This window comes from Plectropomus leopardus, chromosome 5, assembly GCF_026936395.1.
Source record: "Plectropomus leopardus strain MGB_pleo_1.0 chromosome 5, ASM2693639v1, whole genome shotgun sequence".
Taxonomy (NCBI): domain Eukaryota; kingdom Metazoa; phylum Chordata; class Actinopteri; order Perciformes; family Serranidae; genus Plectropomus; species Plectropomus leopardus.
In genome coordinates this window covers 10,827,290-10,971,468 of record NC_142180.1, presented here as the reverse complement: position 1 = coordinate 10,971,468, position 144,179 = coordinate 10,827,290, and the positions used below count along the sequence as shown (strand labels likewise).

General features: G+C 38.6%; 7 protein-coding genes across 13 annotated transcripts in view; 3 read left to right on the top strand and 4 right to left on the bottom strand.

The window, feature by feature from the left end:
• Positions 1 to 856, top strand: part of LOC121940180 (leucine-rich repeat-containing protein 24-like) — a 14,134-nt gene extending 13,278 nt beyond the window's left edge. For both annotated transcript variants that reach the window (XM_042483014.2, XM_042483011.2), the window contains one exon: positions 1 to 856. This exon is cut by the window's left edge and continues 2,023 nt beyond it. The gene's annotated coding sequence lies outside the window, so the exon portion shown is untranslated.
• Positions 857 to 28,140: 27,284 nt separating this feature from the next.
• ahsgb (alpha-2-HS-glycoprotein b) lies at positions 28,141 to 31,942 on the top strand. The gene is made up of 7 exons (XM_088077499.1): positions 28,141 to 28,386; positions 29,190 to 29,300; positions 29,467 to 29,551; positions 29,824 to 29,993; positions 30,223 to 30,339; positions 31,200 to 31,280; positions 31,482 to 31,942. The coding sequence occupies exons 1-7, from the start codon at positions 28,189 to 28,191 to the stop codon at positions 31,797 to 31,799; spliced, it is 1,080 nt and encodes a 359-aa protein (XP_087933625.1). The 5' UTR covers positions 28,141 to 28,188; the 3' UTR covers positions 31,800 to 31,942.
• Positions 31,943 to 32,180: 238 nt separating this feature from the next.
• sass6 (SAS-6 centriolar assembly protein) lies at positions 32,181 to 45,271 on the bottom strand. 2 transcript variants are annotated; one of them, XM_042480923.2, is made up of 16 exons: positions 45,020 to 45,271; positions 42,830 to 42,890; positions 42,557 to 42,636; positions 42,335 to 42,439; positions 41,955 to 42,123; positions 41,502 to 41,579; positions 41,082 to 41,201; positions 40,664 to 40,855; positions 38,876 to 39,070; positions 38,004 to 38,093; positions 37,425 to 37,604; positions 36,008 to 36,089; positions 34,584 to 34,687; positions 34,366 to 34,448; positions 34,015 to 34,106; positions 32,181 to 33,081 (listed from the first exon to the last, which is right to left on the bottom strand). In XM_042480923.2, the coding sequence occupies exons 1-16, from the start codon at positions 45,079 to 45,081 to the stop codon at positions 33,029 to 33,031; spliced, it is 1,746 nt and encodes a 581-aa protein (XP_042336857.2). In that variant the 5' UTR covers positions 45,082 to 45,271; the 3' UTR covers positions 32,181 to 33,028. The 2 variants fall into 2 exon arrangements, with proteins under 2 accessions (XP_042336857.2, XP_042336865.2); XM_042480931.2 differs by having other exon boundaries at positions 34,015 to 34,103.
• A 1,584-nt stretch (positions 45,272 to 46,855) lies between these two features.
• Positions 46,856 to 92,848, bottom strand: nfic (nuclear factor I/C). Of its 5 annotated transcripts, none has more exons than XM_042514345.2 (13): positions 92,379 to 92,840; positions 82,981 to 83,151; positions 82,626 to 82,802; positions 81,029 to 81,212; positions 69,616 to 69,690; positions 69,171 to 69,245; positions 68,072 to 68,204; positions 66,620 to 66,741; positions 65,717 to 65,830; positions 65,449 to 65,606; positions 64,100 to 64,283; positions 62,060 to 62,148; positions 46,856 to 58,381 (listed from the first exon to the last, which is right to left on the bottom strand). In XM_042514345.2, the coding sequence occupies exons 1-13, from the start codon at positions 92,457 to 92,459 to the stop codon at positions 58,361 to 58,363; spliced, it is 1,584 nt and encodes a 527-aa protein (XP_042370279.1). In that variant the 5' UTR covers positions 92,460 to 92,840; the 3' UTR covers positions 46,856 to 58,360. The 5 variants fall into 5 exon arrangements, with proteins under 5 accessions (XP_042370279.1, XP_042370284.1, XP_087933621.1 ...); XM_042514350.2 differs by lacking the exon at positions 92,379 to 92,840 and adding an exon at positions 88,064 to 88,766; XM_088077495.1 differs by lacking the exon at positions 62,060 to 62,148 and having other exon boundaries at positions 92,379 to 92,848.
• A 22,110-nt stretch (positions 92,849 to 114,958) lies between these two features.
• Positions 114,959 to 117,299, bottom strand: smim24 (small integral membrane protein 24). Its single transcript, XM_088077494.1, has 3 exons — positions 117,156 to 117,299; positions 116,439 to 116,580; positions 114,959 to 115,707 (listed from the first exon to the last, which is right to left on the bottom strand). Exons 1-3 carry the CDS (start codon positions 117,214 to 117,216, stop codon positions 115,629 to 115,631), a joined length of 282 nt encoding a protein of 93 aa, XP_087933620.1. The 5' UTR covers positions 117,217 to 117,299; the 3' UTR covers positions 114,959 to 115,628.
• A 1,920-nt stretch (positions 117,300 to 119,219) lies between these two features.
• On the top strand, positions 119,220 to 128,335 carry lrrc40 (leucine rich repeat containing 40). Its single transcript, XM_042515926.2, has 15 exons — positions 119,220 to 119,447; positions 120,272 to 120,453; positions 121,491 to 121,564; positions 121,725 to 121,854; positions 121,953 to 122,076; positions 123,088 to 123,227; positions 123,419 to 123,591; positions 123,722 to 123,812; positions 124,307 to 124,352; positions 124,577 to 124,679; positions 125,161 to 125,268; positions 125,413 to 125,520; positions 126,365 to 126,442; positions 126,988 to 127,173; positions 127,918 to 128,335. Exons 1-15 carry the CDS (start codon positions 119,303 to 119,305, stop codon positions 128,021 to 128,023), a joined length of 1,794 nt encoding a protein of 597 aa, XP_042371860.2. The 5' UTR covers positions 119,220 to 119,302; the 3' UTR covers positions 128,024 to 128,335.
• Positions 128,336 to 130,722: 2,387 nt separating this feature from the next.
• On the bottom strand, positions 130,723 to 138,794 carry ptmaa (prothymosin alpha a). The gene is made up of 5 exons (XM_042483656.2): positions 138,616 to 138,794; positions 135,672 to 135,740; positions 135,492 to 135,576; positions 133,878 to 133,957; positions 130,723 to 131,671 (listed from the first exon to the last, which is right to left on the bottom strand). Exons 1-5 carry the CDS (start codon positions 138,658 to 138,660, stop codon positions 131,633 to 131,635), a joined length of 318 nt encoding a protein of 105 aa, XP_042339590.1. The 5' UTR covers positions 138,661 to 138,794; the 3' UTR covers positions 130,723 to 131,632.
• Positions 138,795 to 144,179: the final 5,385 nt, after the last annotated feature.

Sequence of the window (144,179 nt, the reverse complement as noted above, 5' to 3'; positions counted from 1 at the left end):
TAATATATCCCATTTTTGATATACTGCACTGACTTTTTTTTATAGTATAGAAAACACAACCTAACACAGAAACAAACGTACAGTGTGTTTTTATTCTGATTGTTCCTGTTTATTGGTGTTTTTTCTTTTTGCAGTGTGTTGAGCTCTCAGGGCCACCGTAAGAGGCCTTATTGGATCAGTCAGCAACATGATCTGTATACAAGTGTGTCGGCACACACAAACAATAACGAATTAGAAATTCACTTAAAAACAGACTGAAAAACTGTGTGAATAAAAGCTTGAAGAATAGAGGAAAAATGAATGCCTGAAGTCTACCTGACTAAAACCGTTGCACTTACAAATCACTGTGAGTGTGTGGATGATTTTCTCCAATAACATGGCTACCGCGGGCCTACGTTTTATTCAAAATCTTAAACACATCAGTGATCGCAGAAATATTTAATGTTTATATCCTAAATGTTGCCCTTCCGTTAATTTTGCCTGTCGCTTAATTAAGGTGCTTTAGTTCCTGTCCCAGTCCTGTGGGAATGATGACTCAATTTTACTGGTAATCACATTGGTCACAAGACAGGCTGTAGTTTTTGATCTGGTTGTATGGACTTTTTTTATTGCCCAGTGTCTGCTGGGATATGCTGCATCCTCCCAAAACCTTAAATAGGAAAAGCAGTTACTGATAATAATCTTTTAATTAATTAAACTGTGAGCATATACCATATTTAACAAAAATAAATTTAATTTCCTTCGTATTTTTATGTCATATTCAGACACCCCATGAAAAAAATGTCCATAGTTGGGATTGGAGTGCATTTCTGTTTATGTATGTGAAATGTTACCATTATTAAAACCAACTGTAAAAAGAAAAGAAAATCTTTGCTCATTTCATTGTTTTCGGGATGTCTTTTTTTTTTCCTTTAGAAGGATCCTTTGCGCAGTCTTGCTTCTTACATAATGTCTATTGTCCTTCCAGGATATTTTTGTGTAACTACAATCCATGTCTTTTTCTTTACTTTTTATGGCATACTGTATTCTGACTTTTTTAACAGTTTATTCATAGCGTACTGTATTCTGATTTTTTTTTTTTCATACTTGACTGATTTTCTTAAAAAATGAATATATGACTTTTTAACAGTTCTTTTGACATACTATATAATAACTTGTGTCAAGTATGACTGAAAATGTTTTTCAGATTGCTATTCTATGCGTTTATATATACTATCATGACTTTTTTGACATAACTTTTTCCACGTAAAATGACTTTTTCTTAGTTTTTACACTGACTTTTGTTAAATTCTCTTTTGAAATACTATGCTAAGACTTTTTTAAAACACGTTTTCAACATGCTGTCAAACCGTTTATCTGACATCCTGTAATATGACACTTATGCTATATAGTATTTCTTTTTTGTGACATTTTCTCAAAATGCTATATTATGATATTTTAACAATTCTTTCAGCTGGCTATAGTGGGAAATTTTTCGACATGTTATGGCATGACTGTTTCAAAACTTTTTTGAGATTCAACTCCATTGACCTTTTAACCTTTTTTCGACATGCCATAGTATGAATTTTTTTAACAGGCTAATTTTATTTATTTATTTTTTTACATTTTTAACATGCAATACAGTGACTTTTATTTTTTACATCCTTTACTATGACATTTGTAACACTTTTTTTTTTTTTTACTTTTTTTCAAAACACATTCAGCATTGTATACAATTATTTTTTTTAACATGCTATAGAATGACTTTTTTTCATTATTTAAAAAATGTGTGTTTTTTTTAACCACTTATTTCAACATACTATACTATTTTGATAGCACTGATTATTTTTTTTAACATACAATGGCTTTTGTCGACATACTATGACTTGTGATGGACCCTGAAGTAGGGCTACTGGATTGATTTTGGTTCATCAGTGACTATTTTTTCTTTGTCCGTTGGAGGCATCACAGGATTGACGTGCCTGATTCTGAGCACCTGGCCTGAGGATTTAGGGCTGAGGGCTCAGCTCCAGCGATGCTCTGGCTCTATCACCGGCCTTTGTTTGGATTTGTGCTCTTCTTGCATCACAAAACCTTTCACTTACTTAAGTTCTCTCACTCCTATTTACATTAGTTATTTTACTGATTGGGCGCAATGCTTTTAATTAACTAATTAATTAGTTCGTTACAGTATTTGTCATGGCCTGGGAGCCTGACTTTTGACAATGTTTTTGACATTCCATACTTGAATTTTTTTCGACACACTGCTATCACTTTTTCGACATGCTAGAGTGTTACGCTTTTTGCAAGATGCTGAAATGGGTTGTTTTTTTTATGGATGGATTTTTTTTTTTAAATCTGGATTTTTGATGGAATACAATGCCAAAGTTTTTTTCATTATTTTTTATGACAAACTATTACATGGCAATTTTTTTCAAGATTTTGAAGGACATACTACATTACATGACAATTTTCCAGCATTTTTCATGACATTACACTGAATTTCCCATGCATTTGATAACATACTATACTAAGTATTTTCATGATTTTTGATGACATACTATGATTATACTAAGTTTTTGTTGTCATATTACACTGCATAAATTTTGATATGATATACTATTTGAAGACCTAGGATACGAGGACTCTCCATGACTTAAAGACATACTATACTATGTATTTTATGATGTCATGCATTTCTTCTGATTTTAATCGATATCCTTTGCTGAAATACTATACTATGATATTTTTTCATGATTTTTCATGTTATTCTATTACTTTTTTTCAGGACTTTTGATGTCATTCTACAGAATGCAATTTCTGTCAATTTTTGAACGAAATATGACGTTTGTGTAAGATTTTGAACAGCATACTATACTTTTTATACTACATTTTTACCTATTTTTGAACAACATACTATATTATGACATTTTTGTCAGATTTTGAACAACATACTAAACTATGACGTTTTTGTCAGATGTTGAACGAAAAATTATACTATGAAGATTTTGTCACAATTTGAACAACATACTATACTGTGAGTTTTTCAATTCTTGAACATTTTTCGCCATACTAATCTATGGCATTTTCAGTCGTTTTTTCAATATGCTATGTTATGGTGTTTTGGGCTGTTTTTGCAACATTCTAAAATAGGGCGTGTCTCCGCACGCTATTTTATGCTAATTTCAGCTGTTTTCATTTGGTTTTTGGCCATGTCATATTTTGACTTTTTCCCTTACTATAGCATGGCTTTTTCTATAGTTTTTTTCGACATGCTGAATTATGGTGTTCTGGGCCATTTATGCAACATTCTATGCTATGGCGAGTCTCAGCATGCTATTTTAAATGGTTTAATGTGGTTTTCAGCTGTTTTTGGGATATGTCATGTTTTGACATTTTTGCTATACAATAGCCTTTCCATTTTGGTCATTTTTTTGACATGCATTGTTTTGGTGTTTTTGACCGTTTTCGCAACAAATTATGCTATGGTGTCTCGACATGCTATTTTATGCTGTTTTGAGGTGGTTTCAGCTGTTTTTGGGACATGTCATTTTTTGACATTTTTGCCTTACAAAAGCCTTGCCTTTTCGGTCATTTTTTCAGTATGCCATGTCAAGGTGCTTTTAAGCAGTTTTTGCAACAAACTATGCTATGACGTGTCTTGGCACGCTATTTTATGCTGTTCTGAGTTGTTTTCAGCTGTTTTTGGGACATGTCATATTTTGACATTTTTGCCATACTATAGCCTTGCCTTTTTGGTCATTTTTCAGTATGCATTTTTATGGTGTTTTTTGCAATTTTTGCAAAATTCTATGCCATGGCGTTTCTTGGCATGCTATTTTATGCTGTGCTGAGGTGTTTTCAGCTGTTTTTGGGACATGTCATATTTTGACATTGTTGCCATACTATAGCCTTGCCTTTTTGGTCAGTTTTTCAACATGCATTTTTATGGTGTTTTTCGTTGTTTTTCCAAAATTCTATGCCATGGCGTTTCTTGGCACGCTATTTTAAGCTGTTTTGAGTTCTTTTGAGGCGTTTTTTCGGACATGTCATATTTTGACATTTTTGCCATACTATTGCCTTGTCTTTATGGTCATTTTTCAGTATGCATTTTTATGGTGTTTTTGACCGTTTTTGAGAAAATCTATGCCATGGCATGTCTTGGCAGACTATTTTATGCTGTTCTGAGGTGTTTTCAGCTGTTTTTGGGACATGTCATATTTTGACATTTTTGCCATACTATAGCCTTGCCTTTTTGGTCATTTTTTCAACATGCATTTTTAAGGTGTTTTTGGCCGTTTTTGCAAAATTCTATGCCATGGCGTTTCTTGGCACACTATTTTATGCTGTTCTGAGGTGTTTTCAGCTGTTTTTGGGACATGTCATATTTTGACATTTTTGCCATACTATAGCCTTGCCTTTTTTGGTCATTTTTTCAACATGCATTTTTATGGTGTTTTTGGCCGTTTTTGCAAAATTCTATGCCATGGCGTTTCTTGGCACACTATTTTATGCTGTTCTGAGGTGTTTTCAGCTGTTTTTGGGACATGTCATATTTTGACATTTTTGCCATACTATAGCCTTGCCTTTTTGTTCATTTTTTCAGTATGCATTTTTAAGGTGTTTTTGGCCGTTTTTGAAAAATTCTATGCCATGGCATGTCTTTGCACACTATTTTATGCTGTTTTGAGTTGTTTTCAGCTGTTTTTGGGACATGTCATATTTTGACATTTTTGCCATACTATAGCCTTGCCTTTTTGGTCATTTTTTCAACATGCATTTTTATGGTGTTTTTAGCCGTTTTTGCAATATACTATGCCATGGCGTTTCTTGGCACACTGTTTTATGCTGTTTTGAGTTCTTTTCAGCTGTTTTTGGGACATGTCATATTTTGACATTTTTGCCATACTATAGCCTTGCCTTTTTGGTCATTTTTTCAACATGCATTTTTATGGTGTTTTTGGCCATTTTTGCAAAATTCTATGCCATGGCATGTCTTGGCACACTATTTTATGCTATTTTCAGTTGTTTTCAGCTGTTTTTGGGACATGTCATATTTTGACATTTTTGCCATACTATAGCCTTGCCTTTTTGGTCATTTTTTCAACATGCATTTTTATGGTGTTTTTTGCTTTTTTTTAAAGAATTCTGTGCCATGGCGTTTCTTGGCATGCTATTTTATGCTGTTTTGAGTTCTTTTCAGCTGTTTTTGGGACATGTCATATTTTGACACTTTTGCCATACTATAGCCTTGCCTTTTTGGTCATTTTTTCAACATGCATTTTTAAGGTGTTTTTGGCCGTTTTTGCAAAATTCTATGCCATGGCATGTCTTGGCACACTATTTTATGCTGTTCTGAGGTGTTTTCAGCTGTTTTTGGGACATGTCATATTTTGACATTTTTGCCATACTATAGCCTTGCCTTTTTGGTCATTTTTTCAACACGCATTTTTAAGGTGTTTTTGGCCGTTTTTGCTCAGTTCTATGCCATGGCGTTTCTTGGCACACTATTTTATGCTGTTTTGAGTTCTTTTCAACTGTTTTTGGGACATGTCATATTTTGACATTTTTGCCATACTATAGCCTTGCCTTTTTGGTCATTTTTTCAACATGCATTTTTATGGTGTTTTTGGCCGTTTTTGCAAAATTCTATGCCATGGCGTTTCTTGGCACGCTATTTTATGCTGTGCTGAGGTGTTTTCAGCTGTTTTTGGGACATGTCATATTTTGACATTTTTGCCATACTATAGCCTTGCCTTTTTGGTCATTTTTTCAACATGCATTTTTAAGGTGTTTTTGGCCGTTTTTGCAATATTCTATGCGCTGGCATGTCTTGGCACACTATTTTATGCTGTTCTGAGGTGTTTTCAGCTGTTCTTGGGACATGTCATATTTTGACATTTTTGCCATACTATAGCCTTGACTTTTTGTTCATTTTATCAACATGCATTTTTATGGTGTTTTTGGCTGTTTTTGCAAAATTCTATGCCATGGCGTTTCTTGGCACGCTATTTTATGCTGTGCTGGGGTGTTTTCAGCTGTTTTTGGGACATGTCATATTTTGACATTTTTGCCATACTATAGCCTTGCCTTTTTGGTCATTTTTTCAACATGCATTTTTAAGGTGTTTTTTGCCCTTTTTACAGAATTCTATGCCATGGCGTTTCTTGGCATGCTATTTTATGCTGTTTTGAGTTCTTTTCAGCTGTTTTTGGGACATGTCATATTTTGACATTTTTGCCATACTATAGCCTTGCCTTTTTGGTCATTTTTTCAACATGCATTTTTAAGGTGTTTTTTGCCCTTTTTACAGAATTCTATGCCATGGCGTTTTTTGGCACGCTATTTTATGCTGTTCTGAGGTGTTTTCAGCTGTTTTTGGGACATATCATATTTTGACATTTTGCCTCTGCGTTTCTGTCATTTTTTGACACACATTATTATGGTGTTTTTGACAGTTTTTGCAACAAACTATGCTATGGCGTGTCTCTGCGTGCTATTTCATGCTGTTTTGAGGTGTTTTCAGTTATTTTTTGGACATGTCATTGTTTGACATTGTTGCCATACTATAGCCTTGCCTTTTTGGTCTATTTTTCAACATGCATTATTATGGTGATTTTGGTCTTTTTTTTCAACGTAATATTCTATGGCGTATCTTGAAATGCTATTTTATGCTATGGTGTTTTCAGCTGTTTTTGGTGTTACTTACTCAGCTCGCAATGGGGAAAAGGGAAGTAACACACACACAATCGTTGGAGGGGACTGTGAATTAAAGTGTATTTATTTTTTTTAAAAAAGGACATTTGGATATTAAAAGGAAAATAGTCAAGGGCCACCAGATTCTGTAAAAACAATGAAATAAATATATCAAATTGAGGACGCCTAAAAACACAAATGGAGCCGACTATCTAAAACTAAAGAAGTAACTCAAATATCTCTAAAACAAAACCTAACTAACTACTTTAGTGACTAAGTGAAAAACAGAAAGACTAACGACCAGCACCCCTGAACCTAGTGAAACTAAACAGACACAAAACCTATGGTGAGTGCAGTACAAAATCAGTATGTTAGTCTTACACCGGCCCAAATCTGGGACGTGCACAGGAATAGAGTTCTCCTACAATTTTCACAAAACACAAGCAACAACTTAGCAATGAGGAGGTACGAGTAGTGTCTGCCTCCATCAGTAGAGCACGCAGGACTTTTATAACAGCGGTCCCTCCTGGAGTAGTGGAGCTCCGCACGGGCCAGCCACCAGCCACCAGGAAGAACAGCCCTCTGGGGACAGCTGTAACGCAATTTGCTAATTAGACACACGTACATACATCCACATACGGCGAAAGACGCAGCTTAGTGCTCACAGCTCAGGGCCATAACATTTGCGATGTGTCATATTTTGACATTTTTGCCATACTATAGCCTTGCCTTTTTGGTCATTTTTTCAATATTCATTTTTATGGTGTTTTTGGCCATTTTTGCAAAATTCTATGCCATGGCATGTCTTGGCACACTATTTTATGCTATTTTCAGTTGTTTTCAGCTGTTTTTGGGACATGTCATATTTTGACATTTTTGCCATACTATAGCCTTGCCTTTTTGGTCATTTTTTCAACATGCATTTTTATGGTGTTTTTAGCCGTTTTTGCAATATTCTATGCCATGGCGTTTCTTGGCATGCTATTTTATGCTGCTTTGATTTCTTTTCAGCTGTTTTTGGGACATGTCATATTTTGACATTTTTGCCATACTATAGCCTTGCCTTTTAGGTCATTTTTTCAACATGCATTTTTAAGGTGTTTTTGGCCCTTTTTACAGAATTCTATGCCATGGCATGTCTTGGCATGCTATTTTATGCTGTTTTGAGTTCTTTTCAGCTGTTTTTGGGACATGTCATATTTTGACATTTTTGCCATACTATAGCCTTGCTTTTTTGTTAATTTTTTCAGTATGCATTTTTATGGTGTTTTTGGCCGTTTTTGCAGAATTCTATGCCATGGCGTTTCTTGGCGTGCTATTTTATGCTGTTTTGAGTTCTTTTCAGCTGTTTTTGGGACATATCATATTTTGACATTTTTGCCATACTATAGCCTTGCTTTTTTGGTCATTTTTTCAACATGCATTTTTATGGTGTTTTTGGCTGTTTTTGCTCAGTTCTATGCCATGGCGTTTCTTGGCGTGCTATTTTATGCTGTTTTGAGTTGTTTTCAGCTGTTTTTGGGACATGTCATATTTTGACATTTTTGCCATACTATAGCCTTGCCTTTTTGGTCATTTTTTCAACATGCATTTTTAAGGTGTTTTTGGCCGTTTTTGCAATATTCTATGCTATGGCGTTTTTTGGCATGCTATTTTATGCTGTGCTGGGGTGTTTTCAGCTGTTTTTGGGACATGTCATATTTTGACATTTTTGCCATACTATAGCCTTGCCTTTTTGGTCATTTTTTCAACATGCATTTTTATGGTGTTTTTGGCCATTTTTGAAAAATTCTATGCCATGGCATGTCTTGGCACACTATTTTATGCTGTTTTGAGTTGTTTTCAGCTGTTTTTGGGACATGTCATATTTTGACATTTTTGCCATACTATAGCCTTGCCTTTTTGGTCATTTTTTCAACATGCATTTTTATGGTGTTTTTGGCTGTTTTTGCAAAATTCTATGCCATGGCGTTTCTTGGCACGCTATTTTATGCTGTGCTGAGGTGTTTTCAGCTTTTTTTGGGACATGTCATATTTTGACATTTTTGCCATACTATAGCCTTGCTTTTTTGTTAATTTTTTCAGTATGCATTTTTATGGTGGTTTTGGCCGTTTTTGCAGAATTCTATGCCATGGCGTTTCTTGGCATGCTATTTTATGCTGTTTTGAGTTCTTTTCAACTGTTTTTGGGACATGTCATATTTTGACCTTTTTGCCATACTATAGCCTTGCCTTTTTGGTCATTTTTTCAACATGCATTTTTAAGGTGTTTTTGGCTGTTTTTGCTCAGTTCTATGCCATGGCGTTTCTTGGCACACTATTTTATGCTGTTCTGAGGTGTTTTCAGCTGTTTTTGGGACATGTCATATTTTGACATTTTTGCCATACTATAGCCTTGCCTTTTTGGTCATTTTTTCAACATGCATTTTTATGGTGTTTTTGGCCGTTTTTGCAATATTCTATGCTATGGCGTTTTTTGGCATGCTATTTTATGCTGTTCTGAGGTGTTTTCAGCTGTTTTTGGGACATGTCATATTTTGACATTTTTGCCATACTATAGCCTTGCCTTTTCGGTCATTTTTTCAACATGCATTATTATGGTGTTTTTGGCCGTTTTTGCTCCATTCTATCACATGGCGTGTCTTGGCACATTATTTCATGCTGTTTTGTGATGTTTTCAGCTCTTTTTGGGATATGTCATATTTTGACATTTTTGCCATACTATAGCCTTGCCTTTTTGTTCATTTTTTCAGTATGCATTTTTAAGGTGTTTTTGGCCGTTTTTGAAAAATTCTATGCCATGGCATGTCTTTGCACACTATTTTATGCTGTTTTGAGTTCTTTTCAGCTGTTTTTGGGACATGTCATATTTTGACATTTTTGCCATACTATAGCCTTGCCTTTTTGGTCATTTTTTCAACATGCATTTTTATGGTGTTTTTAGCCGTTTTTGCAATATTCTATGCCATGGCGTTTTTTGGCATGCTATTTTATGCTGTTCTGAGGTGTTTTCAGCTGTTTTTGGGACATATCATATTTCGACATTTTTGCCATACTATAGCCTTGCCTTTTTGGTCATTTTTTCAACATGCATTTTTATGGTGTTTTTGGCCATTTTTGCAAAATTCTATGCCATGGCGTTTCTTGGCACGCTATTTTATGCTGTGCTGAGGTGTTTTCAGCTTTTTTTGGGACATGTCATATTTTGACATTTTTGCCATACTATAGCCTTGCCTTTTTGGTCATTTTTTCAACATGCATTTTTAAGGTGTTTTTTGGCCGTTTTTGCAATATTCTATGCCATGGCGTTTTTTGGCACGCTATTTTATGCTGTTCTGAGGTGTTTTCAGCTGTTTTTGGGACATGTCATATTTTGACATTTTTGCCATACTATAGCTTTGCCTTTTTGGTCATTTTTTCAACATGCATTTTTATGGTGTTTTTGGCCGTTTTTGCTCAGTTCTATGCCATGGCGTTTCTTGGCATGCTATTTTATGCTGTTTTGAGTTCTTTTCAGCTGTTTTTGGGACATGTCATATTTTGACATTTTTGCCATACTATAGCCTTGCCTTTTTGGTCATTTTTTCAACATGCATTTTTAAGGTGTTTTTGGCCGTTTTTGCAATATTCTATGCTATGGCGTTTTTTGGCATGCTATTTTATGCTGTTCTGAGGTGTTTTCAGCTGTTTTTGGGACATGTCATATTTTGACATTTTTGCCATACTATAGCCTTGCCTTTTTGGTCATTTTTTCAACATGCATTTTTATGGTGTTTTTGGCCGTTTTTGCAAAATTCTATGCCATGGCGTTTCTTGGCACGCTATTTTATGCTGTTCTGAGGTGTTTTCAGCTGTTTTTGGGACATGTCATATTTTGACATTTTTGCCATACTATAGCCTTGCCTTTTTGGTCATTTTTTCAACATGCATTTTTAAGGTGTTTTTGGCCATTTTTGAAAAATTCTATGCCATGGCATGTCTTGGTACACTATTTTATGCTGTTTTGAGTTGTTTTCAGCTGTTTTTGGGACATGTCATATTTTGACATTTTTGCCATACTATAGCCTTGCCTTTTTGGTCATTTTTTCAACATGCAGTTTTGTGGTGTTTTTGGCCATTTTTGCAAAATTCTATGCCATGGCGTTTCTTGGCACGCTATTTTATGCTGTGCTGAGGTGTTTTCAGCTGTTTTTGGGACATGTCATATTTTGACATTTTTGCCGTACTATAGCCTTGCCTTTTTGGTCATTTTTTCAACATGCATTTTTATGGTGTTTCTGGTCGTTTTTGTAATATTCTATGCCATGGCGTTTTTTGGCATGCTATTTTATGCTGTTCTGAGGTGTTTTCAGCTGTTTTTGGGACATATCATATTTCGACATTTTTGCCATACTATAGCCTTGCCTTTTTGGTCATTTTTTCAACATGCATTTTTATGGTGTTTTTGGTCGTTTTTGCAAAATTCTATGCCATGGCGTTTCTTGGCATGCTATTTTATGCTGTTCTGAGTTGTTTTCAGCTGTTTTTGGGACATGTCATATTTTGACATTTTTGCCATACTATAGCCTTGCCTTTTTGGTCATTTTTCAACATGCATTTTTATTGTGTTTTTTGCCCTTTTTGCAAAATTCTATGCCATGGCGTTTCTTGGCATGCTATTTTATGCTGTTTTGATTTCTTTTCAGCTGTTTTTGGGACATGTCATATTTTGACATTTTTGCCATACTATAGCCTTTCCTTTTTGGTTATTTTTTCAACATGCATTTTTATGGTGTTTTTGGCCGTTTTTGCTCAGTTCTATGCCATGGCGTTTCTTGGCACGCTATTTTATGCTGTTGTGAGGTGTTTTCAACTGTTTTTGGGACATGTCATATTTTGACATTTTTGCCATACTATAGCCTTACCTTTTTGGTCATTTTTTCAACATGCATTTTTATGGTGTTTTTGGCCGTTTTTGCAAAATTCTATGCCATGGCATGTCTTGGCACACTATTTTATGCTGTTTTGAGTTGTTTTCAGCTGTTTTTGGGACATGTCATATTTTGACATTTTTGCCATACTATAGCCTTGCCTTTTTGGTCATTTTTTCAACATGCATTTTTAAGGTGTTTTTGGCCGTTTTTGCAATATTCTATGCCATGGCGTTTTTTGGCACGCTATTTTATGCTGTTCTGAGGTGTTTTCAGCTGTTTTTGGGACATGTCATATTTTGACATTTTTGCCATACTATAGCCTTGCCTTTTGGTCATTTTTCAACATGCATTTTTATGGTGTTTTTGGCCATTTTTGAAAAATTCTATGCCATGGCATGTCTTGGTACACTATTTTATGCTGTTTTGAGTTGTTTTCAGCTGTTTTTGGGACATGTCATATTTTGACATTTTTGCCATACTATAGCCTTGCTTTTTTGGTCATTTTTTCAACATGCATTTTTATGGTGTTTTTGGCCATTTTTGCAAAATTCTATGCCATGGCATGTCTTGGCACACTATTTTATGCTGTTTTGAGTTGTTTTCAGCTGTTTTTGGGACATGTCATATTTTGACATTTTTGCCATACTATAGCCTTGCCTTTTTGGTCATTTTTTCAACATGCATTTTTATGGTGTTTTTGGCCATTTTTGCAAAATTCTATGCCATGGCGTTTCTTGGCACGCTATTTTATGCTGTGCTGGGGTGTTTTCAGCTGTTTTTGGGACATGTCATATTTTGACATTTTTGCCGTACTATAGCCTTGCCTTTTTGGTCATTTTTCAACATGCATTTTTATGGTGTTTCTGGTCCATTTTGTAATATTCTATGCCATGGCGTTTTTGGCATGCTATTTTATGCTGTTCTGAGGTGTTTTCAGCTGTTTTTGGGACATATCATATTTTGACATTTTGCCATACTATAGCCTTGCCTTTTTGGTCATTTTTTCAACATGCATTTTATGGTGTTTTTGGCTGTTTTGCAAAATTCTATGCCATGGCGTTTCTTGGCACGCTATTTTATGCTGTTCTGAGTTGTTTTCAGCTGTTTTTGGGACATGTCATATTTTGACATTTTTGCCATACTATAGCCTTGCCTTTTTGGTCATTTTTCAACATGCATTTTTATTGTGTTTTTTGCCCTTTTTGCAAAATTCTATGCCATGGCGTTTCTTGGCATGCTATTTTATGCTGTTTTGAGTTCTTTTCAGCTGTTTTTGGGACATGTCATATTTTGACATTTTTGCCATACTATAGCCTTTCCTTTTTGGTTATTTTTTCAACATGCATTTTTATGGTGTTTTTGGCCGTTTTTGCTCAGTTCTATGCCATGGCGTTTCTTGGCACGCTATTTTATGCTGTTGTGAGGTGTTTTCAACTGTTTTTGGGACATGTCATATTTTGACATTTTTGCCATACTATAGCCTTACCTTTTTGGTAATTTTTCTCAATGCATTTTATGGTGTTTTTGGCCATTTTGCAAAATTCTATGCCATGGCATGTCTTGGCACACTATTTTATGCTGTTTTGAGTTGTTTTCAGCTGTTTTTGGGACATGTCATATTTTGACATTTTTGCCATACTATAGCCTTGCCTTTTTGGTCATTTTTTCAACATGCATTTTTAAGGTGTTTTTGGCCGTTTTTGCAATATTCTATGCCATGGCGTTTTTTGGCACGCTATTTTATGCTGTTCTGAGGTGTTTTCAGCTGTTTTTGGGACATGTCATATTTTGACATTTTTGCCATACTATAGCCTTGCCTTTTTGGTCATTTTTTCAACATGCAGTTTTGTGGTGTTTTTGGCCATTTTTGCAAAATTCTATGCCATGGTGTTTCTTGGCACGCTATTTTATGCTGTGCTGGGGTGTTTTCAGCTGTTTTTGGGACATGTCATATTTTGACATTTTTGCCGTACTATAGCCTTGCCTTTTTGGTCATTTTTTCAACATGCATTTTTATGGTGTTTCTGGTCGTTTTTGTAATATTCTATGCCATGGCGTTTTTTGGCACGCTATTTTATGCTGTTCTGAGGTGTTTTCAGCTGTTTTTGGGACATATCATATTTGACATTTTGCCATACTATAGCCTTGCCTTTTGGTCATTTTTCAACATGCATTTTATTGTGTTTTTGCCCTTTTGCAGAATTCTATGCCATGGCGTTTCTTGGCATGCTATTTTATGCTGTTTTGAGTTCTTTTCAGCTGTTTTTGGGACATGTCATATTTTGACATTTTTGCCATACTATAGCCTTGCCTTTTTGGTCATTTTTCAACATGCATTTTTATTGTGTTTTTTGCCCTTTTTGCAAAATTCTATGCCATGGCGTTTCTTGGCATGCTATTTTATGCTGTTTTGAGTTCTTTTCAGCTGTTTTTGGGACATGTCATATTTTGACATTTTTGCCATACTATAGCCTTTCCTTTTTGGTTATTTTTTCAACATGCATTTTTATGGTGTTTTTGGCCGTTTTTGCTCAGTTCTATGCCATGGCGTTTCTTGGCACGCTATTTTATGCTGTTGTGAGGTGTTTTCAGCTGTTTTTGGGACATGTCATATTTTGACATTTTGCCATACTATAGCCTTTTTGGTCATTTTTTCAACATGCATTTTTATGGTGTTTTTGGCCATTTTTGAAAAATTCTATGCCATGGCATGTCTTGGCACACTATTTTATGCTGTTTTGAGTTGTTTTCAGCTGTTTTTGGGACATGTCATATTTTGACATTTTTGCCATACTATAGCCTTGCCTTTTTGGTCATTTTTTCAACATGCATTTTTAAGGTGTTTTTGGCCGTTTTTGCAATATTCTATGCCATGGCGTTTTTTGGCACGCTATTTTATGCTGTTCTGAGGTGTTTTCAGCTGTTTTTGGGACATGTCATATTTTGACATTTTTGCCATACTATAGCCTTGCCTTTTTGGTCATTTTTTCAACATGCATTTTTAAGGTGTTTTTGGCCATTTTTGAAAAATTCTATGCCATGGCATGTCTTGGTACACTATTTTATGCTGTTTTGAGTTGTTTTCAGCTGTTTTTGGGACATGTCATATTTTGACATTTTTGCCATACTATAGCCTTGCTTTTTTGGTCATTTTTTCAACATGCATTTTTATGGTGTTTTTGGCCATTTTTGCAAAATTCTATGCCATGGCATGTCTTGGCACACTATTTTATGCTGTTTTGAGTTCTTTTCAGCTGTTTTTGGGACATGTCATATTTTGACATTTTGCCATACTATAGCCTTGCCTTTTTGGTCATTTTTCAACATGCAGTTTGTGGTGTTTTTGGCCATTTTGCAAAATTCTATGCCATGGTGTTTCTTGGCACGCTATTTTATGCTGTGCTGGGGTGTTTTCAGCTGTTTTTGGGACATGTCATATTTTGACATTTTTGCCATACTATAGCCTTGCCTTTTTGGTCATTTTTTCAACATGCATTTTTATCGTGTTTTTCGTCGTTTTTGTAATATTCTATGCCATGGCGTTTTTTGGCATGCTATTTTATGCTGTTCTGAGGTGTTTTCAGCTGTTTTTGGGACATATCATATTTCGACATTTTTGCCATACTATAGCCTTGCCTTTTTGGTCATTTTTTCAACATGCATTTTTATGGTGTTTTTGGTCGTTTTTGCAAAATTCTATGCCATGGCGTTTCTTGGCGTGCTATTTTATGCTGTTCTGAGTTGTTTTCAGCTGTTTTTGGGACATGTCATATTTTGACATTTTTGCCATACTATAGCCTTGCCTTTTTGGTCATTTTTCAACATGCATTTTTATTGTGTTTTTTGCCCTTTTTGCAAAATTCTATGCCATGGCGTTTCTTGGCATGCTATTTTATGCTGTTTTGAGTTCTTTTCAGCTGTTTTTGGGACATGTCATATTTTGACATTTTTGCCATACTATAGCCTTTCCTTTTTGGTTATTTTTTCAACATGCATTTTTATGGTGTTTTTGGCCGTTTTTGCTCAGTTCTATGCCATGGCGTTTCTTGGCACGCTATTTTATGCTGTTGTGAGGTGTTTTCAACTGTTTTTGGGACATGTCATATTTTGACATTTTTGCCATACTATAGCCTTACCTTTTTGGTCATTTTTTCAACATGCATTTTTATGGTGTTTTTGGCCGTTTTGCAAAATTCTATGCCATGGCATGTCTTGGCACACTATTTTATGCTGTTTTGAGTTGTTTCAGCTGTTTTTGGGCCTTGTCATATTTTTACATTTTTGCCATACTATAGCCTTGCCTTTTTGGTCATTTTTTCAACATGCATTTTTATGGTGTTTCTGGTCGTTTTTGCAATATTCTATGCCATGGCGTTTTTTGGCATGCTATTTTATGCTGTTCTGAGGTGCTTTCAGCTGTTTTTGGGACATATCATATTTCGACATTTTTGCCATACTATAGCCTTGCCTTTTTGGTCATTTTTTCAACATGCATTTTTATGGTGTTTTTGGTCGTTTTTGCAAAATTCTATGCCATGGCGTTTCTTGGCATGCTATTTTATGCTGTTCTGAGTTGTTTTCAGCTGTTTTTGGGACATGTCATATTTTGACATTTTTGCCATACTATAGCCTTGCCTTTTTGGTCATTTTTCAACATGCATTTTTATTGTGTTTTTTGCCCTTTTTGCAAAATTCTATGCCATGGCGTTTCTTGGCATGCTATTTTATGCTGTTTTGATTTCTTTTCAGCTGTTTTTGGGACATGTCATATTTTGACATTTTTGCCATACTATAGCCCTTGTTTTGGTTATTTTTTCAACATGCATTTTATGGTGTTTTTGGCCGTTTTGCTCAGTTCTATGCCATGGCGTTTTTTTGGCACGCTTATTTTATGCTGTTGTGAGGTGTTTTCAACTGTTTTTGGGACATGTCATATTTTGACATTTTTGCCATACTATAGCCTTACCTTTTTGGTCATTTTTTCAACATGCATTTTTATGGTGTTTTTGGCCGTTTTTGCAAAATTCTATGCCATGGCATGTCTTGGCACACTATTTTATGCTGTTCTGAGGTGTTTTCAGCTGTTTTTGGGACATGTCATATTTTGACATTTTTGCCATACTATAGCCTTGCCTTTTTGGTCATTTTTTCAACATACATTTTTAAGGTGTTTTTGGCTGTTTTTGCAATATTCTATGCCATGGCGTTTCTTGGCACGCTATTTTATGCTGTTCTGAGGTGTTTTCAGCTGTTTTTGGGACATGTCATATTTTGCCATTTTTGCCATACTATAGCCTTGCCTTTTTGGTCATTTTTTCAACATGCAGTTTTATGGTGTTTTTGGCCATTTTTGCAAAATTCTATGCCATGGTGTTTCTTTGCACGCTATTTTATGCTGTGCTGGGGTGTTTTCAGCTGTTTTGGGACATGTCATATTTTGACATTTTTGCCATACTATAGCCTTGCCTTTTTGGTTATTTTTTCAACATGCATTTTTATGGTGTTTTTGGCCGTTTTTGCAATATTCTATGCGCTGGCATGTCTTGGCACATTATTTTATGCTGTTCTGAGGTGTTTTCAGCTGTTTTTGGGACATGTCATATTTTGACATTTTTGCCATACTATAGCCTTGCCTTTTTGGTCATTTTTTCAACATGCATTTTTATAGTTTTTTTTGGCCGTTTTTGCAAAATTCTATGCCATGGCGTTTCTTGGCACATTATTTTATGCTGTTCTGAGGTGTTTTCAGCTGTTTTTGGGACATGTCATATTTTGACATTTTTGCCATACTATAGCCTTGCCTTTTTGGTCATTTTTTCAACATGCATTTTTAAGGTGTTTTTGGCCGTTTTTGCAATATTCTATGCCGTGGCGTTTCTTGGCACGCTATTTTATGCTGTGCTGGGGTGTTTTCAGCTGTTTTTGGGACATGTCATATTTTGACATTTTTGCCATACTATAGCCTTGCCTTTTTGGTCATTTTTTCAACATGCATTTTTATGGTGTTTTTGGCCGTTTTTGCAAAATTCTATGCCATGGCGTTTCTCGGCACACTATTTTATGATGTGCTGGGATGTTTTCAGCTGTTTTTGGGACATGTCATATTTTGACATTTTTGCCATACTATAGCCTTGCCTTTTTGGTCATTTTTTCAACATGCATTTTTATGGTGTTTTTGGCCATTTTTGAAAAATTCTATGCCATGGCGTTTCTTGGCACGCTATTTTATGCTGTGCTGGGGTGTTTTCAGCTGTTTTTGGGACATGTCATATTTTGACATTTTTGCCATACTATAGCCTTGCCTTTTTGGTCATTTTTTCAACATGCATTTTTATGGTGTTTTTGGCAGTTTTTGCAAAATTGTATGCCATGGCATGTCTTGGCACACTATTTTATGCTGTTTTGAGTTCTTTTCAGCTGTTTTTGGGACATGTTGTATTTTGACATTTTTGCCATACTATAGCCTTGCCTTTTTGGTTATTTTTTCAACATGCATTTTAATGGTGTTTTTGGCCGTTTTTGCAATATTCTATGCGCTGGCATGTCTTGGCACACTATTTTATGCTGTTCTGAGGTGTTTTCAGCTGTTTTTGGGACATGTCATATTTTGACATTTTGCCTCTGCGTTTCTGTCATTTTTTGACACACATTATTATGGTGTTTTTGACAGTTTTTGCAACAAACTATGCTATGGCGTGTCTCTGCGCGCTATTTCATGCTGTTTTGAGGTGTTTTCAGTTATTTTTTGGACATCTCATTGTTTGACATTGTTGCCATACTATAGCCTTGCCTTTTTGGTCTATTTTTCAACATGCATTATTATGGTGATTTTGGTCTTTTTTTTCAACGTAGTATTCTATGGCATATCTTGAAATGCTATTTTATGCTATGGTGTTTTCAGCTGTTTTTGGTGTTACTTACTCAGCTCGCAATGGGGAAAAGGGAAGTAACACACACACAATCGTTGGAGGGGACTGTGAATTAAAGTGTATTTATTTTTTTAAAAAAGGACATTTGGATATTAAATGGAAAATAGTCAAGGGCCACCAGATTCTGTAAAAACAATGAAATAAATATATCAAATTGAGGACGCCTAAAAACACAAATGGAGCCGACTATCTAAAACTAAAGAAGTAACTCAAATATCTCTAAAACAAAACCTAACTAACTACTTTAGTGACTAAGTGAAAAACAGAAAGACTAATGACCAGCACCCCTGAACCTAGTGAAACTAAACAGACACAAAACCTATGGTGAGTGCAGTACAAAATCAGTATGTTAGTCTTACACCGGCCCAAATCTGGGACGTGCACAGGAATAGAGTTCTCCTACAATTTTCACAAAACACAAGCAACAACTTAGCAATGAGGAGGTACGAGTAGTGTCTGCCTCCATCAGTAGAGCACGCAGGACTTTTATAACAGCGGTCCCTCCTGGAGTAGTGGAGCTCCGCACGGACCAGCCACCAGCCACCAGGAAGAACAGCCCTCTGGGGACAGCTGTAACGCAATTTGCTAATTAGACACACGTACATACATCCACATCTGGCGAAGCGCAGCTTAGTGCTCACAGCTCAGGGCCATAACATTTGCGATGTGTCATATTTTGACATTTTTGCCATACTATAGCCTTGCCTTTTTGGTCATTTTTTCAACATGCATTTTTATGGTGTTTTTTGCTTTTTTAAAGAATTCTGTGCCATGGCGTTTCTTGGCATGCTATTTTATGCTGTTTTGAGTTCTTTTCAGCTGTTTTTGGGACATGTCATATTTTGACATTTTTGCCATACTATAGCCTTGCCTTTTTGGTCATTTTTTCAACATTCATTTTTATGGTGTTTTTGGCCATTTTTGCAAAATTCTATGCCATGGCATGTCTTGGCACACTATTTTATGCTATTTTCAGTTGTTTTCAGCTGTTTTTGGGACATGTCATATTTTGACATTTTTGCCATACTATAGCCTTGCCTTTTTGGTCATTTTTTCAACATGCATTTTTATGGTGTTTTTAGCCGTTTTTGCAATATTCTATGCCATGGTGTTTCTTGGCACGCTATTTTATGCTGTTTTGAGTTGTTTTCAGCTGTTTTTGGGACATGTCATATTTTGACATTTTTGCCATACTATAGCCTTGCCTTTTTGGTCATTTTTTCAACATGCATTTTTATGGTGTTTTTAGCCGTTTTTGCAATATTCTATGCCATGGTGTTTCTTGGCACGCTATTTTATGCTGTTTTGAGTTCTTTTCAGCTGTTTTTGGGACATGTCATATTTTGACACTTTTGCCATACTATAGCCTTGCCTTTTTGGTCATTTTTTCAACATGCATTTTTATGGTGTTTTTGGCCATTTTTGCAAAATTCTATGCCATGGCATGTCTTGGCACACTATTTTATGCTATTTTCAGTTGTTTTCAGCTGTTTTTGGGACATGTCATATTTTGACATTTTTGCCATACTATAGCCTTGCCTTTTTGGTCATTTTTTCAACATGCATTTTTATGGTGTTTTTAGCCGTTTTTGCAATATTCTATGCCATGGTGTTTCTTGGCACGCTATTTTATGCTGTTTTGAGTTGTTTTCAGCTGTTTTTGGGACATGTCATATTTTGACATTTTTGCCATACTATAGCCTTGCCTTTTTGGTCATTTTTTCAACATGCATTTTTATGGTGTTTTTTGCTTTTTTAAAGAATTCTGTGCCATGGCGTTTCTTGGCATGCTATTTTATGCTGTTTTGATTTCTTTTCAGCTGTTTTTGGGACATGTCATATTTTGACATTTTTGCCTTGCCTTTTTGGTCATTTTTTCAACATGCATTTTTATGGTGTTTTTTTGCTTTTTTAAAGAATTCTGTGCCATGGCGTTTCTTGGCACACTATTTTATGCTGTTTTGAGTTCTTTTCAGCTGTTTTTGGGACATGTCATATTTTGACATTTTTGCCTTGCCTTTTTGGTCATTTTTTCAACATGCATTTTTATGGTATTTTTGGCCGTTTTTGCTCAGTTCTATGCCATGGCGTTTCTTGGCACGCTATTTTATGCTGTTTTGAGTTCTTTTCAACTGTTTTTGGGACATGTCATATTTTGACATTTTTTGCCATACTATAGCCTTGCCTTTTTGGTCATTTTTTCAGTATGCATTTTCATGGTGTTTTTGGCCGTTTTTGCAAAATTCTATGCCATGGCATGTCTTGGCACACTATTTTATGCTGTTTTGAGTTCTTTTCAGCTGTTTTTGGGACATGTCATATTTTGACATTTTTGCCATACTATAGCCTTGCCTTTTTGGTCATTTTTTCAACATGCATTTTTAAGGTGTTTTTGGCCGTTTTTGCAATATTCTATGCCATGGCGTTTCTTGGCACCCTATTTTATGCTGTTCTGAGGTGTTTTCAGCTGTTTTTGGGACATGTCATATTTTGACATTTTTGCCATACTATAGCCCCTTGCCTTTTTGGTCATTTTTTCTGCATGCATTTTTATGGCGTTTTTGGCCGTTTTTGCAAAATTCTATGCCATGGCGTTTCTTGGCACACTATTTTATGCTATTTTCAGTTGTTTTCAGCTGTTTTTGGGACATGTCATATTTTGACATTTTTGCCATACTATAGCCTTGCCTTTTTGGTCATTTTTTCAACATGCATTTTTATGGTGTTTTTTGGCTGTTTTGCAAAATTCTATGCCATGTTCTTGTACGCTATTTTATGCTGTGCTGGGGTGTTTTCAGCTGTTTTTGGGACATGTCATATTTTGCCATTTTTGCCATACTATAGCCTTGCCTTTTTGGTCATTTTTTCAACATGCATTTTTCAGGTGTTTTTTTTCCTTTTTTACAGAATTCTATGCCATGGCGTTTCTTGGCACGCTATTTTATGCTGTGCTGGGGTGTTTTCAGCTGTTTTTGGGACATGTCATATTTTGACATTTTTGCTATACTATAGCCTTGCCTTTTTGGTCATTTTTTTTTAACATACATCATTGTGGTGTTTTTGGCCGTTTTTGCAAAATTCTATTCAATGGCATTTCTTTGCACACTATTTCATGCTGTTTTGAGGTGTTTTCAGCTGTTTTTGGGACATGTCATATTTTGACATTTTTGCCATACTATAGCCTTGCCTTTTTGGTTATTTTTTCAGCATGCAATTTTATGGTGTTTTTGTCCGTTCCTGCAAAATTATTTGCTATGGCTTGTCTTGGCACACTATATTATGCTGTTCTGAGGTGTTTTCAGCTGTTTTTGGGACATGTCATATTTTGACATTTTTGCCATACTATAGCCTTGCCTTTTTGGTCATTTTTTCAACATGCATTTTTATGGTGTTTTTGGCCGTTTTTGCAAAATTCTATGCCATGGCATGTCTTGGCACACTATTTTATGCTGTGCTGGGGTGTTTTCAGCTGTTTTTGGGACATGTCATATTTTGACATTTTTGCCATACTGTAGCCTTGCCTTTTTGGTCATTTTTTCAACATGCATTTTTCAGGTGTTTTTTTTCCTTTTTTACAGAATTCTATGCCATGGCGTTTCTTGGCACGCTATTTTATGCTGTTTTGAGGTGTTTTCAGCTGTTTTTGGGACATGTCATATTTTGACATTTTTGCTATACTATAGCCTTGCCTTTTTGGTCATTTTTTTTTAACATACATCATTGTGGTGTTTTTGGCCGTTTTTGCAAAATTCTATTCAATGGCATTTCTTTGCACACTATTTCATGCTGTTTTGAGGTGTTTTCAGCTGTTTTTGGGACATGTCATATTTTGACATTTTTGCCATACTATAGCCTTGCCTTTTTGGTCATTTTTTCAACATGCATTCATATGGTGTATTTTGCCTATTTTGCAAAGTTCTATGCCATGGCCTTTCTTGGCACACTATTTTATGCTGTTTTGAGTTCTTTTCAGCTGTTTTTGGGACATGTCATATTTTGACATTTTTGCCATACTATAGCCTTGCCTTTTTGGTTATTTTTTCAGCATGCAATTTTATGGTGTTTTTGTCCGTTCCTGCAAAATTATTTGCCATGGCTTGTCTTGGCACACTATATTATGCTGTTCTGAGGTGTTTTCAGCTGTTTTTGGGACATGTCGTATTTTGACATTTTTGCCATACTATAGCCTTGCCTTTTTGGTCATTTTTTCAACGTGCATTCATATGGTGTATTTTGCCTTTTTTACAAAGTTCTATGCCATGGCGTTTCTTGGCACGCTATTTTATGCTGTTCTGAGGTGTTTTCAACTGTTTTTTGGACATGTCATATTTTGACATTTTTGCCATACTATAGCCTTGCCTTTTTTTTCATTTTTTCAGCATGTCAATGTCAATGTCAGCTTTATTTAAATAGCACATTTAAAAACAGCCAGTGGCCAACCAAAGTGCTTTACAGTAAAATAGTAAAAACAATAAAAAGAATAACAAGTAAAATAACAGCAAACAACAGCAACAATAAAAACATGTTGCATATAAATATAGATAAAATGAATATAAACCCAATAAAACTAATCATGCTCCACTAAAGGCTAAAGTGAACAGGTGCGTCTTCAGTTGGGCTTTAAAAGTGGAGAGACTATTTGCGGTGCGCACACTGAGGGGGAGTGCATTCCACAAAGTGGGAGCTGCGACTGCAAACGCTCTATCCCCTCTAGATTTTAAAAAAGAACGAGGCACATCTAAAATGGCTAGGTTAGCAGACCTAAGGGCTCTGGAGGGTTGGTGTAAATTAACAAGGTCAGCCAGGTACCTCGGGGCCAGTCCATTCAGAGATTTAAAAACAAATAAAAGAATCTTAAAATTGATCCTGTACCTAACCGGAAGCCAGTGTAGGGAAGAGAGCACAGGAGTTATGTGCTCGTGCTTCTTCGTGCCAGTAAGGTGGCGAGCTGCCGCGCTCTGCACGAGCTGCAAGCGGTTAAGCTCGGACTGGTCAATACCATAGTAGAGGGAATTGCAGTAATCCAAGCGAGAAGTAATAAAAGAATGGATTACTATTTCAAGGTCTCTCCGGGGGAGATCAGTTTAACCTTGGTTAAAAGCCTTAGCTGAAAGAAGCTGGACTTGACCACTGCACTAACCTGCTTGTCCAGTTTAAAGGCACCATCAATAATAAGCCAAGATTTCTGGCATGGGTTTGTATGCGCGGAACTACGGGGTCAAGGGAGCTGGCAAGGACCTGAACCAGGTCGGGACGGCCAAACAGGACAACCTCCGTCTTGTTTTCATTTAATTTTAACAGGTTCAGGTCCATCCATGTTTTAACGTCCTTTAAGCAGTCAAACACAGCCTGCAGAGAGTCTTTAGTAGATGCCTTCTCTGGCAAATACACCTGTACGTCATCTGCAAAACAATGAAAGGGGATACCATGCTTCCTAAAAATGGACCCCAGGGGTAGCATATAGAGGGAGAACAGTAGGGGGCCCAAGACTGACCCCTGGGGGACACCGCACGTCAGAGGGGCCACAGAGGAGGAAAACTGTCCCATGCGTACCGAGAAGGATCTCCCAGAGACTTACGAACTGAACCAGCTCAAAGCAGTACCTTAACATGCATTTTTAAGGTGTTTTTGGCCGTTTTTGCTTGATTCTATGCCATGGCGTTTCTTGGCACGCTATTTTATGCTGTTCTGAGGTGTTTTCAGCTGTTTTTGGGACATGTCGTATTTTGACATTTTTGCCATACTATAGCCTTGCCTTTTTGGTCATTTTTTCAACATGCATTTTTATGGTGTTTCTGTCCGTTCCTGCAAAATTATATGCCATGGCATGTCTTGGCATGCTATTTTATGCTGTTTTGAGTTCTTTTCAGCTGTTTTTGGGACATGTCATATTTTGACATTTTTGCCATACTATAGCCTTGCCTTTTTGTTCATTTTTTCAGTATGCATTTTTATGGTGTTTTTGGCCGTTTTTACAAAATTCTATGCCATGGCATGTCTTGGCACACTATTTTATGCTGTTTTGAGTTCTTTTCAGCTGTTTTTGGGACATGTTGTATTTTGACATTTTTGCCATACTATAGCCTTGCCTTTTTGGTCATTTTTTTCAACATGCATTCATATGGTGTTTTTGGCCGTTTTTATTTACTGCTGTTTTGAGTTGTTTTCAGTTGTTTTTGGGACATGTCATATTTTGACGTTTTTGCCATACTATAGCCTTGCCTTTTTGGTCATTTTTTCAATGTGCATTTTTATGGTGTTTTTGTCCGTTCCTGCAAAATTGTATGCCATGGCATGTCTTGGCACACTATTTTATGCTGTGCTGGGGTGTTTTCAGCTGTTTTTGGGACATGTCATATTTTGACATTTTTGCCATACTATAGCCTTGCCTTTTTGCTCATCTTTCAATATGCATTTTTATGGTGTTTTTGCAAAATTCTATGCCATGGCGTGTCTTGGCACTCTTTTTTATGCTGTTCTGACGTGTTTTCGTGGCTTGAAATACCATCCTATGTTGTTTTCTGTTTTTTTTTTAAATGTTAAATCTTGACATTTTTTCGCTCTATTATACTGAGAGCGAGTAGAAATGAACAATGAATAGGCTATAATTCATTTTCAAACTTGGCAAACTTAACAGAGAGTTCTTCAAATGTGGGGGAGGATGGTACAAAGTGTGCCAAGTCAATGTAATCAATATAACAAAACTAGGCCCAAAGAAGCCCTACCTCTTTAAGTACTTTCTTAACACAGTGCGGTGGCAGTTTGGGCAGGCTATAGGAGCAGAGGAGGAGAGAGAGGCAAATTTGCAGTCATGCTCATTTTACTGGAGACCCCAAATGATGATCGGTCAGCTGGAAGCCTGAGGGAACCAATCAGCGGAGTGACTGAACCTGGAGAGGAAAAAGGGGAGAGAGAAACACAACACAACAGACACTTTTCTCATGCCTGGCACGTAACAACATACTATCAATTTTTATGACATACCATGACTTTTTTATGATATACTATTACTTATTTTTAAAAAGACATACTATACTATGACTTTTTTTTTTCTTTTTTTTTATTTATATGACTCATTATGACGTACATTACCGCAGTGTTGTCACAATACTGGAATATCTAACTGTATAACTAAATGCCTTAAAAAATAGTAATTTTCTACATAATTTTGATACCACAGTAAAAAAAAAAAAAAGTAAATGTCATTATACATTTTCCAAATATCGTTTCTTCATGAGTTGTGTGGGGTCTCTGCTCCTGTGAGAGAAATGCTGCTATCTGCTGGTGACCGCCGGATCTTAATTTCTCCTATATGATTTAGGGTACACAGACCCAAAGTGTTATTGATAAGAGTAAGAGAAAACTTGTATCATTCTCCAAAGTTTGATGCTCTGAAGGCCAACATTTTACTTTGAGCTACTTTACTCACACTGACCGATCACAGGACAGATTTAAACAATGGATAACTATTTAGTAGTTAAAAACCTTTTAGGTAGTATAAAGTGTTTTTATGTTTTAATGCTGTGTTTTATCTGCTGTCTGTATATCTTATCTTGTTTTTCTCATGATTTGTTATTTCTTTTAATTGTGAATCTCTTTCTGACTGGTGTCTGTGAAAGGTATACTATTTAAACAAATTTAGTCTTAACAATGGCTGCCAAGAGGTTGACAAAACATATTCTCATCAAGGTATGATGATGACTTTTTTGTCAATGAATGCATTTCTACTAGTTGTAGTTGCCTAAACCAAACCATAGAGGTGGCACATCAGAGGACATATAGGTAACTTTAAAAGAAACCACAAAATGAACCTGTTTTGTCGTTTAAGTGTGAGGGCTTTTTGTTTCGACTTGCTATTTTACAACCAAAGGTACTGACGCAGAATCAAATGTTTAACAACATGGACATTGATAACGCAGCTGCCAAAACCAACACCAGCATCAAAGTCCTCAAAGGGTGCCATGGGTTTATGTCCCAGAAGAACCTCAGGGTCACTAGCAACTGTCCTGATGTACTCTGGAGATATATGTGTATTTTGAGGAAATTAGTGTGAGAGGGCTTAAAATTTCCAGGTGTGGATGTGTCTTAAGTTATTTCACTCTCATTTTGAACAAAATTGCTAAATTTCTTAACCAATTAAGTTGTAATTGCTTGCTCTTCCTCCTCCAGCAGGAGTCAATCAGAGCATTATAGATCTCCTCAGATTGGACTTTAAGAGTAAAGCTGTCTCAGAAGCACTGCTTAGAGACTGTATCTGCAGTTTGGGTAAGTGATAAAGTCGTGTTCACTTCATTTGTGAGAAAAGGTAATAAAAAAAACCTACAAAAAAAACATCAACCTTGAACCCATCTCCCAGCAGGAGTTGCTTGAGTTTTGGACTCAAATGCATGACTGGTAGAGTAAAAGCAAAGGTTCCTGGGTCGATGATGCAAGGTTGGTAAATGGACAGGCAGTTAGAAAAAGGAAAACAACTCCAAAGGGACAAAATCAGGGGAACAAAACTTAATAGAAAAAAAAGGGGGAGGGTATCTGAGGCAATTGGAATAATAAGATGGTAGAGGGAGCTTGAGGTCAGGTCAATGGGCTATGAAAAATGCAGTTATTGGCTATTTATTTGTCTCTCTTTGGTTATTTGTATGTTAAAATAACATACAAACTTGAACACACAAAATAAGAGGAAACGGAGCATGTCAACTTTTTCACTTCGCTCTATTTTCTCAATAAAAGAACATGATTGGCTTTTTTTTTTTTTTTAAAAAAAGGGCAAATGGTTGAGATTTTAGCATTTTTCTCACTCACTTGCTAGCCTTTAACTTATTTTGAAAAAAATGTTTTAGAGCTCTGCTTTAAAGATATTCAAACAAATTATCCTTTACTGAATATTACACTATACTGCACTAATGAATAAGGTCCCGAAATACTTGGTCTCCTTTATTTTTTGGAAGTAACTGTCAAAGCCTGAGTGAGCAGTCCACTGTTTAGTATCATGGCTTCAGATTTAGTGATACTGTCTCTCCATTAAAGTCACTAACAGAATCAGTCACCAGGTCTCACACGGTCAAAAACTCTCATCTAGTCCACAAAGACATGTGCACTCAACATGAACAAATTAAAGTGCTGATCCTCCCTATCACAAACAGGACAGAATCTATTTCTACCCTCATGGATCTGAGGTCTGAATATTGGCAAAAGTCTCCCTCCAGCATGAAAACATAGCATGCTACAATTCAAGGCAACAAATTCAAGAAAAAATGTTTTTTGTGGATTTTTCAGATTTTACAGTCTTGTCCCATAATGTCTTAGCCAAGATGACTCTATTGTCATGATGGTTGTTTGTAGTTCAACATGAAATATGAAGCTGTGATGCAGCTGACTATTCTTCCAGTTACAATTGCTTCAATAGAAATATTTGTTTAGTGCTGGAAAACGGGTGACAGCATAAAAACTGTGTTTCTGTGGACATTTCAAAATAAGATGCACTTCTCTGGTTAAAGTCTCTGTTTGTTCTTTGATTTTGGCAGCTCTGCTAATCTGTCCTCATGTTACACCGCACCTACAATGCATCACATTCATCCTTTATCTCTCCCTCTCTCTCTATTCTGTTAACCAGTCTGTGTCTATATAACATCCCTGGCTGCACAGCAGTCTGCTGTATCTCTCTCTTCTGCACCATGAAGAGATTATCCACCTTGGTGCTGCTGGCCTCAGCTGTGCAGCTTCTTGGCGCTGCTCCAGCTTTGGAGGCAGTAACATGCAACCTGGATGGTGGTGCTGCAGCGGCACGTAAGGCCATGCATTTCATCGATGAGCACCATGATCACGGCTACAAGTTCCGACTCTTGGAGGTGCAAGACCACAAGGTGGAAAAGGTATGGAAACCAGAAATGACCAGTAACTGCTCACATTTGCTCTACTACATAAATGTGTAAAGTAAAGTAAAGTTGAGTTTATTATTTCATTTGTGTTTCCTAAAACTGCAGCTCAGGGGAAAATATTTGTGTGTGTGATTTACTATATATATGTAAATTATTTTAAGTATAAATATTATACAGTACGAAAGCTTCTCAAGATATCGAGATCACAAAACTGTGTTGTCCCACTATAACAACATAATTAATTTGAGATTTGAGATGCTGTACCAATACCATAATAGAAGGCTATCCACAGAAAGAATTCATTCACATGGGTGGTGGCTATTTGTGTCCAGTTTTGACAAATTGACTGACAGTAGCAGACTGATGCACATTGTGAGGCCACGAGCCATCAAATTAGCTCGCTAGACAGCTGCTGTAATATTGACATTCATGTTGTAACATTCATTTATTCATTCCTTAAAAAGTATTATGAATGATCTACATTAGTGTCCAGGGCATCCAGCAGTCAGCATGGCATGACAGGTCACGTGTGAAGGAAATCTCAGGCCTATCACATTTATTTTGTTATCTTGAGATCTCAAATCAATCATGTCGTTACCTCAGGAAAACACAATCACAATCACTCTTGCTGCAATACAGCAATCTTGGGAGGGGGGGGGGGGGCACTTGCTACTTGATACACACACACACATGCCTGTTTTGCAAAAACAATATTCTGTTGAGGGTAGCTTTAAAATTGAAAATGTCCTTTAGTTAATTAATTAATTGTCTAAACTCTTTCTCTGTGTTGCTTAAAGGTTGACGGAGGCTGTAACATGGAGTTGAAGTTGAACCTTGGCGAGACGGTCTGCCACACTGTCAACCCCAAACACTTTGAGGACTGCGAGTACCGTGGAACTGATTCAATAGTAAGCACCAAACAAATGTTTGCTCAATCCAGTTCCTTCTAGATCAAGACTGCGGTACATTTATCTACAGCCAGATGGTTGACACACTGCACTATAGATAACTCACACCTAAATTACAAAAACAATGGCATCAAAATCAAAGTTCTTTGTCTCCGTTTCTCTGTAGGCGGTGTCGGCTGACTGCACCGTAATGATGACTGTAAGGAACGGTGACGCCGCAGTCACAAAGTATAACTGCACCACGGAACAAGGTGGGCTTCTCTGTCATGTATCCAAACCTGTTGCTTAAATTAGGTAGGATAGAAATTTGGCGCCAATTATATATTACATTTTTTGTTCGATGTTTTAATATTTGCAGCACATATCTCGTCGTAGTTTGAAAAGCTCTGGTGTACGGCGAGTAATGACTGTCTCCTGAGAATGCTAAACTAAGTGCTAAAATGCTAAACTCTCCTGATTTGGAGAACAATTCACTGTAATCGTCACAAAGCAACTCTCCAATGACAACTCTCTGTGTGTGTAGCATTATCTCCTGAAGAGATGGTGATGACTTGCCCTGACTGTCCCACGCTGATCCCACTCACCAGCCCTGAGGGTCTCATGTCTGTTAATCAAGCCGTAAAAGAATTCAACAAGAACGCCACCCTACAGAGAGAATACATCCTGCAGGAAGTGGGGCGGCTACGTTCTGGGGTATAGAGAACCTCTCTCCATGATGAATGCATGCACCACTAGGGCCTTAGAAAGGGGAAGACTATTTTAGCAGCTAAAACATAGCCATATCAATTTTTGTCTTTATTATCTTTTTTTTTTTTTTTTGGCTTAGTAATTTCACAAAGCTGTTGAAAGTAGCATCCTGCAGTAGCACATGGGTATGCCATCCCTTAATACCCTGCACATTCCTTCTCTCCTCCTCCCTCAGTACGTCATGATGGCGGGGATGTACTTCTATGCTGAATTTGTTTTAGTGGAGAGTCATTGCCCGAAGAACTCCAGAATCCTTACTGCCGCATGCAATCCCCTCTGCCCTGACAGAGCTGTAAGTACAACATGTACCAACCAGTTCTCACTCCCAAGTTGTCAAATACGGAAGCTTTGTCACATTCCTCACAGCCTGAAACTGTTGCACAGGGCAACCTTTAGCATCATAGTTGAAACACGTGTAACATGGTTAATGTCCTGAAATGATCACAGGTTTGGGCAACAAAAGCACTTGGTCAGGTTTAGAAAAAAGATCACGTTTTGGTTCAAATTAAGAGGTTCATTGTGTAACATTATGTGATGTATTTCAGTGCGCAAGGACACTAAATCACATAACATCACCTTGTACTGTTGGATCCATCCACCTCCCCCTCCCTCCTGCCCTACGCAGACTTTTTTGCTCAGTTGCTCTCAGTGTCAAGTATTGGCACAGATGGGTTCACGTTAGAGTTAGTGCATCCCACACAGACACTAATGGGTGCCTATGCTGTCCATATCACACACTGAGGGGTGTGAAAAAGCATTGGCATTTGGCGACCTGGGAATTAGAACATGCTGCTCATACATATATATATATATATATATATATATATATATAACTAAAAACATTCAGAGCCACACATCGACATGTTAGTCCTGAATTTAAAAGAGTCTATAATATGTATGAACTTTCAGTTCAAATGCAAAATTGATCTCTGACCTTTTGGTTCTTTAAAGTTTGTTCGGTCTTTGTTTTAATGGAGCTTTATGACACAGAGGAGCATGTCAGATTTCAGATACACAAACAATGTACCAGTTAATAGAAGCTAGGCTGTCCACTGTGTTAAAGGATAGCAACAACTTGACTGAGTGCCATGCTGGATTTTTCAGTCTTAGTTTCTTTCTTGCTCTAATTGTCTCTCTCCCCTCTCTTTTAAGAATCACGTTCTGTGCCGTTCATCTTACTCCAGTAAGAAGTTCCAAGTCAGTTTGAGAGAGTGTGAATTCTATCCCCCAAAGGTAAGTCCACATTGTAAACATCAACCTTCACCCTAACATACTTCATAATAGAATAGATGTAGTTTTATTTCCAAAACTCTGAAATGTCTTGTTTACATTATTCATTAATTTTGTACACATAATTTAACGGTTTGCAGTTCTATGCAGATGCGCACTGCAGAAATACACTTCAGCTAACTCTGCTGGCTCTCTTCTGAACAGGACACTACTGCTCTTGGCCCTGGTGAGCAGGAGCGTGTATGCATGACCAGTCAGGCTGCAGGGCCTCCAGGGTTTCCCAGTCTCCCAGATCTCCCTGCTCTTCCCGATCCCCCTAGTGATCCTTATCCCCATGGTGGCATTCCTGTCCCTCCTGGATTGGTACCTAGCAGGTCCAGGAGAAGCTTGGGCTTTAATAGGCCCGCATTGGATTCCTACCACCCCCTAAGTCCCAACCATCCCTGCCATGGATCCGACCAATCTCTCCACCACATTTGCCCCTGGCCTCTTCCTGACCAACAACAAACCCCAAGAAGCTAAGCCTGAGAAACACACGCTTAATGAATCACGAGTGACTGATCCTAACCAGAAAACTTCTAGATCAGTCTCTGATGTATGTGAGAAATGCTTAAGTACTTACAGCATAATACAGAACACGTAAAATAAACCATCGAGGTGTCAAACTTTGTGACGCACACTTCTTTCATTGACCTATCATGTGACTTTTATCATACATAAGGCTTTCTTAATATTCTCAAAGCATCTTTTTCCATCCAGTATGGAGTGTACCATTGGCATAATTAATGTTTTTCCACCTTAAATTGTAATCAGGGTTCCCACCCCCTAAACATCAAATTCAAGGACATTTTAGGCCAGATTGTCTAAAATTCAAGGACCCAGAGAGGTTTGAATGTGTGAATTATTTTCAGTTGTGCCATGTTACAAAGATGACAGACAACATCAAAACTCCAGTCTCCATTCTTGCACAAAAGATACATATTCAAGCACTTTCAATGATCCATGTTTATTTTCAAAAACTTTCAAGGTCTTGACCCCCCCAATTCAACTTTCAAATTCCTTACAAAAAAATTCCATAAACTGATCAAATTAGCATTGAAATTAATAATAAATATCTTCAAATTCCATAAATTGAATAAGCAGCCATGACTGTGGAGCATGAACATGCTAAACTAATTGTATTTGTTATTCCATTGACCCATGTGTGTCTATTATACTCTAACACTGCAGTGTTTCCTGCATTATGTAGTTTCCAGTTCAAGATTATTTTCATTTAAAGAAAGCTATCTTTGATTTAAAGTTTAGTGTGTAGGATTTAGAGGCATCTAGTGGTGATGTTGCAGATTGCAACTGAAACTTCTACTGTGTGCCAAGTGTGTAGGAGAATTTTGGTGATAATACAGTGAGCACTTATCTGCATGGAAAAGCTTTACATGAAATACAACACTTCATAACTTAAAAAAAACAAAAGCATATAAACATGTAAAGATGGCAATTTTAATCTAATATATTAGGAAAAAAGTTTAATTTTAAAACTTAATGCATTCTCCATGATCACTGGAGTCACACGTACACGTTTTAACCACAGATCAGAAGAAAGACGTGTAAACGATCAGCACACACATTTAAAAACAAGCGTCTTCAACACATCAAGTCCGTAACAGTTTATACAGAAGCTGAAGACAAAAAGTGTATTATGAGAATCAGATGATTTTACTTTCACCTGGAGTTGAAACGAAAGCCATTCTGCTTCATGCAGAGAAGTACGCAGAGGCTATAGAGGGCTTAGCTCTCTGAGGGAACTCTGGAAAAAAAGGAAACGGATGTGTCTTTTAAAAATTAAAATTAAAAACCCAATTTCTTTTAAATATCTAAAAAAAAATCCATTCAGACTTTTAAATTCCCACAAATATTTAAGTTAATGAATCTGCTGCTTGGAAATCCTCAGGATGCCCAGAAACAGACAATGCAACAATTGCCCGAACAATGCAGTGACTGTCCAGGTGTGTGAAAGTCAACACTATTTAACTTCTTCCTCATCTCTCTTTTTTGTCCACATTGTGTATACAACCAGTTATCAATTATTGAGACTACAAAGATGCACAAAAGACCAGAGTTCTTTGTGAAAGATGGGAGGGCAGGAGGAGGCCATGACACTGCCATTCAGAGCAGATACAAACACTTGAGCCCTTTTTACAAAGAGATCCTGCAACAGGGCCGCAACAAGGTCTCTTTATTACACCTGCTTTGCTTTTTAAACAGAACCAAAGACGGCAGGCATAGTGCCACTCCAGTGTGTATTTAAGATAGCTGGCCAGTGTTTGAGAAGCAAAAGCGAGATGGGCTGCTGTTCTTTTCTTTTTCAGGTAGCTGCTAACTGCTGCTAGCTGCTACTTAAATCTCCCGATGATGGGCTGCACACTTAGTATGCTGTCAAAATGTCACAACTGTCCCGCCTCGCCGGCTAACTTTTACAGACGTTGATTCGGCCGTGTTGCTACCTCTACCGTCTAAATTCCAAGATTGTATTTTTTATACAGAACAGCAAGATGGAATAACAGCCTTCACACTCCTGTGCCCAGTGTCCTTTCCTGTCCAACACACCATACACTTCACTGGCCCTGCACTACATGACATTCTCTGCTAAAGCGGTCAAATTAAAGCAGTATTTACTGTTCATGCTGAACATACTGAAGCTTATAGTCCATGCAGTGCTCTAAATGTTGAGTGGTTTTACCTTTGTGAAGCAGATTAGACGACAGACCATAGATTGGGATGCTGTCATCTCTCCTCTCAAAGTACTTTGAATCCAGACCAGCGGAGTCTCTGCTGAGGACAAGAAGACAGCACATGATTGACAAATAGAGTGAAAAAGAAACATCCTAAAAGTATTGATCTAAAACTAAATTTCCCCACCGACAAACTTTGAAACTAATTTTCATCTAAAGCTTGAAATATTTCAGCATACGAAAAGGTAAACAAAGTCAGATGCAAAGCCCTCTTTAGACTACATATAATATATAGTTCATACACAAGTATTTATATGAGGAAATAAAAAATGTAAAAAATGTACACCATCCAAACTCACGTCTGTCTGACGGCTGTCGGCACTGATCTCTGCTCAGCAGGAGTGACATCAGCAGGTCTGACTGTCTGAGGATAAAACTGCGCCTGGAAAAACACACTGATATCTGTAACTGCTGTCAGTGTTAACAGTTAATAGATTTTTATACGATTAGTTTTTTCAAGTGAGGCATGAGGCTTGAACATTAACGTTTAGCAGCACAGCCAGCCGGTTTCTCCTACCCTCAGTCCTGTTGTTGCGGGTATAAGTGAAGGAGTGTCCACACATTCAGGAGGCTTTCTGGTCAGCTGCTTTTCATTTAGCTGCTTGTTAAGCCAATTTATAACTGTGGGAAAAGAAAAATATGAAGAGTGGGGTTACAAAATGGAAAAAACTGACAACATTGACAAGGTACTTTGATCCTAAATCTATTAGCCTATAATTTATTATCAGAGTGATGTATAATGTCAGGACTCTTTCAAGTGCTGCATATTTCCATCATTACTCAGTTGGAGAAAATCTTCAAACCAGGGCTGTATATTGCAAGAATCTGCCGATTCAATATTCATCACAATTCAATATGATGGGGGGGGGGGTTCACAATATTTCGCATGGCAATATTGTACCGATGTATGGACACTACAAATCAATTTTGTTATTATATAAATCATTAACACTGCAAACACAAATTATACTTTTGATAGGCTACTAGCATAATGAGATCAATTGCTTTTTTTCAGTCCACTTTGCGGCAATAAAAATGATTGAAATAGGATGAACAGACGCAAACTGTCTTATTAGATAAAACACATCCTGAAAAAGTTTTCCTTTGGGGATATAATTTGGAAAAAAAGGTAAAAGATAATATGTGTTTTTCGCAATACTCAGTATATCGCAAAACATTTAAAACTGCAATCTTATTGTATCACAATTTAAGTATTGTGATGATATTGTATCATGGGGCCTCTGGTGATTCCCACCTCTATTTAATATATTGTGATACTGTAAACAAAGCTAAAAAAACATGTTTAATTTTAGAACATTTTTCGATGCTAGCGTTACACCACTGAAGGATCAAACAGGTGGTGGTTTCAACACAAAGCAAAATTAAGCACTTTGCTGGTAAACCACTAACTTAGAATCGCTAGTGTTTTTGAGAATGAATGCAGTATTACAAAACATAATATTGCGAAAGTTAAGTGTATCAATATTTTGTTACATTTCAACTTAAAACTGTTGTTTCTCCCAACTAACAGGAATACACCTTTGTTTTTTTAGGCTTATTGCCATGTTTAATACAACAGATTTTCCACACATGGGCTGGTTACAGGCTTCTTGTCAGATGTTTTCATTAGCACTACTTTATCTGGAAGGTTTGATAATCCTTTTCTGTTTCTGGTAAAAGATGTTGCTGTTACTTATTTAAACATAATTTTAAAAAAATAAATAAATGCACAGACTTATTGCATTGAGGTTTAAACCTATTACACTATACTGAGCAAAATGTGTCCTTAGCATCAGGTATTGAAAAGTAAGAAATGTTGGCACTGAATGCTGAGACAGATTGTAAGGTGCAGCGCACAAAACAGAAGAGACAAAACTGTACGACCTCTAACTGTAGTTAGAGCATTTACCATTAAAAAGATAAAGAGACAAGCTTCCTCACCGTTCTCATTTGTTTTTAACACCTCTCTGCTTTCATTTAGCTTCTGTACTGTCGTCTCCAGCTGCTCCTTCAGTTTGGAAACCTGCAAAATATGAATGATATTGTCATTACGTTCATACTAAATCATTTATTTTCTCTATAAGCTATCGAGCTTGCAAACTAATGTTAGCATTGTTCCCAATGAACGGTGGTCTTATTCAACGAGCGCAGCTGCAGAAAAACATGTGTGTTCATGTTTGTAAATTAAATAAGAAGTCTTCAGCATCGCAGCTACGACTTGACATTCAGAGTCTGTGCTGTGTATCTGGTGTCGGAGTGACCTGTGCTGACGTTTCTGCGTCATACAAATATAGTTTAAACTGAAACTATAGTTTAAACTGAAATATAGTTTAAACCTAAGACTGGCAACTAACAGCATTTACACAAATAATGCAAAACTAGGAGTAAGCATCAAATACAAATAAAATCAATACAAATAAAAAATATGGAATTCCTTCATCCCCCTCATGGTTTACGATTTTTTTTCCTCAAAGGAGAATACAGGAAAAGTGACAGAGCAGATACGTATGATGTAGTAGAATAAAATGTGCAGTTTCAGTTGCACTTTGAGTCTGTACAAGGTTGAAAAAAAATTAAGAAAATAAAAAAAGACAGCTATTTAATTTAAATGATGATAACAATATAAAGCACACACTCATACTTGAGGATATGGAACCAGATTCCACATTATGCTCGTTGTGGCTGACTCAAATGCCAAAACTGTTAATATTAACCTTAAAAAAAAAGCAAAATGTAAACAAAACCTTTATTTTTAGACTTACAAAATTGCATTTTCTAATATACAAAACCTTTGTCTGGAAATCCTTTACAATGGGCAGCTGGGCAGTTTCTCAATATTACATTGATAATGTGATATTTTAGATTTAGATTCTGTCCTTGATTTTAAATATTGCAAAACCATGAATGTTGTCTTTTCCTGCTTTTAAAGCAGCATTGGAGTTATGTGATGTAATTTTGGAACATACTTGCCTTTACCTGCTTAGTCATTATATCAACATTACTGTAGATTTCTTTTAAATCGAAAAAATTTTAATGTGTAAATGTTTTTCCGAAGTACCAATAGTCAACCCTACAATATCGCAGTAGCAATATCGATATTGTGGTATTTGGTTAAATAATATAATTGAATTCCTCCATATCGCCCAGCCATTTTCTCTAAATAAAACAACACTTGTAGTACAAATTAACAAAAGACATTTTCTCTTTATTAACTAGCATGTACATGTACAAACCCCATTATCTGTACATATAAGGAGCTCAAAGAGAGACTGTGTTGCTTTACAGTTGAGAAAGGCAAAAAGGGCAAAAAAAAATACTGAAACAGTGTTTCTGAAGTTTCCATGCTTTGAAGACCTACCTGCTCATCCTTGGTGATGAGCTGCTGCTGAGCGCTCTGCAGATCCTTCTCAACAGTCTTCAGTTTTTCTGTGGTGTCTTGGAGGACCTTCTCCTGCGACACAGTCACAGTGTTTTTGACTTTTATTTTTCCAACCAGGCCTCGGACCTCCCCCTGCAGCTTCTTAATGATACCATTAGCCTGGATTAAAGAGAAATAGAAAGAGGTAAGAAACTGAAGTGGACCACACTGAAAACCAAGGTGCAGTTATACACTCTTTACTTGTCCAGGCCATTTATATCACTGGGGGTAAGCTAAATTTAAAAAACACCCCTCTTTATAATTCAAAGCAACACCTGAGTTCAAAGACTTAGAGAACTAACCAAATCTTTGAAACGATCCCACTAAGCACATTTGCATGTACACAAGAGAGACTGTTGGGTAACTGATTGACTGATGGATAACAGCCAAAAGTTACTGACTGACTAAAAAGAACTGAAATCATATCAATCACTCTTATTTTTCAGTTATTCCTTTATGTGTTGAGTTTAAGGTCAAAGTGTACCAGTAGAAGGGAAGCCTGCACGCAGCTTCACAAACCTTAATCAGCTCCTCAGACAGCGATTTCACTGTTGCCTCAAGTTTTCTAATCTGAAGTTCTTTACTTTCAGCATTTTCTTCTACGGATTCCTAGAAAACAAAAAACATTAAGAGTACAAATACAGAAAGAATACTAGACAGAGTGTGTACCAAAAGATAGATAGATCTAGTGATATGCAATATTTTTTCTTACTCATAAAACCCAATAAAAGACAAAAAATAATTTGTTTTGGAATATTCTCTGATTTCTCTGATTTTGGCCCTCTACCCAAACCTAATGGTTCTTACTGAACTGATCTCAACAAACACATTTGTTTCATAAAAACAAAACAAAACAAAACAAAACAAAACAAAACAAAACAAAACAAAACAAAACAAAATAAAATAAAATAAAATAAAAAATAAAAAAAAAAAAAATAAAATAAAATAAAATAAAATAAAATAAAATAAAATAAAATAAAATAAAATAGTGAATTTGTTGGGGACTATTTTCAGCAGCAGATTAATCAACATTTGATGCTCTAGTGAGTATGTGGGGCAGCTAGAAAGTGTATTTGGGATTTAGTGGAAATAAACTGCAGTGTGTGTGTTCATGGTAATGAAGCAATTTATTCTGGCCCCAGCAAGGGGCAAAGGTCAGACGAAGTCGCATTGGAAACTTGTGGTCGTAGCTTTAATCCTACAGCGCAGTTAAAGAAAATAAACTGAGCCCATGGAAACAAAACCTCAACAATCCAAACATAAAATGACATTAAATCAGGAAAATATATTTGATATAAGAGGAACTTAAGCTGAAGTGTTATGTTGTTTTTTTCCTCATTATGGTTTTTTAAGTGGGTGAAAAAAAACCACACATTTGAAGCTGCTCTCACCTTCTGCTGCTGAGTGGCCTCCAGCACCTCTTTAGTGCGTCGCATGAGCTGATCCTTGTCTTTGCTCTCCTGTTCCAGAACGGCCACTCTCATCTGCAGCTGGCTCACCAGACGCTCCTTGTCATGGACCTCTGTGTCCAGAGTGCTGTTCTCCCTCCTGAGAGACAGGACCTGCTGCTTCGAACGCTGGCACTCCTACACACATAGCAGCAGGAAATAATCCATAGCAGATGTAGTCATCAATTATCAATCTCTGAATAATCGTTGTTATTTAGAGGTGGACAAAAGAATAGAATAGCTTACACCACAGGAAAGGGGTGCTGAAATTTCCTTGACTAAATCAGAATTGTTGGTAGTCATTGTAAAACACACAATTCAGATACATAGATAGATAAATAAATAGATAGATGTAATTTATTGATCCCAATTTGCGTAATTATTTTGTTACAGCTGCAAGTTAAAAAGCATCGCAAAGGAGCAGTAAAAACACAGTGATACATATAACACTCCTGACGAGAAAAAAATTAAACCTAAACATATTCTGTAAGAATAAGACATGCATAGAAAAAATCTAAAGATACTGAAAATACGATATCAAGATTATGCAACAATACACACAAATAAAGTAAGATAAAAATGCTAAATAGCAAAACAATAATTTAGATATATTATAAACATAAAACACAATCTACATAAACAGTGCAGATTTGCTGAAGTTTTAGTTTGGCAATGCAGTGAGGTAGAGTGGGAGAGTGGGAGTTTGTGCCATTATTAAACAAACATCTCATTAAGTGTCATTCAGTCAGTCGTCTCTTTGCTGGTGTAATTTCATGATAACGTGTGCTGTACTAAAAAGGTGCTGAACACCACTAAGAGTGTTTTCAACCACACAGATAATAAGAGATGGGGATTCTGCGTAAGTAAACATTTTCACAGAACTCGCGTGCGCGTGCGTGTGTGTGTGTGTGTGTGTGTGTGTGTGTGTGTGTGTGTGTGTGTGTGTACACATGTCAACAACAAAGTGAGGGAGTCGAGGTCAGGCCATGTGTGCTGACACACAGAGGACATTCTCAGTAATAGCGGCGTGGGATGCACTGCCATCCTCTGGTCTTGTAATTTAAATGTTAAAACAGATAATCAGTGAAATCTGTATGTCTGTTAGTGTTTTAAAGCAGTTAAAACATATCTTTACTAAGTTCTCAAACTACAATGTGAAAAAAAATGTTGCAGTGTGAAAGTGAATGCCCATAGTGATGAACCTACAAAGAATTATCAGCTGAATCTGCCTCTACAGAGCTTCATAATGATTTTCAGCTGATTGTTAAGCTGTCCAATCTCAAAGCGTCATTTATTGGCTGTAGCAAGTAGCAGTTTTCTTTGAGAAAGCTATAGAAAGCCACTGTGCACTACCTGCTCACCACTAAAAAGCACACAGACTCAGTTAGCAACTAGCTGGTAAACAGAGTGGAACATTTAGCAGCTAAAGACATAGATATATTTTCCTCAGGATTTGGCAGACACCGAAACAGAAGTAAAAAAAAACGTGAATATTGGACTTTCACTCATCAGGCGGACAAAAATATAACTCCAAATGAATATTGCTCTGTAACTGGTGGAGGTGTAAATAAGTGACTGTTTGCTAACAAATTTGCCAGATCAATTTAAAAGGTGATTATTGTCAAAGTTGTGTTAACAACTTATTTCTACAGCTACCCAAAAAAATCTGTGGTCGCAGTTTAAAAGCTTCAGTAATCTTGGCCCAATCATTCTTTATCCTCGTTCACTTACCTCCTCTGCACCCGCGAGTTTAATCTTCAGGTCCCTAATGGCAGACTCGTTCTTGTATTTCCTCTCTGTCAGCTCTCTGCAGGAGGCCTCCAGCTCCGTCAGTCTGCTCTGAAGCTGCTGGCTGCTCTTCTTATGAGCGCTCTCCAGCTCGTGGCGGATCTGCTCGGTTTGCTGCTGTAGCCTGCTCTGTAACTGAAAAACACCAGAAAGACACAGAAACATCTCTCTCTCGTGAATCCTGCAGCACAATCCACCGATTTGTTTGTGATCCATATGTTTGGCATGTTTCTAACAAATGATGGCTTCCCTAAAAATAAAAATCAACCTGGTCGTCTTTTTAATAAAAATATAAAAATGTGATTATCCTATAATGACAAGCACATTGGAAACATAGTCCAGGACAGATCTTGAGTCTTACCTCTACAGACTTCTCTCTCTCTGATTGTAGCTCCTGAGAATGACGGCTGGACAGCGAGCTGCTCTGACTCGTCCACTCTGAACGCAGTTTGTCCAACTCTTTGGTCTTTTCAGACAGCGTCTTTGGGAGACATACAGATATTTTAAGACCAATACTCTTTTCTTTTTTTTAAACAACTCAGATAAATGGACTGCATTTGTACAGCGCTTTTCTATAGACAAAGCACTTTACTGTTGGCCTCTCATTCAAACCGTCGAATATTTGTATTGAACTGCCAAATCTAATTCGACTGACACAATTCTGAGTCAGGTACAGCCCTAGTTCGTTTTACACAAAACTCTGTTTGACCATATCAATGCGTGCATAACACCCACCACTTTGCCTTGGTTGTTGCACTCACTCAGCTAAAATAAGACTCACCTGTTGGGCATAACTCAGCTGCCTGGACAGATCATCTTCAGTCTTCTTAAGCTTCGTCTCGAGGGCCTGCTTCTCTGCCTGAAACATGGAGATGACATGTCTTTATAAGCACGACCTAAGGAGAATAAACAATTGTAGTTAGAGGTTATATGGAAAATAATGGATGCTTTGATAAGATGAATGGACTGAAACTTTTAGGTTCATCGGCTGTAGCCTAAAACATCCATGTGAAGGTCTGCATGTGTTGATTTTCCAATTAGAAGACATTTACTCTTGTAATCTTTTTTTTGGGATATGACCCTCTTTAAAAGTAGACAAACAGGAATTGTATTGTCAACCAGTTCAACAAACAGCAGTCATAAAAGCTCTTTGTGTTGATCACTTGACTTTTACAATTCATAGCTCTACACAGACAGTACTGTGAGGATGATGAGTTCTGCTGAATAAGCCAACCTTCAGAGAGGAGAGACACACTGCCAGGTAGTCTTTAATCTCTTTGTCTGAGCCTTGAACGAGACGTAAAGACAAGTGGTTCAGGTGTTTGAATGCGTTTGTCTCTACAACGCTGAAGTTGGCAGGGCCCTCGAGCACTGGAGACTGACTTGACAAGTGCAGGAGAAACCTGTAGAAAAAGACAAACAGTCATGCAGTGTGTGAAGGTGTTTTACTTGACATTATATACTGTACACATCTCTAATAATAGTATTTACGTAGAAGAAAATGAATTGAAATGTAATAATTAGGACCAATACATCATATCAGTTCATAATGTAAAGCTGAATTTATTTAGCTGAACACTGTGATGTTGTGTGGTGGCTTGCATTTTGTCTAACCTCGGATTGTCTGACTCTTGCTCAGAGCAGCACAGATTAAGCAGGTCAATAAACTTCTGAGGAAATGAGGCAAAGTCGATCAGTAGCCCCTGCTGGACCTTCAAACTACACACATAACAACAAGGGAAGATAACATCAGTGGAAGTTAAAAGAAAGCTTCTTCATGACATCCTAAATTCAAATACTGAATGTTGTAATTTAGAAAAGCCCACCAATGCTTACCTTTGGAAATCTTCCTCTGATATAGAGAGGTTGAAGAGAAAATATGGATCTGTATCATCTGTTAGTCTTACGAGTAGATCCTAATACAAATACAAACAGCAGAGGGTTAAGCCACCAGGGATTTGGCCCATCTTTAAGAGCATATAAGGCCACATTGAAAACTGAAGTGGAAGGAGCATGCGTGTTGGGAGCTGGCTTTTTTCTCCAATTAGCAGACTACTGAGGATCTAGAGAGCAGACTTTTTAAAAGGTTTATGCAAATCTCTTACTCACCCTTTTGTGTACCGGACTTGTTGTCAAATGAAGCTCAATGGTGACACGGATATTTGTTTTCCTGTAAAATTAAGCAATTCAAACTGACACTTTAATTACAGATATATTTTTAAGTGTTTTCATATTCTTTTAAAAAAGAATATTTAATTTTTTTTTAAAAAAATTTAAAAAATAAATTTTATTCTTATTTTACATTATGTCCTGATGCTTTTGCACCGAGTCAAATTTCTTGTATGTGCAAACCTTCTCTGCAAAAAAAAAAAATATTTCTGATTCTGATTAACTGGAAAACAATGGCCTGGCTTCATGTATGATATATTATATTTGCAAAAAAAGAAAATTAATTAATTTTTTAAAAAGATGATAAAACATAGTTTGTAATAGCAACACAACTGATATCAAGTATTTTTTTTCGAGCAATGCCAATAGCTATGGAGACATTATTTACACACTCAAGCACACGTTCCCAACTGTCTGGTACCTCTGGAAAAGGTGGTTTAGAGGAAAATGGTGTCTAACCAGAGGACCATCATGGACAGCATCTCCCACCTCTTATGTGACACACTGCTCAGACAGGGCCAATGTGGACTGGCTCTGTGACCCATATGGCCTCAGGCAGTTGGGACTGTGTCCCCTTGTACTTATTTACTTACTTGTTATTGTACATTCTTGTTTTTTAAAGGTAAAGTGTGTAGGATTTAGGGGGGGTTACTCGCAGAAGTTAAATACAATATAATAAGTATTAGGGGTTGACAAGTTATCGGCCTGGTCGATTATTGGGGCCAATATTTGGCATTTTGCCGTTTATCTACATCAGCATTTTATGTTAATGATCGCTGATAAAATTTATTAATTAAGAAGTGCAAAAAAAAGTGTCACCATGGGAGGATGTAAAACCTCAGGGAGCTATTTTTATTTATTCAATTTTGCAATTAAAAATTTCACCTGACTTTATAAAAAAAGTTGCTGGGAACTTACTGTATTTGATGTTGGAAGATTCCATTTTGATTAAACTTTTGCTCAGGCATTTAAACAAAGTTTTGTGTTGGGGTTTGTTATATTCCAAATTCTAAATACTGACAGAAAGATCTTTATTTATTTATTATAAATGTATATGGGTTTCAAATATCAGTTATCAGTCTCATATACTACTTATAGTCTGTATCGGCCCTGAAAAACCAGTGACAGAAGATCTAACCGGTCGACCCCTAATAGATATATTTGCTTAAGTCATATGAAAATAAGAATTGTTGTTTTTTTCTTAAGCATCCAAAGTTAGCAGTTGCTCCAGCAGCGTCAGACAATCACTGATTTTTAAGGTGAACCCACATTATTCAGTGTTTTTACTAATCTAAATCATCTGGTCTGTTTATTTTGGAGAGGAATTGACATCTGTGGATAATTTGGCTGCTGGCAAAAAAACTCCTGACCAATCAACACCAAAGGATTTCTAACCAGAAGAAGCTTTGGCTGGTTGTAATCTGCAATCCTTGACGCTAGATGCCACCAAATCCTACACACCGCTCCTTTAAGGCACTCTGTGTGCTGCAAAATGCACTAAATACATACATGACTGCTGCTTACTGGAGGTTTACAATCAGTTTGTCATGATTCACTCAAGTATCACAGGCCTGTGAGCTGAGACATCACACGGGGTTGTTGTTTTTTTTTCTTGGTGCACTGTTGTTGTTTTTGGTTGCACTAGCTATACTTCATATTTTTCGTTGCACAGTTGTATAATGAATAATTCTTTTTTCCTCACTGACATACCGTCAGTGAAGGTAACAGTAACTCAGCAGCTGAAGTGCATGGTGCCCACATGAACTAATTTGATGTTTTACAAATGCTGTTTGAGGGTGTGCGTAAAAATAAAAATAAAATAAAATAAATAAAAACAACCAATTTAATATGTAATTATTTCGGAGTATTCTGAAGGACCAGTTAGCTGTTAACTGATTGAACGCGTTGGCAATTGTTGTGAATGTACACTTGAACTAAGTGACAGGTTAAACCTAAACGCTACTTTCATATTCTGTATATTAAAATTATTTGGTTATTAAAATTATTTGCTAACATAGCCGCTTTAAACTTAAAACACATTACAGGGATGTGTTTGCCCGGGTCTTCAGCTGAGTACGTGGCTCAGTCATGTTACAGTGACTCCTCTGATGTCAGTGTGCGCGGCCTCACCTCTCCTCGCAGTCCCTGCACCTCACGTTCACCTGTAACACTTTGCTAAAGAGTTCCTCCATGGTTTCAATAAACTTAAGGAGTCGTTCACTGACACGTTAGCGAACCGGTTAACGTTAAAGAAGCGGCTAATCCTGACAGGCGTTGTCCTCCATCACACGGAGTCCATTTTGGTCGTGTTTTCTCTCTGTGTTTTTGATTTGGCGCTTTACAGCCGCCAACCGAATCGCCCAGGAAACGGAACAGGAATTCTTCTTCTTCTGGTAGATTTGCGGCAGACCACACACAGTAAATACGCACTGCTGCCCCCTGCAGGTCATTTACAGAACTACATCGACTGAATTAAATCCCTATGAAGAGCCCAGAGCTATGGACCAAGTTAATTGGGTTACAGATTTTGCTATTTCACAATCTTCTGTGATGAGTATTGACTTCAATGAATAATACGTAACTCCAATTTCAGAAACACCTGCTTGCACGTGGCTTCTGTCTGAAACTGTGTTCCAAACCATTCCCTATCACAGAAAAGTGCGCTATGTAATGTGTTTGCCATTTTGTGGTAGTGTTCGAATTCTCAGTGGTTAATTTCATCCATCATATAGTGCACACTCTAAAATACCCACAATGCACAGCAAATTTGAGTGAACATGTGATGTACCCTACATTTTACTCCCTATACCACAATGCAATACAGTGCAATACAATGTACAAAATCTCTTTCGGTTATTCCCACTATAGTTCACTATTTAATACACATTACAAAGAGAATAGTGCAAGGGTGAATTGGTGAATGGTTTCTAACACAGCTTGTGTGATTCACACTTTCTGCCTCTCCATGTATGCATTTTCCATGAGGGTGCTTACCAACCAGTGCCAGCCAATGCTTCAGTGCACAGCCACCCAGTTTCAGCCTAGTTATCACCAAATTGATCCATTAGCCTATTCTTGTATTTGACTCATGTTTTGGCAAACTTAACTTGTTTTAATGTCACAGCACATCATCATATATTTATGTATGTGTTCCCTTCATTGTAAACCATCAAAAAGTAGTTTTGCTGTATGTATGTAAAGTCAGAAACATAAAAAACAAATTGAATGAGTCATTCAATAATCAAATGATACTTTTATGTTTAGACATTGATATATGTTCACAAGTTACGTAGAGATCACAAGGACATCACCTGCTGTTGATTTAGGGGTTACAGTCACAGGGGTCTAATTTGACTTGAGGATGCTGTTTGTCGTCACAAACCTTTCTAAAGCATGGAGAAGAATTTTCCAGCATGCTGAGCCTTTTTTTGTCACATCACTGGGACATGCACACATCTGTCCATATTTAAGGGTGACAACTTTTCATAAGATGAGGAATATCAGATTTGGAACAGGCCTGTCCGGTGTAAAAAGATGATTCAGTCCCACAGTAGGAACAGAAATTTTGCTATTCCCAGATGTTTAGATATATCGGAGCTTCACACAAGCATCTCATTTCACAGACTGTGTGCAAACAGAGAAGCTTGTTGTTTCTTGTCAAACACTGCAGCCAAACAGAGTTTCTGTCTTTGGTTCTTGTACAATCACTCCATGAAGTTATACAAAAACAAGAATGTTGTAATCAGTGTGGCTGTCAATCAATAATGAATGGTGCATAAATGTTTATACTCATCTATTACACAAACCAACCTCGCTGGATTGTACTTCATGCCTTACCTGTACCCAAAACAAGACACCTACTCAATTTTGGAGTGGGTTTCTAAAAAGAGAGTTCAGGCAAGTCTCCACAGCCATCATGATGTGGGCGTTTATGAAAAAAAAAGGAACAAAGAGGAGTTCTGATGGTTGAATTGTGGTATAGCTTGTTTATTAATGGTATATTTTTGCATAGGGAAACATACTCATTTCCAGTAATGAATCCATCAGCATTTGCTGACAGCAATGGCTAAATATGGTTATAATGACATATTATCAAAGATGTTAATATCCCCCACAGCAGAATAACATTAGGCCAGAAACACTGCTGTCACTCAAACTATGAGACATTCAAACAGGAAAGGAAACCTTAAACAGACAGCTGTCAGTCTGTGACTTCTGTTTTAAATGATCATGAGGAGACATAACTATGCCACAGTGCTGACATCATTTCCTGTCCCTGTCTAAATGCAGTCTCAGAGGAACAGTTTACGTCATGCAAATAAAGGTTGATTATTGACATTAGCTTCAGCTGAAAAACACCCAAAGGAAAAAGTACTTAAAGCTCTTGTTAAAGCTGCTACAAACTACATCCAGTCCAGAGCAGCAGCCCTTTCCACAGTGACCGTCTTAAGCCAGGGTTCGTATCACCACGTCGGCATTCCCAGTCTGGAAAACAAACGGCCTACAGTCTCTTATTTTCATGTATTGGGATACCACGATGTGCATTGTTGTGTGTTTTGGGTGTTAATTAAAGTTATATATCAAGTTAATTAATCAAGTTTCACATGAAAGTTCCGATACAATCCTTTCTTTATCTTTGGGTATTGACGATAGTGCGATAATGCACTCTGGGGTGTTCCAATATGAAAAATAAGAAATATATGGCATGAGCACCAATCCGCTTCCCTTCAACCTTGTCAATTATTTTGAAGTATTGGGGAAACTTGGTATCCCATGACTAAATGAACAATAAGATGTACAGTTGATGTGAAAAGGACTCTGGTCTGTGTGGACTGTAGTCATGCAATAACTGATGAAAGCCGTTCATGCCTATGCTCTCTCTGATGTAAGGGATATATATCTGGAAGCAAGCAAAGCAGTCCTTTACTATAATATCTGAAAAAAAGTAATGAGAAATAAAACCCTTAAAATATGAGACTGCATCAAAATGTTCTCTGAGAAACAACTCTTTCGTTCGTTACAAACTGTTTTCAGCACATGGAGTTAACTGTGCAGAAGCAATGTACCCGCAGATACAGAAATGAATCAATATGGCATCACTGTCAAAGGAAAAACTCTACAAAATCTGATTTTCATTAACTAAAGAGAGGTTTTCTGACTGCTGTGAGTCTGAATTACAGAAAGGGTTTGGAAGGGCCGTTAAAAATGAAATTCAAGTAAGAAACAGCAAAAGGAAACATACATTGGAGTTACAAGATTTTCAGGCAACAGCAGCAGTGGGGTAGAGTGTTGAATAACAATAGTAGTTTATAGAAAAGAGCCCTCTATGAAAACATCCCCCAAATCCCTTCTAAAACTGAATTGTTTAGATATCCTTTCTTCCTTCAACTGCAGCTGCTAAGCTAACAAACATTTCACCACCAGCAGTACTGCTGCTCATTTACAATTACAATTGCTTGCAATGCTAACCGTAACCTACCAATCACAATCATAAAGCAGTTTTGATTCTGATATGATGCATCTTTAACAGGAAACATTGTTTGGTTATTTTCTGCTAGCAGTGCTGACAGTGGTCAGAACAGCACTTGGTTTGTACCATAGAGGAAAGAAAAATCTAGAGGGAACTTAACACCAAAATTTATCCCAATCAATAACAACTTATTAATCAACATGTAGCCGACAAATTTAAAAGACCTTCAAGAATGTACTTTTGTAGAAAATGATCATCTCTATAGTGCATATTTCCACAGAAGAAAGCTGAATTTCTGACTTTTCAACCTGCCATCAGCAAAAAAAACTAAGTGGATTCATTCATTAGTTCATTTACACTGGGAATACAGCATGCGACACACTGGCTCCAAATGAGGCAACATAAAGATGTGGTAGTAACACTAAACCGTAAGTTACACAAAATCATAAGTAGTTGCTAACTAGGATGAAATTAGAAAATGCTAATGAATGCATAGTTACACCAAAGGTTGTAAAGTAGAAGATTATGTTAATGATCTGTACTTTGCAAATGGTTCCTAAAGCAGATAAAGGAACTCATCACTGGATCACCACAGCTAATGCTTTAACACTGTTCAGGAAATACTTGTTAAAGGAATAATTTACCCCCAAACAATCTTTTATATACCAATTGCTAATCATGCGCTATGTTGAATTTGTGAAGAAAACTGTTTTTGCATGTCTCCATGGTGAACAAAGAATCCAAAATTCTTGCTGACTTCAAGTAAAGGGGGGCATGTTTAACAAAAGCAAAACCATATCAGAACATCTGTTCGGCTCACACAACTCTTTCAGTATAATCTAAGTCTCATTTATCTAGTTGTTTGCTCAGTACTTCCCAAAACATGCATTTGCACTAAAATCTTACTATTTTAAACTCTGCTTGTGCATTGCATGGAAATCCCATCTTTGAGCTTGTTCCCTGGCGAGGAGATCTTCTGTCACTCTCCCACGCCTGCCGCTTCCTGGCTTATGAACAAGCTTGAAGGTGGGATTTTACTGGAATGCACAAGCAAATGCACATGCTTGCCCAGCTACCCTACTGCAAGATTGTTCATGCAAAAGTTAGTAGGCTTTTAGCTAAAATGCATGTATTTTGGAAGTACTGAGCATACAACTGGATAAATGACACTTGGATTATACTCCATGAGTTGTAAGAACTTGTAAACAGATGTTTTGATATAGTCTTGCTGCCATTAAATGTGGCCCCCATTTACTTCAATTCATCAAGAATTGTCTCTGTTTTTGGATTCTCCGTTTACTGTGGAGTCATTTGAGAAAAACATTTTCTTTGCAAACTCAACAAACCACAGAGTGAGTAACTAATATACACATGGTCATTTTGAAGGTGAAGTGTTCCTTTAACTATTGATTGATTAGCATTAAGTTGCTGATTTGTTCCCTACTCTGTCTTTGGTAACCTTTTTGTGAAGTGGTATCACCATATCTTTGTGCTGCATTTGGAACGTGATAGCCTTTTTCTAGCACAACTCTGAAAGGGGGCAAAAACAGGACACAGCTTTAGTCCCTGAACCTAATCCAACCTAAGATATCGAACCATGAACAAATAAACATTATCTATAGTCTGTCAGTGTTTCCTCTAGATTTTCTTCAGCTCTTTGGGTTGTTTTATGGCTTGTTACCTCAGGACCTGCACAGCCCACCTCCACTAGCTCAGAGCTGGTGATGTTCTCATTACTGAGCAGCACCAACCCCTGGGCTGAAGTGTGTCACACGACCACGTAGTGTTCAGACATAACGCATACTGCAAAGCACAGCATAAAAAAATTACCTAAAACTAGCAGTTAAATGATAGGCACTGCTTGTTGAAATCTTCTCTTTTTTTTAGTTTCAATGCTGTTTACCTGCTGGTATATTTAAAAGCAGAGAACATGATACGGTTACATGCCAGTGTTCATTCATGATGTGCACTACTTTCTCTCCAAGTTCAGTTTTGTGATGAACACATTATTCACGTTTGACTTGAGATGGGGATTTTTTTAGACATCCTGAACACGTGATTTTTGGCATTTCCTAAATTGGACTTCTAGCTTCCCCTTTAACAACATTTGAAAGAAATCTTCACAAGTTACTGAGAGCTGCATGGTATTATACCTCGTCTAAGCTGGTTTGATCGTACTGTATTACATGTTGCATTTTGGCTTGGTGGTGGTATTTTTCTTATAATAAATGTATTACATGTAGCTGCAACACCTTCAGCACACAGAGTTAGTCTGCCACTCAGCTGGCTGGTGTTATGTAGGGAAGCTATTTGGCTTTCTTTGTGCATGTTCTGTTGTCAGACTGCTAGTCAGTGATACAGGGAGGAGTAGAGAGGAATAGAAATGAAGAGAATTCACACATCATAACATGCGTCAAGACAACTTCAAACCTCTCATGACAGCTACGAAACACACAGTGCTTTCAAACAGTGCACATATTGTCTCTAAGTTATGTAACCGTTTAGAATTTCAGTTTTGTTTATTTGTCTTGGCTACAGGTAGAGCTCCTGATAGACAGTACAAAGCGAAAATACGATCTCTAAAGTACATCATGCTCAGTAATCTTGGACATTAGCTAGAGGAGACAAAACAACCACGAAGCCACTACATCACCCTTATGCTGTGTTCCAGACAACTCCAAACTCGAAAATTCCCAACCTCCCCGAGAAAAAGTAAAATGGAGCGCCACTGAATGTCAGACTTCCTGCCTGCAAATTTGGTGCAAATCCATCAACCCCAACTTCATGAAGAAGCAGTTGTCATACAACCATAGGAGCACTCATGAAATCTCAAATTGTAAACAGTTCACTAAAAGCCAAACTAAAGTTATTATCTAGCTTTTTAGATACATTTTCAGGTATAAAGGGGCCATAAAATAAAATATATCATGGCATCTATTACCTCATGCATTGTTTTTCTCCTCTGTTCTGTTTATATCTGCAAGGACACGTGTGTACTTGTGTGTACACTTGCCAAATAAACATTAGTTTATCATAATTGGCATTGTGCAAAGGTTGGAGGTTTGAAATCAAAACTGAAAAATTCCAACTTCTCACTTTGACTGGAACACAGCATAACAATTAACATTATTAACATATTTAAATGTATTGCATTTTTAGCATATTTGTATTGGGTTATAGAGAATTATATTTGCTGTTGGTGTTATTGTGAGAGACTTTAGTTGTCCTCTATTCTGTCCAGCCTTATTTGAATCTAAAAGTGACCTATCTTTTTTCTGACTGTGGGCCAGAGGTTCCTATAGTGCATTTGCTAATATCATAGTCTATAATGATATCATATAATTATCTTACTGCCTGTAGTTTTAGGGGCAGCCCTGTGAGTACCACAGTCCAGCTTCATATCTGTTGTTGCTGGTTACACAGTCTTCATGTATCACCATGTTCATTTAGGGCATTATTGCAGCCAAAATATCTTTGATTGAAGAGTGCAAACATGAAATCACAATTACAGCTTGGGCTGGTATCCATGAATCTAGCTCTTCAGCTGACATACAGTAAAGCTCTGAATTATTAGCTCTGCCAAGCAGCTTCTGGTCCTGCACTGCTAAAAAGATTTCAGTAACATTTAGTGGGAAGAAAAAAGTTTTGTGTATGTATGTGCAGGAGCCACACCATGTTGTGGACATTGAATTATTAATATTTATTTATTTAAATTTTCATTAATTCAATATTTCAATGTATTTGTCAAATGAAATCACATAAGATACAATTCCACTGAAATTTAATCTTGTCAGTTCCTTAAATTTGTGCATTAAAAAGATTTTAATGATCAATTAATTTATATGTTGTAAAAGCACTTTTCACTTTGGCTCATAATTTCTGACAGAACTCACAACGAACACTGACTGCAAATAATATAATTCATTTAGAGGACTGTGCAGCCTTAGCAGAGGTATGCATTCTTGTTCACCTTAACTTTACTTGACTTCCGAGATTCGCTCTCTCTCTCTCTCTCTCTCTCTCTCTCAAAACAACCTTTCATCATTCATCATCGGTCACATGGCTAAACTTTACAAGCAGCCCACACACAACCGTTCCCATTTCATGGGTCTCTTACTCTGCGGCTTGGCCACCATCTTAAGAGAAAACGCACAAACATTCTATACATCCTTTTTATGACCGGTAAGTCCATCTTCAACATGGTTTTACACACACTGCTGTCTTTAAAACTATAATGCTACAAGCAACATGATTAAAACAACTCAAGAAATAACTAAAAAAATAACCTAATAACCACGTTAAGTAAGAATAGCATTAAGTGCATGCATCCATATAAAACTCATCTATGGCCTTTTGTAGTATCTAGACGCACATAATTCATCACGTGGTCAGAGTCATCATACAGGCTAATGGACGGTGTTCTTGTGGCCAGAAATAGAGCTGCAGAGCCTGTCCAACATGTTTCCATTAGATTGGATTGAGTGGCTTGGCCACATTGATTAAATGCGTGACAAATATTCACAATATAGTCGTAAGACTTCTTCCTGCAATAAATACTATTGATGTGTTTGCATGTATTTAATACTTAATATTGAAAAACAGGATGTAGACGGAGTTCAAAACTGCTTCTTTTTGTCTTGTGAGTATTAGGCAGGACTTGCAACCAGACTTGCCATTTTTCAGATCCACTGTAGCTATACTGCGATAGTGTTTCATTTACAACACGCTGGTGTCCACCTTTAAGGACAACACACATATAGTTCATTTTCAACACTATGCAACACATAGCAACACTGTCAATGTCCTCACGCACACGCACACGCACACACGCGCGCACACACACACACACACACACACACACACACACACACACACACACACACACACACACACACACACACACACACACACACACACAAACACCAGCCGACATTTCAGCCCTCAACTCAAACAGCAGAGCCACTGAACCAGATCAGCTCTATGAGTGTAATCAACACTTGGTTATGGCAGGATGATGTCACTGAGAAAAAAAAAAAAAATCAAACCTTAAAGGAACAGTCCGACATTTTGGATGTTACAGTTCTTTCCTTTAAAAAAAATACAAAATAAACTGACAGCTATCATGGGATGATTAACTTTTCACATGATCACATGTCTAACTACAAAGCTTTGGTCTTGTGATACAGGTGTTTGCATTTTGAGGGCAGATCGTAACCATTGATGCCATCTGTGATCTAGGATTGGGGTTTAGATCTCCCCTATATATGAACACTTGTTATCATATGACCAAAGCTCAATATTTAGGACACCTGAGCCAACTCAATCAGCCGATGAAACAAGTGAGATGTGGTTGAATGCAAAGGGAAATGGTAGGCCTAAAATTAAGATTATGTGAGGTAAGGGTTGGGATGTGTATATCTCAGCTTAGCCAAATCCTAAACTAGTAAGGCAAGGTATAAGAAAATATCTGTATTATGTTTTGTGATGATGTATCAGTTCATAAAAATCAATTTTAAATTGTTTGCATTTTGCTTTCTTTTTAAAGTTGTTTACATAGATACTCCACCAAGCTGATATCCTCACATGTTCATTCTTTTGCTCAGATTACACAAAAAGTAGCAGGTGATTTTTATGCATATGGTGATGTTATCTTTTTATTCAGACAGTTTTCCTAAAATTGGATTTGAAAAAAAATCAAGATATATCATCTTGTTCACAATATCGCGATATATCATGAGATATTACGATATATTGAACCTTAACCTATGTATCACGATACATATTATATAACTAGATTTTTGCCAGTGCAAGCTAAACGTGTGAACTGTGTGTAGGCTGAGTGATTGTAGGCTACTGAACAGTGGGATGACCGATATCATGTTCTTTGCATTTGACTGACTGTGATAGTGAACAAGTGCATTTTCCAAAATGTCAGACTTTTCCCTCTGCTGTGAAAATAACTTACTGTGTCTTTAGCGGGATCGTAGCAAAGGATAATCCCAGCCTCTGCTAAAGCTAATGAAAACTTTCTTTGAGCTGACATTCAAACTAGTATCTCAGCTTGCAGTCAATACACTGCCACTTCTTAACCTAAAACGGTGTACCTGCTACACTGGTTAATGTCAAGCAATCACACATGCAGCTTTTTTTGTTGTTTTTTGTAAGTGCTACCAGCTGTACCATGAAAAGTATGATCACCTTTCCATAATGTATTATTGTTCTTTAACTAAAGGCAAGGCACATAATGTGTTTTATGAAATATCGTGCAAAATAGAAGTTTAATAACAGGGCTATTATTAAAATCTAAAGAAATAGAGAGCCCTTCAATCCACTGCCGTCTGATGTAGTACAGAGTACAGAGGGAGGAAGGGAAGGAGGAAGAGGAAGAGCAGGATAGAGGAGGAGAGGTATCATCAGTTTGAGCCATGCATTCATTAGGTCAACACAGCGACCAGGGCAGCACCATGCAGTATACATCAGCTTTAACTTTAACCAAACCTTAAACCTTGCCCTTACAAAACCCAGCTCATATCAGCACCTTCAGTATAAAATCGGAACCCCAAATAGACGCTAACACTAACCCCAAACCCTGGGAAAGGAAAAGACACGTGAGTTCAGAATGAACGCAATTTTAGATATGGCCTGACTGCACACAGAGTCAACAGAAAGGCGCAAATTCAAGGCAGCAAACCATTACGTGGGGATGCATTGGAGTGAGTGGAAATTATTTCACCTTCAGTAAAAAAACATCACACTTATTCCAACAGTCTGACACCAACATAAGAGACAAGAGGAAAAAGGGGAGATACTGGAGGAAAACGTGAGACCGAACTGAAGTTTCTGCTGATTTCGAAGTCTGAGCTGTCACACAAACAAACATAGCTGCTCTCTACACACATGGTCGGCATATAAGATGCAAGCTAGAGAGCCTGTATACAGCTGGTTTACTAAATGTTTAGGTTATCCCATTTGTGACCTCACCACGCACTCTGAATGTTACTCTATGAGCCTTCGTGGGGAGAGAAAAAATGTTTACTACTTTACTACAGCAGGCTGCATCTTCAAAGGTTTTCGTGCTTCCACAGTTGTCTGCTTTCTGCCACGAATGACAAAATATTTTTCTAGAGTGCAAGGTCTCTTACGCTTTCATTTATTTGTGGCAGTCCGCCACAAATAAAACACCTGCCACCACGAACAGATTTTCTATTTTTGGAGCTGGACTGTTAGATAGGAGTGCTGTTCAAATGAATATGCAGCATTTGGTTATGCATTGCATGTCTCAGAGGTAAGAGCGCACTCTGGGCACAGACGGAGCAGCAGAACATAAGGCGCGCGTGAAAGTGAAACCATTAATTCTGCTGAGTCTAAAAGTCTGCATTCACTCATCTATCAATGTGATCAGCTCTGACAGATTGACAGATGAATTAATATCCACCCCACAAGTAACAAACTGCTGGTGGGGGAAAAAAGTACTCATGAGAGTTCTGCCTGCGCTGCATTCACAGACCCACAAAAACCTCAGAGGGGACACAGAATGATACAAAGGAGCACACACGGCATTTACAAGAAAAAAACGTTTGCGGTTGTTGTTTCGCCCTTGGAAAACATTTGATCTTTCCAGGCAGCCAGACACCTGTGGGACCTCAGCTGTAAAAATGATAATGTTTTGTCTTTTCCCCTTCTCTTTGTGCAGGGAGCACACAAAAGTAACATCTTCAGAAAGCAGAAACTCCAGTGATAATATTCATGTGAATAACAGACAAAAGTTTGCTTGCCATTCAATCTGATCACACCTCAACACAGGAACACCAACCCACATCCCCAGGCAACACATTTCAATAGACTGCTTTATAGTTACAAAGCCTTGGAGGTTATATGGCACAGATTATAAAATATTAGCCTCTAAAAAATCTAATTTATATTCATCTCTAAAGAGATGGTGCACAAAATAGCAAAAGGCCAAAGTGCACATACTAAACTACTGTTACATTTGGAGTTTGCATTGAATTTTCCAGACAAATATCAGTGATGATTTTTTTTTTTTTAAATGGGATTCTGCTTCTGCATTCAGATGAAACAGACTGAGTCGCTGTTATCCCTTGACCTGGACCGGGATTCATGTTTGGATTCTATTAAATGCTGAACTTGTTAAACATTTAAGAAATTTTAATTAACGTTAAAACGCAGCATGTAAGATTTCAAGCTATTAAATGTCTTTCAAAAAGATTATAGACTAAGTTAAGCTGTGAAAAGCCAGAATATTGCTCACTAAAGCACTGTTATACTGCAAAGACTGTGTCAAGGTTGGACACAGAAAAGCAAACTCTGGTTTTAAATGCTTGATTTGTTGCTTGTTGCCAGTCGGTAAACCATCAAGGTTTGACTTAAAAACCAACCCTAGCACTGTGCCCAACCTGTCCTACTGCTCTTCTGAACCCCAAACCAAAACCGTTTCTCCACAGATCGTGTAGGTTGGGGTTGAGAGACACAGTCAGGAACACCTGCTAAGCCAACACTCCTTCTAGAGCCGGACAAGAAACCTGGATTTTGTGCTCAGTTCAAGTCAGCATGCACATGACGTGTTGTCTTCACAACCACGGACAACTTCAAGAAAAACACAGTACGACCCGCCAGCTTGGTAACATGCCACATCATTAACTTAATCATAGTGCAATGCCCGCTTTCTAATCTACCTACACACACGTACAAACCCCGTCACTGTGTTCTCTGAGACACAAACAAAATCTACACAACATCTCCTCCAAACAGAGCAAGGATGAGTGTGTAAATGCAGGAACCGTATACACAATCTGACATACACACGCACGCACGCACGCACGCACGCACACACACACACACACACACCACACCATGCTACAGTTTCAAACAGTTCAGCAGCCAGTTTGCCGCTGGCTGTGCTGCCACGTGTGTCTTTGCCATTTCTTTGATGCAGGTGCACGTCTCCTCCAAACACTGTGCCTTTGGCTGGATAACTACTGTCATGACAAAATGATCAGCATCTGAAGGGAAAGAAGCAGCAGGATATTCATGTAAAAAGATGCCCTCTGCTAAACAGTCGCATCAGGGCTTCACTCTCAACTGGTGTCCAACTGTAGCATTGTGTGTTGTGTTGGAGGAGGCTTGAATATAGCTCTTATTCCACTGTTAATCGTTGTTTTCGGATAAAAAAGCACAATCAGTCTTAAAAACATGAGCTTAGCAAAGCAACTTAATGGTTTCAGGCTGATGATTGTCAATAAAAAAGACAAAGCCTCTGTCTTTTGGTGGGAAGAGAGAAAAAAACTGCTCTGAACTCTAAATTTTCTTATCAATAACACAATAAAAAGTGCAAAAGAAACATTACATATTAACAACAGGATCTCTCTTTCTAGTCGGTTCAGAAAAAAAAGGGAGGCTTATTTGCATATATTATAAGCAGCACCTGCAGCGGAGAGGGGCATTCTGGGTGTTGAAGGGGGGGGTGAGGTCTATGTCTGTCCCAGGGAGGAGGCCTTATACTGGATTTAGTGTAGAGACCCGGGGTACAGGGGTAAAGGCTGACATCCATTCCAGGGAAACAGGCCTTATCCCAGGAACACGGTTAGGTTACAGGCTTCTTAGGATCCGGTGTGCCGAGGCCCGGTTCTGGTCTGCAGTTCATCAGGACCAACCAGACATCTGCGTAGTCCCGTTGCTCTCACTTGAAAAACACACCTCACGTCAGCGGCCATTTGTGAGAACCATTTAGTGTCACTTAGCGTAGTTCATTCTGTGGCTGCAAAATGGCTGCGTGAGAGCAGCATCCTTCCTCTGTCCATGCTGTCTCTTCTGGGTGCATACAAATATAGAAATATATAACACTGTATATTTATATATATGTATGACCACGTTTTGCTTCTACAAAGCGGAATATATCTTTCCTCCGGCAATGTCTTGACAACTTTGTTTACTTTCCTCGAGGACAATACTGCCATGACAATCACCTTTCCTCCAGAGTTCACTCAGTTGCCCAGATACCAGGACTGCAACAGAGACAAAGATACAATTAGCATCGACCTGGTTAAATTCTAAATGAATAACCTCAGCCTGCATCTCTGTTACTCACAAGAGAAAATGAAACATAGTTTAATACAGTTTTTGTACTTAGATGCTTGGATACACATGCAGTTATGATGTACATGATGTAAACATGCACTCAGTGATATTGACACATCTTTCATACTGTGCCACCTCCTGGTCACAAGCCTGAATAACAATATGACCACATTTTAAACTGGGTTGAAGCAGAATTTTTCTTTACACAAAGATATGTAGTGATTTTGGGAATTATTTAGAGTATTTAGAGTGACCTTTAACTTTAAGGGGCATAAAACCCAGTACCTCTCCATAGATGGCGCCTATGGTCCTAATCCAAATTTAACTTGGTTTATACAGGTAGTAGTCCATTCTGATAGATACCTGAATGACCTACTCCACATTTAACTACATTCATACAGAAGTAGTCTATTCTGATAGATATTTGTACCTGACAGAATGGCCTACTCCATATTCATACGGAAGTAGTTTATTCTGATAGATATTTGGAGCTGACAGAATGACCTACTCTACATTGAACTACATTTATACATGTTGTAGACTATTCTGATAGATACCGGTATCTGACAAAATGACCTAATTCACATTTATACAGGTAGTAGTTCATTCTGATAGATGTTCTATTCTTAACTGAGCTGTCTGATTGTCACCTATAGGTGTAGCATTTTTCATTTCATCATACATTGTATACCAACAATAAGGCTTTCTTTTCTATTTCTATTCTATTCACGTCCATTCATCACATCACAGAAGTCTAAGTGTCACTATGTCACTTCAGTCTAAGTGGACGTTTGTGCCGAATTCCAGGAAACTCCCTTAAGGCCTTCTTGAGATATTACATTTACTAGACTGGGGCAAGACAAGGTCAGAGTGACCTTTGACCACCAATATCTAATCAGTCCATCGTTGAGTCCAAGTGGACATTTGTGCCAAATCTGGACAAATTTTCTCAATGTGCTCTTGAGATATTGCATTCACAAGAATGGGACTACCAGACAATCAAAAAACATAATGCCTCTGTTTATCTATCTATTGCCAGTGCAGAGACATAGAAACTGTAATCCTATATCAGGACATTATAAACACTGCCATCTATCACTAAATATACATATGTACAATCACTTCATAAATGCTTTGTTGCACCCTTAATATTTGAGTAAATAATTATAAAGACATTTGAGACAGTCATGCTTATAGACAATTCAAATCCCTAATGAGGCATTCATTATTGACAAATTGACATCTTTTATGATTTCTTACAGACTTCAGCTGTTGTTCATATAAATATTTTACTTATTGGTTCATTTATAAACAGTGCTGACTCAGTTTATCAAACATTTTAAAAGAAAATGGAACTCTGCTAATTCACCTTAGTCGATAGCGACGATAAAGTTAAAGGACTTAAAAAAGAGTACAGTGTCTCCTCCTCTGGCATCCACACCAGTATGTAATCATCCAGCTTAGCTTATTAGCCTGCAGCTTCATCTACAACAGGCTATTTACAACAATAGACCCCTATATTGATCCATGATTAATTGTTGCCAACACTGCCACATACTCGTACTGTCTCTCTGGTGAGAAAGTAATTCCTGTGTTCATGATGTTCAGTCAGTTTAATTACAACATGAACTTGGGTCATTTGCTTCTGCACAAGCTTTGAGTCGTGTGTGGACATCTTAACATTTTAATGCCCCTTATACACCTTTCAGTTTGGGCTTTCTCATATCAAAGTTGGGGAATCGCAGGAGAAAATCTCTGGCCGTCAATCAAAACTGCTGCTCCTACACCTCACTGTGAGACACGTCTGCTGACAGCTGATTTACAGGTCCAGAGACCAAAGACAGGCTGTTTCAAATTCTGAAAGTGTCAGAAATGTCAGACCAAAGTTTCACAAAGTGGCTGCTGCAATGAGCAATGCCTACAGACCAAACAATCAGAATATGGTTTGAATTGATGCAGATACAGTGGTTAATCATGACATGGTGCACATACTATGTACAGTACCCATGGATACCATTTGTTAATTTAGTTAGCTACAGTGTTCTTAGCACCAGTTCTGGATCAGTACAAATTTCCCATGTTATGACTAAAACTTGTCATTTTGCTGCATGGATCACTTGAGTTAATTACTATTTACATTGTTCACCAGACATACATGGTGACATACTGATCATCTGTTGTGCCAAAACAGTCTTACAAGGATTGAGCCAAGATGTTTTAGATCCGTCTGAGTATGGCATGCAATGAACCCGCAAGCACTGACACTCATTCATCTGTGCTTTTGTCAGCTTGAAAGTGGTAAGGCTGCGTTGTAGTTTTTTAAATAAAGAGGGCTGTTTCAACAAATGTCCAAAATGCAAGCTGTGTTATTTCCTCTCCCTTTTGTTTTGACATGCGTTGCTAATCAAAACCAACATAAAGTAATTGAAAATGAGATCGGATTTTAATCACATTTCATACCCGAACAACCTAGTTGTAATTATAAACCACTAAGAACTTGCATTTAGCTGTTTAAGAAATGCACCGAGACAGACAGAGAGTTAGAGAGACGGAGAAAGAAAGAGAGGGAGAGAGAATCATCAAATCCATTTCATTACATGGCAGCAAGAGACAAAGAGTTAGAAACACAATGACAGAGAGTGAGGGGGAAAGAGACAGACAGAAAGAGACAGAGAGGACTTCTGTCTCAGCAGTAATAGCGGAGCTGGGTCTGGAGCAGAGGCACTGCAATGCAGCAGCAACAACACAATCCACAGCTCTCCTCTTTATCCAGACATATTGTGTATAGTACATATTTAGTACCTACACTACCTATTGACACACACACGCACGCACGCACGCACACATGCACAGACACACACACACACACACACACACACGCCGCCATTTGTACCACCTTCACTGCATACTTATTGCTGCCACTTTACTACAACACCCACATAGCTTCAACCTGCCACTGACTGACCCACTCACCTACCTCACAGCTGCCTGACTGATACAGGATTTTTCCAACACAGGCCTCTGACAAACTACCATTTTTGGATTGAAGCTTCAGACAGTCCTGACAAGGTTCATCTGCCAACCAGCATTTTATTGTCAGATAGATTGGAGGTCTTTTTTTTTTAAGATTTTGTCAATTTGATCCAACAGAGCACTGAGATCACAGAGCACTGACTTGTTATTGAAAGCTATTAGAATAACTCACAGAAAGAGATGACGTGAAATGTTACTTATAGAGGTAAATAAGACAGTGAAAGAGCAGCGTACACAGTCCAGAGTGGATGCATTAAATCATATTTAGTCATTCTAAGTTAGAACTCAAATTTAACTGATGTTAAAATGTAGTACAATAATCATAATTTGAGCACTACAAAGCAAATATTAACCCTTTTCTGTATGTTAGGAGGGGCAGAGGATTTAAGAGGTGGATATATACAGACCTCAGCATATAGAAGCATCCTCTGTAACTTATTGCACGACGAAATCCAACTATGAGTAAGTGATTAGTTTTCTTAACATATTCTAGAGGCTTTTATCTGGGTATTATAGGATCAACTGAATTCCTTCTACCTTAAGCTCGACAATGTCAAATGAAGCTTACTAACCTGGGCTTGGTAGAGTCCACCTGGGTCTCGAGGGGTGACTCCAACGAAAGAGGTGCGATTGGCGGGGGGCGTCCCAGGGGCCGAGTATGCTGAGGGTGTTACAACATCAGTCTTATAATGTCCTCATAATTCCATGTCACTTGTACAGTTGCATGAGGCAGACACTTTTAAAAAAATCTGTCCAAATCACAATGGAGCTACAACAGAGAACAGCATCAAAGTGAGTCACTAATATATCCTGATACAACTCAGAGCCAACTCTGCTGTCTGTGTGATCACTGCTGGGAAACAAGGTCACATCTTTTCACTTAGTTGTTCTTTGTTTAGATTTCTTCCAAGAAAAACCAACAGAGGCAACAAATCTGACGTTAGTCAGTCTACTTTCACTGGACAGAGTACTACCCATCTTTCTATTGCAGGTAGGAAGACAAACTCCACCCAGCTGATATGTTAACGTCTGTCCTGAGAAGTATTCCTGATTGTGAAACTGGCAAAATTTCCCACAGCTGTTATTATAAACTAGGCTGTCAGCGTTAACATGTTAACTGCGATGTGATTAAGGTCCGTACATAATGCGTTTTTTTTTGTTGTTGTTTTTTTTTAAATTACGTTAGTCCCCAGCCCACATTCCTGTCTGAAACTAATAGACTTAAGCAATCCAGTGGTACCAACCATGTCATGCTGGCTTCTCAGGAGGGGGCTGAATATGTTAAGAAAATATTTGGCGATGGAAAAAACGATATGGCCAATTTACAGGAGTCCCTTGACCTCTGACCTCCAGAAATGAGCCCATGAGTCCCCCTTTAGTCTCCCTTTTCCCAGAGATGGGCTCCCCAGCCACCTCAGGGAGGTGGAATTTTGGGAAAATTCCCTCCTTGTATATTTTACAAAATGATGCCTTTCGTGTTTGGGTTATGCTCTAAAACTTGATAAATTATAAGCAGAAACCTGTATCTGTTAAGATATCAATTTATTTTTATTGTTGTTCAAGGAATTTGTGAGTAATGTTAGGCTATTTCATGATGATACAAAATGTCCCTGCCGACCCCGTTCTCCCCCTGAGTTTTAAAACCAGTCAGCCTCCACCTCTACGTCCTCCACTCTGAGCTGCTGCTGCTCTCTCTCTCTAAATGCAAGGTGAGACAAGTTCTTTGGGGTTTGTCACGTAAACTAGGTTGTTGGGAATATTTTAATGTAATTGCAACCTGCTCAGGTTCTACTGATTTATTTAAAGCCATACAAAACATTTTATTGCATCTCTTTCTTAATTTACTATAAATTGACTTCTTCTCCATTAATGTCAGTGGTCCTTAAGAAGATAATATTATAACACTATGAGTAATAGACTTTATTTCTCATGTATAGTTTAACTGCATTTGAATTAAATGTTGATCACTTGTTTATCACTTTATTTTAAAACCACTGTACAACTGTAGTTCATATCTGTGTAACTGAGAAGCACTTTATCATACTGTGGCAACATGTCACCCAGTGCATTAGTATAGCTCTTCAATGCTTTTAATACTTTGTGGACAAGAATTGATAATTGATTTCTATTGCATAAACTATATTAAGCTGTGGATACACAGACAATACTTGATAGGAGGATAATTTGTGATTTTGAACATCTACAACTACTACTACTACTACTACTACTACTACTACTACTACATCTGCTACTAATACGACTTCTACTCCTACTACTACCACTACCACTAATAATAATAATAATAAAAGAAAATATCAAATAAATGATAAATGAGTTATAAAGACAATGCACAGCTATGAAGTTGTGTAACATTGCATATTAATGTAACTATGTCAACAGTTTCATAAAACATCCACTCCTGCGCTTGAGTTGCTGTTGATGTTGCCTTTTTTCATTTTTAAAAAATGAAAACTGTGATATCTTTCTTCGCAATTTTCATCCCAACAATTTCTGTATTTGTAAGTACAAATACAGGCATATAAATACAGGTACATGTTCTGTGTCAAGCCACACATCAACACTGTCAGTGGAAGTTAGTTATGACCACTTACTGGGTGATGTGGGGGAGTTTGCTCCCCCATCAGAGGAGGTGGTAGTGGCCTTTGACTCTGCAGACAGCGTCGGCCGAGGCAGGGACGAGGGGGGAGGAGCCAGGGAGGGTGCTGGTCCAGGGGGTGCCAACATCTGAGAGGAGATGTAGTGACTGGGCACTTTAATCTGGTTGCTGCCATTCAGCTGGAAAAAATAGAAAGACAGACAACCAAATACACTCATAATTAATATGTGTTGCAACAGTGTTTTACTTTGCACTATACAGTTGATCATTGTAGCCCTAGTTTGTGAATATCATTTTTTTACATGAATTTACATGAACACTTTGAAGGTAAAAAACTTTTAGAAGCAGTTTTCCATCAAGTTTGCAACTCTGGGGTATGAAAACCATTACCATGTGTAGGCAGGAACTCACTGGGAGTGACACATGCATGCACTGTGCAATATGCAAGAAAAAAGTAGTTGCCACTGACTCACATTTAACAGTAAGTAATTGCTTATAGAGTTATATTCATAGCACAGTATGGCACTAATTTGTCAAAAACTTCAGTCTTCAGGTTCTCCACAAGGGAGAGCTGTTTGGTCTTTGACTAGTTCTATACAGACAAATCTGTCACACCTGGCTGCTCATTAAGAGCTTTCATAAAATGCATTGATACATGACAGCACATTCAAGTAACTTAGGAATGGTCGAATGGTAATAATAGGACTATAAATTGTTTAAGTGAACAAAATTATCATGGAGATTACCAACAACAAAAAAAAATTTTACTGTCATGGATATAAAATGTAAGAATCTAAAATGCATGCAGCTGTAACTTAAAAGTTAAAACTACAAACATTGCAAAGTACCAACCACAGAGCTCTCAGGGCCAACTGTGGTCTCTGGCAAGCTGTTTTATCTCCATGGTAACATATATATTAGCAAGAGGGTCAAAGTTCAGTGTCCAGTATTAAGAGGAAGTAGTATGTCCCGTTTGTGTGTATACTTAGAGCAACAGTACATACTATGAAGGGGCCACCGTACTACCTACGACAAGTAAAAAAGAAAAAGTATGTGAATCAGAACGCACCCCTAAAAACCAAAAAACCCTGATGTTGCCTCAACAGTCTAAACAAATATTAACCGCTGCTAATATAATAATTATGCCATCTACATAAAGGCAATAGTGTTATAGCAGTTTCTTTGTTCATTCAGGTGCTGTTTCTTCTTTTTTTGTTTCTTTGTGTGTCTGTGTGTGTGTTTGTTTAGGTTTAGGTTCTAAATTAAAATATATTAAATGCAAATTATTAATGAAGCTCTGTGATATTTTCTTCTTAAAGCTGACCATCAGACAGTTATACTCACTGAGCTGGGCGTTTGGTTTGCAGGGTCGCAGGCCAATGACACCAGATCTTTTAGGGGGTCCTGGGCCAGGTGAGGAGGATAGCGGATTGCTCCGTGGGGGAAGTAGGACGAGGGCGGGAAATGAATAGATGAGGAGGGGTGGGGACTCCGAGACAGACCTGGACAGAGAGAGATGAGACACAAGAGGGAGAGAAGACACAAACACAGTAAATTACATTTTGTTTTTGGTTTCACCCCTATGGGAGAAAATTATGTTCACTAAACTGACCACTGTGAACAGCTATGACTGGCCGGTGATGCTGAGTGAAGGAGCCCAGTCTTGGTGAGTCTTCCTGGGGAGAGGGACTGTCCAGCTCTGCCTTCTTCACTGGAGGAGACAGACCTAAAACACACACGTTGACATATTTATTGGTGCAAGCAGCTAAAGTGCTTGAACCCTTTAAATCTGTTAACTTATTGGTTTAAAGAGCATCACAGCAGCTATAAATCTATCTTTTTATCTCCAGCACAACCACTGCTGTTACTGGCCCTTAGGCAAGTTTATCACTGTGAAACTAGATGCTTCAGACTTGGAATGAAAAATTGACCCGGACTTATGCCTCAGACCAGTACCCATCTACAATATTTAAAAAAAATAGATAAGAAACACATAATAAAAAAAAGTTACAATGACGTCAAAAAATAGACAAAAAAGCTTAATAATGGAGAAAATTAAAAAAGTTGCATTATTTTAACTACACTCTACACAGTCAGCAATGTACTTCACTTTAAGTTCAGTCATGTTTTGGGACAGAGAGAGTCATGACTTATAGCACCTCATTGATTCATTTGTAATTGACTTCACTTTGTAAATACAAACTTATCATCTAAACTAAACTCTGCCTCTTAGTTTAGTTTAATTAATCAGCTGTGTTTATGCAATGTGATCTGCCACAAAGACATTCCTTTTTTTAACAAATGTTAAATATCTACTGTAGATAAACTAACACTGAGCTGTTATTGACTGAGCTGATCCAGACCTGTGCATGCTGGCGTTCTCTGACCATAGAGAGGGTGGCAAACAAAGTTGGCTGATAATGACCATTTCAGTATGTAAGTACCACATTTATTTATACTCATGCTTTAGTGTGTCCAGTACAGACAGTGGATGCTATATATCTTATTTTGTTACCTCCTTCCATGTCATCAGTCCAGTTCCTGGAGCTACTGGCAGGAGAGGAAGGCGAGTGATAATACTCCCCTCCTGGGCTGTCAGCCTCTTCCTCCATTGAGCCAGACTTATGACGCTTACTCCTGCACACACATATACAGACGCTCAGACATCTAGCATCATAATTTCATGGCGCACTGTGTGAAGTGATGAAAGCAGAAATCTAGAAAATATAAAAGTGTCCTCTTGAGGAGTTTTGTTGTTCAATGGCTAAAAGTGCTTCAGTAACTACAGTACGTGCGTAGAAAGTTGGAGGGTCGTACAGTAAGGCTTTCAGTAAGTATAGCTATAGCATGGCTATAGCTATACGGCTATGGTTGTAGCTATACAATGCTACAGTTAATATGTGTAGGCACTGTGTACACTGTCACTGGGAACAATGACGTTTCAGCATTCAGCAGTACACTACCTGAGTGTGGCTGAGAGTTTGATCTGTATTTCTGATCTGGCAAGTAACAAAAATGAAATACAGACAAAATAAAACTATATTTCAGTGCCTCTCGAGATCTTCTAATGGGTCATCCTGTGACATTTTATGCACAAAAAGAAGCTGTTAATGGCATAGAAGATGACTAACTAAACAATAGCACAACTCTTGACCCTAAAGAGTAGCTATTCACTTGATCATTACAGGCACACATCTGCTTGAACCAGAAGTTCAAGTTTAACAACCCAAATGCTTACATAACAAGAAAACAAATCAATCAAATGAAAATATCAATTAGCTACACGTTATTCTTTAATTATGTATGACTATCTCCTTCATAGTTCTAATCTAAACACTAATCCTTACCAAAAACCAAACATACAACCATGCTGTCTTTAATCAGTTGAATTGATTTCTAGTGAATCCATCCATTCATTCATTCATTCATTCATTCATTCATCCATCCATCCATCCATTTGTCATATTTGCTGCATACACACTTTTGAGGATTCACAATAGCATCCTCATCAGTCCCTCCGCACTCCTTAGTGACCAGCACGTAGTGGAATACAGATCATGAGGACTATAAAGGACACACCAATAATGTCCTCCACATTTGGAAAAAGGCTGCATCTGTGGTGCCTTTAGAAAAGAACAGCCTCGTGTTCTATCGTATTTGGTTTAAAAACAAAAACTGAGGGAGAGGAGTCCTTCCAATGGGACACAGAGGGAGAATTTCTTTGCCATCATGATTGGGCTCAAAGTCATGTAAGAATTGCTAATGTTAGTACTGGGATAAGAGTAAGAATAATTAACAAAACTGGTAACGTACTTTCGGATGTTCTGATGATAAAGGTTAATACAAGGAAGTCAATGGAGATACATAGCCATTAGCAGTGTGTGTGTGTGTGTGTGTGTGTGTGCGCGTGTGTGTGTGTGTGTGCGTGCGTGCGTGTGTGCGCACGCGCGTGTGCCTGTGTGCTTACCCGCTGGATGAGGTGCTGGCCAGTGATCGCCTGAGGCTGACTGGCTGGTTGACAGACTGGTTGAGGTCGTAGGCCAAATGACCCTGGAGCTCCCCCATAGAGAAACTAGGTCCCACTCCTGTGACTACTGGAGCTACACACACACACACACACACACACACACACACACACGCACACACACACGCACACATGCGCGCACACACACACACACACACACACACACACACATTCTGGTTATGATCTACATATTGAAAATTGAATATCAGTCCCTCAATAATTGTGTTTCCATCTTTTGGCCAGTTAAATGCAAAATATCACACTCAACAAGAAATGCTCATCAGGTATTCTAGCTAGGTTGCCTGCTTTTTTTTAATCATTTGCCTTCTTTTCTCTCTTTGTGTAAAGATAATCAAATGTTTATTATCTGATAGCACTTTGCATCAATCCAACATCAGTTAATCACATTATGGAACAACAGGGAAAGGTGTGTCTGTCAGTTCAGAGCAGCAGTTGGAGAAAGGATGATGCCTCAGACTAAGAACGGCCTGATTAATCTGCTTTAAGTTTGCAGAAGCCAAGTCGCACAAGCTGTCACAAATCAAGGCCTTGACTTGCCTTTAAATTTTAAGCTGTCAAAAATGTAACGGGAACAATGGTTTACTTGCAAGATCATTTTTGTGTGGTGCAAGCCCAAGTTTTTTCTCATTATTTATTCATTTCTCTTTCATTGAGGTAGGGGTCACAGATTAGGTTATGTCGATTATTTGTTTTAGCATACAACTGTTCTCTTTTTGGCATCAAATTGTACTTATATTTCCAGACCAGTCCAAAATCATACAGGATTGTTGAGACATTGACATCAATATATCTAAGTATATATGTAAGTCATAATCATGAATCGGAAAGTCATGTTTCCCAAATCTAATGGAATATTGCTGTGTTAAGAATGCACAGTGTTCTTAACTGCCCTAACTGCCAGCTCTACATACATACGGCGTGACATGTTCAGCGTAACTGAAACTCCTAAGTACAGATTTGGTGTTACAGTGAATGGTGGTAGGAGGTTGGGTAAAGACAGCTAATGGTAAAGTGGACTTACTTCTTGAGACCTGGACCAGCTCAGTGACACTGAAAACTCCTGATGTCACAAAACTCTCCTGGAACTCCGGACCATCTGTAGAAACAAACAAGAGTTAGACACTCAAACTGTTAGTGAGTGTGTGAGTCTAGAGCAGCAACATTAGATGATCATACACTTTTCCATAGAAATGCCACACGATTATGTTACATGGGTGGTGTGTTACTTTTCTTGTCTATTCCAAGTGGCTTAAATATCCTTGGAGACTTAGTATTCATTTAATTTCTGACATCAAACCAAGTTAATGGCCTATATATGTATCAGGCACTTATTGTATTTGTTCATATTATTGAACCAACTAATAAAGAAAATTAACAGACAGTAAATAAAGAAAAGAATATCTGGCTTATGCACATGCAAAAATGATCATCATTATGGCTCTATAATGGAAGATCCTTTGCATTACCCATGGTGGCTGTTCGACTGTCCTCCTGATCAGAACCCACCCCCGTGCGACTGGGACTGCTGCTCTGCTCTGCCTCTGGAGAGAGAGAAGAGAAATTTCATTATTAATCAATAAATCAGGACAGTTTAAACAAGTCAAATACAATTGTCACCAAGGATTGAACCAGTGTTGATTTAGATTCAGAGTTAAACTGTGTTGACCCCCTCGGCTTTGCAGCACAGGTTGAGCAGTGAGTCAGATGGGGGTTTGAAAATAGTCAATTTCAATATAATTGGTACACCACCAGGGTGGCTGACAACCAGAACAGGACAAAGTATGTCATTGGTTGCAAACAGGGGCACACAGTTGTGACCCAACTGTCACAGGTCACCAATGTTAGCCAGTTTGTCTCATACATTGTTTGCTATCATCACTGTCTCCTGAGACATTAGGGTGTATCCTGGTGTAGAATGTGTACCAAAGAACCACAGTGTCCCAGTTTGAGTCCATCTGGTGCCATCAAGGACAGTGCTTCTACAGTACAGCTGGATAGCAACTAGTTGCTTGGTTAAGGAGTGGCAACAGCGATGTTGCAGCAGCATGCAGTGGCCGTTTTGAAGTGATAAACACTAAACTGATGAATGAAACCAACACTGGTGGCTTTGGTGTGTGACAATCTTGTCTGACGTTGTCTTGTGTTTATATCTCAAGGTTCTGTCCTGCTAATCAAGTGTTGTACATAACTCATGCCAGTAGAGGGCAGGGCACAGTAATACATTTTGCCACTGTGAACCATTTTCATGGTGGACATTTTGACTTGTTACACAACTGTAACTACTGAAATAACATTAGTAATGGCTACTTTCAGTAATGTGTTCCAGGTTTGAGCAGGCTGGCTCACTGGTATTATAATGGGACACTTAAATGGAACACAAGCCGTGACTAGCTTCAGTTGTATCCCATTATGATGTCTTTGGTGAGAAAGCTTTTTGAGAAGATTTGAACCAGAATGTATGCCTCCACCAGTACATGATTAATGTGTTGGTAGCTGGTGTCACCAGTTTGCAAAACAAGCAGTCTAATTACCAACAACAGGGACATCCTGCATCCACATTATGTGCACACTGTCATGAGCTGAGCATCAAGTAAAGTGGTTTCAACCACTGAATAACCAAATTACAGAATAAGTAGAACAAGTGTTGCGGTTATGTGCATGACTGCTTTTTCAAACAGAGTAAATCATCAAACCCTTCGGTTCAGTCAGGTCTTATAGCTTTTGATAAGATTTCCATTCAGTCATCTGAGCTGGGGGTGTAGCTGCGTAAGATTACACCGTTGTTCTGGCAAATCTGGAGTTAAAGACATTTTCAGCACTTTGTGCAAGTGATCATTTGGAAAACTAGTACAGTATTTGTGACTGTGTAGTTCTACTTGTGTAAAATCAGGCGACTCAGGCTGCACTGAGTACTACAGTTTGCAACCAGCTGAAACGTCTGCCATGTGCCAAGTGTGAACTCCCGATTAGAATTCCTTCAGCACTCGTTGTTCAAGAGGTTTTTAGCGGGTGCCGAATTATCTGTAGAGGTTTCTTTCTCTACAGTATAAACAGACCAGGTGATTTAAATTCATAACTACCATAATACCACCATGAATTTGTATGCCTCCATGCACTAGTCAAATTGCACTTAAAGTTTACATCCATGTCTGTGAAAACATGGTTGGTTCACATTCATCTCCCCCCCGCCAGCACAGATGATTTATACAATCACCATTTCAAGGTGGGCACCCAAGGTTCTTGAGTTATGGCCAAAAACGCATTTTATGAGGTCACCACCGGGTCCAAGTGGATGTGCAAAATTTGAGGAAACTATCACAAGGCAATCTTCATATATTGCTTTTGCAAAAAAAGAGATGGATGCAAGGACACAGTGACACCTTGACCTTTATACACCTAATTCTAATCAGTTCATCACTGAGTCTAACCGAATGTTTGTGTTAAATTTGATCAAATTTCTTCAAGGTTTTCTTGAGGTATATCACCTCCACAAAAATGAGAGGAATGCAAGGTCACAGTGACCTTGACAATTTGACCATCAAAATTTAATCAGCTCATCCTTAAGTCTACTTGACTGTTTGTGCCAAATCTGAAAAAAATCCTTCAAGGTGTCCTAGTGATATTGCATTCACAAGAATGAGACAGATGAGGTCACAGGGGCCTTGACCTTTGACCTACTTCCACCAAAACCTAACCACTTCACCACTGAGTACAAGTTAATATTTACATCAAATTTCAAGAAATTCCCTTGAGGCATTCAAGAGATTTCGCGTTCACAAGAATGCGCTGGACGTACATAGATAAAGATGGGCAGGGGCATAAAAACATACAATGAAGCAGTTTCATGTTACAAATCAGTGTTTTCAACATGTTTGGCTAGTCACAGAGGGACTACAAACTACAGGGGCTGATGCAAAAACACAAATGCCCCTTTGTATGAAGCCAGTGCTTGGGTTGTCTGTTCTGGCTACTGTACTAACATGGCGACGCAACTTGGCGATCTCCATCGACAGGGATCCACTCTCTATGTAGATATGTATGGTTCATTCTAAGATAACAAATAAAAAATCTTATTTTCAGGTGATTTTCCACAGAAAAACATACTTATTATTTTACATTCCATTTCTGCATATATATCTCCCTGAATCCTAAACACTGGACCTTTAACTTGTGAATGATTGTGAGAGTTAATTAAAAATGATCAGTTCACCTTGCAAATTAAAAAAAAAATAAATTCGAATGAGGTGGTTAACAAAATCTGGGACATGAATATCACTGCATGAAATGCATTGGCGTATTGTTTATGTTTCTGGTTTTGTTTCGGTTTTTTGTAAAATCTCAACTTATTTGTGTATAAGCTGACAATATGCCAAGTAAAAAGGGGGATGTATAACAAGCCGAAGCTTCAGCCTTCACCTTTCTTTTTTTCCATTTTGTTTTTCCTTTGAATTTACTGCCTTATTATTTATTCTTTATTATGTGCATTCCTTTTAGAAATGTGTTAATAAGGACAGAAATAAATGTCTTTTAACAGAATGTTAATGCACATTTTGAGTTTACTGCAGTGGTGCTGTTGGAAACACTAAGGCTTTTAGAGCACGCTTTGAGAGTGTGTGTTGCTGAGTTACAGCTGTCTCTACAAGCACAATACTAAAAACCACAGTCCTGACACTGTGATACCACTGTGAGTCAGAGCTTGCCCTCAATACATTCTGCTGCAAAACTTTCTTCTGTTCCCCCGGCTGGCTGTTGATCATGTTTATTCTGCCGCCGGTTGATATTTTATTTACTGCTGCAGTGACCTGGTGTCACTGGTGCTGTTGTATCCGTGCTGTTCTGTCCCATCAAACTGCCGCTTCATTGTGTTAGTGAATGAGACTCCTACAGCTCCTGAAGCCACAATATAAAAACCAGATGTGAACACTGCGTTCTTTCAGTTGTTTTTGGACTCAACTCGTAGCTGCATTAAATATATTTATACAAATGGTTTCAAGCAACCAATAAGAGAGAAGAACTTAGCTCAGAGGTTCTCGGCTAACAGCAGCTCTGAGTATGATTCAAAAACATCCACAGCACATTGAGAGTCTGTTAGAACCACTTGCCATGACAAAACGTAACTTCTCAGAATTTCCCTACATATTATTGCAGATGTGGTATGAATAATTGTGTCTCCAAGTGGATGATTCCTAATGATTCTTTGAGTTTCTGTGAAGCCACATGGTTGGGATAAAACTTCCAATCATTCCTGTTTCCACTTGGATGAAACCTGATGTTTTTTGTTGACCCCCTGACCTTTACTCTATAGTGCCACCATCAGGACATTTTTTTTAGCCACAATGCCAGCTTGGCTCTAAATCTGGAAATGCTCAGCAGTCAGTCCGACACTTTTGTCCACACTGAAATATCTAAAAAGAAAAAAGTAGATGGTGCCTTTATGAAGCAGACTCAGAGAACCTCAGTATTAGCGTGAATCTGTTTAACTCCTAAACAATGCACCCTTAAACATTTCTTCAGCTTTCTTATTGCACCACCTTCAGCCCAAAATAACTCATAATCTAATATGCAGATGGCCATGGCATTTCCTGAGCACATTCATGCTCCCCAAAGGAGGAACCCTTTTGGACTAATTATGAGTCTTAGAAGAAAAACTTGCCCTTACATTGTTTTTTTCAAACCAATATTTCCACATCGCGGGCTATAATGGACATCACAGCTTCTAGCAGCTGCTAACAGAACTTTATATATTTAACCTTGACAAGTCAAAGAAATTATGAATTATGCGGTGAGCAGTTGAAGAAGCATTTCACAGCTGGAAAGATTTTTGGCTGTCTATGTAGTAGAAATATGCAAATACTTTTGAAATTGGTGCTACATGATCATAGGAAAAAACAGAAAAAGGACTGTGGCATTCCCTTTTGCTCAAGAGGTAAAGAACCTTCTACTGCCAGAATGTAAGCTAAAACATGTTCCTGAAAACATTTGAAGCAACACGGTGACAGATTCTTGGTTTATATTGAATCAGCAATGCTTAGTTTTACCATTTGATCTCAGTTTTTTCCACCTCCGGGTTGGGGGTTTGGGTCTGTCTCTTGATGTCTCTTTGTGTCTGCAGTGGCGGCATGCCTGGCGGGCAATACAAAACTGTGGAAGTACAGCCTGTAGTCTATGCAACAGCCCAGAGAGCCAGCAAAACTCTGCCAAATGACAAATTTTACATAATACCTCCAGAGTTTTACTGGTTTCCTGGAGGGGAAACAGGGATATCTACATTAGAATTTCAGTAGCTGTTTCAATAATTAACATGTTTGGGACAACTGTTTATGTAGCTTTTTACAAACTTCATATTCGTAGTATTCTCGTGATGTTTTTTGGCCACACAATATGGCACAATGCCACAGCCCACTGGCCACAGTTGTCATTTAATGAGTATCACCTGCTATTTGACTAAAATCAACTCTGATTCTCCTTGAAGTTTAGCATTTTCCCAGTTTCAGCCCAACAGCTGCCCCACCCCCCGTTAAAACACATCCTAAGGTTGCCTAGGTGAGGATTGGCCTGCCCAAATCCCTAAGTAAAACACATCTAAACTTTATTAAGTGTCAGTTCAGTTGTTCCTTTATGCAATAATATGGCAGTCCAGACTCAGATTGGGATAGTTTCCTGTTATGTGGTTTGGATCTTGTTAAACTACTTTTTGAAACTAGTTTTACTTTGAAAAGCTTAAAAATTGAGATTAGCTAAGCTGATAAAACTCCATATAACTACCATATATTTGAAATTGGTTTTACTGGCAACATGTTTCCAAAAAGTGCAGCATTTTTGTACCTAACTGAAACTGTAGGGAGGCAGTCTGGTCTGGAGTACTTTGGCACCAGGTTTGTGACCTGCGTCTAATGCATGCTTAGTTAATCATCCCCTCTGACAAGACAAGTAAAAAAAGCTAAAAGAGGGAATATCAAAATGAATAATGGAGTGATACTGAAATGGTTAAGTTAAACTATGAAGCAGTCTGAGTAAGAGTTGCACTTTACTAAACCTTACCCCTTCTGCAGCATGACTACTTCTTCTCTTCTCAGTCCGAGCAAACTTCTACCACAAACATTCCCCCTGAAACCTTTTAAAAGGTGTCCTAATGTCTCCTTCCCTCTATTATATTTCCACTCTTTCTCCTCCTCCTTTCTTTTTGCACTGTCATGTGCTCCGCTGCCTTTCTTCTTGTTTTTGCTCCTGTGATGTGGAATGAAGAATTTATCCTTAAATGCCCTCGGTTCAATAACTACATTATACAATGTGTTAGATTCTCTCTAGTCTCTCTTGTCCTTCTCTCTCTGACAATAACACAACCAGTGTAACATCTCAGACTGGCTTGTTAAAACAAGAGGGATTATCAGTGTCCTAAAATCCATAACCCTGTGTTTGTAGGCTAATCCATCGATAATGTAAATGATAGAAAATCAAGCTAAGTAATGGTTTGTTAAGTGAAATGTTAAATCAGATTTTTTTATCCCAGTGGCAATGCAACATATCAGCTTGTTGATGTCAAACAAAGAAGAGCAATCTACCAAATATCTTTTTTTGCTATTAGAGCATTAAATGTCATTGTTGAACAGTGTGTAAAAAGGTAATGTGAGCAAAAAGGTCAACGTCAGTTGTCATCACAGATCCTTAAGAATAAACTTCTCTAAAGTCTCTCTAGTTACCCAGAAAAGGTCTTTAACTGTTGTTCTTAGACACCTTGAAACACGGATGTGAGCATGACAAGTGTGCAGGAAACCCAGTATTTCGATTTGAACTCTAACCACAACTGACAACATAAAGATGAGCAGTGAGGACCCTCATACACAGAGCGCAACATCTGATCAGTGACGGGAAGAGAAAGAGGGGCTTACAGACGCAATGAGTGAATGATGAGAATCTCACTGTTAAAGATATACTATACAAGATTTTCCTACAAAAACAACAACAAAAAACAAAAGTAATCCCTCTCAATCATCACGTATAATCCACTCAAAGTCTTTGCCATGTATTTATATGAGACTCTGCCCTGTGCCTGCATTTTCTTACTAACTTCTTGTTTTTCTATGTTCTGGATGTTCCTGGGCACAGCATGCAAGTAAGGTCAGGACTTTATAAAAAAGATAATGGCCAGATGCTAAACCATAAGCAGCTTGCATCCAAGAGGAAGCTGCAAAATTTACGGGCACAGCGCCAAATCTACAATTACATTACATGATGTCCAAGTGAAGTTGACCGTTGACCTTTTGGATATAAAATATTATCAGTTCATCATTTAAATCTAGTAAGCATTTCTGTGATAATTGACATATGAATTCTTGAGTAATGGCCAAAGACATAAAAGGTTACAGTGACCAGAAAGTTCTAACCAGTTCATCCTTGAGTCCAAATGCAAATATAACGAGTCAAAACACCACACGGAAAAAGCGTGTTAATCAGCGGTTGGCTTTTACTTTCACTTTTGCCGGCCATGCTATATGCAAACACTGACCGAAAATTCCTGCTCACCATCAAAATCAACAAGAACAAACACGAACATCGCAGTAAGACTGCCTTACATGACTGAACTACTAGAACATCTAGCCAAAGTTTGTAAATCAAAAGAAGTCTGCACTCCTCACAAACCATTCAACACCTTAAGATCTCTGCTGGTCCACCCTAAAGACAGGACCCCCCTGAGAGGAGGACTGAAGTGGTGTATGATATCATTATGTCATCACATGTAACAGCTGTTGAGAACATTACATGAGTGAAACAGCCAAGGACACTGGAAAAGAGACTGAGGAGGCTGTCATATCAGGGAACCAGACCTGGATCTGAGTACATTTGACACCAGAGTCCTGTTTATTTGATTAGTATGAGCAATGTGTACCGGACACAAGGACAGATTGATGAAGCATGCCCAGGTCCACCTGAAAAGGTGGTCTTGACTATGGATCATATGTACTTGGGTGCAGTTCACATCAGGTGTGAAAAACAACTGTAATAAATCACAGACGTGGACTGCCATTTAACACAAGTACCAGTCGGTGAGCAGAGTTGCAAAGGCATTTCTCAACGCCTCCAGTTTTTGCATATGAGCACAGCACAGTCCAGTCTTATCCTCTAAAGGGCATTATGTGATAAGGTAGGAAGGCAGGCGAGAGAGTTGTTCTTGACAACGGCCTCATGCAGCAACACTCTCTTAAATGTCTCTTATATTTTCTCTTACATTTCTGGTAAGAGAAAATATAATAGTAGTCAACTCCAGATGCACCAAACTTTCTAAACTATCCAAATCTGCTCATATTTAGGTGTGCTCAAATATGAATCCTCAACATGATCAAAAGTCCCGTATTAGCACAGGTAACACCCCCTTGACACTAGACTCTGGCACATGCCAAAGACTGGACAAATGCCACCAAAGAAAGGCTGTAAGAAGAAAAACTTAAACATTTGTGAAACTGATGTAGTCCTACTTTTGAATAAACTTAAATAAATGAATGTGATTTTCCAGGGAGCCAGTTCTAGTGCTATAGGAAAATCCCAAACCAAGCAATGTCAGAATCAGTGTAAGCAGCAGAAAGACTTCAGATCCTTTCCTTAAGGAGAAGCACTAAAACCACATTACAAAAATACTGTTACAGGTAAAAAGTATTAGTAAAAAGTAAAAAATAGCTGAAACAAATAGTTGCAAATTCATTTTCTAATTTATCAGCTAACTGTGTCAGCTGCACTTGTATATTTACATACAGTTTGTGCACAAAAATCTTAATTTTTAAAGCAACTAATAAACAAATAATTGTAGTAATTAATAAAGTGGAAAAAAAATGCAATATTTAAAGTGTAGTTAAAATACTCAAGTAATGTAAAAGTTCCTCAGATATGTACTGAATTAGGCCTACAGTGCTTGAGTAAATGTACTTAGTTATATTCCACCTGAAATTTAATAATCCAGTTATTAGAATTGCTGTAAAACATTATCTAAATTTGCTGAAATAATATTCAAGCATGTTTTAAATATTCCCAAAGCATCAAACTTATTTTTCCTTGTGCTCAACAACAATCTGTGGACTGTGAAAGAGAAAATAAGAACAAATCATGGATACGAACAAAAGTAACAAAATTTGTTCGTATATTGTTTCTTGTATGAGGCCCATTGTCTCTAAAATATAAACCATAGTAGACATAATGCAAAGGTCGACTCCATTGTGAGCTTGAGATCCTTTTACTGGCACTCTTTTCTACACTGTGGAAGGTATAAGCACCGTATGAATCAACTGCACCTAATATGAAAAAGCACTGAATGAACACCAAAAGAAGACAAAATCACCAGTGTGAACCCCAGAGCGAAACCAGTCACAGCATCCACTTACAGAAGGTCGAAGGTTGTGGACCAGGAATCAGTGGAAGACCAATCCACAATAGACGGGGATTGAAATCCCCGACCCACCCCCACGATGAAAAGTGTTGTACATTTTTTGCCTTTTTTGTTCCGCAAAGGAAAGTTATTTTTAAGGAGGAAAGTTGGAAGAGGAGAAGAGAGATCAGATGATGAGGAGAGTGTTTGGGAAAATGAGAGAGGAAGGGAGAGCAAGGGCGAGAAGGAGGAGAAATGAAGGCAGGAGTTGAGATTAAGGAAAGGAAAAAGAGGAGGGAGAAGGAGCTGTTATGGAAGCCCTCACTGTAGTAATCGTAGACACACTCATAGCCACTGCAGAGAGGCGCTGCTGATCGGGCTTGAGCTTGTATGGGTGCAGTACAGTATTAGAAATAACAATGTTTACTGTATTTGATTAAAATAAGGTGTGGCGAAATGATCTTTTACATGAGGCCAACATGGCAGTTTCTGTAATCATATCAGGTATAATCACCTTTGTTAAGCCCTTCATAGATCATCTGAATTTCTCCAGCAGTTCTATCCTGGTTTAAGTCGATAGGCAGTTTCACAACATTGACACCAGATAATGAGACAACAGTGTGGTCACTGCAGATGGGAGCGCACACACCACCACAGCGTTTTTGGGTAGCTGGGTGTGTCTGGTCTTTTCACTTTCAAATCAACAAAATATTTTGCTGGCATCTTTGTTCCATCAAACTCTGTTAATTACATATCAAAACACCAAAAGTTCATTAATTGAAGGAATGATCCTTCTCTCATTAATGCTGTCATATTTATATAAGATATAAAATAGCATGGTCAGAACCACACGATTCTCACTCAACATGAAATATAAAAAAACAATATATGTATGATAAATATAAAGAATAAAATGTTCCTGAACACCATGTAAATTTTAGGAATAGGGGAGAGAGAATTTAACTAAAAGGTGTAGAGGAGTGATGCAGTAAATGGCAATTGTGAGCATTTATAGCATAGTTTTGTCTAAAACAGCACAGCATCCTCTCACTTTTCTTGTAGAAACTCAGCTGTGTTAGCTTCCTCACAGTTAGCCTGGTTAGAAAATCAGATCTAGGTCTTCCATCACTGTTTCTCTTGTCTGAGAGATGCAGCCGAGCTAAAAATAGCGTGGGAACCCACATCAACACTCACACTACTGACACACACCCACAGTCTACCACTCAGTGTGTGAAAGGCAGAAAAATTATATGTTATTATTTTTCAAAACAGAAATGTATAGAAAGTATTCAATTAATGCAGCTGGAAGAATAATACAAGTATGAAGACAAATGCTTCACTTCCATTCATCTAACTTATCATTTTCTAACAAGAGGAAACTGTCTCTCACTTCCCCCCATGAAAATCTGTCTTTTTACTAATTACATGCTGCATGTATCTGTACTACATACAGTATACTTGTGGGATAGTTGTGCATGCTGTGAATATTTCACTTGTAGGGGAATGGGAGACTCCAGGGTATCCAACTCATTAATTTATTTGTGGCAACCTGCCACGATTAAAACATCTGCCACCACATTTCAATTTAATATTTCTGGAGCTAGACCATTCAGTAGGAATATACGTTGTTTGGTTGTTAATTGCACCACACTCTGGGTACAGATGGAGCAACAGGAAGTCAGAAGCAGGGAAAGTGGAACTTAACCAGTCATTGCGCATAGACTGTATAAATAACAGATGGAGCTATCATGACGTCACCTAGTGCTTTGTGGACTGCCATTTTGAAGCCTCAAGTTTGGCATTTTGGCTGTTGCCACCTTTTTGGAGCCAGAAATAACCAAATCTGGGCAAGGCTGGAGTTGTGAAGGTGCATGGGATGTGACCTGTGGTCTTTGATTAAACTCACAGACTGTTGCTATGCCTCGCAGACAGCCTGTCACTCAAGCAGCCCCAACCTTAAATATGCATAACTTTGTTTAATTTAGAGAGGGCACAGAGAATGACAAAAAAGGAACACACACACACACACACACACACTCACACACACACACACATTGTCAGCTACAGACACACATATTCTAAAAACTCTGGGAGATATGTAAATAAACACACTGTGGTGATACCACATGAACAGTACAAGAAACAATCTCTACCATCTAACGCAGGAAGACCAACCAACAACCATCTAGTTTTTCACACCCCAGCTGATGCACATTTTACTATGGAAACGAGGGACATGGTCAACTGCCAATGGGTTCACCTGCAGACACATCCTATCTGTTCTGCAGTCAGTTTTCTGCTCTGCTTATTTCAGCTGAAAGCTTCAGGTAATCTTAATGTGTAAAGCTATATCATGAAGTAACACCATCTCACTTAGCTTCGACAATTCAAGCATCTATTGATGTGGTGAGTCTAACACAGTCAGTATTCAAGTTTCTCCTACTGGATCTAAATTCACAAACGAAGGAGTAGATGGATACGACATTTTAATGTTGCACAAGATGAAAGTTTGTGTTGGTCCATACCTCTCTCTTGTACATAGTAAGCGAGGTAGAGGTCAAGCTCTTTGACAGAGACAGAGATGTGTCTTGGCTGGACACAGAGGACTGGATTGGAGCACTGGCCTCCCTTCACCAGCCGCTCTCCATCTGTGCTTTCCAAAGGGATTCCTTTAAACAGGATGACCATCACCAGGTCCAACCTCCAAACCTTGGAAAAGACAAAACCCAATATTAAATGACTGTAAACAACAGGAATTTATGTCTAGAGAAGGTGAGTGTAACAATACACCATGTGTTTTTACTGTTCCAGTGCTCAGTCAGTGTTCCTTTGGTTTATATATTACAGAACACTGTGTAGACTTAAAAAAAAAATTGGGAAACAACAAAAACAAATGTTTTTACTATAAGATGAGGTCACTTTACATGTAAGGTCAAGATGGAGTAACACATTCTTCCTTTATAAACTCCAGTTTTTGTGGGAAATGGTGTACATATTGTTTTTGTGTGTGCACATCTTTCCTTCATAACAAAACTGCTTTCATCGTGTGATGGAGACTCAGAGGGGGACTGTGGCTCAGGCAGCCGTGTGAAACAGGACAAACTTAAACATCAAAACCCACGTTAATCATCATCATTAATGGTTCATGGTTTCCATACACACACCATAACTGCAAACAACGTTCTAAATATTTTCTTTAGTTACCATAAAGTGTGTTCAGATGACTTTGTGAACTAGAGAGTGTGTCCAGAACTAAACCATAAATCTGTACTAAGCCATGACAGTCAAGATGTCTTATTTGATTTCAACAAGTAGTAGCTGCCAGTGTGTGATGTTGAATGAGAATTCCATTATACTGTCAAGTAATTTTAGCAGTTGACTGTCATTTAGCATGCACAATAATGTTAAGGTAGATGCTACTACAGGTTAGTGAGAAATTATCTATGGAAAGATAATCACTTATCAGTTTGTTTATCTAAACGAATTTCTCCTATTAGCTACATGGCTGATGTGAAATATTGAAAAAGACAACTCTGTCACAGAGACATGTACGGAAGCCCTGAGAGAAATCCTGGTCATCTATTTTCTGCTTCTGATCTAAGTTATTTTTCTCCCCTGTGTTTATGACTTAAGTACAAATGAAAAAAGGGGGTTTGCAAGAATAATCTTTCTAAGTTCCTTGAAAACAATCATCTGTCAACTATGTGGGAAAAGTGAAAAAAGTTCTGACAGGATATTTTTTATGTTTTCTTTTTTATCTGTGATACAGATCTGTTTTTCACCTGTTTCAACAAATTTTAGTAAGTAACATATCATAGCGGTCCTGGCAAAACTCCTTTTTTTAACCCAGCAAAATGTTTTCTCCCACTTTTCTAATTTCACAGAAAAAATAAATAAATAAATAAATATTGATCTTAAAAAGGTTATCCTGGTAAAACCTTTTTTCTCACTTGTTCTTAACTCATAAACTCAGGAGAAAAAGCAATTTAGATCAGACGTAGAAAATAGATCACAAAAATTAAATTCTCACTTGCCTCTCAGGGCTTCCGTAGCCATAACTGCATATTGGAAATGGTACCTTTGTGACAAACTACTGGAACTGAACATGCACTTTTAGTTTACCTTGTCAGCTTGTCGGAGACAGTCTATGCGTCTCATTTTGCCTTTCTGGTCAGGGTTTGACAGGACACAACATGCAGCCTTCTTCCCAGTGATTGACAGGACAAAGTCTTCTCTGCATTCAGGTCTGATGTCCTTTCTTAACTTGGCCAAAAGGCGGCTGGCCCACTTTTGTTTCACCTGGGAACAAAGTGATATTGTAAAGGGAATTAGGGAGTCAGTTAATGTATTGAATAATGTATTATTAATGTAATGTAAAAAAAAATAAAATGCCTTCGGTTAGTTTAATTATCACAACTAACTGAATTTAACTGAATTTGTAAAGCAAAATAAAAAATATTAATTTCTACCGTCCCACCTCTGCCTTCTCGCCTAGGAGTTCGTCTTTAACAGCTCTCTCTTCTTCTTTAGTCATCCTTTTCTCATGTTTTTTGAAGTACTTCCTTTTCCTGGCCTGGAGGTTGAACCATGTGTAGGCAAAGGCACGGACCTGGGGCAGCAGAGCCTCAATGAACGGATGGAACTCATCCTACGTGACAGACAGACACATGAACGTAAATACACACACACATACGTACACACAAGTATCAGTAACCAAAGCAACCTTTACCACAAGGTCATCAGTTTCGATTTGTAGCAGGAGGTCTACTCTCTCTGCAGTATACAAGACATGTTTCAGCTTTTAGTCATCCGTACGAAAGTGCAGATACACTTCAGTGGTAATCAATACATGTTTCAGTCGCTCTTTGAGCACGAGAGCAGGTTGTTGGGTTGCGAGGTTTCCACCTGTCAAAGTATAACAACTCCATCCTACAGGCCATAAAGTTCTTCAACACTTGAGTTCTCAAGTTTAGCACTAAGATTTTACTGCCTGTTTACAAGCTGCTTAACCATCACTTATACACATTTATGAGCACTACTTGTTTATATCCTGGCCTATCCATAACCAGTTCTCATTACGCATACATTTTACCAAAATACTACACAACCTGTCTACATTACAGTTTATTCATTTTATTATTATTGTACACCTGTCTACCACGGTATTTTATTCTCTTATTTCTCTTTTTATATATATTATATAGCATTGTTTGAGGGAGCCAGAGAACAATAATTCAATTGCCAATGACTGCTTTGCTGTAATTCATGTGCATATGACAATAAAGAATGTGTACTAGATGTATAACTGCTCAGACATGAGTGCTGTTTGGCAATAATGTAAATAGTTATGTTCTATATCCCCCTTAACCCAAACTGACAATGAATGCACCTGCTAACAAGTACTATGTGTGTATCAAAGCCTGATTTATCCTCTCCCTCTGTGCAACAGAACTCCATTAAAAACACATCAATGAGCCACAGCGTTGCACTGGGTGGCATTTTCCTTCATTATCGTGAGCACACACACTGTACCTTGTTCTGACTCAATCAAATTTTGGTCTTTTCACAAGATTTGCTGACAGTAAGAAAAATATAGAATAACACTAGTTATTTCCCTTAAGATGACAAATTTCTGTGTCTTATATCCCTCCCCGTGCTCCCTTATTTTAAAAGTCAATATATAATAAACGTCTATGTTGACAAATGGCTTACCAAGTGTGAAAGTGATTCTCTACAGTGTCTGCAGTGCAAAAAATGAGTTTGCCTTTTGGTTAAAAGAAAGTGTATGTGAGTCAAAATCACATTCCTGGTTGGTTGTCTGACAACCGAAACAGAACAAGTGCTCCTTGTGTGTGGCTAAATGGAAATATAATTTCAGTGTTTAAAAAGAGGGAAATAACAGAATAGATGTTTAATTCAGAAGAATAACTCTAACTGAAGACATTTATCATTATGAAAAATGTTGATTGTTCAATGTAATGGGTATAGAATAATGACACTGTCTGCATTCAGACTGGTTCCTCATGAGCCTCACTTTCACTACGTCTGCCACTGGGTATGATCTCACAAGAAAATGAATGCTCAATTTACAGCACAAAGGAAATGCATCAGGCATTGCGCAACCAGTACAGGAAGAAGATAGTGCTTTTGTTTTCCCTGGTAGCTATAGCTATCACCAGTTACCAAAGAGTATCAGTGTTCTCTGCAGTTACTATTCCCAGTGGTGGAAATGGTGAACAGTGGAACAACCAAAATAACTGTGGAAAGTGTTGTATTTGCTAGACTCTGAGGAAAGCGGAAAGTGATCCGGTTGTCTTTGCGCCAACTGCGCCAACAATAATACCACTTGGAAACACTAAGAGGGTAAGAGTTGAAAAGTTGTCTGTTTCCACTCAGAAGTCAAGAGACAAAGACAAAATCTGATGAACAAAGGTGAAACAGCTACCGTGCAAACAAGTATAAAATCACGTAACAAGTAAAGATACTATTATTAACAGCACTAGATGGAGTCCCAGGTGCAGCACAACATAGGACAAGCAGAAATACAACAATTTAAACCATTCGGCCAACATAAAGAAGGACTGAGCGGGTCAATGTGATAAGAGGGCTGTCAAAGAGAGACATACTGTCAGAGAGACTGACAGAAAACATAGACACAGACATTTGTATCCTCAACATGTTAGTTATAACTGTCGCCAGATCATGTAAATTGCTATTTATAACTAACAGTGTGCAGTGAGAATGTGCGTACCTCATGCAGACTCACGACCAGAAGCCTTAACACGGTTTCAGATGAGAAAGCTGCAGGTAATATGAGTAGAAGGAGTTTGAATATAACTTGAAAGATGAGTAACACTGTTTTGGGGCTTATTGGTAATTTCATTGATTGTGTTATTTTTTGTGTATGTTACACAGCGTTGGGTAAAATGTCAAAACTGTGAATATTCACGACTAAAACTGTAAACACATACACATACAAATCGGAATATGCATTCATATTCTTTTCATCAGATTTATAAAGCTAGATGTACACCTGATTCTGTTTTGTAAATCTCAGATCATTGTGGAACTGGGCGTACAATACAGAATGTATGTAGAAACACCCTTTAACATCTGCTTGCATATCAGTTCTTGTGCTCTAGCTCTCATCAAAACCGAGTGAAAAGATCGGCAAAGAAGAAATGCAGTTTTACTGACTAGGTAAAAACAGTGAGGTTCTCCAACAAAGCAGTTGTCATGACGCACGGCTGTGGCTTTTTGTAGCATCCATACCATCAGTTTATCCCATGTACTTGTAAACCATCATCAGCAGTGATACCTCAGTCATAGTTATTAAATGGTGCTAATAGTGCTAATATAATTGGTCAAAATGAGATTTATAAAACATATACGCAGCTTTAAAAGTCTGACAAATATACGTGTGCATATTTCTGACTGTACGAACACGCAGATTTAGTCGTGAATCTCCACAGAGTTTTATGCATCTGGCCCCAGGTCTGAGGTATGTTCTTCCTTTATAAATACCACTTTATGAGTAGGAAATGACATGTGCATTGTATTTGTGAGCACTGATCATTTATACATCTGGCCAAAGCTGTCTCTGAACACCTTTTTAAGATTTGGAAAGTATAGGTCTAGATTAGGGGTTCCCAAACTTTTCCATGCCAAGGCTCCCTAAACAGCATATGGCTGGGGCCCAAATTTCACAAGATGATTTAAAAACCCTTTGACAATACCATGTCAAATGTAAAAAAAAAAAAAAAAAGTTTTGTACAGTGCCCAGTAAATGACTAGATTAGACAAATCACACAATATCAAGTCATTCATAAACTGCATGTGAGCCCTGAAATACGCAGATATAAATATTATGATTAATGTTATGCAGTGTACAGGAATAGCAACAAAAAAAAAAACAAACTCTGGGCACTAATTTCCATCTAATATGGTCATGGCGTCTTCAGATCACAATGCTGTGGTCTTCGTTTGAAATTGAAATAAGGAAATGTCTTTGCATTAAGACAATAACAGATCCAGAACTATGTATTCTTGGAGTTGTCCTTTTCTGGTCAAAAGGCAAAATTAGTTATCATGTTTACGCTTTTGAATCCTGCATGCTTGGCTTGATGTGCATCTACCTACATTATCTAAGCAGTATGATAAATGACTATCAGTTCTTCCTTATGAAAAGTTACGCAAGGAATCTTAGATGAGTTTGTAAAAGAGTGGTCGCTCAGTATTTATTTTGGTCGTGAGTTGCCAGCAGGTAGCTGAGTTTGAGTAGATTAAGCTTTATTTGCTCACTACACTATTTTTTTTCAAACTATATCACAGAGGGAAACTTACATCGACTGCTCGCTCACCTAGCACCACTGAGCTAGCTAAAATTACAGCTCAGCTGACAAGAACGCCGCTAATGTTTACGTCTTACGCTGTTACAAGCAAGAGCCTCATCTCCATGAGTAGATGCACGCTTCCTTCTTTGCTGTGATGCTTGGTGGGTGTAGCTCAGTAGATAGAAAATAGTTCCTACATTGAACTACTCACAACAAGGTCTGTGAATCATCTTGAGTAACTGTGTCATCATTTCTGGAAAGAGACATTGCTGTTGAGTTGTTCAGTTTTTTTTTATTTTTTTTTGAGCACTGCAAGCCGAGTGCCATCTGGTTCCATTATACTGGAGAAAAGGCAGACATCTCTACGACCACTATCTCCAGCACTCTGCAACTCATACCAAAAACTATCTAGATTGATAAATAGCCACACTAATAATAAGAAAAAGTTGTATAACTAATTCGGTATGTGAAATGCTCCTTTAAAAAATAAAAACACTGGTACTGGCAACCAAAAACGCACACAGTCACACTGCACTCCACCTCTTCTCAGTCTCATATCTCGCATAATGAAACTGATGTCCCACTTTCTTTGATCTGCTGTTTAGGAATTTAGATCAGCATATGGCACAAGTGTGTGTGTATATTATGATGGGACTGGATCCAGAGTATTAAAAAGTCAGTCTCAAAACAGCTGGAAATGCAGTTTGATGTGTCACACGTTGCACGCTAAGCATACCAAGGAGAGGAATAAAAAAGTAGGCAACTAGTTGCACAGTGGAAGAACTCTGCAGGTATCTGAGGCTTTCTGTCAAATCCCTCAGATAGAAAATACTTGAAAGCACACATTCACATGCACGCACAATGTACACTGTAATCAGACGAGCTGACTAACCCACTGGAGAGAGGATCAGTCTCCTTTCAGCATGTTCCAGCTAATAACCACATGTTAATTCAAGTGCCTGTTCAGCAGGCCTGTTGCAGTCTGTGTGATTCAGCTCTCCACCCCTCCACTACCTGCTCCTGATATGAATCATAGATTTATATCTCTGTCTGCCCTATCCTGCACAATGACAGCAACAGCAGCTAGGAATTGTTAGAATAGTTTTGAGTGCAGACATTTTCTCCATACACACTCTGCATTATCAAATCAACACGGTGTCACGGATAATTAGTTTCCATATCCATGAAGGGTGAGCTCTCCTACAGCAGCAGCACAGTGCAGTTTACCTGAGACAGAGAGAGAGGAGAAAACATCATGTTGATGAGAAGCAGCTGAATCAGAGCGGGCTTTGCTTTAACAGAAACATCCCGAGGCTCGCCATTTGTTTCTGCACATTTCTACATGCTCTTCCCCGCTGACTCAGTTCAGCAGCGGTACCTCCGGGTTACAGAAAACGCTGCATTTCCTGGGCTGTTTCACTGGCTCTTTTTTTTTTAAGAATCCAGATACGAGAGAGCTGTGGTCGCCTCGGATGACTCTGCCGCGTTAACTCCAGAAATGATGACACGCCAGAAAAGTTGAGGCCCCGGAAAAATGCTCCGCAGGGGGAAAAACAGAGAGAAAGTTCGGAATAATCATTTTGTGGGGAGCATGGCCGGAGGTGTAACGGAGCACGGGGGACGGTGTCACTTCGGGAGGGAAGGATGAGGGGGCGAAGAATAAAAGAAAGAGAAGTGAAATGACGTTATGAATTTAGCCCATCCCAAACGACGGGCTTAAAGCCGCAGCAGCTGCTGCACTGAGCCTCCCAAACCGGCCTTTACAATGTACAGTTCATCCAAGGATCCGCTTTACATCCACTACTGTGCGCTGTCTGCCGCCTGCTGTGGTCTTCATACCATGCACACACAAGAGAGACATTTTTCTTTAAAATTGTAAAGTTGTACACTCTGGGAGTAACAGACACACTTCTCCACATTAAACTCTGAAAATGTCATTAAAAATCGGTGTTAAATCGAAATTTTAAAAGTCACTTTTTAATTACATTTAGAGCAGTATTAGCGAACTTTGTTACATTTACTGTCAAACAAAAGTGTTCAATATTAAATCTAAATGTTAAATGTTACGTCTAAATGTTAAATTTAAATGTTAAGTGTTATTTCTAACTGTTACATGTTAAATCTAAATGTTAAATATTAAATTTAAATGTTAGATGTTAATTCAAAATGTTAAATGTTATGTCTAAATGTTAAATTTAAATGTTAAGTGTTATATCTAACTGTTATATGTTAAATCTAAATGTTAAATATTAAATCTAAATGTCATATGCTAAATACAAATGCTAACTGTTAAATTTAAACATTAAATGTTAAATCGAAACGTTACATGTTATATCTAACTTGTAGGAACGTTCCCGGCTAACTGGGCAGACAGAGAGCATCTCTGTACAATGTGACACAATCCATGTGTTCACATTAGTTCTCCTGTCAGAGTTTGTCTGACAATAGTTAACACACATGCTCATCAGAGCATGATTTTGAATTTTTTTTCTCATGAATCCATCCCCAAAACAAAGCAACACGTCATTTCCACCTCCCAAAGTGCTACTCATACAGTGGTGGGCTACGGTGTGCTTCTAAAAACTACAAGTGGAGCGTTACTAAACACCTTTATCCTATTGGAGCACTGTACTTAAGAACAAATGACACTGTAACATCTGACAGGTTGATTTTACTTGGCAGAGTTTTCTTTGTCATGATCAAGTTAAGACAGACTATCTTAGTTTACTGAAGCTGCTAACACTTAAAAAAGAACAAGGTAAATTTAATTGTCATTTTAAAGTTACAACTTCACAAAATTAAGTAAATACAGCTAAATTTCAAGTAAACATAACACTTAGATATAAAGTAAACATAAATGAAGATTGATAGTTATATTTAAGATGGATAATTTTAAGATCAGCTCGTCAGATTTTACAGTGTTGAGGTAGCCTGCTTGTACTTAACATGAGTATTTCCATTTTATTGTTGACTATATTATACTTCTACTCCTCAATAGCCTAAACATCAGAGGGAGATTTTGTACATTTTACTGCACCACATTATTTTGACAGTGATTGTTAGCCCACTGGTTATGCTACTGAACAAGTTAACATTTCATATCTTTAAAAAAACACAATTAAAAAACTAATAAAATGGGATGCACATATGAAACTACTCAATTTGTAAAATATTTCAAATAAACTCCAATGGACAAACTCAAACGCCAAAACGCAACTTAAATTTATGCATCAGTAATAATAATAATAAAATTGTGTACTCATGCTCATAGCAAAGCACTAATTAGAATATATATTGGGGCAGACCCCCCCTTATATTTAAATATACTCAAAATGTCCCCCTCCAATGCATTGATGATATAAGTACAACCATGTACTGCTGTCCAAAATAGTAATTAGCAAATGTAACCATACTCATAAATACACTACATATTGCCATACCGACTCCTGTATTTATAGTCATATAATGTTGCTGTTATATAATAACTGAATCATATAACAAACTGCACAGAATGATAGAATGAACCCCTTTCTCTCTAGCCTAGATATAATTATATATATATATATATATATATATATATATATATATATATATATATATATATATATATATATATATATATATATATATATATATATATATATATATATATATAGGCTAAGTCACATGATGACTTCATAACCCAGAGTGAACCCTACTCTATTAAAATATAGATGAGTGGTTTATTGTTACAGATGCATCTAAGTCTTAACAGTTTTTCATCCTGTTGCTGGTGAAGATGGAGCTAATTTAACCAGGCTACTTTATATAGCATTTTGGGTAGTTTCATCTATATGGCACCGCACTGAACTACAGACCTCATTAACTGACCATTGGACATAATCCTGCCATGTTCTTCATAGCAGGCTGTGTGGGAGTTTATCCACTGACAGGTAAAACTGCATAGGCCTATGCAGTTTTTCAGTAAAAGGTAGAATACATTCAATCTGTATCAATGTGTTGACCAGGTTTAATAAAAGTGACACAATATTTCACTTTTAACTGTAGACTTTTTATGACCAGATCATTACTCTTATCATATAAGGCTACTGTTGTTGATTGAAAATTAGTTTTGTTTTATCCTTCAACTAGAGCAACATTAATTAGAAACAACAACAAACAGACGCTGTCACATCAAGACATCAAGAGCAGTCTGATTTTATTTCAGCCTTGTGGGCATTGCATGCTGTGTTCAGGAGAATTTTACCACAGCAATCAATTAAATAGTCTATTCTCAGATGTAATATGTGTCACAACTCATTTAATGGAGCTGATGGTGATGGAGGGGCAACCTTTGTTTGCTTCCTTCTCTACAGTGGCATCTGAGCTGTACTCAAGTGGCTCACTTCCCAACTTGAACTGGAATCTTCCAGTGAGTGTTTCCAACAGGACTGCAGCTCTGTGTTTATTGTAGCGGGGTTCTGTCCCAGCTGTGTGCCGGGGCAGGAGGCCCTCTGTCGGCCTGTCATTCTAACTCAGCCCGCTGGCTCTAACTGCGGCCATTTTCTGCTGACTAACACACACACGTACACACACACAAACCAGGAGAAGAGGGCTGGAGCTGAACTTCAACTTGGCCTTCCGCCGTCCCGCGTGACGAACGGAGCGAAGGCAGACGGGCCTGCCGCTGCACGCTCTCCTGCAAAATCCCCAAACTCAACAACTCTCACCCGCGACTGCACGCGCTGATACACGCACCAAAGCATGTTGTCCGATAACTAACGCGCCGCCAGGGGTCGGAAACCACAATTGCCAGTGTATCGCCAATACGCCCAGCTCTCCCACACGGAGGCGACGTTGCTCCAAACTTCATTTGAAACTGCAGGAGTTTAAAGTTGACTTGTTTATTGTCGGACATACTTTGCGTCTCGTGCGTGACATAAAATCGTATTATTATTGATGGTCTTCTGGCAAGTTCGGCACTAATACAATACTCAAAATTGGTTTTATATCAACAAAATATGAAGTTTTAAAATCGTTTTACAAGGCTGGCTTCCGCCCTGCATAGTGTGTTTCGCGAAATTACGCCAATTGGAAGAGTGGGCAAACCGATTCTAAAAGTTAAGATTTTATTCAAATACGGGATGTTTCACGTGTCTCTTGAATGCCGAATGTAAAAACGAATCCTGATAAATCAACATTGTTTTCAATTTCTGTTCTGCCAAGTGAATACGGTTGCCGGCGTGCAATTGATATTTTATTCGCCGGGTTTTTAAATGCAATTCCGCGCCACCGATTTTCTCCACAGACAAGCGTCACTTATGCGACTATAATGTTCGGAAGCTGCTACAAAGTAAAAGACGGTGACAAACAGAGAAAGAGGCTTGCTGACACAGAGAGAAATGGATGCAACTATAGCCGCGTTCTGCTCCACTTTCAGCTGCGTAGCTAATGTTACTCTCTCAACTCCTCGCATTGCGTCTTTTTGGGAAAACACGAAACAGCACACCAATAGGAAGGGGCACTCTACTACATTATTGTACCGGAACAGGTTTTGTCCTACCATTTCGAAGCTGAGCCGCCACCGGGGGAAGTTAAAGCTGATCTCAACGCCTGCCCATCTCACGCTGTCGGTCGTTATCATTCCATATTAATTTCTATCATCATGCGCGTGCCAGATGGAGTAAATCCGCGGTGCTCGAGACCAGAAACGTCCCGCGTCAAGCTTCGGGCTCCACGGCAGTAACCCCCCCGTCCGGTAGGCTGCGGCAGAAGAGAATAGTGCTACATTCACCTTCTACCTCTCTTCTTTATAGCTTTCTCTCCGGCTCTGTCTGTCTCTAACCCTCATCTCACACTGTTAGTCTGTTCTCTCTCTCTGCTTCTTTCTGTTCCTTTCATCCTTACTTTTTTTTACCTCTTCCCTTGCTTTTTTTTAACAGTTTCTTTTTCTCCTTACACTTTCTCTCTTGCTGTGTTTTATTTATTACACCCTAACAGAGTCAGCATCCCCATCAAACTGAACAGGACCCTTGATTTAATGTGTCAGAATGTGATGCAATGTCCCACTGGTTTCAACTCTGACCTAGTATCCCAAAATTAATTTCCTGCCAAATATTTAGCCCAATTACTACTGTTTTCACTCACTCAAATAAGCAAATACCTTTATTAAAAGCGTCACTGGCTCTGTGACTCACGAATAACCCAAAATAAACTTAGAAGAGTATCTGGAGTTTTTCTTTTGGGACCTCCACCTCCCTTGCCCCGGGAATTCCCCCCCTGATGCAACTATGTTATTGCAATGTCATAATTAGTCTCTCCATTCATCCACACAGATAAAAAAAAACATTAAGTCTAATTAGAATGACATATTAACTACAAATATGACCACAGGGTTGTGGTTACAAGAACAAGCAGAATACTAAGTTAAACGTAGAGGTGAAACGTCTGCTGTGGCTCACCATTCTCTTGCCATAATTCTGAAGTGGTTATGGCCCAAAGGAAATGAAAAATGATTGGCAAAAGGCAACTCATTTCAACCATCCTAAGAAGTTGAATTAAGATTCAACACTGACCTGCTTCTTCTCAGCAGACTAGTACTTCAAATATCATATTTTTATGATTTTTTTGTGAGCATGTCCACTGCATTATACAAACTTATCTCATCCAGGGCTGTAATCACATATTTACATGGGGGTGGGGGTCATTTTTAATCACCACTTTCTGAAACACAACTCTTCAGGGGGGACTGGGGGGAATTCTTCCTCACAGATATTTTTAGAAACTTAGCAGCTCAGCAGAACATTTTAGAGTGTTTTGAAACAAAAATCTTTTCTTAAAGTTTTGATAACTGAGTTCCATGTTAGGGAGCCAGCATATGATTGAGGACCACACAGGAAAAGTGCACATACAGACTTTTTTAAAATTACATATTATACTATGACCTTTTTCTCATCTTTTTTATGATTTTTTTAATCCTTTACAACTGTCACAGTCGATTGTAACATTGCCAGTACAGCACTCACCTGACAAGCCAATTTTTCACTTTTAAAAACATTTGAAAAGAATAAAACAGAGACAGTACAGTATTTGACATTGATTTTATCTATTCCTCAGCAATCAAGCAATGGCTTCTGCTGGGGTATGGCATCACCACTTGGACAAACTGCACACAAAACTGCAGTACACCCTTATACTAGAACCACCGTGATTATGGCAAGTTGACAAGTTCCTTTATGATTATGATTACATCAGTAAATGATGGACTCCAGTGCGTGGTTGATTTTCATCGCATTGCAATTTTTTTCCATCATATTATTTTTTTATCAGTATGGGGTAAATTTTAATATTATTGGGGATGTGTTCCCCCAATACATGTTATAATTATGAGAACTGTTAGTATGTATTTTTATGATTATGCATCCTCCATATGAACTCTGTGTCTACCTCAAGGAAATACCTACCTATATATGGTGAAGTCTCAGTGCCTGAGCGCCTTGACCATGGATACCTGAGCTGGACCAGTGCCAGTAAATTTAGCAGCACAAATACATGCCTCGTTCCTCAAAAGAAGTCTAGTACCTGGCATGTTAGTACTTGATACCTACCATCTACGTCACAGCATTGTATAAATACTATTGCCTTTCTATGTGATCTGTGTCAGCCAGCTTTTTATGTTCTGTTACTGTTAGTTTGTGTTTAGTCATGTCTAAAGTTCATTGTACTCATCTTCATTCATGTTGCACTTGTTCATTGTACTCGCGTTCGTTGTTATTGTAATCATAATTATATACTTATTCCTTTGCTTGTGTTAAAAGTTTCCTGTTTAATGCTTTAACCAGTGTTTCCGTCCTTCAGAATTCATCACAAATAACTCATACTATCAAGAACTTAAGGTCAACTTTTGTCAGATGTTTTCAACCGCAGCTTAGGGTAATCCATCAGTAAATATGGTTTAGGTTGCATAATTCTCATCTCATCATTCCATTCACTATTGATGACCTTGAGGTTTGATTAAAAGCTCTGAAAAGGGAGGCACAGTGCTTAATCTCTAAGAAATAAACACCTGCAATTTGAGTTTTCTGTCATGACTTCTGAAGGATGGAGACACCTGTTGAAGCTTCAATCAGCACACGTTTAATATGAGTAAAAGTATGAGTATACAATTAAAATTACAATCACAAACATGAGTACAATAAACGAGTACAACATAAATGAAGATGAGCGCAAAGATGAACTAAAACGAAGACTACAAATGATGACAAGTACAACAAAGACAAGAGCTCGGGTCAGCCCAGACAGAGACAAGACTAAACGCAGATTAACTGACACAGACTAACCATGGAGGATGCATAATCATAAAAATACATTTCAACACTTGTAGAGCAAAAAAAAAGGTAAGGAAGTGCTCAGACCTTGCAGAAGGATTGTGTGTCAAAATTGGTGTTTCAGTGACGGGTCAGGCAGTTTAATGGACATTGCATGAAGTCAGACTTTATGGACGGTGTCCAGGAGGAAAACCACTGCTCACAAATCAGCACGAAACTGCAAGATTAAACTTTTGCCCCAAGAACATGAAAACAAACGTGATGATCATTGGCAGCACATTCTTTGGTCAGATAAAACCAAATTAAATGTGTTTGGATCAGACAGGGTCCAGCATGTTTGGCATGTGAAACATGGAGGTGGGAGTGTGTTGATATGGGGCAGCATGTACAAAAGTTGTAGTGAAGATGACGTTTATAGATGGTGCCATGAAAGCAAGTTTGTATTCCCAATTACTGAATGAAAAGATGACTCCCAGTCTTAATGTTGTCAAGAGAGGGACTTTCCAGCATGTCAAACCTACCACAAAATCACAAACAAGTCTTTGAATCACAAAAAGTGAAAACTATAATTTGGCCAAAAATGTCCCCTGACTTGAGTCTGATAGAACACATGATCTGCTTTCCAAAAAAAAGGCAGACACACAAAATAAAATAAAATATATTTTTCTCTTAATTGGCAAACACACAGATTAAAAGGCATAATTTTGAATGATGAATAGCTTCCAACAAAATTTTTCATACTACTTTTTTGAAATAAAAAGTTGTAATGTAATTTTTCAAAGTAAATATTAAATTCTAATTTATAAATAAATTATAGTGTTAGTTATTCCATAGCTGTATTACCACAGGTATTTTTTTCTGTTTTCATGTCTTGTTACCCAGCAACAATATTATTGTACCACGTAATTATATAAGGCCCTGCACACAGTCCTATTTTGACCTCTTTTCAGGATTGTGTGGGCATGCAGAGTTTGACTGACATCTCCTTTTTTCTCCTCCTTGCACAGATAAGTTATATAAATATTTCTTGCTGAATTGTTTCTTCACAGCCTGGTAGCACATTTTCCGAGACCCAGTGTCATTTCACGGCAAATATCACCGTGGCCTACACTATAATAGTTATAAGTATAACAAAGAACAGGCATCAAGCATGAGCACTGTCAGCGTGAAGAGTCACTTTAGGACAGTCATCAGACTTCTCACTACTGACCTCACCTCAGTGATAAAAAAAAAGTTTAGTTGGAATCAGCAGCTCTGTGAAAGTTTTTTTTTAATCACCTTTTGGAATACTGCTCACCTCTCCAGTGCAGAAAATGTTTATTAACCAGCAACATCAAACTGCCACCGAAATCCAGCAGCTCAGCAGCCTGAAGCCAAAGTGGCTCTTTCTCTCTATAAGCCACCACCCAGCTCAGCTTCTCGTTTTAATATCACAGGACTCCCATCAGACTTTGTGTGAATACAGAAAATGAAAAGAAAATCAGTCCCATGTGTCTCCGGGCCTCAAACCTGTTCCTGTAACTGTGCTCTTTTAATTATGTGATCTTTGACAAAGAAGACTTTTGTTTCAAACAATTGTATCTCAGACTTAATCTTTTTAGACAGAGATTTGAGTTAAACCTGTCATTACAATACATTACATTACATTCATTTAGCGTTTATCCAAAGTAACTTAAATTACGTGCATTCAACCCCCAGAATCACGCAAGCGCAACAACTTCAACAAATACTGCTTCACATCATTTATTTAGAGACAATAAGCAATAAATATTATATACACACACATGTATATATTTTTTTCTTTCCAAATATATTTATAAATATTCATATTTATGTGCTTTATGGCCTTTCTATTCTATTCTATTCTATTCTATTCTATTCTATTCTATTCTATTCTATTCTATTTCCTTTACTTTACTTTAGAATTTATTATATTTGATACAATATATAAAATCAGCATCATTCTATGAATTTAATATAAGACAAATCAAACCAAACCATATTAGGACAGTCAGTGCCAAAAAGGCCCACTGGTACAGGTAACCTTTCTAGCTGTGACCATGTGATCTGTGACCATGGGCACTACTACAGTAGATATATGAGATTTAAATGTACTTCTTTTTGACCTTACTAGATCCAAGTGCTAGGGCTCAGCAGGTCAGTAACTAAAGTATCAATATTACCATGTCTTGTTTTGAGTATCTATACCAGCATCAGCAAGACTAACAAAAAAGAAACAGTTTACATTAGATCAGGTTCTGCCTACATGAATACACTATTTGCATCTCTGCTGCTGCTGTTGGTTGCACGCACATATCAACCACCCTGTTACTATAGAAAATACGCACAAATTTACCATGAACAGATTTACCATGATTTTCATTAAAGTTACCATAAGCAAATTATGGGAAAATGGGCCCCTGGGCACAGACATGCAGGAGGCCCCACCACCTTTCCTTTATACGAGCAAAGACACACATCTTTTTGCCTTTGTTTTGTGTCACTTTGTAGTCGTAAGCCATCTCTCTGTGGTTTTGCATGTCTGTTTTTTTTTATTTTTTTACGTCTCTCTTTAGTCATTTTGAGTCCTATTAGTCATTTTACGTGTCTTTGTAGTTATTTTAAGTCTCTTTGTAGTCATCTTAAACCTCTTTGTGGTCATTCTGTGTCTCTTGAGTCTCTACCAAATTAGTTCTTTTATACTGATATTTTAACAAGTTTAAAAGGGTCTCCACTGCCTCCAGGAATTAGCCATATGTTGGCATGCTAATGGTTAACAATAGCAATGACCATTCACCTTTATATGTTACCACACCACCTGCCTTATCAATTGAAGCATTACTGTACAACAGTGTTACAAAATCTTTTTTGCACTGTGAGGCAAAGTTTAGTTTTAAACCGTGCAGGTGGTAACAGACTGATACATATTTTCTCTTTGGAGATTACTGTAGATGTATTCGCTCGCTGCTGAGACTGTTTAGTACTACAAACCTGTATACTCAACTGAACCTAACTGGACTCGGCTGCTGCTGATACCAGCTCGTACAGAGTCTTAACAACCTCCTCATGATATGTGTGTGTCCATGACCTGATCATTACATGTAATTGCCCACTAGACCAACAAGTAGGGCTGGGTAATGTCTAAAATATTACGATACCAGTACCAAGACCGTGTAGTATATATACTTTAAAACGTTTTGGGGGCATCTCTGCACACTGAATTGCCAACTCTGTCAAAACACCAAGCTCAACTTCACCATACTACAGACTGTATGGGTTGTAGCTGCTGCTGTAGTTGGCCAATCACATCTCGCATTACATTAAAGAAGGCTTGCGGTGATTGTCTGCAAGCAAAAACAATACAAACACGCATTTTTTCTAGATCATTGTACAAAAAGGAATAAATGTAGGTATCGTTTGACAAGATAAGTTTCAAGACTACTTGGTACTGTTATTATGTCAGTTGATACTCACAAGGTTATCAAGTACTGATAATCGGCCTTACCAACCAGGCATCATGATCAGTGCCACTATGAATGTGTGTGTGTGTGTGTCCTAGAACAGAAGTGGAGCAGTTGCTGACTCAGCCTCCTTCAATCTGCATAGTGACTCCCCCTGGAGGCTTGTGTGTTCCCTCACACGCGCGCGCGCACACACACACGCGCGCACGCACACACACACACACGCACGCACACAGTGTGCCCGAAGCTCTTTTTACAAACCAAAGTTAAAAGTGGTTTCATTGCTGAGAATAAGAATAATAGTAACTAATACAGTTTATAATTCCACTGAGTCAGCAGACAGAACGAGATGTTTCAAGCTGGCTCTGCATGACCGCGAGGTGAACAGGTACAGGTAGAGAGCATCGAAAGTAATGGAGATAGCTGATGCTAGTCATGTCACCTAATTATTTTCTGGCCAGAAATAAATGTAACAGTTTGAAACATCTTGGTTTACTGTTGCATCTTGCATGGTTGCTAACAAGGCTTAGGAGCAATGCATTCGGCTAAACCCTGCACACTCTGCACTGAGCTACTAACTGAATACTCATGCAGCTGTTTAAATCTCTCTCCTCATTATATAAACATATAAGGGAAGCTCCTGTAAATAATTGGAGGAGACCATAGACTGTATTTAAAAAAAAGTGGAGCCTCCATGGCCGCAAAGTGACGCCTGTGGAGAACCTGCATTCTTTATAATAACCAGCAGGGGGCAACTGGTTGCAAAAAGAAGTTCATAATCCTTAAACCCTAACCCAAAATTTCATCGCTAGTTTTAAGTTTTCTTCAGTTGAAATACAACATGATGTTCATTTTCTAACTTAAGGTCCTATTCACAATAAAATATATGATGAAGCAGGGTATGCTTTAGGATGTGACTACCTTGTAAATGACAAGACCCTGCCATGAGCCAAATGCAGGCAGATAAGTTGTATAGTTGGGTGTGCATAGCATTTTTGGGTTCTCAGTCAGCTTCAACTTTTGGTCCAAATATGGCCACCTCTGGCTCCAAAGAAACAAGATGGCAACTGCCAAAATGCCCAGCTTTGGGCTTCAAATCACAAATGTATGAAGAGATCTTGATTCAGCTTCCAAAGTGAGGCCCCGTTCACTGACACTGGGTCAGTGGTGCATGAAGCCAAAAAAGTATGACTTACTGGGTGTAAAATTACCCAGCTCATTTGGCCTTTAGAGCAAGCATGCTACTTACTTTCAGTCAACTTACTGGTAAATACAGATAAAATGATTCAATCGTTCAGTTTTTCTTAGCTTTCTATGTTATTGATCTGAATGGCTCAAATCCTGATAGTGATTTAGAGACGTCTCTTTCACAATGTAAGGCTTTGGGGGAAAGTCTTTATGGGTGCCAACTGCATCATGTAACGACCTGGAAGTTGTAGTTACACAGTTTGACCAGTATGTCAAACTGGCTTCAAGTCCAGCAAACGTCGTCCTCAAACCACAGCATAACACCACTGCGGCTTTGTCCATTTCTTTTATAGTATTCGTAGGAGACAAATGTGTGGCAGAGATTGATTATAATCTGCTGTATTTTCTGGGGTTGGGCAATTTGTGACAGTCAATTTTGCGAGTTTGCAGGTTAGAGGAGCAGATGTAAACATAGCACAGTTCGAATTTACGAGAGCCACAAGGAAATATGTTGTGATTAAACGAAATGTGTATAAAATATCAGCTTGTATATAACTAAAACCTGATTGAAACACAAATTAAGTAACCTAAAATCAGATTACTGTGACACAGACCAGTAGTGGTGATTTGGGGTCATCAGACTTGAAATTGAACAGTAATTCACTCCAAGCTGCAACTATACATTTTGCAAAGACGTTTGTGTTCAGCTACACATACCTATGTTTAACAGCAAAAAACAGTATATCAGCACCATGTCCACCTCCAGCTCCTCCATCTGTCTGTCTCCCTACCTCCCACATGTGTAGTTTGTGTATATTTATGCATCTTTGATTGGGCCAATAGGCATGCTATCTCCTCTTCGGGAGATTATTACATTATAATTTCTTTTGTGAGCACCGTGATCTCATAGAAACCCAACCTTTGAACTGCGCTCTCCTTGACTCACATTGTGCATCCTGGAAGTTCAGCACTAGACGCAGTCCAGCAGCTGACTCTGTAATGATCTGCTGTCTTATTAAAACAGATGCTGAATACATGCAGATTGTACAGTAAATTGAGACAATTAAAAGTCATCATCATTTTGCTTGTTCCATTGTGGGAGTTTGATGAGGACTCTATAAAGAGCATAAATTTCACACTCAGAATTTAGGCAAATAAAATATACAGGGTAAAAATAATGCACTACAAAAAAAGATTAGGGACTTCATAGTGAGACTGTTTTCAAGAGCGAACTTAAACTTAAACCCCTACAAAGGGGGCAAAGCATGAAAGTGGTGCTCTTTGGGCAAGGGAACACATGTGCACAAAAATGATGATTAAAGAGTATTAAATCCACCCTTATGACTTTTATTCTTATTAAGTTCAGCGAGTAAAGTTTGACACTCCTGTTCAAACACCCTGTGTATACCTGAATGTCCTGACTAATATTATGTATGGCTGAAATATAATCAGAGATAACTTCACACTTCCTTCTTCAGCTGCTAGAGGGCAGCCTTTCACTACTCATGGTGCATAGAAGCAGCAAAGTACCGTCTGCCTAACCTCCGGAGGTAGTAATAAAGGGCAGCTGTGCCTCTCTGAGCATCCAGAGGACAGATGTTGGTGCAGGAATGATCTGCTTTAAGACTCATCAGCTGGGCTTACAGAGCTCAGCCTCTTCCTGCTGGATCCACACATCACACAGTTAGACACTTTCTGTGATAACATCTCTGATAAAGTTACAGTTGGAGGTCTTTCTCAGTGTCATGGTCTGTGACAGTTAAAGCAATAGACAGGTCACACCGAGCAGTGACGTCACTGTATGCTGGCAACCTGATGACACTGAGCATTCAGCAATAACCAGGATGTGAGATGCAGTCCCTCATGTCACAATCTGACATTTTATTTGATCAACCTCCGCCTCCTCCCTAATAACAAAGTGACACTACTTAGAGGACGTCAGAGTTATGATTCAGACGACCACTGTTGGGCATTTCAATTGGCGCTTTTGGCCTCACCGAGTCAAACCATGCCACGTTGATCTGCATTTCCATTACCAGGTTCAATGTGCCAAGCTGTGCCGAGCTGAGCCCAAGTCAGGTCAAAGCTTACCAAACCACCTCTGAGTGTGTTGCAGTGATGTCACATGGGTTTCATCGTCATTTAGGGACAATTCAGCAGCATGTTTGCCTTTCAAGTGCCTTTCATCATCCTGCTTCTCAAGCAACAAACAGCACATGTAGAGCAAAATCATTAGAAAACCACTAGAAAATCCATGTTGATAAGTAGCTGGCTACCAACATCCATTGCATAGTGTAAAAATAAACGGTGGTAAAAAAAAATTGCTGCTTTTAAATGACATCGACTCAAGACAAGCGTGAAATCCGTTAAAGATACACCTTCAAGCTGGTACCTCTTGAGATACAAATCCCTGCAGCGCGGGGCTGATGCACTGAGCCAAACAGAGCCAAGCTAAGTCAGCAAATGTGTTCGAAAAATAGGCTATAGAGGTCCTTGTCAGGTTAACATAAACATAGGAATTTAAAGGACAGATGCTGGTTTTTTAGTAAGGACGGTGTCAGAGACACAGCATTGCTGCACCGACAATAGTAGGTTGGAAAGTTGAATGCCATCCATCATCGCAGCCCTGTCTGGTCCTGTGATGTCTGAGGTTTCCCCAAACTTCATTCATCCTCTGAGAGCTGTTCTCAGACTGTCCGAGGCGTGCTGCTCAGTAACACAAGTGCTCTCCATGAATGAGAGGGCACTCATGTTGACAAGAGAGATCACAGTGACACTGGACTTCCCTGAAAGCCTCGTCGTCCAGCAGTGTGAAGCTGGCAAGCACTATGACTGAACAACACAGTGTTTCCCTCAGGCTTATCTGTACTGCCTTATTATGTACAAGGCTCTCAATCACAATATGTCTGTCAGTGTGTGGTGGAACATAATTAAGCACATTTAATCAAGTAATGTACAAATTTTAGTTAAATTGTATTTGAATATTTCCATTTTATGCTACTTTTTAAGCCTACTATGCTTCAGAAGGAAATATTGTACTGTATACTTCACTGAATTTATCTGCTTTCGTTAGTGTGTTTTTGTTTTGGTTTTTTTTTTTTAAATTGCAACTTTACATAAACTGCTAAAAGAAACTACTTGATTTAACTAAAAAAAAGTTAGTGTTCAGGCTGCGTTAAAGTTTTAAGCTGATTGAATTTAAGAAGACAAGATAAGGTTATTTGTAATGATTCAAAACAAATAAACTTTTCTCATCAAATGAACCATGTTAATTTGGTTTTACTTAAGTCTATTAGTTACATAAACTAAACGATTTGAGCACAAATTAATTAGAAACTAACTTTTTTTAAGTTAAAACAAATCTGGGTTTTTTGTTGGTTGCGGTTTGTTTGTTGTTTGTTTGTTTTACAGTGTACATCATACATTTTGATTCATCAAAAATATGATGAATTATGAGAAACCAGCTTCAAAATGTTTCTGAACACTGTCATTTTCAGAACGGGGATTTTATTTTCAATGTAGTTTATTTTTAATGTGGTATACAATGTATACTGACGTAGAGGATCTGAATACTTCTTCCAGCACTGCTGGCTGTGCAACACTGCCTCGGCTCCTTGGTAACTGACTTAAAATACTGACTGAAATACACTATTGATGTTGCTGATGCTCTTAACACAGAAAGCAAAAAGCCTCCCTGCAAAAATGGGAGCTGTTGAGAGGATTAAGAGGGGGCAGTCAGAGGGCTGAGCACAAATGGCCTCCATTCAAACTTCAGATCCTCTGTGACATCTACTGATTAACTAACACAAGAAGAAGACTTTTTTGAGACCCTCGCTATTCTCCAGGATCATTAATTTAACAACATAAAAAAGACCTGAACCCATTACAGTGCAACTGGCACTCACTGATATATTTCAGAAGCCTTTCAATATCTGAGAGTGCAATCTGCAGCATTTTCTCACCTCGACTCTTTTCTCCTTTTTTACTAAAAGCTGGATATTGCTGCTTTAGGGTTAACTCATAAACTGACATCTGCATGTATTCTAACTGGAACAAGGACACCGGATCACATCCGTTGAGTTTGTAGCTACACTGATGTGTCAGATGTTGCAATGAAAGTCAACCATGAACCTCTCTGGTCATCAGCCACCGGCCTTCTTTACATGCCTACAACCAAATCTGAAGAACTGGCCTTTAGCCACTTTACTCCCAGCAAACAGCCTGCTGACCTGATGTCTTCCACAACAGTAAGCCTTTTTAAAAGCAGCCGGACCGACATCTGCACTCTATCATCTCAGCCCAGTCACCAGAATAAAATGTTGGCATTGTACGTTTCTGCAAACTACGGATATGTTACTTGAAACAGGGTTCCCCGCAGATCATGCAGCAGATTTGTGGCTAAATCAGGAGCTTCTCAGCTAGAGGACATAGGTTTTCTATCTTTGACTCTGATAAAGACACGATGGTGTTGAAATGTAAAGACTGTAAACTGATCAGTTGGCTCAAGCCCCTTTCTTCTCCATAAGGTTACGTTACATTTGTACATTCATACATAACATACCATTTCTAAAGTGACATAATTCACATTACATGTATATGAGTGTAGTTTCTCATCAGAAAGAGGGCATGGTGGATTGTATAACACTTAGGCAATGGCAGACATCAGAAAACAACAACCGGGTATTTTTCAGCGACATGTCTGGACATTTTCAACCATGTTTGTGCAGACATAACCAGGTATTTCAAACAAATCGCAGGACCAGGAATTCTTTTATGACATGTTGGAACATTTCCAGCTGTGTTTTCAGTAACCAAACTGGGTATTTTTAGACCAAACATGATGTTTTTCTAACCCTACCCAAGTTGATTTTGTGCCTAAACCTAACCAATCATTATCTACAATGTTGTCAAAACATAAAATTAAAAATAGAGACATAAGTTTCAGCATATCTGCTGCATATGAAACGTACAAATTTTACATATCCATGGTTTGCAGAAACAAACAATGCCAGTATTTATTTGGATGGTCTATCTATCTATCCATCCATCCATCAACTGCTAGAGTGATGCTGTGAGAGTTGATGGCCCATGCATTATTCATGACATCAGACAGAGACTTTACGGTCCAGACTTAAAAGAAAACCAAATAAATCACCAGGAAATTGGAGCGAACCTGACCTGATTTAAGCCCAGGGGAATTCTGAGAAATTGCAGTCAGCCCATTCAGGTCCGCGCAGCGAATCAAAATCTACACCACAAGAATGACACTCCAAACCTTCTTTTTGTGTGTGATTTTGCTGGCAACTAGTCAGGTCGAGTTGCTGAAAAAAGTAACTTTTCACAAATATTGTTTGGTAAAAGTTACAACATGTAGCAGATATAAAGGAAAGCGTATTTGGGTCAGTGCAGCTTTATGCTGGTAATGAGAGGCTTCCTCCCCAGGAGCATCTGCGGCCCCCTCTCTGTGACCCCTCCTCTCCCCTTCATTATAAAGATCATTACTGCCTGCTGCCCTCCTACACATCACTTGCCACCCAGCGAGTTGTTTAAAACTAACTGGATGTGACCGAGTTATGAGGAGGCACTCGGCCTTTAGTTTGCAACAAAAGTGAACAATAAATACTAGAATAATTATGGTGGTGCTGTCATCTCACAGACAGGATAAATGGAGAAATAGAAAAGGTTTCTAACAACACTGCAACTGTACAGAATAGAGGACATGGCACAGTTTAGTACATCACTATTCTAAACTGAATCTACACAAATAATTATGCACAAAAGCAAACCAAAAGCAGCCATAATACAGAGAGGGTTAAAAATACTAAACTCTTTATTTCTCCAATTAGTGATATTTCATCATTCTCATCATTCATTTTACAATGTTGCACAAACAACAGCCGCTGTAATATTATCCTAAACTCCCTCATAAACTCAAACTCATTATTGAGTAGGCCTTTGTGTGTTACTACAAATATAAAATTGGACAAAGTCACTCATGACTTATAAATATGAGTTATTGTAGAATAAAAAATGAAATATCATAGTGATGTTAATGTAAAGTCTGTCTGCATATATAATATATATTTCACAGGGCTTGAAATAAAAATACTGACTTGTTGGTTCTGTTTCAGAGGCTGTTTGTTTTTTCTTATCACACAGTTTTTAAATAATATGATGAATCAGAGTCACAATCAATAACTAGAAGCTTCAGTCTCTCAGCTGCATTTCTCACTTCCTCTCTCTCTCTGTCTTTCTCTCACCAAAATAAGCTATGTTGGCTAATCTATACAAATAACAACCAGCAAGCCAAGTAATACAAACATTTTCACGACAAATTAATTTTTTCACAAAACCAAAGTAGTGTAATTTGAATTTACTGAACTACACTGTGTGGAAATTGTTAACATAATCAGGTTTACTTACTCTGAAAAAGAATTGTTACCCAACTTAAAATAATTACTTAAATCCATAACATAAATGAATAAAGTTTTTTCAAATCAAGAAAACAAGTTCGATTTACACAGCTGCATGGAAATCAAGTTGAGAAAGGTTCATCCATTTATGTGTTACCAAATTAAGTAATTATTTTAAGTTGGTTAACAATTCTCTTTTTTCCATGTACAATTACTATCATTATAACAATGAAAACCAGTTAAGTAAAACAACTTCCATTGTGTGCCATTCTTATTTAAATAAGTTAAGTTGGATCTACAATATATAGTGTAGTTTTACTCACCAAATACGGTTGAGTAATGGAGGTCCAACTGTTAAGTTACATAAAGGCAGTTACGTCAGTACACTGAAATGTCTTTATGTTGGCATTAATCAACACAGTTTATCAAATCAAAGTTATGTTGGTTTCACATAAGTCAGTTGTTGCCATTTTAATGGTGTCACTATATTATTTTTAACACAACACTCAGTATGGTGGAAATTGTTAACATTACTGGATGAAGTAAATCCAAGATTTTTTATTTATTTATTTATTTATTTTAGTATAGCCTTTAGTGTCACCTGTGCACCAGAGGGCAGAGGGGCACAGACAGAACAGTAAATGGCAAGTAATTAACAAACTTTTACTTAATTCAAACTAGAGCTTCATTTTTGTAGCTTGGCTCATTGGTTTAATTGCATGTGATTTCTTAAAAACAGGCTAAACAGGGCAAGAAAGATGAGCAAAGAGTATACGCAAGCCAACAGTTGACTGTCTAAACCACTTAATTAGAGGTCACTTAAAATACCGCTAATAATCCCTCACTGCCCCGGGAAAATATGTGCACAATTACAGTAAGTAAAGTAAGTTTAAGCAAGAGTTAATTGCCATTTCTCTTCCAAATAGCTAACCAGTGTTCACTCAGCATTCAGCTCAGTGAGTACAGTGTCATTATTTCTGACGGCAAAGACTGCCAGAGCTTCAGACAGAAAAACAAAGCTGTAATAACTCTGGCGACTATACAAACAATCCAGGTGTCGAAGGGGTGCAAATAAAGCAATCTTACACATCTCAGTGGCAGTGAGAGCCAGCGTGACTCAACCGCACGACAGACACAGAGCTGCTGTTGATTCTTAGTGTGACATTTAGTAAGAGAAAATGTTTCATTCACTGTTAAAATCCAAAAATGAAGTAAAAAAAAAAACTGCAGTCAAAGGTGTCAGTGTTCTTGTTAGGGGGGCTAAACCTTTAAAATGTTTATGCTCTAAAGACAAATCTTCAAAAATGAAAAAAAAAAATCCCTTATGATCAGTTTTCGCAAAAAAACAAAGAAAAAAGACCCCTAAAGAAGTCAAGAGTTGGAAATCAAACTCACCATCCACCATGTCTTGGCAGTGACATCATAACACAGTTGCCACTTCACCGAGCTGTCCGCCTCACCGCAGCCTCCTGGTGTAGCTGACATCGCCATGACAACAGAGGGGAGCCGTCGAAGTGTCAAATGAACACAGGATTTGTGGTAAATCCAAGAGCCGAGCAGTATGGTGTTGTGCTTTCCTCAGTATTTCTCAGCCTTTTTTTAGTTTGTTGGTGAGAATCGGTTTCTCTATAAGTTCAGTCCCAGACCCTGTAGATCCTGGTCCCTGTAGATCGCAGTTGTAGTTTATTCTGATTCCTAAGACAGAGAGAACTTTTTCGGACGTGCCTTTTGTTTCCAGTGTCAATAAAATTAAGGTCTCCTTCGTTTAACTTCCAGTTGGATAAAAGAGATTTACATGGAATATGTATTTTAAGTAAGAATTTTAAGATGCATCTGAGATCAGACAGTCTGTGCTCCTGGTTGGACACATTAAGTCCAGTCACACAAATTTCAACAAGTTATTCACTCAGAGAAGATTTAACCACTGAGCCTACACAACCTAAAACATACCTTTGAACTACTGAGCCATCTGTAGCCTGATCCAGCTCCGTTTCTCCTCTCAGTCCTGCTGGACTCCCTCTGAGTCAAAACACTACCAGGTAGATACTTTCACAAAGGTCCCAGTCCACCATGTGTTCAACCTCTAGCAGTTCTGTCTTTATAAACCTAAGCTGTGGTCCTCATGTCCCCCACAGCCTCCAGTAAATCCCCTGCACACCACAGAAGTTGTAAAAGCTTCACACAGCAGATAACATAAGTCATCTGAATTATTTCAATTCAAGCAAAAATCCACAAGACACAGATTTTGTCAGGCCTCCTCTGATCACCCTCACTCTGTGCCACAGTCTCTGCGAGTCCTGAATAGATCCCAGTGTTGATTCTCCAGCGTCTCTCAGCACCTGTCCAACAGCGTCTTCACACAGGGACTCCCAGTTTAAAAAGTCCAATCAAGTTCCAGTCCCTCTATCTTAGAGGGACTTCAGAGTGGAAAAAAGCACCAGACACCAACCAACCAAACCAGCCAGCCACCCCCTCGCTTGATTCCTCTGAGTGGGCCGTCACTGCGAAGAGGCGGATTAGGAAGTACTGGACACACACAGGGACAGGGACACACACTCACACACACACACACACACACACACACACACACACACACACACACACACACACACACATCAAATGCTTTACATGGGGACTCTTATGGCTGGTATACGAGTTTTATCATATATGGTTAAAACACAAGTAAGGTCAAACCCGTTTTTATTATGAGATGGTCTGTCTGTCTGTCCGTGACTCAGTGCCCATTTTAAAATAATGGCATTGACCTTTTTCTGTTTTTCTCTCACTCGCTCTCTCTCCCTCTTTCCATCTTCCTCACACCCTCAAAACCAAAAGGGTTCAACAGGAGACCTCATATAATTCTGTGCCTTAGGGCCTATAGAAGAACCCTTTAGGGTGCCGTTGAGAACCCTTCAAGGAAGCATGAGATTTCCTAAATGAGCAGAGCTCTTCCAGTAATACACAGCCAGGAACACACTCAAATTTAGATCTCCCTTTTTATCAGCTGAAAAAATACAAGAAGGCATAAAAGACCATTGATACCTGCTTAGAATATTATCACATTGAATGGTCATTATCAGTGGTTATCAGCCTCTTATATGTTAGGAGGGGCGTAACATAAACTTCTATACTCTGATTTAAAAATGTAATAAACCTCTGTAGATGTTTAGAGCCAAAGACAAACTACACTGAAAAGACTCAGTCTAAGCACGTTTTATATGATGGCTGAAAAGAATGATGCTGGACTGATCTGACAGCTACGGCAGGGAACCACTGAGAGTTAACACGTGATAGAATTCAAATTTCTGCCTTCCAGATCAAACTTGAGAAAACTTTTGAAAACTGAAGTCCACATACAAGTCTTTTCTGGAGGCATATTCAGTTTCCCCGTTTCCAGTAATTATGCTAACTTCACACACAGACATGAGATTACTATCCATCTTTTCAGCTCATACTTAAAAAGAAAGCACAGTGCCCAAAATGTTAGCGTATTAAACGGACGAAATCAGAGGTAATCAGGCTCATATGGGTTAGTAGGGGCATGCTACACTGCCTCTAGGTTCAGAGGGCTGTTATCAGCCCCTCAATTGTCATTGGGAGCTGTTGTTTTAGGTTTCACATCAGTTTTGTAAGGTTTAGGCACCAAAACTAAGTGAGTTAAGAAAAAACTTAAAATAAGTTGTGATGATATGAGATGATGTGGTGTGACATGACATGACACAACTCGCAACGTTGACGAGATAAACTTATACGTCAGTCACAATAAGTCAATACTGACTTTTGGTTTCACACGAGATGCAAATTTGTGTGGCCCACCTTACTGTGCTTAACTCTGCCTCTGACTGGCTTACCCTGGACCTCTTACCCTAACCAATCTTACTGCCTAAACCTAATCAATCAAACAAACAAAGACAACAAGTATATCTTGGCCATATTTTTTTGTGACAGTAAATTGTAGCAGATTTGGAAGACGCTAGGCAAGTTTCCATAAACCCTCTAACTGCGCAAATTGAAATTGCAAATGTAAAATACTTCTATTGTAAACAAGTTAATTTCAAAAACCCTTCCATTTATCGCAAAAACATTTTTTTACACTTGTATGAGGTGGTATTTCAGGTGATTCAAAAAAAGCCTTATTTTGGAAAACTGCAATGGAATTTTTTTTTGCTTTTATAGGTCACATGATGCTATGGTTATGGTTTGTCAGTAGGAACTGGCTCCCTTATGATGCAGTAGACGCTTTAAGAGGTGTTATTGCATTGCATAACTCTTCAAAAGATGAGTAGATCATCTAAACATTTTGAATCCACAATTCCTGCACTGTCACCTCCCAGCTTTCCATTATTGCTCACATAACACTCCTACGTCGTCTTTGATTGGAAATAATGACGGCGAGTGCAGTGACTGCAATAGAAATAAACCTGCTCATGTTTTGAACATCGATCGCCTTGCTTCTAGGAATGTTATCGTGAGAAAAGTCACACAACATCAATGCATGGAAACTCAGTCATCACGACATTTCGAAAACATCACTCTATTTGTAAATCTGTAATGGAAACCCACCTATTATGTTATCTTTTCAATAGATCCACAAGCACTGAAATTGGGCCTTTGAGCTATTCCAGCAGGAACATAACACTTCTTTGTAAACCAGCTCAACTCAGTGTCTTCACCCTCAGCTGAGAACCCTTGTGTAGAGGACCACTGGTTTTTCAGGGTGTGGTAACAGTGTGGTCAGGTTAGTGTCTATGTCAGCCCACAGAGCTAGAGCCTTACAGCTGACGGCTTGAGGTCTCTGGATCAGACCAACCACAGCCCACTTTGGAGAAGGTCAGGACTCTTCAACAAATGTCACACTGCTGTTTTAGGCTTGCCTTTAACTGGCATCATTATTTATGGTGGCGTTGCTGCTCATTGTTCTTTTTTCGGAGGATTTTTACGTTCCGTTTACTGCTGCAGGACTGAAACTTTAGCTTAAGGGTTAAGTGATGTGAACCAGCCCACCTCCCACCACACACATGCACGTAAACTAAAACACAATCTTGTAATTAGTAGTCCAATCAATCAACTCCCAGCTCCCGCCCCCCCAGTTAATGAGCAATTAACCTCCCTCAGAGGTGTAAACATCCAGCCAATCAGGCTTAAACACAGCAGCCCTGAGCCAATCACAGTGTTGGTCCAGAAGAACAACAGGACATAAAGAGAGAAAATTACAGGACAGAATACACACACACACACACACTCTCCATATTACCCAAACCCCTGAACAGACCTCACACTTACTGAATGACAGAGCAGAACAGCCCTCTCTCCTCTCTGTGGCTTCTGAATCTGCTGTGCTTTTTCGGTCAATGCTCAACCTTTACCCAGTGCGGCTACACTCTTAGCCATTGTACACACATGTCGCATAAAAACTGCTTTTTAAGAGTTTAATCGGAACTGATGTATTTAGTCAGCAAACTCTGGTATCATGAGCGTACTCTTATGATGTGCGTTTAACACAATATTGGTTTTCATATAATCAGAATCAGCTTTACTGGCTGAATATGTTTACACATACAATTTCTTTGTCCAAATCATTTACCTAAATTGCAAACAATGTGGGGGACAAGGTATCAATCACTCTGTTTTACCAATGATGAGGAAGGGAACCAGTCTTTGTGTTACTCATTCAGTCCTGTAGAAAGCCTATAGAGTCTTGTAAAATTATCCATTTACCCCAATAAATCTATAAGCAATTAATCATAACAAAGGCCTGATTAAAGTCAATAAAGCATGAATATTTTGGCTTATTTTATATTGCAAACAGTACAAAGTCACAATCGACACGTCTATGGCTTGTGAACCTATTTTGCTCTTCAATAAGGAGCTGTTCTGAGCCTCTCATTAGTTATGGTAGAATACAGCTTACAGACAAGTGATACTCATCTTACAGCCTATGGGCCAAGTCTGCGATGTCATAGGATACTGGGTGGCCCGCCAACCATTTTCTAATTCACAGTGAAAGTAAACTGATTTATACTTGGAAATTGTTGTGTACTTTCAATGTAAATAAGGTCCCAGAGTGCAGAAAAAAACCCATCAAAATAGAGCTTGTTTATTAAAAAAAGTGGAGGATCCCCCAGACCCCCTGACAAAGATGTGGTCTAAAGTCCAATTGTCCTCAAATCCTTGAAACACCTGACTTGAGGGTGGCTGCTGCGACTGAATTTACCTCTTGGTCAATTTGAGTGAGGACAGTAAATGTAAAAAGGCTGAATAAAAACAATTTATTTAGTATTTACTGTATAGTGATAAATATTACTTACGTTTGTTTATTAACTTTTCTTCTGTCATTTTGCAAAAGTGGCCCCCAGGCAAAGTGAGTCGAGTATCCCTTTTGTAAACTGTGCTCATTAAATTCATCTCTCTGTAATTCAAAGGCACCCTCAGGTCCTTTCTTTGAGAATGTGGTGTTGGATAGATTGAAGCCACATAGATGGTATTTTGCCAAATTCAAAACATGTTTTAAACAATTTGCACAGAATATGTGATAATTTGGGTGATTTTAGCGTCTCTTTTTTTTCAAAGGGTGTCACCAAGGATTTTGGGCCTAGTGAAGAAATACTACATTGGGCCCCACTGCCATATGCCACATGAATCCCATGCGAATACTGGAACCACACCTCCAGGACCCAGCTGACCCATTCAAGGCTTTAAATGACTCTACCTTTGAAAGGAGGTCATGTTATGATTTAAATAATATTTGTATGATTATGATACACTGAAAGGAGTCATTCTTCATAATGAGTACTTAAAAAAAAACCAAAAAAAAACTTTTGATACTTAAAATACATTTTCTTAAATTGATTAATTCAGTTTTAGAAACTGCTGTTTGAGATCTGCCAGCCCTATCACTTTCATTCCTGTTAGCGGTGTACTGTTGTTGGACTTTTGTATACACTTCTTGTTCTTGCTCTTAGTTTGACTGTTTTAGCCCTTTCTCTCTTTGGTGTGTTTGTCTATGTTTATTTTATTGTTCCCTGAGTTGCTGGCTTTGCTTTTTTGTCAAAGCACTTTGCAAACAACTGTTTTTAAAAGTGCTATATAAATAAAGTTATTATTATCATTATTATTGTTATTATTATTATTATTATTATTATTATTATTATCATTATTATTTTGCTCATCAACTAAGTAACATTTTGAATCCAGGACTTTTTCTTGTAATTAAGTATTTTTAGACTGTGGTATTTCTACTTTTAATCAAGTAAAGCATTTGAGCACTTTCTCCACCACTAATGATAATATCATAACCCAAATTTCAGTGACTAACCGACATGTCATTTGACAGAGTGCTGCTCACCTCCTCCCTCAGCCTGGAGCCGGGCAGGTTCTCCGGTGTGTGTGTGTGTGTGTGTGTGTGTGTGTGTGTGTGTGTGTGTGTGTGTGTGTGTGTGTGTGGGTGGATGGGTTTGGGGAGACATGGCTGCTGAGGATGAAGCTGCATCTGTACTTGGGCCTGTTACCAGGTAAGGACAGGGACAAGTGATTTAGAATGAATAACCTGCTAAAAGTTTATGTGTATTTATTAAACGACGGCTAAAAACAAAGCAAAATGTAAACACTCACAGCTTTCTGTAAACATATTAGCTAATGTCAAAGGAGGAAACGTAGCTTATTTCACTATGGACTAAACAGGTTAATTTCCACCACTCACGGTGACCCACCTTTTTTTGTGAAGAACTGGGTGACATGTTGTCCTCCTTTCTTTTCTGTCTTCTGTCTTTCTCTGGTTTTTGGTACCAAGACTTTTCTTTTCGAGACTGACTGTTAAGCCTTACTTGACACCCCTCACTCCGCCCTGTTAGCGAGTTCCGTTTACACCAGGTGTAGAGACAGGACTGAACCATTTCATGAAAATACAGGGGGGACGAGGCAATACAGAGACTCTCTGAATGTTTACTTTTTTTGTTGCCAAAAACAAAACAAAAAAAACAAAAAGAAAACATGAGTATTAGTTAGTGCATTCTAAGTAAAATATCCGGTTAATGGTGATAGGTTAATAATTTTCTATTAAAAAAATAAATCTTAATATTTTTATATGTCTATGGGCTCCTAAAAATCGTTATTCATTTTCTCCCACATACAGCGCCCCTGTGTAAAGCCCACAGACTTTATACAAAGAAAAATAAATAAATAATAATAAAGTAGAAGAAGAAGAAGAAGAAGAAGAAGAAGAAGAAGAAGAAGAAGAAATCTTTATATACAGTCTAAAGTATATGGATGTATTGTAAGACAGTGGGCCTCTGGGCACTTATATGCAGAAGGCCCCACCACCACTCTTACATAGGAGCAAGAAACATATCTTGTGGTAGTTTTGCTTCTTTTTTGTTGTTTTACTTCCCTTTGTCATTCTCTTTGTAGTCATTTTGTGTCTCCTCAAGGTAATTTTGGGTTTCTTTGCAGTTCCTGTACATCTTTTTGTGGTCATTTTGAGTCTCTTCCTTATTGGTCGGTGTGTCTTTGGTTATGCATGAAGCACATGACATCTTTGGCATCTGGCAGAGGAACATCTGTACAGTGAGCGGCTGATGAGGAAATGAGGTGCAGAGGGAGATGGGAAGGGAAGCTCAGGTGAGGTTATCAGCAGGATGGGGGATGACAAGAGAATCTGGTGGACGGGTAGAAAATGACAATATGGAGAAGTGGGAATGAGGCTGGATGGAGGGACAGAGAGGCAGCATGAGGAAGGAGTACACGCTGAGGCGAACACTGTGACAATAACAGCTCTTTATAGTATCATGGTACATGAACAAAGTATCACAGTCCTTTAACTGGAGGAGCAGTAATCTTAGTCAGTCAGTAGATGAGTGACACATGAAAGGACCAGACATACAGATAAGTTTCCACCCTGAGCCTCCAGAACAGCCTCAGTGCATCTTGTCAAATGTTTGGTGTTGGTGATGGTGGTGATGGAGGACAGGTGTTCAGCTGGGTTGAGATCTGGTGACCATGAAGGTCACATCATTAAAGCATTCCTCCAATGTCATATAGGATAAACAGCATCATTTATTTCCATAGATGTGTATGGAAGCAGCTGCATTTATTTAGTTTGTTCACTTATTTATTCAGGATTTTCCTTTAATTACTTTCTATATGACATATCTGGTTAGTCATAGGTTTCTGGTCATTATATCTTCTGTGTTATGGCCCCCTCTAGTGGTGAGATGGAACTACAGCACTTCATGGTTGTGTAATATTCAAAATGAATTTATTGTATTTATTTATTGTTCTATGGCTCACCATTCCATAAAATTGAATTATTCTACATGTCTTGTGCAAGAAAACTGACGAAAGTGAATTCAAAGCAGCATTCTTCGATGGGAAGAGCACCCTTTGAGCAGGTGACTTGGATGTGATGGCAGTGGTTCTCTTCAGCTGCTTACAGACTGGTCTGTTTAGTATCACCTTCATCTGTCTCTAGTGCCTTGTTGTCATAACCCCACTCCTCTTCATCCTCCCTGCAACACAAGAAAACAACAACAACCACACAAGTTAGTTAACTTTTACATGTTTTACCTGCACTTATCAGTGGGGGTCAACAGATTATTGCATGAGCCGATATTTGGCATGTTGTCGATTATCTGTATCGGTGTTTTATTTTAACGATCGCAATAAAATTAATTAATTCAAAAGTGCAAAGAAAGTGTAAGCATGGGAGGAAGTTTCACTTTGTAAAACCACAGGGAGCTATTTTCATTTATTTATTTTTTTAATTAAATTTTTACTTGACTTTACAAAAATAGTTGCTGGGAACTTGCTGTATATGATGTAGAAAGTTTCCTTTATGATTAGGGCATTTAAACAAAGTTTTGTGTTGGAGTTTGTTATATTCCAAATTCTAAATATTGACAGAAAGATTTTTATTTTTATTGTAAATGCATGTCAGTTTCAAATATTGGTTATCAGTCTAGTTAACTACTAATAATCGGTGTCGACCCTTAAAAATAATATCAGTTGACCCCTACTTATCAGAGTAATAGTAATTCATACTGCATGACACACAACTAGAATGGAGCAGGTGTAAGAGTCCATTATTCTGTGTCTGCTGCACACATGACATTCAGGGCCACAGAGAGAAACTCGGCTCACATCATGTTAATATTTCTTATAATTAATACCTCGAACAAAAAGTGTGAACCAAGTGCAGCAGAGTTGTAGTAGTGTCGTATGTTGTGTGTGTGTAGCTGACCTGTTCTTCCCGAAGATTCTGCGAATGATCAGGATGGTGAAGATGATGAAGAGGAAACCAACTACAGCTGTCAGACCCACCAACCACGGCTGAAGAGTCACTGACTGAGATCCTGCTGCTACTCGCATGCCAGTCCGCACACCTGAACCCACCCACCCACACACACAAACACACACACACACACACACACACACACATACACAAAACTGTTTAAGAGGGAGCTGATAATGCACATTTTCTATGACAACAAATAACAACTGCGGTGTCATACCTATGATGGAAGTATTTCTTTTCTTCGTTGAACCATGTTAAAGACAAACATTAGTCTGAACATGACCGGACTGAATCTCAGTCTTTAGAATAAGCTGAGATTTTGAGTAAAGTTTCAAGAGAAAAAGGGTCTATTGTTATTTACAAGAGTAGGAAAAGAAACTAATGACTAAAAAAGTCATATAAGGCTTGTTCTGAAGAAACACAAAACACAAATTTTCAGGTGATTATACGCCAAAGAAAACTTAATATAGTCAATTTCTGCCAATATATCCCCCAAAATCCTACACAGTAGAACTTTAACGACATAAGCAACATACATCCGGCTGCCATCAGAGTTTCTTACCTGAATTTGAAGCAAACGTACATATAAAAACATAACCTCCCTATATATATATATACACACACACATATTTGGAGAGATGAAACAGAATATAAAGGTTGTACCTTTAGCTGAGCAGCTGCAGGCAGACAGCAGCACACACAACACAAGAAAAGACAGATTCATCCTGAATATAACAGAACGCCTCGACTCAACAGGCCAGGACCGGACCTTCTGCTCAACTGAGAAACACACACACACACACCTCACGCTAATGGTGGTCGAAGTACACAGTCCGGAGAGAGGTCGTTATAATCTGCAATCAACAGGTGTGTGTGTGTTATCTGCTGTGTTACTCATCAACCAGTCCATGTACATGCTACATAACATGAGGAATATAGGAGGTGACACATTGACTAATTTCTGCAAGAATCTGAAGTGATTAAATTTCCATAAACACTATGTTCAAACATCCAGGGACGTGTTAATTCACACACAGAAGTTCTCCTGAATTCAGAACCATTTTATCAGACCACATGTCAGTATCAAGGACTATATAAGCCAGGTAATGCATACTATTATTTCCATTATTACATGTGATACAGAAAGTCTGCCATATAAAATCCAATAATAAAGGCCTCCAAACTAGATTTTAACCTGAAGCTGCTGTACGAGACTAGCCTTCAAGATTACATAAGTAGTAATTATGTAATTAAAGGCAGTTGCTCAATCTCTCATGGTATAAGCACAGAATACACAATACACAATACACAATACGATGAAGCTCACCACATTTTTGTGTATTGTCAATGAATGAGTGAGAAACAAATCAGGAACAACAGGATGATGAATTAACTGGAGAACAACAGGCTAACAGTCTACAGTATGTAATGTCAAGGCCAGATACTCTGTTAATCATTATGAATTAATTACTTCCTAATGAACATGTTTATCACTTTTACAATGAATGGATCCTGATTAACTTGGTTATGTAACTACTTGTTCATTTAGTAACTAATAACTACCTCAAAAATTACTTACTTCCAGTACAATGGTAAAAAGTACTGGGCAAGGTCAGGTGAGACACTTGGCTAAGTGGGCACCTGAAGACCCGATGTTGCATCTGGGGTCTTTTGTTTTCCCAAAAGCCTAGAATCTTTCAAGTTTCTAAAATAATTTCAGTGTTGTCACTGAGATAATAGGATATGCTTATGTTGTTTATTCCCTGTAGAAATCTAATATAACTTAGAAAATGTTCATCCATTGGCCTAATATTCAATTCAAAGCACTGAAGATCACATTTACTTTGCATTGTAATGGATCTTTGATTTGTGGTGTTCCAGATTTTTCAGCTGAAGACTCATTCTGTGAACTCTACTCCAGCATAACAAAAACAGGTTTGAAGATTAGAAATGCTATTTATGCCAAATTTCTTCAACTAAAAATAGTAACATCAGACACTTACCCCTTTTCAGGTGGCAGAAGTTACATTAATCATCCTTAACATTTGTTCTGTTATGGTGTAAGAATGATGAAGACAGCTGAAGAACGATTAGAATAGATACAAATTAGGATACAGGCTCTATAGGATTTTTCCCCCCTCTGAAATTATCAGTTTTTTCCAAAATAATAAACAGATTTTTAGGCATTCTAATAGGCCTATCTAAAATGACTTGAAAGTTAATGCCTATAACACTACAGAGAGTAGGCTATGCCTCTGGGTCCCCTCTGATTCGGGCTGAGCCCCGAATTTTACATCTGGCTACGCCCCTGGGGGGTTATAAGGGGGGCAACTGCTGTTATTTTTAACCTTACCATTGTGTGCCATTTTTGCAAAGTTGATAGGACGTATGTAATGTTGATCCTACAAATATATATAGTACCCTATAAATGTAAAATGACGCTGTCGAAGAATATTTGAACCAACTCCGGGTTTCCCATCAGCGATGCTCAAATGCCCTTCAGAATAAAATGAGACAGTGACTTTTCTTTAAATCTACAATCATTAATGTAGGCATTTGACTAGTTTCAAGTGGCTATGTGGTTTTCCTTAAATTGAAAAAAAAGTGGTGTGAAGAGAAGGTATGAAATTTGCCAGTGGGGCATATTTTTTGGCAGTTTTATGGCACATCTGTTCCAATTGAAAGGATAGTGCTTTTATTCTGAAGGATCCTGCACGGAAGCCTTGTTGTTGTTGCTGCTGGCGGGCGGAAGACAGTTTGGGTGTGTAGAGGTAAACATTTAGTGCTCCGCTGAACTCACTTCACTAAATATGTCTCGATTCAAACGAGCGGGTCAGGTGGACTCTCTGGCGGGCTTCAGGACGGAGAAGACGGAGCCGGCGGTCCCTTACGGTCTGCTGAAGGCAGCGAGGAAGAGCGGTCAGCTCAACCTGTCCGGCCGAGGACTAACGGACGGTAACTCTCACTAATTAGCCGTTAATTACTAACTTATAGTGTCACTGACAATAAAATAAAGGGACAAACGCCAAGTGTAGGTTCAAATGGTGCTAAAATATGTGTATGTAATGTTTGGTGTGAAATACAAAGAGAAAGAGACTTTAGTTCACATTAGTAGGCCAGTGTTTACATTTCAAAATATTGCAGGTAATTTTGTTGTTTTTGACAAATTATTTAAAGTTTTTGACCAATCTAAACTATGAATGAATTTGAATATAAGTCAATATTTAAAGTTATGTTCAAGTCTACATTAGAGTGTGTTCTTAGGGACAGGTTTCTTCCAGCCACACCAAATCACACATGACAAATCACGTGGCTAATAAAAAATGCTTTTGTACACGGAAGAAGTAATCTCAAAATAAAGTTACATCATATGAGGCAATACACTGAAAGAGGGGCAAAGGGTTTTTTTTTTTCCTTTTTTACTAGTCCTGTAATGTTATCCCCACCACTGGCAGTGGCCCTCTTTCTCAGCTCAGCTGCCCATTCCACCTGTACAGACTGACCTCTAGTGGTGCATGCTGTGCACTACATCACCTCAACACAGCATTGCTGTATTAGTTTTAAAGAAAGAGGAGCGTCTGTATTTTCGAGGGCACTGAAAATCATACTGCCTGGATTTCTTAATAACTAATATTTTAGAAACCGCTCAAGCCAAAGTGGCAGAAGAGATGAAAAGAATAAAAATGATGCTAAAAACCAGATTTCTTTCTCTTTAACCAGCTTAACATGGTGTGTGTGTGTGTGCGTGTGTGTAATAACCATATTAACACTTTCCTCAGTCCCTCAGGACGTGTATCGTCTGAATATTGACACACCAGAGGAAGCGCAGCAGAATGTGTCCTTCGGAGCATCAGATCGCTGGTGGGAACAGACTGACCTCACCAAACTGCTGCTCTCCTCCAATCAGCTCACAAAACTGTCTGATGACATCAGACTGCTGCCTGCTCTAACTACACTGGATGTAAGTAGCATCAGCTCGGTCAGTAAGAAGCCTGACTCTTCCACCAAGTTATACACATCGTCGTCTCCCACCAGTCACTGGTTCCCAGTATGCTCGTTGTTGTTATGTCTGCTTCTGAAAAGCCTGACTAAAAGTTTTTATGAAGTTTCCACAGCTTCTATTAGAAGAAAGCTAACTGAATTAACTAACCACATAAGAACTAAACTGAAAAAAACGAGACAAATCTGAAATGTTGTAAAAATGGAGTCCCATTTTATTGAGCAGATCTAAAATAACAATCAAAAATCAGAATCAGGTTGATGACCAAGTGGGTTTTCACATGAAAGAATTTGCCTTGCTGTCATGGTGCATAATATAAATATAGTAAGAGAAAATAAAAGATAAACGCAGGCACTGCAAAAGTCAAGAAATGTAAATGAAAAAATGGCAATTATGGGAATGAAAAATAAGTGACTATTTCTGTTTTCAAAATACTTAAAGAGATGTATAGTTAATGAAAATGATTTGTGTTCAAGAGGAGAGGGGTCAGCCACAATCTTATCTGGCTGCCCCAGGGTCCTGTAGGCATCAGGTCCTGGTGGGACGGCAAATTGCAGCCAATCACCTTCTCTGCTGCAGTCTGTCCTTGTCCTTGGCAGTGGCAGTAGTGAACCAGATGGTGATGGGGGAGGTGAAGAAGGTCTATGGGATGGCTGTGTGGAAGTGCACCAACAGCATCTTAGGCAGGCTGAAATTTCTCATTTGTGGCAGAATGTACATCCTCTACTATGCTCTTTTGTTGAGGGAACTGCTGTTCAGTTCCCAAGTTGGGTCCAGGGTGAAGAGGGATAAAATGACTCAGAGCTCCTGTAAAGTAGTCCCAGCCTAACTCATCGACTTTTTAACTCAAGAACATGCCATGTACTGAGTGACTAACACACTGAGTGAATACACAGCATCTACGGTATTATCTGCTGATGTATTTCCTATATGACATCAGTAGCATTTATTGTTTGAATTCTAGCTGTGAAACTTAAATGTTCATGCTGCCCTGACAGCTCCACGACAACCAGCTGAGCAGTTTACCAAACACTTTGGGAGAACTGCAGGAGCTCCAGCAACTGCGTCTCAGGTACACACGTATACACACACGTATACACACACACACACACACACACACACACACACACACACGCCTGAACATAACCACAGCCCTAACTGGTCTAAATCTCTGGCAGCAGCGTTGGGGCGACAGTCTGATGTGATGTGTGTTTATTCTCCTGTGTTTCCAGTCATAACCAGCTGAGATCACTGCCAGTGGAGGTGTGTGCTCTGAAGAACCTCTGTAGTCTCACACTCCAGAAAAACCTGCTGGAGATCCTGCCGGAAGAACTGGGACAACTGGAGAACCTGACCCAGCTGGTAACTAACACACACTGTGTGTAGTGTATGACACTCAGTCTCTGTTGTGTTGTGTGATTAGCTAACAGAGGTGTCCTATCTGTTGTGGCTGATTTAAGGACCTGTCCAGTAACCATCTGAAGGGTCTGCCCTCCAGCCTGGGACGTCTCGCCTGTCTGCAGACACTGAACCTGTCTCACAATCAGCTCAGCTGTCTGCCTGACTGTCTGGCCCAGCTCTCAAGTAAGCGCAGCTACTGTGTGTGTCAGCTTTTCTGCTTCTTTGCATGGTCGCTTTTCTGAAAATCTGAACGCCTGAAACTGGCGTAGACTGTGTGAGAGAAAGATTGTTATTTCTACCTTATCTGATTTTGATATGCTTTCATACTTAAGTATGATTTGCTCATATTTTAATTTGCAAGCAAGACTGTCTGCTGTTAACAATCTTCCATGTTTACCCATTGTCTTCCAAATATTAGTATAATGTCCATTTCCGTTATTTTCCATCAGTAGTCAGTACATCCTCATCACTCTGTCGCTCTCATTTTAAAATAAGTACCATATTATACGGAGTACATTTCTGTTTCTGTATTACTCTACTTCTTTCTAGGTATTATGTGTTTGTATTGTCTGTCTGTCCCATTCTTGTGAATGTAATATCCCAGGAGGACATTTCTTCATATTTGGCACAAACATCCACTTAACTCAAGAATGAAGTGATTAGAATTTGGTGGCTGACGGTCAAAGCTCAAAGTGACCTCACTAAACCTGTTTTTGGCCATCACTCAATTCATTTGCTATACATGACAAATACAAATGCCTAATAGAATAAAATGACAAAGATATGACATTTTATATCCAAAAGTTTAAAAGTCAACTTCACTGCGACGTCATAATTCTCTGCTAAACACTTTTCGAGCCATTGGTCAGCATTCTCACTCTTTGGTTAAATCTTGTAAGTTATAAATCTTTGGTTCCCACACTGAAACTGTACTGACTGTTAAGATCTCCTGTGCTGCTGGGAGGAAGATGTGTGTGAAACATCCATGTTTTCAATTGTAACAGCAATGGAAAGGAAATATGTTTGAAAATACTTAGTGAGTGAGAACAGTTTTTGTGTTTAAAAAAGAGAAAGTGTGAGCAGCAGAGTAGTGAGCGTGACATGATGGACTTTACAGTTTACTGAGGCGCTGAAACATTGACTGACCGTCCCGTCAGAGCGTCCGTCTCACTCAGTTCTGACTTGACTGGACAGATGTTAAGCTGTTGGACTGCAGCAACAACCAGCTGACTGACATTCCTGCCAGCATATCAGAGATGACCGCTCTGGAGCAGCTCTACCTCCGACACAACAAGCTCCGCCTCCTACCCAAACTCCCTGCACCTGCCCTCAAGGTAACCATGGCAACATGAGAGTTTCCCCAGGTGTAAGGCTCATTTGTGGTGTGTATAAATGCTGACTGAGCTTTTTGTGCATTTCTGAAACATTCTGCTCCTGGACTCATTTATGTTGTTATAATGAAGTCTGTTTTTTTTTTTTTTTTGTTTTTTTGTGTGTGTGTGTGTGTGTGCGCGCGTTTATGCAGGAGTTGTATGTGGGGAACAACCAGATTGAGCAGTTGGAGACGGAGAAGCTGGCCTGCCTCTCAGCCATCTCTCTCCTGGAGCTCCGAGACAACAAGATTAAAATCCTCCCTGAACAGATCACCTTACTGAGCACGCTCACACGCCTCGACCTCACCAACAATGACATCGCCACGTAGGTCACCAGCATCAGCACACCAGTTGACTCTTTTTGCACAATTATCTAGTCAGTGACCAATTTAACTACTAGTCTCTTGCAGTTGAATGTGTTCAACTAACAGCTGTTACCGACTTTTCTCTGTCAGTCTTCCAGCAACTCTCAGCCTGCTGCCAAATCTGAAGGTGTTACTGTTAGAGGGGAACCCTCTGAGAGGAATCAGGAGAGACCTGCTCACTGTATGTGACACACACACACACACACACACACACAGCACACAGCACACACACGGTAATACAGAATATGACGCAGTGGTAATTCAGTCTGATATCAGTAATAAACTAGAATACACGACTAAACAGTGTTTTGCAAAGAGGTGTCTAAATCATATCTGGATGTTGATGTTAGATTGATTTAAAAACAAAAAATCTTAACAAAAGTATCTAAATGAAGTACAAATATGAAACAAAATAGATTGTGGAAGTATTCAAATGGCTGGTAAAAAAATCTGCCCAAAGCTAAGAACGTAGCACAGTGTCCATGTAGTTTTGCGTGAATCCCAATAACTGCAGCCGTACACGTCAGTGAGATAAGAGCTCACTCCAGCTGTCACAGGTGATGAGTTTTAAGATGCTTCTTTATGATATGTATGAGTTGGTAATGTTGCTATTTATTCATTTTTAATATTTGAACCATTTCTAACTTCTTACTCGTCTTGTCGTCCTCATCACAGAAAGGAACCAACGAGCTTCTGAAATATTTAAGAGGAAGAATTAAAGGTGCAGTTCACTTCCTGTTCTGATTTGAAACTGTTTTCAACACCCAACATTTGTTACAGAGTGAAACCAAATTCACCTGAACAGAAACCTTAAAGATTTATTACCCTTTTTCTACTAAGCAAATATTGAAAATTGGTTCTGAGGACTATAGATAGTAGTTTTATGAAATAGAGAATAAAGAGCTTATATTTGAACCCTCAAATTTCTGTGTGTGTGTGGGACAGAGGAACCAGAGAAAGCAGATGAAGGAACGACGGCTATGACGTTACCCAGCCAGGCCAGGGTCAATGTACACAACATTAAAACGCTCAAATTATTAGAGTACAGGTGAGTGACACTCTCGTGTGTTGAACCTCATAAGACCATGCACATTCACAGTTGTCAGTTATGCACTTTGACACACTTTTCACAGCTGCTATGTTCACCTACTTATCAGTAAAGAGAAATGTACTGAAGTACTGGAGGTCAAGGAGGAACAGTGTCGCTGGTGGACTTTGTCCACTTTTTTCTTTAATTTCATTCATAAGTTTTCAATAAAGAGTTATTCCAAATATTGTCCAGTGGTATTGCTATCAGATACTTGTGTCCAGAAGGCCGTCCTGCTTCAACTCTGAGCTGCCACCTGTGCTTTGTGCAAAGTTTTTGCGACATTTCAGGTCTGCTCACTTTCGGCTCGAACCTCAAATAAAAATCTGCGTGTTAGTTTCCTATCTATCTGAGAATGTTGTGTTGTTGCATGATGACTGATCAACATGAAAATTAAAAACAAGTACATTTCAGAGTAATGAGAGTGTGTGTTTGTGTTCAGTGAGAAGCAGGCAGGTGAGATTCCAGATGAGCTGTTTGATGCTGCAGCAGATCAAAGTGTCACCACTGTTAACTTCAGCAAGAACCAGCTGACCTCCACACCCCCCAGGTACACACATACACACACCCGCACCCACACACACACACACACGCACAGAGCAGGGTGGCCCTGACATCATCACTATGTGATGGAGGTCAAAGAGTGTCTTGAAGACAGATGGCTAACCACATGTGCATGCTCTGTGTGCTGCAGGCTGGCGGAGTTCCTCTCCTCGATCTCAGATATCAATCTGAGTTTCAACAGACTGACTTCCTGTTCTGATGTCTGCAAGTTCCTGCAGCTGATGCACATCGACCTCAGGTACACAAACACACACACAATCCAACACACACACATTTACAGTGTATTTCCATGTGAAGACTGCTCCATAGAACTTAATAACGTATGATGGCGCTGTACTAGCGTTCATCAGGAATATTGATTTAATGATAACTGTATTCAGAGTTTCGATAGAGGCTCTTTAAAAAAATTTAAGTCTTAAATCTAACTTTCCTTAAGATGTGGGAACCCTGGCTAGAATAAAATCGATTGAATATCCGAGTCAATCAAAACACTGTAAAATGTGTCCTTGTCCATAACATCCTCTGCACATATTTTGCTCGCATATTTTGGGATGCCATAGAAACAGCATCATATAGAGCATGCCTGGTGGCTACCCAGAGCCGAAATCATACATATAGTTCTCTTTTCTTCCAACTACATCACTGTCACGTCATGTGACAGCACTGGATGCAGGAAGAACAACAGTTTTTGCATCTGCAAATTCAGCGCTCTCAGTGAAGAAAGCACACACTGAAGAGTTTATTGCTTCACTTGACAACATTTACCGTCAACACGGATTGGACATCCTCATAAAGAAGATTTACAGAGCTAATTAGACAAGTCGAAAGGAGAAATGACGTGAATGTCACAATTATCATTAATTTAGCCACAGAGAGAAACCGTCACCACTGATGTCTGGCAGTGTCACTGCTCTGAATATGGTGCAAGCACTGCAGCTCCATCTGTAGTGGTCCTGTCCTGCTTAAATTCAAAAAGTCATGACTTTATCAGACAGATGAAGTCAGCTGTGTGAAAGATTTTCATATACAACCATCAGTTACGGGTTAATGTTGTATTTATGTCCTGTCTTTTTTTCTTTCAGGAATAACCAACTGAGTGATTTACCACCAGAAATGAAGAATTTAACTAAACTACGCTCTATTATCCTCAATTACAACAGGTACTGATTGTGCGTGTGTGTGTGTGTGTGTGTCAGCATTCACTCAGAGGGATAAGCAAACCCTTTTTATGACCATTTTTGATACCATATTTGAATATATGTAGAATCGTACAAAATTGTACCAAACAAATCTGTGTGAGCTTAAGCATTAAGAGGTAAACGGCCCCTTTAATCCTGTAAGACTGTTTAAGAGCACCGTGTCAAACACTGAGCTGAAGTGTGACCTCAGAGGGATCATAGTAATAAGTTTAGTTTCACGGCTGACGTCACATGGCAGTTATGTGAGCCCCACTGTCACGTGATGTGGCCAACATCGCTTCCTTCACTCGTCTCAGCTGAAGGGGACATGAGAGAGAGATGAGGAAGAGACAGTGATGAAGGACACAAAGCATATTAACAGTGCCATAAAGTGTATAAAGATCTGCTGCTACAGTAATAGATCTATTGGACATCTAGATCATTTATATCTATGTGTTATTATTGAAATCAGTCAGCGGCGATGTCTCCTACAGTTTGTCCACTCAGACTCTTTGTACTGATCGCAGGTTCAAGTCCTTCCCTGAAGTCCTCTATCAGATCATTTCCTTGGAGACGGTGTTGCTTGGTAACAACCAGGTGGGCAAGGTGGACCCTCATTGTCTGATCAGGATGGTTAATCTGTCAACACTGGATCTGTCAAACAACGACCTGCTGAACGTCCCCCCTGAACTGGGCCTGTGTACCAGCCTCAGGTACGGAGAATAGTCCACACGCTGTCCTGTACAATGTCTCATCGTGTGTTAGACTGGAGTACACTTGCATTTTAACCAAAAGTTCAAGTAGAAAACAGAATTAATAACATACTTGCTGAAGCACAACATGTTACTGGAGGATTCCACTGGAGCGCACACCAGAGAGCTCTAACTGACAGAACTTCTGAAATTATTTTATTATAAACATTTTCCACAGTGCACAGACGTTATTTCCATTGATTTAGTCAGTCATTTATTTATACAGGCTTCCACGTCTAAAATAGTACTGATGTGTCACCGGTTATTTCGCCAAAAATGTTTGCCAATGTGCAGCGGCAAGAATACATCACACTCATGCGGGTAATTTTGGACCTGGTCTTCTAGCTTGTCTTTAAAACCTTCCACCACTGTTGTCGCTGCTGACGTTGATGCATCTTGCGAAAGCGAAGCATTAATTTCTGAGGACATGCATGACCAACATACCAAATGGACACAAGATACAGGATACCAAGTATATCTATGACTGCAAGGGTCATATTGTTACGATCACGAAGACTGGACGTTTTTTAAGTTCAGCTGTGAGTCACTACTCAAAGCACAATGCCATTTGCATGTTATTTCGGTTAGGACTCAGTATGTTTTGTTTTTAATCCAGGAAGTTATCTGTTTATTTTGTGTTTTAAAAAATCAGAAAAAAATGGATTTTAAAAAGTCAGTAATTGTAAAACCCGTATTGTTCCTCAGGTGTCTCAGTCTGGAGGGGAATCCTTTCCGCACACCCAGAGCAGCCATCGTGGCCAAAGGAACGGATGCAGTGTTGGAGTACCTCCGAGACCGCATACCAACGTGACCCCTGACCTCAGCCAAAACAGCTCCACTTCCACACTCACATCTTTTCTTCTTTTGTATCAATGTTTACATTTAAATGCATCAACCAACAACCTGGTTGTTCTTAATGCTACACAAGTCTGCAATTCCAAATCCACAGTCTGTGTAACACAGGGAGGTCATCATATGGTCTGCTCTGAGAAACAAACCAGCTGCCAAAGTTCCCCTCTGATCTGAATGTGAGAAATTTTTCTGTACAATCATATATTCATGCTGACACATGTGACTGAAAATATGATGGTGGCACTTGAGTTAATAAAGTTGTTGCTAAGAATTAGAAGGATTGGTGTGAATTTTACAACAATGCACAGCTCAGTCCATTTCTCACAGCTTCAGTTCACAAAGCAATTCTCATTAAAACAGCAGCTGTACGCAGCCATAAAACCAAAATGAGTTTTTAAAATGAGACTTTATTTATCCCGAGGGAAGTTGCTGTTGTGCAGCAGCTGCAGCACAAAGTAGGAAAGTGAGTAAATATAAAATATCAATAAAAGGTGCAAGTATAAACTACAGTAAATATAATGCCATGATTGCATGCCTCAGCACACCTGTCAATTTACACTTACACTTAATATTCATATTCATGGATACTTCACATACATTTTCCCTCCGACAGCACAGAAGATCTAAACATTCAGCACAGTTTCAAGGTGGGAACCCAAGATTAGTGTCACCAAGTCAATATCTGACCAAATATCTCCCCTTCTGTTTCTAACAGCCTGAAAAGTGTTTTTTGCAGAACATTGGAATGTCACAATTGACCTTTGACCTCTTGGATATAAAATGTCAGAACTTCATCATCACACCCTGTGAGACATTTGTGTGACATTTGATTGCATGAATTTTTGAGTTATGGCCAAAAACATGTTTTATGAGGTCAGCATGACCTTGACTTTTAAACTTTGATTCTAATCAGTTCATCCTTGAGTCGACGCAAGGGTTTGTGCCAAATTTGAAGAAATACCCTCAAGCTAAAAATAGCCAAAATTACACCATTTATGGTGGAAACCCTAAAAACAAATTATTGTTGAATTTTCAATTTTTTCTTGGTTCCTTAAAAAGTCATGGAAAGAGTTTTGGAATTGTCTCCATGACAGTGTCTTGTACTCACTGTCTGAGGGTCCGGATGCTGCGGGTGTCCATAGATCTGCAGGATGCGTGAAGAGCTGCTGGATGCGGCTGAACGGTTTTGTCTGGTTGTCGCGTCAAAAAGAAAAGGAAAAAAAAACAGTTCCCGGAAATAAAGAGGCCTTTACGAAAATAAAGTTCAAAACAATGACACTGGACCGATAAACGAATATGTCAAAGTAAAACTAGTTTAAGGCTGTATCCTCTTAGCGTCTTCCTGCTCGACTCATCTCACACACACCTGCTGTTAATGAGCGCGTCCTGTCAGGTGATGCATTCAAGTGGCTCAAAAAAAGAGGGAAATTATTAAAGCTTACTAGAAATTGCTCTAATAATCACTAACAATCTGGTTTGCGCCAACAAAGATTGACTATTAAACTTGATTAAATCATGGTTTCATTTTAAATTGTGTTAAACCAAACTTTAAAACTAGTTAAAATAAAGAAAGATTCAATTTAAACCCCTCTTTAAATCTCACGTTAGTTTTTACCCTAAACCCTTGATTAAACTTAATTTTGTTGCACCAAAACTCGAGTTTAAATTGATGTATAGGTTTTTTTCTGATTTAAATCATGATGTGTTAGTAAACGTGTATAGTTTTGCCGTTTTTGGTTTTAAATTCAGTCATGTGAAAATTATTTCTCCATGAATTCATCTGACCACGTAGCGAGTAATCGATATTCAAATGGTCATTTTGTGTAAGAAGTATTTATTTAATATCTCTACAAATAATCAATGCCTGTGAACTCTGCCTGTTACATAACAACACTTTGAAAGGACACGCAGCAGTTGGCAAATTAAAACTGGTTTTCTGATTTCCCAGCAGTCTTAAATGATGCCCTATTTAGCGCTTTGATTAAAAGATGAATTATTCACTTTTTTTTTCATCTGTTCTTAAATCACGAACACATCGAGAAACAAGTCATACAGGAAGTGTAGCTTTTGCTCTTCATAGTTAATTCAATTCTTTTGCATCTTCATCCCAACAGCAGTTTAACCGTTTGAAACCTGTAGCAACATCACTTTCCTTGTGCTGCTTTCAGACGCAAGTATTTAAAACCTTGTAACCCTGAGCAAAGTATGTGCAATTTATTTCAGACATATGGGGGGCATAAAGCAACTTAGTGAGAAATGGTCTACAAATTGCAAGAAATTGGGTTTTGAAAATTATCTTTAGAGGGAAAAAAGAGAAAAAATGTTAAAATCATATTTAAAATTGTTTTACATGATTATTATATTTTAAAGCACTTTTTCAAGTTTTGTTTTACTTGTTTGGGCTTTTTTTGTTTTTTTGGGTTTTTTTTTTTTTACAAATGGTAGAAAAATTAGGTAGTTTTCTTGGACTTTTTTTTACTAATATCTTGATTTTTGGGTCATTTCTTCTTTTGTTGCTCATTGCCCTCTTCCCATGTTTTTGACATAAATCAAGCCAATTTGCCCAGGTATCAAAGGGTTAAAGCATCCCACCTGTCTTCTGCAGTGCTGTCTAAGAAGACACAAAAATGACATGAAACACATGACCACCAGTGCAGATTGTTTTGAACAAACTTTATTGAAACTGTCAACCAGGACAGGTGCAACCCGGCAAGCTGAATATTTTTCAAAAGGAAAGTATGAAGAGAGTCTCCAACAGTTATTGTGTCAGTTTGTGTTTTACAGTCCTCAACCACATGGCATACTAACCAGTTATCTAAAAACAAAAAAACAAAAAAAGTAGATGTGATTTCCTGGCTGTCCAAACTTCAAAATCAGCTGATCTGATTTTTTCATTTTGAATCTGTCTAAAAGATCACACATCACTGATAACTGCTCCTCTTCTGTCTTTTTACACACAACTGACAGGTAGAAACTAACACAGTTACAAACAAATAAAATCAAATGGCTGTTTATTGTTCAACAAAATAGCACAGACATTAAAAAACATTCAGATCTGGCCGTGACGGACGGACAAATAGGGACAGATGGACAGCAGAAACTACAGCCGTGGAATCGCGCACAAACTACCGCTAAAACACACTCGGCACTCTGAGAAGCGCTGAGTCACTGTAACAATCCCATGAGACTACAGGTCAACACACACCTTGTTCCTACTGACCCTAGAGTCTTAAAATGTATTAAAAGAAAGCCGGGGTGGGACATCCGGCCTGTGGGTGGAATCACAGGCCGGATGCTTCTGGTCGGTTCATACAGAATGTGGACGGCTGACGACGATGGCGAGTCTGGATCTAAAAATCTTCAAAGCACCACTTGATACCCAGAAAGATCACTGTTGCAAGATGGCCGACCTCCTTACAGTATTTACAAAAATATAAAATGTAAATAAAAATACAAACAAATTCTCTTTTTTTTTTAAAAGTATTCTTGTTAAGAAGGGAGGACTGAGGTGTTGAAGGTTTGCTGGAAAACTGGCTGTCTCTTGATGGTGGTGTCCTCCAGACAGACTCTACTTAGCGGTCTTCTGTTTCTTAGTTTCAACTTCGTCCTGGAAACAAACAAAAAACGAGGTGAGAGTGGTCGTCTCAGGTAAATACGACAATAAGCACACAGAAACATGATTGGAGAAGCACTGTCGTTCTGTTTCATCTCGTCCTGTGTCTGTGAACACAGTGGTGATGTCTGTGATAGAAACAGTTACACCACACGTCCCGGCTATCAATACCAGGTGGCAGGCTGAAATGTCTCGCCGTCAGCCCGGCTTTCCCTGCAGATGAATGACTCCATAGATCTGCTCCTGTATGCTGCATGCAGGTCAAAGACAGGTGAGCATATTCTGTGTTGGTTGTTTATGAGCTCTGTCTGTTGTCCTCTAAAGCTGTGATTGACAGCTCACCTCTTCTTCTTTTCTATCCGGAGGTTTTTGAGCATCCTTGTCTTCGTGCTGGCTCGCTCACCACCTACACTGACTGTCTTGAACAATTTGTTGTGCTAATTAATTCCTCCAGCTGCGAGATTTCCCAGCTTCAGTTGTTAAGTTACCTTAAAGACAAGCAGATAGGCAGCTTTTTTTTGTTGTAGGGTAGAAATACGTGAGCATCTATTTATTTGCATTGATAAGCTACCATGCGTCTGATATTTATGTCTTGATTACTTAACTGGTGTAGAATTACCACCTTGTGGTTTTGTGCCTCCGTGGTGCTGTTGAGTTACAGTTACAGTTTGCATCTGTGTTTGTAAAAACATGGATGCTTCACACACATCTTCAATCCGGAGACATAAACGATGTATAAAATCAACACAGTTTCAAGGTGGACACCCGAACCAATTCAGAGTCTGACCAAATGTCTCCCACTCAGTTCCTGAGCTGACACGTACATGTATTATGAGGTCACCCTTACCTTTGACCTTCGGCAACCAAATTTTTTTCTGAGTTCATTCTTAGGCACAAGTGAACGTTTGTGCCAAATTTGAGGAAATTCCCTCATGGCCTTCTTGAGATATTGCATTCACAAGAATAAGACCAATGCCATCATCGACCAAAATTAAACGAGTTTATCGTTGAGTTAAAGTAAATGTTTGTGCCGAATTTGAAGAAATTTCCTCAAGATATTCTTGAGATAACACATTCACAACAATGCGACGGACAGATGGACGGACGGACGTTTGGTCAAGATGAAAGCATCGTGCCTCCGGCCGTGACTGTCGCCTGGGTGGAGGCATAAAAGTGTCTTAGTCATCAGTCACTTCCTCGTTGAGAGAAATTCACTGTCCTGTCTGTGCATCATAAAGAAGATGATGACAATGATACAATGAGTGTGTTTCCATTAGCCCTTTGAAACCTGGGCAAACCGGCTTGATTTATTTAAAAAAAAAACACGGGAAAAAGGCAATGAGCAACTTCAGATGGAATTAGCTCAAAATTAGCAAGAAATAACAAAAAAGTAAAACAACAAAAAAAAGAAAATTAGTTACAATAACAACAAAAAACAGGAATGTAAAAAATGTAATTCAATTTAATAAAAAAAAGACATGACTTGGAAAAACTGATTAAAAATTATAATAATTCTGTAAAATAATTAGAAACGTCTAATTATAATAATTATAATTAAAATTCTCTAGACATTGTCCCAAGCTTTTTTTTTTTTTCAATAATTTCCTTAATGAACTAATTTCTTGCAATTTTAGAGACATTTCTCTCCAAGCGGCTCATTGCCTTTTACCCATGTTTCCCTGCAATTCAGATCAGCTGGCTCTATTTCTGTGGACTGAACTAATTAACACGTTGCATTCAGTTTGGGTACACTCCTCCCCTGCTGTAATAGCGGTGATAAGGCTTTAATGTGCAGCTGAGCTTTCAGTGATGGTGCTGCACTCAGCTGTCACTGACTGAGTGATGTCCAGTCTCTGCTCTGCTGGACATTGATATTGATTTTTCATTCAGTCTCCATCATGTTAGTGAAGACTTGGATATGGCTGAGCTGTGCACATGATCCAAACCATCAACTAGAGACCTGAGGGTGAGCTCCTGTGTCTCGTGCTCTGTATTACCTGTGTTTGAATGGAAATCTGGGGTGCGGTGTATGAATCAGGTCACTTTAAGACTTTTTTTTTTAAGGGAACTACTTTCTACCAAACAAATAATCCCTCCAGAATAAAATGTGTTGACCTCCTGTTCTGCAGATCACCTGAAATAACACTATTAAGGACACTACTGCAGGGAACGCTGCTGTTATTATGGCACTCTTCCTCACCTCATCATCATCATCATCATCAGCTGCTCTCTTCCCCCTTGGTCCATCGAGGTCCTCCTCTTCATCATCCTCTTCGTCACCTGAACACGCACACGTCATGGCAGGCTGTTAGACTGACACAGTGACTGCTCCCCTCATTACAGAGTTGATATAAGATTACGCCGACCTTACAGTAAATATTACGGCGGACTCCTCTTATCCATCACTTCTCTATCATCCAGAGATGCTTGAACGGGTAATGTTACTGCATTTCAGCTGTGTTTATCAGGTCTGGTGTATTATCTGTCTTTTGGTGTGTTTTTGTAAGATCTAGTGTTGTCAAAAATATCAATTTAACTGCCCATACTGCCTGTTTGAAATGATTGTGGATACTCATTTTTCGCTCTCTCATTGTTATTGTTTACTGTAGTCATTCTGCTGTTCGCTGCTACTAAAAAAGAAAAGAGAAGTCATCATCGTCATCAAGTTACAGCGTTGTTATATGTATCTTTAACACAGAAAAATATTTTTTGTGCCTTCAATGTCAGTTTTACCCATGGTATTGAAAATGACATCAAATGCCGATATATTTCTCAAAATATTTGATCAAAGTTGGAGATTACAGTATTGTGACAACACTAGTAAGATCTAAACAGATACACACGTTTAAAAGAATGCATGCATTGTATATACATTTATACAGGACATTACCGTATAAAGTTCATTGCCAGTGAAAGTATGAAGAGTTATTCAACCTAACTCTCAATTGAATTTATTTGGCTGTAGTATCTTACAATGTAGAAAATGTACTACTGCTTGGGAACAGAGAAAATACAAATATGTATACATCTGCCACTGAAAACAGTCGTCAACAAAGGCACTATAATTGAGTATCATGGTTTAAAAACTACAGTGATGAATGTTTTAGGGAAATACTGAGGTTTTTTTCTAAATTAAGCTATATGTCTGTGAGGTGTTTAAGGGTTTTCAAAATGCTCAGAATGTTTTTTTTTTTTATTTGAATTTCATTAAACTTAAATGAACTCATATGGGTTTACCTCCAGTATACTGATGTCAATACAGTCTGGAGTTTGTACTGCAGTTACAGAATGTGGCCACCGGGCGGCAGACTAACCCTGCTATTGAGTCAATGTGGAAGATGAAATCAGCTGGATAGTTATCTGTTTGTGTAACTGCACAGTGTTTACATACTTACAATACAGCACAAAAAGGCAGCATTATTTCTGAACATAGGTAGCACGTTTATGAATACTTATATTATGACAGAGTTCACGCCCACAGTTCTCAAAACTCTAAGGCATTCTGTCATCGGTGGGATGGTCGTGCTGATTTCTTGCTTTGCATTTGCAAAACTATAAAATACTGAAGTCAAATCAAAAGTAGACAGCGACTGAGGTCCAGAGAACTCAGTTCTGTTTGGTTGACTAATGTTTCCCAGAGAAATATTTCTTTTGGATCAAGACCATAATTGCATTGTAAATCATTTCCACCAACCACAACACTTAATGGGGTGCCAGCGATAAGCAGAGTGACTGCTTTTGTGATTCAAATCCTGTACTGGTTTAATGTGGTCTGTCTTTCTGTTGTCCAGCATATATGAATGAAGACACCTACCCTCTCCATCCTCGTCCTCCTCCTCTTCTCCCACGTCCTCCTCATCATCCTCTACCTCGTTCTCCTGCTCGCCATTCTCCTCATCCTGCCAGGGAGAGACGCAGTGTAAGTGGTCACATGAAGGAAAAGGATCACTCATGTTCTACCGGCTGAGAGAGGAACCGGAGGAGATTTTCTTACAGTTTTGCCGTTTGCAGCGGCATCCTCTCCATTCTTTGCCTCTTCAGCCTGTCTCTTCTCCTTCAGCTCCTGAAAGCAAAGACACACAAATATCCACTTTTATGAATGTAGCATAAATTACACAAGGACAAAAGACATTACCTCATGAGCAAATGCATGACAAGGTTTTTGTTTTCAGATGAACTTTACTAACACGCGTGAAAGCTTAATATTCGTTTCTTTGCATCAAAATACTAAGCAAAATGTTCACACTCCTCTGTGGTTGGTATTGTCTCGTTGTGTTCTCTCTAACTTTCTTGGGACAGAAGTAGGCTGGGGGCACTGGCTGTCCCACTTTATGCCAATGGCTGATATTTGCTTCAGGGCAGGGATCCCTGTATCACAGCTGGAGTGATCCCATCACAAAATTGTCACCAGTATTTGGATTTTTTTTTTTAATTGACAGCTCCATAGATATAACAGAGAGAGAAGAGAGATACATGCCAATAAAGAAACAACAAGAATATTTTAATACAAAATCAATAAAGTAAAAGTTAAGTAGGAGTAATATGTAGAGTGCGAGCTGTGCGGAGAACTCCAGCAGTTATGTCTTGTTGTGTTGTGGTTGTCTTTTAGGCTGTGACAGTATTTTAAAAAAACTATGTGATGACTGAAGGGAGCAGTTGCCACAGTGTGACACAAAATAGGCACAACAGATTTCATCAGTAATGACTCTTTCACGCATCCGCAGCCATAGACCAGACATTAGGTTACTTCAAACATGGATGTATGACTTGAAAATGCAGTTTGCTCCAGTTCCGGTTGGAAAACAGATGTTAGTTTTGTACTAGCTCCAGTCCACAGAGTTGATAAAACTCGCCTATCTGATTGGTCGCAGACTTAAGTGTATCCCGCTGAAAGAGGAGGGAAAGTTTCCCCTCCATCCTCCTCACCTTCATGGAGCTAGGCTGTTAGTTGCTTTCCACAGACAGGTGGTGCTTTGAAGATCAGCTCTCCTATTGGTGAAATCTGTCTAAGTCCCTCCCACCTCCTGCTGGCTGGCTGAAACCTGACACCGTCTGTCACTGCTGCAGTTTATTCAGAGCGGAGGCTGGTGGAGAAACCACAGGCACACCAGTGCAGAGACTACAACTCCCAGCAAGCACGGCGGCGGATTATTCTCTGTGCGCTAATCAGAGCAGGCGCCAAGGCAAGCAAATGATTTTCTACTGACGAAGCTCCTCAAACAACCCTATTGAAAGACTACGGGACTACAGTTCAATACGCTGCCTGTATCTCCACATATCTGCCACACATTAGTATTACCACGTCGTATACTAATATATCAGGACGCGCTTTTGGAGCTTTTTTTTTATGCTGTAACAAAATTTCTTCCTTTGCTGCAGCCACTTTTCTACCTGACCATACAGAAGAAAGCACACACTTATCAGCTCACGTGTTTACCCTCTACCTGCCGTCTCGTGATAAATCAATAGCAGACCTCCATGATTCTAACTTCAATTATTTCAACTGCCTGTATGACCGTTTTTCACCACATTTGTTAAATACAATAAAACCCAGAGTCCAGTGCCCTCTCGCACTCCGGGCTATCTGTCTGACATCCTGCTGGACGCTGCTCTTTTTTTCGCAAAGCAGTCTGCTTGTCTCGCGCCCTCCTGCGGCTGCAGTCAAACCGAGCGCTGCCGCACGCGCGGCTCAGTGAAGACGGGCACGACCCTGTGTGCCTCGCGCACAAGCTGCTTGAAGTAACCGACCGGATGAGAGCGCGGCGGGTTGTACAGTAGATATAAATATGGATATAATACTTCCACTCACACTTATCCGCTGTGACCTCGTGTCTATTAAAGGAGACAGACTTGAAATAAGATCACAAACAAAACCCTGGGGGCTCGCGGGAATCAACAATAACCCGCCTCGGCATCCCTAGAAGCACCAGGTACAAGAAGGACGACGGGGTACTTGTGCATCTTTAAAAGAAAGCAATAAAGACACTGGGAGGAGTGAGAGTATCTCCACAACGAAAACAAAGACACTTATAAACATGGAAGCGTGCGCGCGCTCAACGATTAGCAGAGCTCGAGGTGAATAAACTAAGATTATTGTGCAGTCACGTCACCGAGAGGAGTTACAGGCTGTCGAGACTAAGCTGGATAGTGTAGTTATTATCCATGTGGAGTATGTATTAGTCGTCTCATTATACAGCTTTGTCCCTTACAGAAAACTCCTTCGGAATATTAATTTAATATGCAATGAATGAATATGCATGTACACGAGAGCAGGCGATAAACTGTGACACAAAACCAAGTCCCAAACATCAGCATTGATATCGAAAGATTTCATTTTAAATAAAATAAAGAGCAGTTGTTTAAACCTACATTTTTTAAATTCTTATTATTAGTCTATACATGGTTTGCTTTTATTCCCACAGCATCGAAACACTGACTGGTGGGCGGTAACGTTAGTTAACAAATTATCTTTATTTCAACGAAATCAATGAAAGTAACTTCAGCGAGTTTGGCGACAGATTTGGCAAGGACTTTTTCTCTAAAGCAACCTGGATGGAGCAGCAGTGTTAGTTATTTAGTAAAATGACAGATAGCCTACTGTTATGTGTTCATGTGTGATTCGGTGTCGATTAAACAGAGGCGGTGTAGGTTTAAACCCACAGAGGAAGCTTCTGTATTTCATGCATTGTACCGTAACCAGCCTCATCATTCACACAGCAGCTTCACCTACACACTTCAATGGACCACAATAGACGCGAATGTCACAATGTGATAAAACATTTTTTTCTTCAAAAACAATGATGTTTGATAGTGTGTAACAAACTGAGAGTCTTCTGTCTTATGCAGACAGTGTGCCTAAAATAGGCAAATGAGTAATACCGTTATAAACGGAGTTAGAAAAAGCATTGTGTCCCTGTCTCTTCCTCTCTCGTCCTTACCTTGGCGCTCAGTTCTCCGCTGCTCTCCACTTTACTGTCCGCCATGTTAGATAGAGGAAAAATAAACGAGTATCCAGTCAGAGTATTGCAAAAATTAAAAAATAGACGCAGTGGTTATTATTCCAGACAATTTGAAGCAAGTCGTTGTCCTGCCAGCGGCGTGTCTACCAGTCGAGCTCCCGCCTTTATACACCAGGAGGCGGGGAAAGGTGTCTGGGAGGACGCGGTGATTGGTCCGTTGGCTTTGGAAATATTTAGCCTGCAATTGGCCAGAGGGAAACAATAGACAACCCACCCTCGTATGTGTGTGTGTGTGTGTGTGTGTGTGTGAGTCTGTGTGTGTGTGTGTGTGTGTGTGTGTGTGTGTGTGTGTGTGTGTGTGTGTGTGTGTGTGTGAGTCTGTGTGTGTGTGTGTCTGTGTGTGTGTGACCTCGATATAGAGCAAATTGTGTCCACACAAGTTTTCAATCTTTAATCTGTCACTCTCTGTCTCTCTCTGTGATAATCACACACAGATATCTGCACACTCTTAAAAACTCATTCCCTGTGTTTTTAACATACACACACACACATACATCTACTGTGTGTTAATTAAGTCGCGCAGTCGAACACAATGCAACCCCAGTCATGTTCCCAATTTACTATCGGGTGAACAGACTCACTATAGCAGAGGTTCCCAACTGGTTCAGCCAGGGGGGGCAGATTTCCCTCAGTCATTAGTTAAAGGGCCACAAATTAGATAAATTATCACATATTCAATTTCATTTCACTAAATGTAAACAACATGTTGGCTTAGAACACAAAGAAATAAAAGATAGTGCATGAATTAATAGAGACGGCACTTCAAAATAAAAGCTCTGTGTCAGAAATTCACTCTGCTTCAGAGTCTTTTTTCCCAAACTTGGCACAGTCATGAGTCACTTGTGGTCCATTTGGAACCCACTATTGGACCGTGACCCACCAGTTGAAAACCACTGCACAGTAGGCTATGTAAATATATTTACCACCTCTGTTGCAACTCCTACTGTACAGTGGTGGAAGATGTGATATGCCAATGTAAAAATACCCAGGTACTAGTAACAGTTCTGCATTTAAATGTAGCTACTTCTATAAAAATAGGTATGAGAAAAAGAATTGGAGCTACTTTTCAAAAGTAAAAGCACAGTGTGCAGTGACTCTTTTCAGACTGTTGAGGAGGCAATCTGCTGCATTTCAGTGTTGTAGCCAGTGGAATAGTGGGGGTTATATGCCGGTATACGGAGAAACACACCTCTTTTTCTGGCCTTTTACAATGTATACACCTATAAGCCAAAAAGCAACTGAAATATATAGAGAATATACCCACTTTCTCCTCTATAGCCTACCTATCTACCGACCTTATCATATTCTTTAGGACTAAGTGTCAACTCTTTGTAATCCGTATCATCGAAGAAGCAAAAAGTTTTCCACTTTATTTTGTTGGGAAGAAAAAGTGGGATTACTCATGCAAAATGCAAGTACCTTAAATTGACTGTAAACAAATACTGAACTTGGCAGCAAAGTATGTTTTCCAGAAGGCCAACAAACCATAAAATACAGTGGCGTTGTCATAGTTAATAAGGTGGGTGTGCTGCGAGGAAGATGGGTAGGTTACCAAGGAGAAAGTGGATATACTCTCCTATGTATTCCAGTGGCTTTTTAGCATATAGGTGTATATACTGTAAATGGACAGAAAAAGAGGTGGGTATACTCTGTATATCTGCATATACCCTCCACCACACCGCTGTTTAACACAGATCCAGGTGTTGGGTACCTGGATCTACCATTTATCATATTAAATAGACTGACCTTGCCATAATCTTCAGGCTATGTGTGGAGCCTTTGTTGCAGTGTTTATTGTCTATGTCACCAGATAAACAGACGGTTGTCCACTGAAATTAGTTGAGTCCAAGGATTAAAATTTTCAGGAAAATGAATGACTGTAAACAAGTATTGTACTTGAGTGAAAGGTCTTTCATTCAAATACAAACCAAGTGGTATCCATAGTACCCATTGGTACTGTAATAATTTAGTCTGGTGCTACTTCAATAGCTATATCGCTATACTGCAACAATAAAGTGACTGCAATTACTGTTGCTATTATACTGCACTACACTGCTGCAGACACTTAGGGTGCCTCTTTATTACTAATTCAATTAGTGCTGCTTTTACTTTTTAGATAAGACTTTATATGGCCTACGGCTGGAAAATTACACATTTCAACAGCTCCTAAGTCAGTAGTAACAGGAAAAAAAAGGGAAAAAATATTGAGTGATAAATTAGGATAATTCCACAGGATAATGGTTCCTGGGAGAATATCGAAATATAACAAATATTACCTCACAGTAAGATTTCATTCCAAAATTATGGTAAAAAAAGAATAGCTGTTTTTAGTCACTAGCTCTGTTTTGGCAGTTACTTCAACAACTAGCTCAGTGAGGCAGTTGAGCTAGTGTCCGCTGCAGACTGTACTCATGGCCTAAGAGTGCAGCGGAAACACTAAACTAGGGTCTAGGGTACCATGTCCGAAGGGTTACTTTTGGTTATAAAGGTACCATACTTAAAGTTTTTGTTGGAAACGTGGCTCTGCATAGCCCAGGTAGGTAGGCTAGATGGTCTGAAATATCGTTAAATCAATATTTCGATTATCTGCTTTTGTGTTCTTGTCCTCATGTGGTCTCATTGATTATTGTTGTGCTCTTCTATTACAGCACTTATAGAATCAGAAACAGGGAGTGGGAGAAGGACAGAAAGAGCATAATTAGAGATGGATGGAGAGAGAGAGAGAGGGGAGGAGGGAGGAGCAGGGGAGATGGGAGGTGGGTGATGGAGAGAGGAAGGATGGAGAGCAGGGAGAAGGGGGGGACAGAGAGGCTGAGAAATAGAGGAGACAGATGGGAGGGGTCGAGGAGGAGGTGTGTGGACAGATATTTAAATCATGTCCATACTGTTCTCTGTAAAGCACTTAATGATGTTCAGTCACAGCAGTCTGATTTATTGGTGTACTGTTCTCAACGACATTATCATTATGTGTAGCATCCACATTATTCAATACAAAACTAACATATAAATGATGCCATTAAGGTACTGATAACACAGGGCATAGAAAACAATCATCAACATGAAGGAAAAAAGAAACAAAATGTATTTATTAAAGTCAATGATCGATATTTCTGCTGTAAAAGTGATTGAGGTGGTTCGTCGGGAAGTCTCTGTGGTCCCGGTGATAGCTGAAGGAGTGCGGGCAGCGCTGTGGTCCCTTCCCATTACCTCACAAACATGGCGGCCTGGAGAGGACGTATGGCGTCGCGATTGTTGAGCATTTCAGCTGATTGGTTAGTGAACTGGAGTGAACATAAAGCTGACGCTTTGCGCCCGATGAGTGGCTGTCAGAGCTGTCAATCAGACGGAGCAGCTTATGAAAGTGGGTGGGGTGTGTGGCTGCAGGGAAAGACAGGAGCGACTCAGAGGCGGAGAGGACTGGAAGGTCCAAAGGAAAGAAAAAAGGAAAGAAAAGAAAAAAGAAAAAAATACCTCATTGTCTGTGTTGGCCAATAGATAGGCTACTTGATAGCAGCATTTCCTTGAAGATTAGCCTACTTTGTAATATGAAAATAAAACCCATTTCGTAATTTGAATAACAGAATTTTACTTCTTACCCAGTATTTGTTGCAACTAGGGATACATTAATTGTAGCATTAAAAGGCTAATGATATCTGACACAGAATATCAAGTTGTTTTTTTAAATCTTAAAGACAATGAAAACAGCAAATAGATAAGTATGGCAAAACTTGCTTTTCCACATTTTCACGTGATTTTAAATTACTTGCTTTTTTTCAGTAGGCTACCCGCTTTTTATACAGTCCCTTACCAAGGGTCCTTGCTGTTTCACTAAGCTTAGAAATGTTCCCTCACCCTACGGTCCCTCAGCTGTAAGTTTCCTCAGCCCAGAGTTCCCTCACCCCATATGTTCCCTTAGTCCTGTGTTCCTTAAATCTATGTTTCCTTGTACTGTTCCTCCCTCTCTCTCCTCCTTCCTCCTCAATATTTGTCAATATGAATAAAAATTCTAAAAAAACATGGAAGCAGACTTTTATTAGCAAAGTAAGACATTTACACTAATAATGATTGCAGAGGAGACAAATTGGTGCATAAAAAGTCTTCACAATGCAGGAAATTAATTGTTTGATGGTCAAAATTTTCTAGCAGAGGACCCCAAAATACTCTATTTCGTATGCATCCCTCCCATTTTTGAAATAAAACCTATGCCCGTGCTCTGACTGACAAAACGCTGTCTCAGTGGAGACTCCTCGTCTTTTATGTGGTAGTGGCTAGAGTTCAAATTGAGTTAAGACTGACATATGTTGTCGCGCACATTGTTCCTAAAGTCAAACTCAAAGCGCTCATTTCAAATGTAATTCTTTTTTTCTCTTTTTTGTTATGCCATAATAACAGAAATTTGACTGATAAGATCTTTCATGTTTAACTAGAATCTCATTGATCTTATCAATATCAAAACAGGCTTATCGCACTTTTCTTCTGGTCTGTTAATTTGTTTACAATGCTACAAAACAATGCTGCATTTTGGAGATTTGTGAAGAAGCAGAAATATGAAGGCAAATCCAACTGATTTTCCATGTGAATCAACCACTGGCTGCTCAAACAACACGTATGTATGTGCACCTGTGGGATAAGCAATTGTCAACTTATCCAATAAGCACTTGACTACAGGGTCACGTCTACATTATGTGTAGCTGTGACAGCTGGACAGCAGAGGGCAGCAGTGGACTGACCGTGGACAGACATCCTGAAGTGGACACCTCAAACACACTGCTCTGTCCTGCTCATGTCCTGCAGTGACCTGTCTCTGCTGAGCGTACTGCAGGCAGTCAGGTGAACAGTGATAGTTTGCCAGGAGCAGCAGTGAGTTTGGTGCAACAGATAAGTGGAAGAAACTTAAAGTATCTTCCAGGGAAAACATCACTGGAAACTTCTGCTGTTGGTTTCAAACTGCACTTCAGTATTTTGCTCATGCTGGAGACGTTGAGATGGAGATGAGGAGAGGCTGCTTCTTGCCACAGCACATCTACACTGACACGCTCTCCACAAATAAATACTGTGGAACACAAAGTAGGTCTTCAACAGGAACCATCACAGGAAACATGGCTTATATTTTCTTAAAAATACTTCAGGGATAGTTTGGATTTTTTGTTGTAGGATTGTATGAGGCACTTATCCATAATCAGTGTGTTATTTACAGTAGATGTCAGTTGGCACACCCCCAGTTTAGAGAAGCAGGCAGGAGTACCAACATGTAAACTAGTAAATTTAAGTTTATATTTATAATATTTTCACTGCTTTACCTTGCCATCAAACAGCAATTTCCAACACAAAACTGAAGCTGTTATATAGCTCTCTTCAATGCCAGACTCCACTGAGATTTAACATTGCTGAGCACAGGAGATGTTGGTCGACCGCTGCCTCGATCAGTTAGTTAATTTGTGTAAGTGGTGTTTAATAGGATTGGTTTGGACTCGCCAAAGTCA

Excerpts from the sequence above, each read along its gene's own strand:
- ptmaa (XM_042483656.2), bottom strand. The coding sequence starts at position 138,660 with ATGGCGGACAGTAAAGTGGAGAGCAGCGGAGAACTGAGCGCCAAG. Across the intron at positions 133,958-135,491 it reads GGAGGACGAGGATGGAGAGG|GTGACGAAGAGGATGATGAA; the intron begins GTAGGTGTCTTC and ends GTGCGTGTTCAG. Across the intron at positions 131,672-133,877 it reads ATGATGATGATGATGATGAG|GACGAAGTTGAAACTAAGAA; the intron begins GTGAGGAAGAGT and ends GTTTGTTTCCAG.
- sass6 (XM_042480923.2), bottom strand. The coding sequence starts at position 45,081 with ATGGAGGAACTCTTTAGCAAAGTGTTACAGGTGAACGTGAGGTGCAGG. Across the intron at positions 42,637-42,829 it reads CAAGTCCGGTACACAAAAGG|GATCTACTCGTAAGACTAAC; the intron begins GTGAGTAAGAGA and ends TATTTGTATTAG. Across the intron at positions 42,440-42,556 it reads TCAGAGGAAGATTTCCAAAG|TTTGAAGGTCCAGCAGGGGC; the intron begins GTAAGCATTGGT and ends TTATGTGTGTAG.
- smim24 (XM_088077494.1), bottom strand. The coding sequence starts at position 117,216 with ATGAATCTGTCTTTTCTTGTGTTGTGTGTGCTGCTGTCTGCCTGCAGC. Across the intron at positions 116,581-117,155 it reads CTGCAGCTGCTCAGCTAAAG|GTGTGCGGACTGGCATGCGA; the intron begins GTACAACCTTTA and ends GGGTGGGTTCAG. Across the intron at positions 115,708-116,438 it reads AGAATCTTCGGGAAGAACAG|GGAGGATGAAGAGGAGTGGG; the intron begins GTCAGCTACACA and ends CTTGTGTTGCAG.
- lrrc40 (XM_042515926.2), top strand. The coding sequence starts at position 119,303 with ATGTCTCGATTCAAACGAGCGGGTCAGGTGGACTCTCTGGCGGGCTTC. Across the intron at positions 123,592-123,721 it reads ACCAACAATGACATCGCCAC|TCTTCCAGCAACTCTCAGCC; the intron begins GTAGGTCACCAG and ends TTTCTCTGTCAG. Across the intron at positions 123,813-124,306 it reads TCAGGAGAGACCTGCTCACT|AAAGGAACCAACGAGCTTCT; the intron begins GTATGTGACACA and ends TCCTCATCACAG.
- ahsgb (XM_088077499.1), top strand. The coding sequence starts at position 28,189 with ATGAAGAGATTATCCACCTTGGTGCTGCTGGCCTCAGCTGTGCAGCTT. Across the intron at positions 29,301-29,466 it reads ACCGTGGAACTGATTCAATA|GCGGTGTCGGCTGACTGCAC; the intron begins GTAAGCACCAAA and ends GTTTCTCTGTAG. Across the intron at positions 29,552-29,823 it reads TAACTGCACCACGGAACAAG|CATTATCTCCTGAAGAGATG; the intron begins GTGGGCTTCTCT and ends CTGTGTGTGTAG.
- nfic (XM_088077495.1), bottom strand. The coding sequence starts at position 92,459 with ATGATAACGACCGACAGCGTGAGATGGGCAGGCGTTGAGATCAGCTTT. Across the intron at positions 83,152-92,378 it reads GGCGGCTCAGCTTCGAAATG|GATGAGTTCCATCCGTTCAT; the intron begins GTAGGACAAAAC and ends TCTGTCACGTAG. Across the intron at positions 58,382-64,099 it reads AAACTCCCCCACATCACCCA|TCCTGGTATCTGGGCAACTG; the intron begins GTAAGTGGTCAT and ends TCTCTGTTGCAG.